Source organism: Tubulanus polymorphus, chromosome 3 (genome assembly GCF_964204645.1).
Source record: "Tubulanus polymorphus chromosome 3, tnTubPoly1.2, whole genome shotgun sequence".
In the NCBI taxonomy this organism is placed as follows: Eukaryota; Metazoa; Nemertea; class Palaeonemertea; order Tubulaniformes; family Tubulanidae; genus Tubulanus; species Tubulanus polymorphus.
This window is the reverse complement of record NC_134027.1, coordinates 1,352,485-1,483,486: the sequence shown is the minus strand read 5'-3', so window position 1 is coordinate 1,483,486 and position 131,002 is coordinate 1,352,485. Positions and strand designations below refer to the sequence as shown.

The window sequence follows — 131,002 nt, the reverse complement described above, 5'->3', positions numbered from 1 at the left end:
TTCAGTAAAACGGGATTTTATCGTAGTACATTTAATACCTATATTAGTCGTACACAAGGACGTAATGCAACTTATACATCACAGTTTTACAGGTAAGAAACCTGAATCTAGGTGTTTATCATACAGGGTCCAGTTCCACAGTTCTGAGATAAGATTTAACTCTGAGTTAACTCATTGAAAATGAACTAACTTTAACTCAGAGTTAACACCAACTCACAACTGTGGAACTGGGCCCAGGACTCTAGAGTCATGGAGTCCTGTTACTGAATTTAAGATAATCGATATCAATAACTTCTGCCTCAGAGAATTATAGGAAATGTTATCGATATCTTGATGTACTTTGTTAGTGACGCAGTTTGCTGATAGATGGCGTATAAGTGCTTCGTGTAATGCAGTACACACTGACTGACTGTATCGATATGTCGAGGTCATCGTGGAGTTTACTAATGATGTATTGATTTCTGATAATACTTTCTATCATTGAAGCGAGATGCGGTCGTTGTTATTGGCTACAGAAAATATTATTCAATAATCGTATAAAAACGGTCTTTATTTCGGAATCTTTCATTAGATTTATTATTATAGGAAGTCATTAGTGCTAGAGGTACCAGTCCTAGACTGGTTAGATTGTCTACAAAATAAGAATGAACTTAGATTCAAATCTAAGACTCGTACTGCTCGGGCCAGTTACAGATTTGGTATAAGACTAGTCTAAGACCATCTTAGTTATAGACAATCTAACAATGCAAGACTAGTAATATAATACCAAATTGGAGTTAAGTCTCGAGTATGCAACTGGGTCCTGGTGTTCACAGTTGTACGGTCAAACCTTCTAAGCTCATATGATGAAAGCTCGTAGCACTGACATCAGCTTCTTGTATTTTGTATAATTGCTCATGATTTCCATTCTTTGTATTGAAGAATTATTTCGGTACCAATTACAGCATCATTTCAACATCTCCTCGCACCCCTCTCACCCCTCCTTCAGTTAATTGATAAGAATTTCTTGTTATTTTATGATTAATTTACATTTTTCTGACTCTCCTCTCTCACACTCTTTCCTCTGCTTCGAACACAAAGACTCTAGTGATTTCGATGTTGATATCTCCGCTCATCGCCCTCACTTGCCGCAGCAGCCTGCCTCCGCAACGGTTCAATTCATTGATAATTCATTTTTGAATCATCTCAGTTGTTGGCATGGAGACAAAAGTGTCGGTCGCCAAGAAAATTTACATTTTATTGAATTATTACCGAAGAAGTTGGGAATCGTGAGTATAGAATGTTTGTATCTCTGTATTGGATGATGAGGGTTTATTTTTAACGGTCTCCGCGACCGTTGGGAAGTCAACCGTGACTCCGCATCAGTTGAGAGTTTTATTACAGTGTGAACCACATTAACTCACTATGAATTGATGGTCGCAAAGCTTGTCCCTGTAGCTGGCATCAGTCACATCTGATTAGCTTTCATTTTTTCAATGATTCAATACTTAAATTTTTTGTAAAGGATAGCTGTGTAACTATATCCCCCTGTGGAACTGCAATCCATGGTCAGACTGCATTCCGCTGTAGAACTATATCCTGTGGAACTGCAATCCACAGTGGAAGTGGATTCCGCCGTAGAACTATATCTCGCTTAAGAACTGCATTCGGTGGAACTGGATTCCTCTTCAGTTTCAGTAGTTGATTATTTGTCAAAGCTTTCAATGCTGTTATAACTTGTTTAATTGGTTTGTTGACCTTCACTCTCATCCCTATTGACCTTCACATCTGTATCTCTCATCCTGATTATCACTTGCATCTGCAACATCCTGTCATTAATTTTTCTACGCATCGCTTGCCTCCTCGAGAGACAGAGAGTTGGAAGTGCATCTAAACTTCAATCAGATTCTAGTTCTGTACCGGACTCGTGATAAGATAGATCTGTATTAGCTCATTTCATACATTTCTTCGGGTTAAGGACCATTTTTAGACGTCGGAAATGAAGAAATTTGAACTCAATTTATTCAAACTTAATGAAAAACTATGGAGTCTTGCAATCAGTCGGTTTAAACTAATAAATCGGCCAAGGTTTCGTACCATGAAAATTGTTGAAATCTTTCCTTCTTCCGAGAAAAGTGAGTCAAAATGTCCGACAAATATTCGAGTTATTTTTGCCTACCGATAAACTGAGCAGAAACTGAAGTATTAATTTAGTTTCTGAAATACCGTTTAGTAACAGCAGCCGCAGCAGTGGTAGAACAGGGTCGGTGGTGGTATATATCGAGTAGATAGTTATATTTATCAGAGGAGTGAGTGTAAAACAGATTGGTAGTTAAGAGTTAACATCGTCTCAGTACATGCGGGTATCTTTACACTCTTAATCGCACAATTAGCGCTTTCATTAATCCTACAACTTGTTGTCCGATATTTTTTCGCCCGAGAGGATTTTTTTCGCTATCAAGGCCGAGTACTGGATGAGGATCAGCTGCGAGGATGTTAGAGAGATGTCGGATGCGGTTACTACGGTTATGAAATGATGAGAAGCTCTTTGATAAAGCAACAAGGTTACCTCTGTGCTGCGCGCGGTTAAACACTCTTCAGGGTTTCGTTATGTATTTTTGATAATCTTTTCGCGAAGCTTTGTGAAATGTGAAACAGTGGAATCATTGAGAGATGTTGAGCGTTGGTTCGGGGCTGTCGATGACATTTCTGCGCTGATATAGAACAGTTTTTCAAGGATATAAGGAGAGAGTTTATGATATCGAAATAAGAGGAATCTTTTGAAGACGATATATGAAGATTTATTGTTGAAATATTGGACTGTTTGAAGAAGGATGATGTTTCTGAATTTCTAGCTGAGATGTAGATCTTGATTCATTGAAAAGAGGCTTTTGTAAATTTGAAGCCTGTGCCGCTAAAATAGAAGGTTTGAGGTAAAAGAAGTGCATTGTTTTGTCTCGGACTCAGATATGGCCGTGTTAATGGATAGAATATATCTTCGTTCGTTAACGTATTACGCCGTTGGTTCTCGTTTGTGTAATTACGTTTCGCCGGATTTTATGAAATTCCGATGTCATCATCAACAACAGAAATCATCTTCGCGGATACGAGGACGTAAACAAGACGAACCTCGAATCAGCGTTCAAAGGTAAGAGAGAAGCGCCCTCTACAGTTACAAGGGCGCACTAGATTGCGTGCTAGCTGGGAATCTAGGAGTTGAAGTCAACTAGACTTTTGCAGATTTTTGTAGGACCTGCTATAGTTTAGTCAGGAGGAAGATAGCTTCATTAGAATAATTGGCAACATAAAATTCCATTTGTCGCAACGTTTCTAAACCATTAATGTCTAATGTATAGGTAGGTGGTGAGAGACCTGAAAAACCATTGACTGAGAAACTTTGCGGTATCCATAAAACAAGGATTGATGCTGAGAGCTTCGTATCACGGTTTAGAATCTCTGTTAGATCTAAATACAACAGTTTTCATTTTTAACATGTTTTGCTTCATTCACGACGTTTTTATCAGGTATTTTCCCAGTTTACAGTAAACAGTAAACACAGTCAGTCAGTCAGTAGTGTGAGAATAGTTCACTTATACTGCATCCAAATTCTTTTGCCGGTAAACATTGATTTCGTATTTATGATAGTTTTTCGAAGTTTATACAAAGTGTTCAAGATAAAACGGAAGATAAAAGATCAAAGATTTGGCAACAACTTCATAAACTGTTATAGAATTATAATTCATAGCTTAAAACTGAAGTTTGAGAATTTTGTGAAACAATAAAAACTTTAAAACGCTAAAATATTTCATGAAGAACTTATCAAAAATATGAATGAGCAACTAAACCAAAAATTTAACTTAGACCCTGTTGACCCTGAGACTAACTCCAAAAACGGTCTCAAATTTGGTATTTAGATTAGACTGATCTTCAAGCGACCCCTGGGAGAGATTCACAGTAAAGTGTAATTATATAGAACCTAGTTTCGTGCTGTTTTTAATGATTACCAGACAAATGATTAGAACCAGTAATCAGAGAGTTAACTAGCATTCATACAACACTGATCATTACTCAATCAGAATCACGTCAACAGACGGGGAGAAATTCTTCTGAGAATTCACTGCACAAATGATTCTCCCAACATCATATTTTATTCGCATCAATACAAATCATTGGCAAACTTTTCGATACTGTGATTTAAAAATAATAACCTACCGGTCCTATGTGGCTGCAAGGTTAGTTTAGTTAACTAAGAATCCACTTGGTGTCGCTAGTGTGAAGTCTGCCTAACTAGTAATTGAGTATCAATTAGGTGGCGCTAGTGTGGAAAGTTTATTCAATTTTAACTGAAATGTGGAAGAAATTGAACGTGACCAAGTAATGACCATTGCCTCCTAGTGGATCCTGATAAGTGGAATCCTCTATTGCCGCAGCAGCGTTGTAGGTTTCCTTTGAATTTAGGGTGGGCATCTTTTTAAAGGTTGATTTTTAGGTTGTTTACGCCTGAATCAAACGGCGACATTTGATTAAACAAGGTTAAAAGCAGAAATAGATTCTAAACTGATCATTTCTAGCCACACCTATGATCTACCTATCTATGATCTACCTATCTTTCCCCCATTCATCTATTTCAGTCTCTCATCACAATAGATCATATTTCAAATACTGATTGTTCTATTTTTAGTCGTTTCAAGTTAAATTCGTAGAATTTGTGTCCGATTTTAAAAAAAGGTTATTGCGATTTTTAATTGCGAGTCCCTTGCGGCACTTAAACAAAAATTAGATTTTAAAATCCTCTCTGGAATGGAATTTAGAGAAGGGCGGTATTACTGGCCTGTGTTTGATGATTTATATACACTGTATCTGTTAGATGTAGCGTTCAATTCTTTTCTCTCTCCTAAAATCCTTGAAATACTATCGAATTTCTAAAAATAGCGCTTGATCAATTTAGGCCCGTGCAGAAAATGTCAAATTAGTAATATCCGACAAGCGTAACGTTTTAAAGAAGCTAGCTGAGAAATGCTCGGTCGTTTCGCAGAAGTGATTTCGTAAATCTGATGCGATAGATTTTTTTTTTCTCGAGATAGATGACGTTTAGATATATGCTACAGTGTATTGACTGGTTATTGGTCGTCGTCAGTAGTCAGTGCCGCCACCACTGAGCGTATACAGGAGTACTGCAGTTCAGATCAGTGTGTCTGTCTGTTCTCTCTCTCTCTCTCTCTCTCTCGTCCTCATTGAGAATAACGCTTCAATCCTCTCAACTCGCTGTTGTAAATGATGTGAAGTTGTAATTAACTCATTCTCGTTAATCCTCGGATTAATTTTTCTCAAAACGGATTATTTGTAATCATCTCGACCACGTTACGGTGTTCATCTTAACGGATCATTTTCACCGATTACTAAACGACGCGTAAAGACTTTCAAAACGGATTATTTTCCACGACGTATTTCAATAATAAATAACGAACGATTTCGAGAAATTTTCGAAAGGAATTAATTTTTGCTGATACGTAAAGTTTAATTGTGTGTGAATCGAGTCGATTGTAAAGTTATAATGTGTTTGATTCATCTCGAATTATTAAACAATTCGGTGAAATTCAAACGAAACTTTCTAAAAAGGATTTCGAAAGTTATCGTACACAGCGCCGATATAAGTTTTTAGTTCGTCTCGCTAAACAATTTAAGCGCGTTCCAGAAGAGATTTATGAGTAACAACTCGAGGATTCTTTGAATTTCTAAAAATAGTTTGTCTCTGATAAGGATTATTGTCAGGACGAGACTGTGTCATTTAACAGATTGTAGCCGCTCAGCGGTTTAAGAATGCGAATATATCTATGCCATTAATTTGAGTTCACATGCAGTTTTTGGAGGAATCAATGAGTTTTCGTGAGGAATATTTTCATCATTTCGTCGTCAATCGCTGAGAATAATTAAGTAATGCTTCTAGAAACACACGCGTGCAGTACGACAGGTACAGCCCAGCGCCGTCTAAAAGATTATATTCATATCAGACCTAGATCCAGGTAAGCTTATGTATTATAGATTACTATCCCAGCCGCAGGGGAAAATCATTTCACTTTTCAATTTATGGATTGACGCTACTATGGTAGCCGGCTTGAATATCTATAGACTACTAGGATTAATTTATAATCAGCGCCTACAGTTTTGGTGTCCCTTAAACTGTTACATACCTAACCTAACCATAATCCTCAATTATGTTAAGTGACACATATAAGTGACCTTAACTGAGGTTAGACTGAGGTTCTTTGCCTAAACTAGGTCTATGAATTGTCATTGGATTAGCTAGGTCTATGACCTGTTAGTTTATTTTTTTTGGCCCTAGAAACTGACAAGGATGACAAAATTCACAAAATAGTGATTGGAAAATTGACTGAAAACCATCATGGAAACTGTCTTTCTGGTTGTTAGTTGTGTATTGATGTGAGTGTAGAAGAGAAGGCTGAGAAGGACTGGTTTATAGATTTATAGATATCGACTGATGCCCCGCCGCCGGGGGCTAGCAGATCATTTTATTAAAAATTCCGTCAGTTATTTCTATGAAACTGATTCATTGATTCAGCGATAGTGGTTTCGGTTGTATCATGTCTCTAGGATAATGATACATAAAAATAAATGATAGGACTTAACTTGATGCATGAAAGCAGTGTTGATAACTACAGCTCACAGCTCCTGGTTGAAATGTCATTTACCTAGCTCCACCTATTATTAATGATTGTTCATTTTGTTTTCGCGTCCATAATTTAATCCCTTTTGATCCAATGTTCATTTAGGTGTCACCAGTCTTGTTCATATTCTCCATAACCTGTGACATCATAACCTTAGCAGCCAATCAATCCCTAACCCTAGGTCACCTGACCACCTGTGACATGTAGCTTCTGCCTGTGACATCATAAACCTAGCAGCCAATCAAACCCTAACCCTAGGTAACCTGACCACCTGTGACATGTAGCTTCTGCCTGTGACATCATTAACCTAGCAGCCAATCAATCCCTAACCCTAGGTCACCTGACCACCTGTGACATGTAGCTTCTGCCTGAGACATCATAAACCTAGCAGCCAATCAAACCCTAACCCCAGGTCACCTGACCACCTGTAAAATGTAGCTTTCACCTGTGACATCATGACTCTAGCATCCAATCATAGGTGACTTTACCACCTGTGACATGTAGTCATCTACTCCAAACTTAGGCCCTGACCAGTGACCCACAATGACTGTCACTCAAATACTATGTCCTGTTACTTCCTATACAAAACATAGTATAGAATTTTCAGTTCAGATGCTTGAATTTCAGATTAATTCAATCGAAAATTGAGACCCCTGAGATTAAGATAAATATATTAGAAACCTGACTCGTTGATGGTAGAAACTGCTTTAGAAACAGAACAGAAAAAATAACAGACGTATTTATAAATAATTCCAGAAATTACCCCTCTAGACCTCAAACCAGTCTAAGAAAATAACCCCTTTCCCTTAGAGTCAAACCAGTCTAAGAAACTAACCCCTTTCCTTGGAGTCAAACAAGTATAAGAAACTAAGCGCAGACAGTAATTTCAATCTCTCTTGGTAGAATTAAAAACTCAGTTAAAAACTCGATCACAGCATGGTTTATTCATTCACTGTTCACTGATCAACTGAAATTAAAACAGTTTTTCTTTTCTAGTTTTTTTGCAGTCGTTTCTTGTTTCTTTGTTGTTGGTTTTTTTCGGCCTTCGTTCAGAGGTTTAGTCATTCTATTATACGACCATTAGTCAGCCTTATAACAACATCAACGCGTGGGGAGGGGGAGGGGGTTGTTGGAGGGGAGGGGGAGTTTTGCATCCAAACATAATCGAATACATGTTCATCATTATCATTGACTAATTAAACAGTAGCAGCTGCCGCAACATTTTTTTATTCCAAATTCTTTGGCTTATAAACATGACTGTTTTCAGTGTTTCATTACTAGTCAACAGATGTGTTAGGATTCACTACACTCCCTCGTGGGACTCCCTCGTGTTGAGTCACATTCAGCGTATTTCGTTATCAAACGTGATAGATCTTCTTCTTATGCAAGGAAAAAGCCCCGATTAATCAAAAATTATTTCAATTCAAACTTAACAAATGGTTTGAAATATTTTTAGATGCTAACGCATGGATTAATGCCGACGATTTAAGATGAAACAACAGATTTTGAAATTCTTTTTAAATAAATCACTATTTTGGGTGAAATTCGAATAGCTAGTTGTAATAGTTCTTGTGTAACAGAATGATTGAAGTGATTTTCTGCAGCAGTAATTACCAGTTTGTCCTCGTGCGAGTCAGTTAAATACATTAGCTAGATTGAGCGTATTAGTCCGCGTCTCAACAGAGACTGATGAAAGGAAATTTCATTTAATTAATTGCGTCTAATATCTCGATCTTCACCGCTGTTGACCGCTAATGCCATCGACTACTGGTCATTTTGCGCTGTCAAATTAGCGTCAAGTGATACAGATATTAACTGTCATCATATGAGTATTATCAGTATCTGTGATTTAGAGATTTCAGGCCTCTATCTCTCCGTGTTTACCTGCTGTATAAATCTATTACTGATTTCACAATTTCTATAAAACCTCACTTGTCAATACAAAGACCATGTTTTAACCCCAGGAGGAGCCAAGTTCAATAGTTGGGATACTTAAATTAAAATGTTCATCGATTGGCTTTAGAACCAAAATGCGCTTACTCTGGCCGTGGTCAATCTAATAATTTTGTGGACATGATTTAGACCTATTTAGAAAAAGTAACACTAAATGCTGTCTCCTTACTGCTGCTGCTGCTATTGAATTCACTAAATATATTTGATGTAGATCTGAACTATGATTAAGTTGTTCAGATCTGTTATTTAGTTATATTATGAGTGTGTGTGTGCGTGTGCGTTTCAACAGAACTCTCTCTCTTTCTGAAAACTTTAGCGTAATAGTACGACGTCGATGATGTTTGTATCCATGGAAACTTCTTAATGAATTTATCCGAATAAAGTATTCAGATAGGGAATTGTGTTTTCACGTGACTCAGAAAACGGTCAATTGTTACCAATCATCCGATGATTCTATATTGCGTCCACAATCAGCTGCTCTTATAGATGATGTTTTCATGTCTTCTTTATGGCTGCCTATTCAATAGATTCGATAAACAGAAATTTATTGAATTATATTTTAGCGTGCCGAGCTCGAACGAACGTGTCTTCAGCTATCAACCGAGTGATATATTGTCTAGAATATTATAGATGAAATCGATAATTCTATCAATGGCTGAAATGTTATCAATGTGTGATAGAATTTCATGTTAATGATTTAGTGTAGCAGACGACTCTTGATGTTTTATCAAATAGACACTATCTTACCAGACACTAACTACCCTTTCAGATATAACTCTTCCTTCAATCAAATAAACACTAACAATTCACCCTTTCAGTAACTCCGTATAGAGTCAAAACTAGTTTGTTTTTAATTATTCTTAAGAGTTGAATTCAAAATAAAGCTTCTTAAGACTTGAAATTCAAACCTAACGCTTAACTGAGAAACACAAAGACAAAAATAGCTTGTTTTTGATCTCTCTTACATAAACTCTAACTCAAAACGCGGTCACTGGATCGTGGTTTTGGTTTCGAATTATTCCACACATCTTTCTGATATTTCTGAATCAGATTTTAATTCAAATACAAATACAATTCAATTGAGCTCATATCTGTGCATTTCGGATAATAACTGGTTCCGTCGACCCGGGTTTATAATCATCAAACCTTACACAGAACTCTCAGTCTTATAACTATAATATCACAGTTGAAATGATTACAATACGTGCGCGCGGAGATCTTAGTCATTATCGACGACAGTGTTGACTTGTTTGGTCAGCTTTGTTTACTGAAATATAATAAATTACGATGACCAATTCACGCTCAAATTCGCCCGTCCGCCCGCCAGGCCTGGCAGGCCCGGCAGTCCCCGCAACGTGCATGACTGGTTTTCTTGGCAGTAGGTATTGTTTGCTAGCGCGGGGTCTATTCATAACTACTGCCGTGGTTATTTCCAGGTCTTATATACAGTACTGTCAATAGTCAATATAATACCCCGAGATATATATATATATATATATATATGTGTGTGTGTGTGTATTGTGGGCTGTATTGTATTGCCCATGGTGAAATCTTTTACTTGGTTTGTTATGTAGAGTACACAAAAAGTTCACATAATCAAAATGGAACGATTTTACTGGGAATAATAATTTGCGATGTAGTACTGTGCGGATGACTATTAGTTAGAATATTCGTTAGCGCGAATTAATTGCGTAGGAGTTTAATTCATGAATTAGTGATTAATCCGTCGATATAAATATTAAAAGCTGTGGATTAGTTCGGATTAGTTGGAATTACAGATCTATCGGGTGAAGACAATTTCATATAACTTAGTTATATGTGTTTATATGTTGCCGGTTTGTATGTCAAATTCTGAGACAACGCAGAAATAGGAATCCTACGAGGAATTATGGACATTTTATGAGATACTTTCAGATATTTATTCTAAAATCTCGTGCTTCTACACGTATATGGTGATCTGATTAGGTGTTTATGTTGTGTGTCCGGGGAAATGACATAGAAATAGGAATATGAGGAACATCAGAATGGATATTTTGTGATATTTTAGTAAAGTTCATTAAAATCTTGCTGCTTCTCGAAGTGAAACCCGCTTAGATGAAAGGTAGGATATTTGAGTTCTATTGAGATCGAGAGGAATGTCCACTAGCGATGACCAGCCACAGCAGCAGCCGCAGCAGCAGCAGCTGAACCCCAAAAGAACCGGCAAGAAAAATGTGCCGATAATATTTCGCGGTAAACAAGTTTTCACGTGTAACACAACGGACGGTACGTGGGTTGAGGTGAAGTTAACTAAACCTGTTCGTAGACGACATAGTGGAGTCGGTGCTTCCCGAAAAACCGATCCTAAAACGCCCGTTTCCAATAGCGATGAAACGAGCGCATTGAAATCGGAAATCTTTGCATCTCCAGATGAATTGGGAACGGAATTAACGCCTCCACAGGTAAAAACCGATAACAAATCTAGAATGGACGAAGCGTCATCGGATCCAACTGAGGTCCAAAACAAACTATCGAAAAATTGCGACAATGCTGGAGTTTCGGAGGATGGTAAGAATTCGGATCTGAAACCGAAAGAAAACCCGACACGAAGAGTAATCAGGACAACGATAAATCGTAAAAACGGTAATCAGTTGCCAGATGTGGTGTCTTCAGCTGGGGACGGGCAGCTAGCGAATCCAGAGGGCGCTGATATTGAGTCAAAGCAGGCGGACGAAAATCCTCGCGTTTTGAGTAAATCCAGTCCGAAATTTGTGCGTAAAACTATTAACGTTTTCAAAGGCGGGAAAATCATCGAAAAACGCGTGGAAACTCCGGTCGATATGAAAGCGGCGCGAGAAGCAATAATGAAGAAATATATCAAGAAGTCGGCGGGAGTGAAAAAATCGATATCGCGAGAATCTTCGTTGAATCGGAGCAGGTCGCGACGGAAGAGCGAACGATTCGGGAAACCAGCGGCGCAATATCGACGTATACTCAGTGTACGATATAAAAAACTAGGAATTAACAACAATGATGATGATAAAAATGACGTGGAGAATCGTAAAAACGATAAAGCAGAATCGAAGTTAAGTCATAAGTCTTCGGAAGTCGTAAGAGGTGATGATGAAACGGAAAGTAACGTTATATCATCGTTATCATCTTCAGCATCATCTCCGTCGATGACTGATCCGTCGCGTGTCGCACCACCGGGAAACCTTACTGAACCGCCTAAAGATCATTGGATTAACGCCGCCGTTGATGGTCGGAAAGAAACTCCTAATGATTCTAAAACCATTGTGAAGCCGGCGGAGAACGTGATGTCTGATGATAAACAGAAACCACCTTCGAAGGTCACGCGTAGAGTTTTAAATGTTACATATAAAAATGCGGCCGGAATTACGCTTCATAATCGAGCGAAAGATATCGGTAAAGAACAAGAGAAAATATCTCGTAAAGATTATGGTGAAGACAATAGTGCGAGTTCGGGTAAAGATGTCGAGGATAAAAATAAAAATTTAGGAAATTCTGCAGCTGATTCTAATGGAGTTTCAGATAATAAGGGTGAAGATGGTGGTGAAACTAAGTTTGATGATGAATCTAAGAATTTAGATAAAACAATTGAAGAAAAAGTCATTGAAAAATTTGATAATTTAGGAACTTTTGCCTCTACTAATGGTTCTGATATGAAGAGTAAAACTGTAGGCAATCAAATAGGTGCTTCTGTGGAAAATACTGGAGAAATTATTGAAAATAATGATGCTAATGATGTGGATGAGGAAATTGCTGCCTCTGAAAATGAAAATGTTTTGCTTGATAACAAAAATCAAGGAGATGGTGCTGAAGAAGAAGCAGTATTTGTTGATGTTACTGATAATGCAGTCGAATCCATTGATTTAAATGAGTTGGATGTTTCTGATGAAAGGGAAGTCGAATCTGAAGGAAAAGAGAAGGAAACGCAACAGATTGAGCAAGAATTCGCTTCAGTTCAACCAAAACTCGAATCAGCTACGGATGTAGATCTAGAGAAGGACTGGAAACATGCTTTAATTAACGAACGGAAATTACTGGAAGGAAAATGGAAGCGAGAACTGGAAGATGAATGGAAACAGAATCTCGCTGATGAGAAAGTGCGATTGGAGCAGTGGAAAAAACAACTGGAAGAGGAGTGGAGGACGAATCTCGAGCTGGAGAGACAAAAACTCATTAATGAATGGAAGGATAAAATGCTCAATACAAATACAGTCAATGATCCTGAGACGAATAAAAGTGAAGTTGTCGAGGAAAATAGTACGGACAGCGATGAAGTTTTAGACGAAGCTGAAAAAGATATCGAAAAAATCCGAAAGCTTATTCTGGCAGAAAAAGAAAGGAAGCTCGCTGAGGCACAGAAAAGACGACGGGTTAAAAGGGAGCGTTTGAAAGCTCTCGAACTGGAAATGCAAGCTCTTATTCAGTTGACGGAGAAGAGATCAGAGGATGACCAGGTCGAAATAAAAGAGTTGGAGAGGAAGATCGCTTTGGCAGAAGAGCGCAAAAAAAGGGTTGAGGATGAGAGGTTGAAATCGCTGGAGGATGAACGCCAGAGATTGCTAGAGGAGCAGCGCAGAAAGGTCGTCGTGAAACGAGAACGGAAATTATCAGACATCGAGCTGAAACAGGAGAGACAGATCGAAGAGGAACAGATGAAGAAGTTCGCCGGTGAACAAATGAAATTAGCGGAAGAGTGGAGGAAAGCAGAGACGGAAAAAAAGAAGTGCCAGGATGAGATGCAGAAGCGCATGCTCGAAAAAGAAGCCGAGCAAAATTTACTGGATGAAAAACAACGTAAAATGGAAGAACAATGGAAAGGTCTCGAGCGAGAACGAATTCGCAATCTCGAGCGTGAAATCAAGAAGAAATTTGTGCATGAACAAAGTCAGAAGTTGGAAATTGAAACCGAAAAGAAGTTGATCAGCGAGTTGGATTCAGTGAGCGTAGGGGTGAAAAAACCAGAAGAGGTTGTTGGTGAGTCAAAGGATTATGAATACTTGGCTAAACAGAAAGAGCTCGAGGGAATCTGGAAGAAAAGAAAAGAAGAAAAAGAACGCGATATGTTAGCCATGAATAATAGCCCATCTATGCGAAGTGATGTTCAAGTTATACATGAAATTCCGGAGAAGATTCTTCGGGAATGTGAAACGAATGAACTACTTCAATGGAAGAAACAGTTCGAGATTAAGAACGCGGCCAAGATATCGAAACAGAAAGATGCGGCAAAATCAAAACAACTGAATGACGACATTTCAAAACGAACAGTTCACAATGATCAGGATAAAGCAAGCGGGACGTCGCAGGTTAAAACTGAGGTACAATCGACGAAGGATCAGCTTCTTAATGAACCTATTCTAGCAAGAGACTCGGCGCAGCAGCATAAAACTGATCACGTAATAAATATGAATGATCGACTGATTGATAATAATCATCATCCAGACGACACTACGCATTCATCGTCGAATCAAATAGATGGTTACCTCGATGATGAACATCGCGAGAGTTTGGATAATCTGATTTCGGAGATTCGTCGCAACTCCGTTGAGTTACAATTATCTCGTCGCGTCGTCGTCGACGATCGACAGATAGACAAATACGAGAATTCGACGATGTTTGAAAATGCGAAGAATTTTGATCCGGCTCAAGAAGCGGTTTTAGAATCGGTTTACGAGCAGACGCTCGGGCGCGATGATAATCCCGTTATGTCGCTGGAGCAACTCGATCGCGAATTAGCTTTACGGCGCGATAAAACGGCTCACCACAATCAGATTCGAGAAATTCAACAGATTCACCAGATACATCAACCACCTATAGGAGGAATTCAACAAGTTCATCCTGTACGGTTCAGGCCGATTCATCCTGCAGGAATCCGAGAGATTCCGCCTGGAGAAATTCATCCAATTGGAACCCAGCAGATCCGTCCCCTAGAGATTCCTCCGATGGGAATCCAACAGATTCATCCCGGTGAATTATCGTCCCAGATTCGACCCGGGGAAGCTTACCACCATCGAGGTTTAGAACATCGTCGCAGTGTACAGTACCCTCCTGCACCCGTCATAGAACCAGTTCCTCAACTACGTAGACGACACTCTGAACTGATGATTGACCCGAGTCTATCGAGAATTCCTCCGATCGTTTCCAGTCAGATTTACAATCAAAAACACAACATAAACAGCAGCAACAGCAACGTTCCTGTTTTTATAAATCAAGAACACGTAGTTCGTCATCATCACGTACCAGGGCATCATCCCGCTAACATATCCGAACGGTACCAGGAGAGATATATAAACTATACCCAACACGGGCCGCAGTTAGGTACGCTGCATCACGGTACGGGCGCGTCGGTTCATCGTTTAATGCAGCATACAGTGGCGCCATCTTCGTTCACTCATCTACACCCGGTCAATAGTAGTAATTATTTGCACAGAAGTTTACAGCAGATTCGTGGTCGAGAACAATTACGAAGAGTTAGATTGAAAAGGTAGAAATTTCTGGTTCCTTTCCTGGATTTTAACTATTTTAAAACGAGTTCCTTATTCCAATTTTATGATAGATCTAACATCTTACCCTTATGTACAACTTGTCTTGTAGAGCAGTTCTAAGAAACAAAGATATTAAGATGGATCGATGTGCGAAGATATTGGCTTTTTCAGTAGTAGTTTTTTTGTTGATATCCTCTGCAGGGGGCCATCCATTAATTACATACACATCCAAGGGGTCCAAAATATCATCTATTTTGTGTATGTTTGCTGATGGGCAGTGGAGTTTCTTATTAGATATTCCCTACAGATGAAATCACAAATTTTTTAATCTTGAAATAGGGATTATTGTTCCAGTTATTCATTTGGTTGGTTGATTTGATATTATGCTGATGTCCTTACAAACTCACTGGTCTACCAGGAACAAAATGATTTGAAATCTGATTTTGAAATCGGCAATCGAAATACACTACAGATACATTCAAAGATCAGTCAAATTTACAGTATTTTCGTTTAAATTGAAACATGGTTTTTTTGTAACCAATGTTTCATTTGATTATTCGACAATTGATTAAGATGTGGCATTTTTGTATATTTTCAGGTCTGAACCTCCTCGACAGGATTCCTCGTATAACGACGATGAGGACGAAGAGGAACAGATCCTCGGTTCTGACGACGATGAACAGGAAGATCCTGAAGATTATCACAAAGGTTTGTAGAACGAGAAACAGTTAAACATTCAGCTGCTATTGCTTAGATCCGTAGATCTGCACGCCCTTGCGACCAGTGATTTGTTACAACGATTCTTTGTGACTAATTGCAACCATTCACATCTCCTAGACCCCTCCAGTACTACTGGCCTGACACCGACTGACTGATAATCTTTGAAAAATGTTCACTATGTCTAGCTATTCAACTGTCCATCTATTCCACTCTTCTTTTCAACTGCCCCTCAATTCCACTCTTCTATTCAACTGCCCCTCTATTCCACTCTTCTATTCAACTGCCCCTCTATTCCACTCTTCTATTCAACTGCCCCTCAATTCCACTCTTCTATTCAACTGCCCCTCAATTCCACTCTTCTATTCAACTGCCCCTCAATTCCACTCTTCTATTCAACTGCCCCTCTATTCCACTCTTCTATTCAACTGCCCCTCTATTCCACTCTTCTATTCAACTGCCCCTCAATTCCACTCTTCTTTTCAACTGCCCCTCTATTCCACTCTTCTATTCAACTGCCCCTCTATTCCACTCTTCTATTCAACTGCCCATCTATTCCACTCTTCTATTCAACTGCCCCTCAATTCCACTCTTCTATTCAACTGCCCATCTATTCCACTCTTCTATTCAACTGCCCATCTATTCCACTCTTCTATTCAACTGCCCCTCAATTCCACTCTTCTATTCAACTGCCCCTCTATTCCACTCTTCTATTCAACTGCCCCTCTATTCCACTCTTCTATTCAACTGCCCCTCTATTCCACTCTTCTATTCAACTGCCCCTCTATTCCACTCTTCTATTCAACTGCCCCTCTATTCCACTCTTCTATTCAACTGCCCCTCTATTCCACTCTTCTATTCGACTGCCCATCTATTCCACTCTTCTATTCGACTGCCCCTCAATTCCACTCTTCTATTCAACTGCCCCTCAATTCCACTCTTCTATTCAACTGCCCCTCTATTCCACTCTTCTATTCGACTGCCCCTCAATTCCACTCTTCTATTCAACTGCCCATCTATTCCACTCTTCTATTCAACTGCCCCTCAATTCCACTCTTCTATTCAACTGCCCATCTATTCCACTCTTCTATTCAACTGCCCATCTATTCCACTCTTCTATTCAACTGCCCCTCAATTCCACTCTTCTATTCAACTGCCCCTCTATTCCACTCTTCTATTCAACTGCCCATCTATTCCACTCTTCTATTCAACTGCCCATCTATTCCACTCTTCTATTCAACTGCCCATCTATTCCACTCTTCTATTCAACTGCCCCTCTATTCCACTCTTCTATTCGACTGCCCCTCAATTCCACTCTTCTATTCAACTGCCCATCTATTCCACTCTTCTATTCAACTGCCCCTCAATTCCACTCTTCTATTCAACTGCCCCTCTATTCCACTCTTCTATTCAACTGCCCATCTATTCCACTCTTCTATTCAACTACCCATCTATTCCACTCTTCTATTCAACTGCCCATCTATTCCACTCTTCTATTCAACTGCCCATCTATTCCACTCTTCTATTCAACTGCCCCTCAATTCCACTCTTCTATTCAACTGCCCATCTATTCCACTCTTCTATTCAACTGCCCATCTATTCCACTCTTCTATTCAACTGCCCATCTATTCCACTCTTCTATTCAACTGCCCCTCTATTCCACTCTTCTATTCAACTGCCCCTCTATTCCACTCTTCTATTCAACTGCCCCTCTATTCCACTCTTCTATTCAACTGCCCATCTATTCCACTCTTCTATTCAACTGCCCCTCTATTCCACTCTTCTATTCAACTGCCCCTCAATTCCACTCTTCTATTCAACTGCCCCTCTATTCCACTCTTCTATTCAACTGCCCCTCAATTCCACTCTTCTATTCAACTGCCCATCTATTCCACTCTTCTATTCAACTGCCCCTCTATTCCACTCTTCTATTCAACTGCCCCTCAATTCCACTCTTCTATTCAACTGCCCCTCTATTCCACTCTTCTATTCAACTGCCCATCTATTCCACTCTTCTATTCGACTGCCCCTCAATTCCACTCTTCTATTCAACTGCCCCTCTATTCCACTCTTCTATTCAACTGCCCCTCTATTCCACTCTTCTATTCAACTGCCCATCTATTCCACTCTTCTATTCAACTGCCCCTCAATTCCACTCTTCTATTCAACTGCCCATCTATTCCACTCTTCTATTCAACTGCCCCTCAATTCCACTCTTCTATTCAACTGCCCCTCTATTCCACTCTTCTATTAAACTGCCCCTCAATTCCACTCTTCTATTCAACTGCCCCTCTATTCCACTCTTCTATTAAACTGCCCCTCAATTCCACTCTTCTATTCAACTGCCCCTCTATTCCACTCTTCTATTCAACTGCCCATCTATTCCACTCTTCTATTCGACTGCCCCTCAATTCCACTCTTCTATTCAACTGCCCCTCTATTCCACTCTTCTATTCAACTGCCCATCTATTCCACTCTTCTATTCGACTGCCCCTCAATTCCACTCTTCTATTCAACTGCCCCTCAATTCCACTCTTCTATTCAACTGCCCCTCTATTCCACTCTTCTATTCAACTGCCCATCTATTCCACTCTTCTATTCAACTGCCCCTCAATTCCACTCTTCTATTCAACTGCCCATCTATTCCACTCTTCTATTCAACTGCCCCTCAATTCCACTCTTCTATTCAACTGCCCCTCTATTCCACTCTTCTATTAAACTGCCCCTCAATTCCACTCTTCTATTCAACTGCCCCTCTATTCCACTCTTCTATTCAACTGCCCATCTATTCCACTCTTCTATTCGACTGCCCCTCAATTCCACTCTTCTATTCAACTGCCCCTCTATTCCACTCTTCTATTCAACTGCCCATCTATTCCACTCTTCTATTCGACTGCCCCTCAATTCCACTCTTCTATTCAACTGCCCCTCAATTCCACTCTTCTATTCAACTGCCCCTCTATTCCACTCTTCTATTCAACTGCCCATCTATTCCACTCTTCTATTCAACTGCCCCTCAATTCCACTCTTCTATTCAACTGCCCATCTATTCCACTCTTCTATTCAACTGCCCCTCAATTCCACTCTTCTATTCAACTGCCCCTCTATTCCACTCTTCTATTAAACTGCCCCTCAATTCCACTCTTCTATTCAACTGCCCCTCTATTCCACTCTTCTATTAAACTGCCCCTCAATTCCACTCTTCTATTCAACTGCCCCTCTATTCCACTCTTCTATTAAACTGCCCCTCAATTCCACTCTTCTATTCAACTGCCCCTCTATTCCACTCTTCTATTCAACTGCTATGTATATCCTATATATGTTACGGATCAAGGATTTTTTCATGATGAAAAATGTTGTGATTACTGGCGACGTGAGTGCATCGGAGGGTGAGATAGGAAAACTATCGATCACTCCACTCACTCCGAGTTGCTCCCTCTCACTCCGGCTCACTTTCACTCCGGTTCGTTCTGACACTGAAAATGATTTACTATCTTCGACAGTTAACAACAAGAACCTAGCTAAAGATTCCAACTTTTGGCATGGGGTATGGTACCATACTTCGCACCGTTGACCTGTGATACTGGGGTGGTATATCTGAGTTAGTTGTGGCGTGAGCCAACGCCAGGGATGGTACCTACACAAGCCACAGAGTTCACCTTTAGGCTCACTGTGGTTGTAATGAATGTTTAGTGATTCAACACGCCCCTCTGATCGTCCTCGGTAATGGTTTATTTTGTTGTATGTGCGACCGATAAGACTGTGATCAATTGTTATAAATTACAGTAGATCTATGTTTAGCCTGTTAACTGTAGTCTCGCGGGTGATACATTCAATCTACTTTCTTCCTGTCTCCATCGCTGCTGCTTTGTAATTGTTAGCGAGGACGTGACGTTTTCAGCCGTCAACCGTTTTATAACACGACACAAAGCAGCCCCTCTCTCTCCTCTTTACCCTCCTGATAATCCATCGATTTGAAATTTCTTGAAAATTGTCTCTTATTAAGAACTGACAATTTAACTGCGGTACTTGATCGATGAAGGAAGGTTGTATCAGTGAGTAGTGCCACATCAAGACAGACAAACTCCTAACTTTGAGATGTCAAAACTTTTCCAGTCTGAAGATTCGTGATATTATCTGCACTTGTTGCCACAGTTGTTATGACAGACGCGGCAAAAATATGTCGAATTAAATCTCATTCTTTGTATCGCGTAAACTACAAAAAATTCAGCGTGTTTGATCTTCCATTAGACGACAGCGCGGTGATATTCCGCCTGTAGTCATTACGTGAATAAAGAGTATTATAGCTGCTCCCCCTACCCTCCTCCCCCCGCTCCCCGCTCCGACTGCTTAGAAAAATTCCATCAGAAGATTAAGAGCGGAAATAAATGATGATTGTATTTGATTTTGCCGTTTGGCCCCCGTTAGCGTCAGTCGTGACCTTCTCATTGAATCGCACAATGTTTTTCATGTTGGCTGCGGCAGTTCTTCTGACGTCTATTCATTCTTTCACTTGTCTTCGCGTGGAATTGATAACTCCTGCTGCTCACGAGTTGCGTCGTGTGGAGCCCCTCGAGTAATAAACCCAACCACGACGACGACGATGAGGACAACAAGGAGAAGGAGGATAATGTACATTAGAGCCATCATTCTCTTCATCTTCATCTCTCGACAAAAATGTGTTAAATGTCGAGATATTTCATCGTGAAATTAATCTATTGTTGATGTGTGGGTCTCGTAGGTGTTGTAGAGTGTAAAACCTTCGCGCCGACGGGTATGGTGGGTTTGTAAGGGACACTAAAGCATCGGATCAAACAATGAAATTAATAAGAGAGATAATCATCGCTATTTCAAGTTCAGAAACCCCGGGATCCGCGCAAATTTACATATTTGGGAGTGAATTTGAAAATGAACTAATTAATTCAACTTAAAGCAACTTTCGGATCTGGGCCCAGTTTCACGAAAAAGTTTAAGCCTAAAACGGTTAAGTTTAAATTGTTGTCCTCATTGAAAACATGAAGTAACCAATGGCAATTACACCAAAAATTTGAGATTAACTCTTCCGTGAAACTGGGCCCTGAGCTTTTTTCGGATCGAATTCAGCCGAATAAATTTCGGGATTTTTGAGTTATGATAAATGTTCTCGAGGCCGTTCTGTAATTAAAGACAATGATGCGTGAAACAGAATTCAGATTTATATCGATCGTTATGATACGTATTAACACGGTCTGTTAGGTTTATGGATTATACACTGTTAACTCACGTCTGAATGCTATTAGTAATAGTTTCATTGTCTTCAAGTTTGTCTATTTATAGAATTGTTGATATTGACAACTCGCGCTGACTGCTCGCTGACAGCTCGCCGCTCACCACTATCTCCTACTCAAACGCTCATTTCGTCCACTAACATTCGTTGAATTATCCTCAAGAGTTTTTCATAGAGATATTTTCGAGAGAGAACGTCCATTTTAGGAGACGACTCGACTAGACAGGTTTTCAGTAGTGGCTGGAGCGTAGAAACTTTTACAAAACCAACCAGAAAAAAGGCATAAATAGAAAATCTCGGATTTATAAAGTTGAAATCAATTCAATTTACTCTTCTTTTCTCTTCTCCGCCCTGATCCTCCTCTTCTTTCTTTACTCTCACCATCACTCTCTTTTCTTTCCCCTCTCTCCCGTTCTCTCAAACCATAATCGTCCGCGAAGATATAATCACGATCCACGTCTCTGCGGTCATAAAACAAAAATGAAGTGCGTTTTCAATTCTATGGTATGTGATATATGTTTGTTAACCGCGACCGATGAATAACATCACAGCCAACAGTCATAAAAATAACTACTTCTTTACATAAAAACGAGCTTCAGGGCTATACGTGCTGATTCGTGGTCACTTCTGATCTCCGAGTCAAAATTGGCTTAACTACCAGAGTCGGACGATAGTTGTGTAGGGGAGAAAGTTGATTAGATCGTGACTACAGATTATGATGAGGAGAGACGAGAGAAAGCAATAGACGTCATTGATCAATCTATTAATGAATGACTCGGTGACAGTGTGCGGCGTCCATCAGGCGCAATAGATTCTACTTTATTATTTCTTTCCATTTTCTCATCTTATAACGCTTTATATAAATGTTTTTTTATACGGTGAAGATGAAGTTCTCTGCGACCTCTCTATCTCTCAGTCTCTGCGACCTCTCTATCTCTCAGTCTCTGCGACCTCTCTATCTCTCAGTCTCTGCGACCTCTCTATCTCTCAGTCTCTGCGACCTCTCTATCTCTCAGTCTCTGCGACCTCTCTATCTCTCAGTCTCTGCGACCTCTCTGTCTCTCAGTTTCTGCGACCTCTCTATCTCTCAGTTTCTGCGACCTCTCTATCTCTCAGTCTCTGCGACCTCTCTATCTCTCAGTCTCTGCGACCTCTCTATCTCTCAGTTTCTGCGACCTCTCTATCTCTCAGTTTCTGCGACCTCTCTATCTCTCAGTCTCTGCGACCTCTCTATCTCTCAGTCTCTGCGACCTCTCTATCTCTCAGTCTCTGCGACCTCTCTATCTCTCAGTTTCTGCGACCTCTCTGTCTCTCAGTCTCTGCGACCTCTCTATCTCTCAGTCTCTGCGACCTCTCTATCTCTCAGTCTCTGCGATCTCTCTATCTCTCAGTCTCTGCGACCTCTCTATCTCTCAGTTTCTGCGACCTCTCTGTCTCTCAGTCTCTGCGACCTCTCTATCTCTCAGTCTCTGCGACCTCTCTATCTCTCAGTCTCTGCGACCTCTCTATCTCTCAGTTTCTGCGACCTCTCTATCTCTCAGTCTCTGCGACCTCTCTATCTCTCAGTCTCTGCGACCTCTCTATCTCTCAGTCTCTGCGACCTCTCTATCTCTCAGTCTGTGTCACCTCTCTATCTCTTCGCATGCACAAATTGCACGATGAAATTATATTTGCAAGAATCAGAATCCAATTTCGAATTTATGTCTCTCACTCTCTCTTGCTCTCTCTCCTCTCTTTATCTTGCTCTCTCTCTCCTCTCTCTAACTAAATCTCTTACTCGTAGAATTCAGATTCCCCAAAACTGGGCTACAGGTCATCTAAAGAGTTAAAACTATCTCGTTGAATATGTAAGCCACCAGGGGGCGATGTAAACGGTGATTATGATGATGAATATACCACATGCACACTACCCACTAACGATTACTGTCTGTCACAACAGATACGTCTGAAACCACTGAGTTTATCCGCAGACCGTTAATGAGGCCATCAAATCAACCGCCTGACATTGATGACATCATTATCTGTGACCGGGGAGAGATCTGTTGGAATTCTGTTCCCTACAGGTGTTTTATCACTGTTCACTGCGACAATCACTATACAGCAAGTAACCATTCTCGTCAGGTTTCCCTCAACCCATTTAGTGTCACTCAGGGCATTAGTATGAACAGGTTCTCCTCAACCTACAGAAAGGCCAGAGAAGAACCCCTGACGAATAAACTCTGCCATCACTGGGATTCAAACCCATGAATCTGTATTGACGAGAGACCGTTGAATGATGGTTTGAACCTCTAAGCCGGTCAGAGTTGATAAACCTAACCCTGTAGATACGTAAATTCCAGTAGAAGGTCATCTCTACTAGAAACGAACTAACGGAAGATTTAAGAGACAGTCTTATACATGTGATACATCAATAACTGTGGCTATCTCTGCGTGAAGTATCCTGGTGATATATCATACTAAAACCTATAGATTTAATGTTCATTTTATATGAATGCACCGGATCTGAAATCAGATTTCACTATTTGTGTTCGTCATCTCGTGATGGATTCATGAATTAATAGATAGAATCATTTAAACAGTCAGAGAGGTGTTTATAATGCAGCTACGTGGAGCATAGGTGCCTAGTGGTTAGGAAATTGACATTTTGAAATGATGTCATTATCCTCGTCCCTGGAGAGATGACATTTCTCTCCTCCTCTGCTTACTGTTACTATTTTCAGGTGTTTTACGCTCGCGACAAAAGTTGATGACATTTTGAATTTCATGAATTTCTAAACCTTATGAAATATGCAGAAATTTCTGCTGATTTTATGTCGCGTATGTGTCACTGTATGAGCGTATTCTAGAAACATAGAATACCGGTAATTGAAATTGGTGTAGGCCTAAGTCTTCGTCTGACATGACAAGGTTAAAAGAATAGGTTCTAGTGACGATAGTGCAAAACATGTCACATTTTTAGACTTTTTTTACCTTGAATACATATTTCAGGTGTATATAGTAATAAAGTGATATATAGCATATCAAATGAGTTGTTGTAGATTCTAATATTTCAGTAATTTCTAACTGTATTGTTTTATCTGATTTCAGGTGGTTATCATCCTGTGAAAATCGGTGCTTTATTCAACAATCGCTACCATGTAGTGAGAAAACTAGGCTGGGGACATTTTTCGACAGTTTGGCTGTGCTGGGATCTACAGTAAGTCTCTTCCTGACTTTCAGTACAAAGTTACTGTTTTATCTAACAAGAAATAATGATTTGATTCGTTTGACCAGTCCGTAAACGTATAAGATGTTACTGAGGATCTTAATGTTGATTACTGATCGATTTGAACATTTTCTTTCCTATTTCAACTGTAACAATTTCAACTTCAGTTTTCAGGGTTTGACGTATATACATCAATCTGTTTCTTGGTCGTGTGAAGATTACCTTTCTAAATCTCATTCGTTTCGAAATCGAGATCTCGCCCCATTGTACAAGTTTGTACGAGTTCTTGGTCAAATTGAAAGCGTTTTCGACCTATAAATATCGCTTGGACGAAGACTGCAATTTGTCGTTCTGTAATATGACACAACCTCCTCGTCCTCTTTGCCTCTCTTCGCCTCTCCTCGCCTCTCCTCGCCTCTCCTCACCTCTCCCCACCGTTACGCGCAGAAAACAACACAAAGTGTCCTCAAAACGTGAAAGCATAGAACTGTGTAAATCCCCTATTGACTTACATATATATCCTGTCACATACTGTGACATTTCAATTACAGTCTGTTCTACCGCTGTGTACGCTTACATCATACTATTGAATTGATCACACAAGCTGCATTCATTCTATGCCTAGTTAGTTCGTGCTCCTTTTGGTCCGGACCGGACTAACTTAGAATGGACCATAGTGATTGACTAGTCATGCTCACAGAAATGGTTATAGATCATGAAATTGGAGTTCAAAATATAGAGGGCGCATTTCTTGGTTTAATTCGCTATTTGAAAATTTGGCTGCAGTTCAGCTACCAATCGTCCATCCATCTTGACCTAGTGGCGTGCAAGACTGATTGGGATATAAATAGACATAGCCAGACTGTTACTGCTGGCATGATAAACCATTTTCTGAATTCACCCAGTGACGCTCTGCGGCTTAGTGAGGCTTACCCCATTTGTTACCAGACTTCATCCAGACAGTAATAACCTGTCAAATGTTTTAGTCAGAATATGTTTCTTATTATTCGGGATCCAATTTAGTGAGATGCTTGATGTAATGTTTACTCATAACCAAGACTTAGGAACTGGTTTCTCAGTTTATGTACCTGAAAATGTACTATTTTTATTGTGATGACAGTTGGCCGATACTGTCTTTGGGTTAGAATTTTACGTTTGTTGAATAATCAATCACTTGAAAATGTGTGATACCCAAAACTAACATTTGATTGAAATTTGATACAAATATCCCCTACCACCGACCGCCCACATGCCCTATCGCCCACATCCCATACCGCCCACATGCTCTACCGCCCACATCCCCCTCCCCCCAGTGAGCAGTAAAATATATCAGTATAAAATATATCAATGCTCTGGGTTATTTCTATCACACAAACTGCAATTGATTTATCATTACACGAAACGCCATCGGATAAAGACAGCAATAATTTCAAATATACGACTAGAGACTTTGATGTTTCTCGATCATGAAGGATGAGAGAGGAAGAGAGAGGGAGATAAAGAGTGACGGAGAGAGTGAATTAAATCATGTGTATTCAAAATCATACTGTAGATGACAGATGTAATGATAGAAGTTGCGCTCGGAGGTTTCATTTCTCGTTCATATAGAGATAAATGTCGGTGCTTTTCGGTATTTCTTTGCGTAAATTTAACATGTATAAAAATCTGTGTATTTTTCAGAGCCAAGCGTTTTGTTGCGTTGAAAGTCGTGAAGAGCGCTCAACATTACACAGAAACAGCTCTTGACGAAATCAAATTACTCAAATGTGTACGTATCATACAGTATTGTAATCCGTCTGGTAGTGTGTGTAATCCTCGTGTAATCCTCGTGTAATCCTAGTGATTCCCGCACGCTTTCATTTCACTGATGCTGATACATTGTACTGTAAATATCTAATTTCCACTAGTGCCACTCCCTGAATCATCATTGTTTCTTTTTAAATTGCTAGTCCCAGTCAGAAACTTGTCCTGGTTGCAATTTAACAGTATCAAACGCCCTTATTGAATCAAATAAATAGTTATGAATTGCCAAGTTTTTTACAGTACGAGTCAAATGCTCGACTTTGATACTCAGTCGTTAAAACTGGGCCTTTATTGAATCAAATGCCTTTCAATTGCCGAGTGTTTTTAAATCTGAATCAAAAGCCTTTTTCAAGCCATAGTTATTGAATCAAATACATTTTTGAAGTCATGGTTATTGAATTAAATGCCTTTTTAAAGTGATAGTTATTGAATCAATCCCTACATATAACTTTGATAGCTAGCCAGTCTATAAAACTGGGACCAGGTTGAGGATTTATCCCTAGGGATAACTTAGATACCCAGTCTATAAAACTGGGACCAGGTTGAGGATTTATCCCTAGGGATAACTTAGATACCCAGTCTATAAAACTGGGACCAGGTTGAGGATTTATCCCTAGGGATAACTTAGATACCCAGTCTATAAAACTGGGACCAGGTTGAGGATTTATCCCTAGGGATAACTTAGATACCCAGTCTATAAAACTGGGACCAGGTTGAGGATTTATCCCTAGGGATAACTTAGATACCCAGTCTATAAAACTGGGACCAGGCTGAGGATTTATCCCTAGAGATGGCTTTAATACCCAGTCTATAAAACTGGTTGAGGATTTATCTTTAGTCTTTAGATATAACTTAGATACCCAGTTTATAAGACTGGACCTAGGGTAATGAAGCGATAATAAGATAAAGGGCAATACTTCTTATCTTGATGTGACAAAATATTTACACGTGTGAAATCAGATATAAGCAAAACGTCTATTTCTATAATCAAACAGCAGTCGATTTCTGAGAAGTCTTTTCACTGCCACTGTTAACGAGTTATTCTCAGAATAAGCGACACCCTTCAGTATCGCAGCTCAGTAGTTTACACAATATAGAACGAATGCTTATTTCGAGATATCGTATAGAGATATCGCTATCTCGAAGGCTGGGAGACTGAGAAAGAGACACTCATAAACTATTCATTAATCACTTCACTTGTCATTGATTGGTATTTACAGTGTATTTGTTGAGTAAGAGAAGTAAGGTGGGGGGGAGGGGGGTAAGAGAGACGTTAGGGGTAAGATAGTGAATTAGAGGGGGTATGTTTTCATCATATTATCCAATGGTTAATGGAATTCGTTAGATACAAAGTGTGTGTGTAATACAGAGTAATGTGTAGGCTTTGTAGAAATGTAAAACATGTTGATTGAGCTTCGATCCATTTATCAATTCACTCACACTGTAAGGGGTTTAGTGTCTGAGCGATTCCAGCCATTGGTCCTACACTGGTCTCATCAATCTAGGGTTCATGTGTTTGAATCCTGGTGTAAGCAGTCAGTCAGTCTTTCACTGGTCTCTCATCAATCCAGGGTTCATGTGTTTGAATCCTGGTGGAAGCAGTCAGTCAGTCTTTCACTGGTCTCTCATCAATCCAGGGTTCATGCGTTTGAATCCTGGTGGAAGCAGTCAGTCAGTCTTTCACTGGTCTCTCATCAATCTTTGGTTCATGCGTTTGAATCATCCCGATATTATATCCTCGGTCATGTTCAGTGGGTTGAATACGAATCAGACTGGTCTGTGTCTGAGATTTCTTACAAGTAAACAACAGTAGGCTTATCTCTAGAGATACCTTAGCCTATAAAACCAGGCACAGGTTTAGGATTAATCCCGAGGGATAACTTTGATACCAGTGTATTGAATACAGTTATTACTTTGATACCCTGTCTATGAAATTGTACTGAACTGTCAATATAAATATCCACTCACACTAAACTCTTCACCGGTACTTATGTCAAAAGCAATAACTTATTATCATAAAGAACTATAATCTGCTGGTATTGAGTGAGGCTAGTAGATTCTATTTGTGTAAACCACACACAGTGATACAGTAGTGATACAGTATAACTGATCAATATAACTCGATATCGATGGTATTTCGGCAGCAGCAGCAGCAGCAGCAGCTACTGGTACCACGGCTATACTGCTGCTGGTGCGGTATATGTGAATTCTACTGGGATTTCAAATCACTGATTGAATCAAGCAGTATCGATATTCGTTCAATATTTCATGCCATTTTATCTCGAGACTCATTCCTCCTCTTGCTCCTGAAATGGATGATTCTTTAACATAATTGAGTTGTTTTTTCATGATCTGCCTTCTGAATCTCTGCAGTATCTCCCCTCACTCACCTGCAGCCTAGCTGCGCAGTTAAAGCTATGACCGGTTCTGTGTTCTATTGCCATTCCAACAACTTCTGGACTAATGTTATGATCTCAAAGACCACTTTTGAATCTGCAAATGGCTGTGGATAGGTAATTATGACTCCCGTGCATCAACAGTCCTAAATGTCCTAGAATATTCATAGGAATTGGTCTGAAATAGGCTAAGACCGATCTTAGATCATAAACCCGAGACTGTGCACCAAGTGGCTGTGTTGTTAGTAACGCTCATAAGGTTACGCTTCGTGACACTATTGATCCACTTAATGTAACTCTGAAAACCTGATTTGTGGTTCATTAGGCACAGCACCTGGTTTATCACGTTCATCAGGTTTAAGATGAAGCGAAGGTTGCGACTGTTAAAGCACTCGCGTCACTTCGGGCAACCATCGATCGGAAACACCGCAGTCATTGTTACCTCTCTTCTCTCTTTCTCCTCTCCCTCCTCTTTCACTTTCTATGCTTAAGGCATGATTTCTTTGTTCCAAAATTTGCGAGCAAACATCTTGAGAATGCCGTGCATCATTAAAGGTCGTCGCTTGCAGTTCAAATGTTCATCGGTTTCACTTCAAATACTGCGTTAAGTACCGATTCATGTCGACTACTGATTCTATAGAGAATTGTCCACTCTGATTCTTCCAGGCGGTTTTGACGTTGAAAGGAATTATCCGCTTTTACCTAATGCCGCTTATTTCGGTAAAACCTCTGATGTTCGTAAACCTCTCGTTTCAGAAACAAATGATAACTTAACGTTTATATGAAACCTGATAATCCATTCGGATTAACCAGCTGAATCTTAACGTCTTTATGAATCCTGATAATCCATTCGGATTCACTGGCCGAATCTCACTTACTGTTTGAATAGTTGAGAGCATATTCTCAATTCTACCTTTTCACTCCTAACAGTTTCCCCCTAGGATTTATGTCTGAAATCTGCTTCCAACAGAGGAAGTTTGATCAATACCTTGTTACTTGCTATTCATGTTATTTTGATTGTTTATTTTGAATGTTTTTGATGATATTTCAGGTAAGAGAAAGTGATGAAAATGATCCATATCGCGAAAAAACAGTTCAATTATTGGATGATTTCAAGATCTCAGGAGTTAATGGAACTCGTATCCTTTTATCACCACTAGAGGACGCCACTAGTGCTTCCCAAATAGCCCGATAGACCCGGAGCATCACTCAGATATCCCAACAAACAGTGTTACCGGTATTTCCATGAACCTAAAGTACTCCTGACATGTTCATATTGGCCAGCTCTAAAACCACCTGATTCTGATAACGAGGGATGAATCCCTCAATTTCTAGGGCAAGAATTCCATGTTTGCCGGGGGAAGAACTCCCAGTAAAGCAGTCACTATCGTCACCTTATGGTTCCTCGATTGCCAGGGAAGAACTCCCAGTAAAGCAGTCACTATCGTCACCTTATGGTTCCTCGATTGCCAGGGGAAGAACTCCCAGTAAAGCAGTCACTATCGTCACCTTATGGGTCCTCGATTGCTAGGGGAAGAACTCCCAGTAAAGCAGTCACTATCGCCGCCTAATGGTTCCTCGATTGCCAGGGGAAGAACTCCCAGTAAAGCAGTCACTATCGCCGCCTAATGGTTCCTAGATTGCCAGGGGAAGAACTCCCAGTAAAGCAGTCACTATCGTCACCTTATGGTTCCTCGATTGCCAGGGGAAGAACTCCCAGTAAAGCAGTCACTATCGTCACCTTATGGTTCCTCGATTGCCAGGGGAAGAACTCCCAGTAAAGCAGTCACTATCGCCGCCTAATGGTTCCTCGATTGCCAGGGGAAGAACTCCCAGTAAAGCAGTCACTATCGTCACCTTATGGTTCCTCGATTGCCAGGGGAAGAACTCCCAGTAAAGCAGTCACTATCGTCACCTTATGGTTCCTCGATTGCTAGGGGAAGAACTCCCAGTAAAGCAGTCACTATCGCCGCCTAATGGTTCCTCGATTGCCAGGGCGAGAATCTACAGTGTGACACTGTGTTATTCATAGGTAATGAGCTGTTTTATTTATCACATCACGTATTCCATCAACTTTCAGCTCACGGTAGAAAGAAATTGTGACGTTTTTTTTTTTTCAAATTGCCAATCAATAATTATTCATCTATCGTCGGTGATTAATCACTTTCAAATATTGAATGTAGAACGAACGGTGTCACCATCTCCGTGACGACTCAACAGTGGTCGTGGTGGTTGCGTGAGATATCACTATGCTACGTAATCGGTATTTTTGTCTCAAGCCGGTAATTATCTATTAACCCTCTCACTAATTGCGTTGTTTATTTCATTGTTCTTTAACCGGTTCGAAACTCAGATGTATGCATGGTGTTCGAAGTATTAGGTCCCAATTTACTGAAATTAATTATTCGATCAAATTATCAGGGTATACTTACCCAGAACGTCAAGTCAATTATCAGACAGGTACGTAGAAAGCCCCAGGTCCATACTCATGACTCAAGTCCAAGCCCCACGTCCATACTCATGACTCAAGTCCAAGCCCCACGTCCACACTCATGATTTAAGTCCAAAAGTGGATTGACTATAGAACTTAGATGGTCTTAAACTTCTCTTGAAATCTAAGTGATGACTGTACGATAACCACTCTCAAACGTGGTGAACGGATAGTAGGATAAAAACCCACTATGTACAAATAAAGGAATTTAAAATCGAGAATTTATTTCTCAAATGTAGAAAACACAATGTTTCGATCTCACACTAAAGATCATCGACTGATGACTGTTCAGCTGTTGTATCTATCGACCCCAGTATACACTGGATTTACTATAACGCGTGTTGATTGACAGTTTGAATTGTAATATTTCAGGTACTCGAAGGTTTGGATTACCTTCATCGGAAATGTAAAATAATTCACACCGATATCAAACCGGAGAATATTCTGTTGTGCGTTGATGAGGCGCATATACGTCGCCTGGCAGCTGAGGCAGTCGAATGGCAGAAATTAGGAGTGAAATTACCAGGCTCGGCAGGTACGCAGTTTACACTCATTTTCTACTCACTCTAGTGACATACAGAAATAGAACTGTTTCCAAATATTCAGGTGAAGGTAGTTCGACTTGCAACCACCAGTGATGTGAGCGGATACAACTGATTGACTGCAATGGTTGTGTTAATAATTGGGTTTAAGAGAAAAATTTATACGACTTTAATTGATATGTAAAAGAATTTGAAGCGCGATAGATCAAATAACTACTAGTGACACCTGGTGGATCCTTGCTTGCCAGAGTAGCCTTGAATGTTCTCCATTAGCATCTTTTAGCGTATGAAACTTCACATTTTGAGCGTCGGAATCATATTCTACTCACTGAAGGGTTCACCGCCATTAGAGAGATCCTTATACCCACGTACCGGTATCTGACAGCCTCTCGACCTCGTGGCCTCACTGTTAGTTCGATGGTTGAGATATTTTTCCCACTGCCATCAGAAAAATTATTTTACAACGTTGCCCACGGATGATGAAAAGCTGGTGGTATCGCCGCGTGAGGTAGCTATGACATATCTCTAGTCTCACTGATGATATAAATATTGTCAAAGCTGATCAGTGATGTGTAATTGTTTAGTTACCTTCAGGGTGTTTTAGGCAGAGCTGTTACCGCTAATACTGCTGCGTGCTGCCGTGTTCACTCAATAATCGTAGATCTAATTATCAATGCTCGGTGCATTACATTAAATACACAGATAAACACTCTAATTTACCATACATGTATTGCCTCAATACAGCAATACGTGTATAGTCTCAATACAGCAATACATGTATAGTCTCAATACAGCAATACGTGTATAGTCTCAATACAGCAATACATGTATTGTCTCAATACAGCAATACATGTATTGTCTCAATACAGCAAAACATGTATTGTCTTAATACAGCAATACATGTATTGTCTCAAAATAGCAATACATGTATTGTCTCAATACAGCAATACATGTATTGTCTCAATACAGCAATACATGTATTGTCTCAATACAGCAATACATGTATTGTCTCAATACAGCAATACATGTATTGTCTCAATACAGCAATACATGTATTGTCTCAATACAGCAATACATGTATTGTCTCAATACAGCAATACATGTATTGTCTCAATACAGCAATACATGTATTGTCTCAATACAGCAATACCTGTATTGTCTCAATACAGCAATACATGTATTGCTTCAATACAGAAATACATGTATTTTATGAATACAGCAATGAATACAGCATATGTATATTCATATATTGTTGAGGGGACAGTCCCTGATTAGTAGGTGGTCAGTACCTGAAATAGGGTTCCTATCTCTGTAACTTTGCTCTTGCCATCAAAAAAGAAAAGGACTCATTTACGCAGATTCAATGAGTCATAACCTGTAACTGTAGATTTACACACACACTACTCGCTCAACTGAACTATAAAAACATTGAAGACTCTTCAAACATGAAGCAGTTATTGACTTTACGCTGTTTTCACTGCGCGCTAATTGTTTTCCACTTGATTCTTTATTGCCATTAAACGTCGAATCGAGAGATGTTTTGTCGAGATTTCGATTACGGATAGAATCACGACGCGGTTTTTCATCGTAGGAATTATCATTTTCTTCTCGCCGCGACGGCAAATTATTTCCGATAGATTTTGCGAGCGGTTTCCTGTGTGTGAAATACTGACAGTCATCGTGCTGAGACAGTCGTCGTCTGTCTGTGATTCTCTGCCTTAAGCATAGTTTGAATCAGTTACGCACAATTGTAAGACTTAGATCTAAGATCTTAAAGCTCATTTCGGTTGTGTAGCTTAGACCAGTCTGAGCGATGCGCTGTTGTTCTAGAATTTACTTCATTCCTTCGATTTGTATAGTTTTCATACAATATCAGCGAATAGTTCCTTAAATTCTGCTCAAAATGTCAAATTTCTTACTGCTGACTGACTACTAGCGCACCTGGTGGATCCTCAATTGCCAGTGGAGGAACCTTCAACTATCGCAGTAGCATTGTCAGCTCATTAAGATTATGGAAGGGAAAAAGAATTTGAAAATCCATATGTTTCAGTGAGACAAAAGCATTGAGGTCATTAGAAGTGGTCGTCATCATTAAATTGATGATGATTTTCTGAAGTTGGACTCGTTTGAGAGTAGAATGGTTGTCAGTAGATGTTTTTCTCGTGTAATGTATAAAAGGTAGAAGGATTGAGAGGATTGGAGGTTATCTCTATCGATGCATGGTGTGAATGGTAATATCTCTCTCAATGTCAGATTCAATCAGCCTACTCTCTCTCCAGCCCGGGCACACACAGACACATACTGTTTTTATTGATTTGTATGGTAATGTTATGAGTTACAGGTGCTAATGGTCGTAGATAGATACACCGTGTGTATGTCATAACCACTCATCACATAAAAACCAAATATTCATATTTCCTCTACTTGGTATGAATAGATGATTGGGATCTAAGTTCTCGGTTAGTTCAGGGTCTGAGGTGTCAGGGACTTAAGTCAAGAATTTTTAGATAAAGAATTCATGGTCGGGGTTAGTGGTTAAAACCCTTACATTACAGCACTTATTGTCCATAGTATCGGGACCTCAAACTCTGAACTGGTTTTATAGCCATGAATTAAAATCTACTTTGCAAGAGTTAAAACTATTTCACTTTGAACGAGTTCAATTTTCAATCATTGCTAAGACTCCGCATTGAGATAGTTATTGTTTGAACTATTTCTGAAAGCTGATATATAACTGAAATGTTTGTGAGAGTTGTTACTGAGTGGTATTTGTGGTTGATATCGTTGTAGTGAGCACTGCTCCGAAGGAGAAGCCCGTCGACGCCGGGAAAATGTCGAAAAACAAAAAGAAAAAACTAAAAAAGAAATTAAAACGACAACAAGAATTACTGGAAAAACAGATGCAGCAGTTAGAAGAATTAGAATCTGAGAAGGTCGGTTCATATGTCTTATTACCATTTTTCTGAACTCAAGGGGTCCTAAATGGCCCACCCCCCTTCTCTTTGCCAAGATAACATTTTGGCAACCTGACTAAAGAATCTGAACATACAGTGGAAAATTATTGTCGGTCATCTGGTCCTCGAATTTCAGAAAATGATCAATTTTTTCAAGATTTTCTAACTAAAGGACTTCGGGTCTACAGCACCCACAATCGTGTATACAGTCTGTGTATTTCGGATTTTTGGGCCCTTATTTAAGATTTCTGGATCCGCCCCCGGAACTCCACCCTAAGCTGAAATTAAGTGGTGGGTGAAATGATTGAATGAATGATTTTTCATCATCGTTATTAGAAAGAAGAGATCACAGAATCAGTGAGCGAAGGAGCATTGAGTACGTTGAGTAACACGGCTGCTGCTGAAATGAAAGAAAACGGTGAAATGATGAATAACTGTGATGATGTCGACGATGACAAGCAATCAGAAACCAGTCAACAATTTAACAATAATCCTAAAGGTTCATCATTTATAATCATTCATTAACCCTTTCAGTGCTGATTAATTAATACCCTATAGTGCGGGAGATAATTTGAAAATTCTAAAAAATTCCACCCTAGTGTGTTGAACAACGGGAATACCACTATAGTGCGTCTACACTGCGGTGCAGTGTATCGTTAGTTACTAGTATTTTACTATGTTTGACACGTGCTGCCATTTTTCAAGAGAGATAATTACTAATTACATCAATACACAGCAGTATGGTGTACTAGCAAAATCTATCACTGATTTATATACCGCACTGCCGTGTAGATGCACTGAAAGGGTTAATTCATCAAAAATGACAATGAAATGACAGTTCTAGTCCAACACATTGATATCTCAGTTCTAGTCCTAAACGATGATTCCATGAATCGTTTTCAGAATCGAACACAGACGCTTCATCGATGGAAACAACCGATTCTAAAGACACGAAAAACTCCATCGAACAGAACGACAACAATTCCAACAGTTCGTCTCCGTCTGCCGAGAAACTACTAGAGAACGGAACCACTTCGGACAACGGCGCCGAAAAGGAACTTGATGGGACCGCGACTGGGACCGACATGTGCAACGGTCATGAATCTCAAGACGACGTGAAACAAAACGATTCAAACGCTGAAATTAACAACGTCAACCCCGACGATGATCTGAATAAAGATGGCGCCACTGAGACGACGGCTACAACTCAAAATGATGAGGAAGTGGTCAGCGTTGAAGGTATGAATCATGTATCTCCTGTTTCCCCTATCCCACAGTGCCATCAGGTTCAAATCCCTGCTGAGGGTAAATCTTACCCTCACAAGGATCAGAAACTAAACATTTAGTATAAAAATCTATTCAAAAATTCTTCACTGGTTTTTACAAAAGGAATTTCAAATAAATCTTATTGTCAATGAGCAAAATTCTAAAATTAGGTTCAGAATCAGCTGAAATTGCTCTTATTTTCTCTGAAACTTCTCTCGGGGTTTGAGCTTATCATTGAAATCGTATTTTCTGGTTTCAGATGAAAAAAGTGCTTACGAAAACAACACGAAGAAAGATCCAACAAAAGAAGTGTTTGATATTCCAGTTAAAATCGCTGATTTGGGAAACGCTTGTTGGACCGTAAGTACTCCACGATCCAGATCTACATTTCAGGCTGCAAATACGTAATTCAGGAGATTACGGGCTGTAGACTGATAACCGGATCCACTTCCACGCTTATTGTCTCAATCTGTAGAGTTAAAACGACAGAAATAAACTGATTTAACGTGGCTTAGGTTCCACAGTTATCCATTGTACTTGACCCTTCACAGTTAGATTAGTTCATTTTAGAAATCTTAACCCTCACAGTTGAATCTCAACTCACAACTGACTCTAATACATCGACTCCGAGGTCGACATAACTCCGGAAACTTTAAATTGACAATTAAGTCCTATGTTGATCAGGTGTGAGCTCGTCGCGCCTTTCGTTAAGATGCGGTAATTATAAACTCGCTAATTAGCGTCGTCGACGTCAAAACCTAATGAACTTCAAACCTTCAGGGAATACCAGACAGACTGTAACTGATGTTACTATTAGCTTTAATAAGCAGCTGAAGAGAATCTCTATAGAAATATCCCTCAACATTTTATCATTGATTATTCTCCTCTCATTTCGCAAAGAGGGCACTGACCTGAAAATTTGAGGAATCAGAAAAATCTAGAAAAACTCTGCGAATTTGGATAATGCTACTGACCACATGTTTCTTTATCAATACGTGATTCAAGAAAAAATGAATGAATTCTAATATTTTAAACCTAGAAATTTCTCTCATTCACTCAGGGAATTTCGTGTAATAACATGGAGAAATCAGGGAAAGCTCAGGGAATTTGTAAATTGGCTGAAAGAGGCCACTCACTCCCCAATACCCCCGGAAATCTCACACACTGTGATAATACTATTCGAGTCGTCGAAGCGAAGAGAAACAATAATAGACGATGTATTTTACCGTTTTTGATAAGCTGTTTTATGATTGTGAGAAGGTGTTTTTTTGAATGATTGATGTATTTCTGATGCGTAGTTCTTTCATCGGTATATGGCTGATTTAACCTGTGACCGCCCTCTCCTCTATCCTCTGTACGGCTTGTTTCGATGATCGATGGTTCCATGATTATTCGTGTTAAATGTAATTCACAGTCAGTCAATGTGAAATGATATATTATTGCTGTCTGAGAAGAGTTCAGGTTAGAGGCTGAGAGTAAGAGGGAGTGAGAGGTTAAGATAGAGGTGAGAGGGAGTGAGAGGTGGAGGGAGTGAGAGGTTAGGAGAGGTGAGAGGGCGTGAGAGGTTAGGAGAGAGGTGAGAGGTTAGGAGAGATGTGAGAGGTTAGGAGAGAGGTGAGAGGGAGGTGGAGGAATAGAGGGAGTAAAGGGAGGGGTGAGACAGGGACAGTTGAGAAGGAAGTTGAGGGAGAAAAGAGAGAGGTTTCTAAAGGTAAAAGGGAGAGTGCTTTGAATGAAGGAGGAAAGGGCGAGAGATAGATGGGAATAAAGGGATGGAGAGTTAGAGTAGAGAGTAGAGGCAGAGGCAGATAGAGTGGGGTTGTATCGAGTGGGTGACTCGGCGTAGTGCTGTCATCTATCATTAGACGATGAATCCAGTGTTGTATGTTTGATGCGTACAGACATAGTTTATCTATTGATTAACATCAATGAAAATGGCCGCTTGAAACGAGATCCTTGTTTGGACATGTTGATGGATAGTCACTAATAGTAGTACGATGTACACGATATATCGGTACTCTGATTGCGTAACTGTGATTGTCTTAGATATCCATCCATAAATCAGAGTTAAGCCTTGAATTCGCGGGACCCAATTTCGCAGTATCAAAAATTTGTGCCTCAATAAATCCATTTTCTAACTTAATTCTCTAATGTTTTTAGCAGGTTCCGTAGTATTAACTATTTGTTTGTATTTTTTTTTTTAGTATCATCATTTCACCGAAGATATACAGACTCGACAATATCGTAGTTTAGAAGTATTAATTGGTGCGGGTTATGATTCAGCAGCCGATGTATGGAGTACTGCATGCATGGTACGTAATGATCTAACTGCCGCAGTTGAGGGTTCCTACACTGCTGGCAGTCCAGCAACTGCCATTCTTGAATTATAAGATCTTTTTAGATATTTCGAAAGCAATTTTTTTGGTGAAAATGATATATATAAGTTAAAAATCAGAATCTACAAGTTGAAAAAGAGAAATATGATCAAAAATATTTTGTATTAACATCTGGTTCTACAGTGTACGATAGCCTCAAAGTACTGTGTCTTATAATTGTTCTTGGATAAACTTAAAAGACACTTTTGGACTCTCACTTAGCAGAACCAGATATCGATTTTAATCTTTTGAATTAGTGTAGACTGTGAATTTCTGTTCTGAGGCTATTTTACTATTCAGTTCCCACAGTTAGACTTGACTTGAGTGTCAAATCCAACTGTGGAACTGCATCCGGGCAGTTGAAAGAAATAGAAAATCAGTCTAACAAACATTGAACCCTGGGGCTGGTTCCTCAGTTGAGACTTAAGTCCGAAAAAGGTCTTAAACCTTAAGATTTGTCTCAAGTTGTTAGATCGGTTATAGAACTAAGATGGTCGTAAATTGGTCTTAAGGCCCTGAATTTTAATCTGATGATCATCATCTTTGAGATTTTGTTGAAGCGTAATTTGTTTGTTTATTTGTCATTGAAGGCATTTGAATTAGCTACGGGTGACTATTTATTTGAACCTCACAATGGTGAAAACTACAACAGAGATGAAGATCATTTAGCTCATGTGATTGAATTACTCGGACCAATTCCACGTCATATCGCTCTATCCGGCAAATTTTCCAAAGAGTTCTTCAACAAAAAAGGTAAATATATAATATGAATGGCCAGTTGAAATTGAAGTCAAGCATTTTATTGTTCGGTTAAGAAACTGAAGTTTTCTCATTGAGTTTTGAAACTGGGGCCGACTTAAGTCCGAAAGTGGTCTTGAATCTTAAGACGGGTCTCAAGTTGTTTGATTGACTATAGATCTAAAACGGTCTTTGACTGGTCTTAAGTCTAAGCCGTGACTATGGAACTGGCTCCTGAAGTTTTCTCATTGAGTTTAGAAACTGAAGTTTTCTCATTGAGTTTGGAAACTGAAGTTTTCTCATTGAGTTTAGAAACTGAAGTTTTCTCATTGAGTTTGGAAACTGAAGTTTTCTCATTGAGTTTGGAAACTGAAGTTTTCTCATTGAGTTTGGAAACTGAAGTTTTCTCATTGAGTTTGGAAACTGAAGTTTTCCCATTGACTTTGGAAACTGTAGTTTTTTTTCTCTTTGAGTTTAGAAACTGAAACATTCTCATTGAGTTTAGAAACTGAAATATTCCCGTTTGGTATTTATTTCAGGAGATCTACGAAATATAACAATGTTGAAACCGTGGGATCTTTATTCCGTGTTACGTGAAAAGTATGAATGGACTCACGCGGACGCTGAACAGTTCTCCGCTTTTCTCATCCCGATGTTGGAATTCGATACGTCGAAACGAGCCACTGCTGAGGAATGTTTGAGACATCCGTGGCTGTCTTCGTAACGAACAAAGTGAATTATTCATCAAGATGGCTACCAGGCAACCATCTAAGGTTGTCGTCAACATTTCCGACTACTATATGTGGAATATTCATAAGACTCAGAGATTGCTACCAGGCAGCCACGTAGGGTTGTATCTCGGCTGAGAAACTGTTATGTTCCTGATTTTCTGTGCCTCGAAATGGCAACCATTCGGATATTTCTGGTTGTCCTCGAGATGGCTGCCAGTCAGGCATCCATGATTGTGCTAGTACATGTAATGAAATGTAATAAGAAGGGTGCCAGTCGGCCAGCTATAGATTTTCCCAATAGTCGTCACAAAAGGAACATTTGACTGTTTATGGATAGCGATCTTGTTACATTGAAAATGATTATTAGTGTTCTTTTTTCATACAAAATAATATGTAATTTCATCTGCATTAAGTTGTGCGTTTATTGTGAAGAGATCTGAAGAGTACATCATGCACCACACCTCAACACTACTGTTAGTGTATATAGAAATAATGGAGTAATCAACTCCAATATTCTATATAGAAGCCACTCACACAAATACAGGTATCAATCAATGGCCCACAACCGCATCAGACATTCAATATCGCAGCGTGAAAAAATGTCTACTGGTGTTTGTAGTTAATTTTTGATTATAAATGTCTCAGGTGAAGCACTGAACACATGTAGACATGAGTCTGGATGAAAATTTAGAATAATGTTGATATGAAATGTCTGAAGTGGTCCAGGCTGCAAACTTAAACTAAAATCGATTAATTGTACTTAAATTATGAATAGTAGAATGTTTGTTTACTATGTTTGTACTATCAATCAAAGGCTTTAGATGTTTTATTGACTACTCTGAACATCGGGGGATAAAGCAGTTTCATATCCTCATATACAGTAGACCGTGTCAAATATTCACTGAGACTGAGTTACAAACAATTGCTGAAGACCAGAAAATCTGTTCTTTATAAGGGATACCCAGTTGTTGGTTATGAAATTAGCTACATTCATTCAATTGTGGCAAAACTATGTTTGAAACGAGGAAGAAATTCAATTGATGTCCTAAATAGATTTTGCAAGGTCGGAGAAAAATTGTACAAAAAATCGTGAAAAAAGCTTGGATACATGTATTATTATTAAGTTTGTATTCGAGAGTGAAATGTCAGTTTGTAGTATTTTTACATATTAAGGCTGTATATACAAATATGCCTCTACTGAGTGAAATGAATGAATGTATTGATTCCAATACCTTGTCCGCAGGTATTGGGTATTGTCTGCAAAGTAACTTTAATCCCCGACTTCATCGTGTGGAATATCATTTACAGTATGCATACGTAATGGTTAACTGGAAATCTATGGATGCTGCTTTTTATATCGATGTTATTACGATGAGTTGTAAATTTCAGTACGACATGAGAAAATACAAATTAAGTACAAAAATCTTAAAAAACCGGCTTTGTTGAAATTGTGCAGGCCTAAGGCTTAGAGTAATACATTGTATGCCAGGAAACAGTTGCACCATTCTGTGAGAAATTATTTATATACTGTCAAACTCACTTAAGTTGTTATCGCATTACTGAAATCCTCTTTTTAGCCCCAATTTACAAGTGTAAACTGTTATTTTGATAAGTCCTCAACAAAATGATTGTCACACCTATGGCAACTTAAGCAAGTTTGACTTGTAGTTGAATTTTAGCAACCAACTATCCAACTCTCGACTGTGGAACTGGGATGAGCAATCTTTCATCAGGAGACTCAGGATCTTCTTGATAATTATAGTACAACGCTTGGACGTCAGGAGTAAAATTCTGGGAAGTTTTTTGAATGGCTTCGATAAGTTATGCTGAAATTGAGTGCTAGTCAAGTGAAAATTCAACTTGTGTTTGGATTTAATTGTGTTTAATTTGATGTTTTTTCCTTACATTGTCTAATAATCTAATTCTTCTGTTTATATTTAGTTCTATAACCAATCTAATAACGAGAAGACCATTCTAAGCTCATCTTAGTTCTATAACCAATCTAGTAACTAATAAGGCTAATCTGAAGATATAAGAACGTTTTTGAACCGTGCAACTGGTTGAGTTTTGAATAATTCCTGCGAAGTGTCTTTTTTTTGTGTTTTTCAGTGATATGAATGAATACGGTATTTTCCGAATGATAATGATGTCGATGATAATTGACTGACCAGGACTTGCATTTTCAAATCGTAAATAAGTCTTGAATCAATTCGTTCTGGTCTACTGTTATATACTGCTCCGCGCTACTGTAGAAAATATGTTGTAGATATTTAAAAAAATTGAGTATAAATAATAACGTAAAATATTCACATTAAAAAAATACATTTTGTGATATCAGAGAATGACGAATAAAGTACCAAGTTTTATGAAAAAAAAAGAAAAATGAGTTTGTTGTATTTTTTCTGTAATTGAACATGTCGAATTGGATGCCAACACATCAGTCTCCAGATTATGGCTTGTCAAGATGATAGAAGTAAAGAAATGTCATATTTGATATTTTTTCATGGTTACAATATAAAGTACTATACATCTCTAAACGTTTAACTGACTCAACGCCAGGTTTGTGCAGCTACTCTATCTACAACTCTGCATCAGTCCTGTACTATCAAAGACCGTTTTCTTCTTGAAACTTGATGTGTTTGGGTATTTAAGTGTATTTCAGGGGCTCAACATTGATGTTCTATCTACTCTATCAACCGTCAGGTGCTGTCACTGTAAAGAACGTTGGCGGGGAACATGTGAACTAATTAGACAACGCTATATTCCTACTGTGGCATGCGGGTAATGATTTGCTAGAAGTCTAGACTGGGTGCCGGTCTCTACCTTCAGTTACTGTATTCGACTGCGAATGCAGAGGCGCTTTACGAAATTGAATCTGATTCGGATTAGCTAAATCTGATTCGATGTCGGAAACCGAAAGGATTAGTAAATCGAATTGTTTTTCGTAAATGAATCGAATCAATTTATCAATTTAAAGGTCGCGATTCAAAAGAAAATGGGCGTCATGGTGACCGAATTATTGATAGCAAGTTAGTCTATTTAATAAATTAATTTACTAAACCGTTTCCACAAACGCATTGATTTACTAAATCGGATTCACTACACCGTGTGCCGTAAACGTGAAACTTAAATCGATTTACAAAGATTCAGTTTCTTAAAAGCGCCTCAGGTAGTGCTGAATTGAACAGGCGACCAGTCCTAAATGAGATCGTTCGAAAACAACACCAGTACAAGTGTTACATCAGAGAATTCATGCGTTCCACTACGAAAATACATTTTTTTGAGTCGACTGGATTCTGAGTTGAGAATCTATGAGTAGAAGGCTTTTCCATTTGAACGGTGCCGAGCTAAAAGAAGTCTAGTTTATGTCCAGGCGATCCCGGGCCATTTGAACGGTACCGAGCTAAAAGAAGTCTAGTTTATGTCCAGGCGATCCGGGGCCTTTTTGCAGTGCCATATGGAGAGATCGAGTACCGAAAACTACGTCAAAGCATAACACTAAGTACACTCGTCTAAAAACAATGTGTCTGAAATTAAGTAGAATTTCTTTTTCACTCTAATGAAATATATTTAGCCTGCTTTTGCTCTCGATGTCAATACGTAAATAGATTTAAACCCTACAGCAATTTAATAGGATAATAAATTGTATCATGCAAAATTGATTTCATTACCATAATATGCCATAAAAATCTGTAAAGAATAGAATCGTCATTGCAAAAACTGATTATGTATTTTTTTCAATTCACGGGACGTTTTGTCAAATAAGCGAAAATAGAATTATTTTGTCAGGCAGAGAAGAAACAGTTTATGAGATCGTTCGAAAACAACACCAGTTACAAGTGTTAGAATTCAAACTCGTCCTGTTAAATGGTCATTGAAATTCAGTGTTTTAGTATAGTTAGGCGGCGACAAATCACTCATCACAACAAATATTTTTTGCGCTCCTAGTGGGAGAGAGAAAAGTATTCTTAGCGTCAATAAATGATAAAGTAAAACCAGCAAAAAACAATTGCGGGTATTCAACTATGATGTTTATTTTCTCATCAAAATCCTCGCCTAGGTAAAAAATCTCCTAGGTAAAAAATACCCTAGGCAAAGAATCTCCTTAAATCGTCTCAATTCATCAATAAAGATTTGAAATGAATTGAATTTGGTAATTAGTATAACATCCATAGCGAGCGGTCGCTACCTTTACATGTTCGAACGAATTACTTCCGGGTTCTCTGGAAGTTCATAAAGTTTTCAACTTTTTTTTAAATAAAAAGTTGTTCAGGAGTATTTAACAAAGGGGTAAGGTCAATATTTTCTGATTTCGATAGGGGTGTTTTGAATGTATTGATGTGTATGCGTGTCCACGTGACTTTAAGTAGAGGTCTACTTGAACTTGAACTAAGCAAACGTAGATAGAGTAACACCACCCTCAGTCTGACTCTCTTCTGGTGACTGTTGACGCTAGTGACGCTGCTAACCCCGTCCGACCATTCCTGTCTTTTTTTTTCAACAAAAAGGCGGCACGCGGGACGAGATAGTGAAATTGTCTGTAGGTTAGGCCTAGTTTATGAGGGGATGACAGTAGTGAAAGTGTCAGTGTATTGTGAGGCGACAATGAAGTACTGTAGTATTGGGACTCGTCAGTGACAGTGAAAGAATTTGTATGTATGGTGAGAGGACAGTGAAAGTGTGTGTATTATGAGGGGGGGTTCAGTGAAAGTGTTCATAGACCTATTGAAGAGAGGATGAAAGTATGTATTTTGAAGGGAGACTAGATAGATCTCCTGTATTTTTATGATGCTGTTTCGGTTTAGTATTTAGGCTAATTCACACAATGCCTTCATGAGTCAACTTGAATTTCCTGTTTTCTCATGAATGAATGAATGAATTTACGATTTTTTCTCAGTACTAGATTTTTTTAAATTCTTCAACTTCACTTTTTAATCATGAATCATAATCATTTTTGAGTCGATTTGAAAGAATATTCCTTGGGATGGATTTAAACTTATATTCTTCAAAAATATTGTAAATTTTAAAGAATCTCATTTTGAATACTTGATGCGAGCGTGATAAATTCTTTTTGCAACATCGCTGCATTTAAATGAAAATTCATCCTGATTTTTATCGTTTGAACAAATAATTCAGTCCTAGTAATATGGGCTGGATTTGAAAAACGTCTATAAAGATACCTCGTCTAGTTTTTATACTGTTGTAGACTGTGTACTGGCCATGGTATTGATTGCCTCAGAATTACCACAAGGACAAATTATATTTCAGATTTTCCTTTTCCTACTCAATCTATCGTATGTGACTGCATCCAGCATTCTCTGCAAGAGGTCTTAAAGAGGCGGCCACCCTTTCACTTTTTATAATATCAACCCCCTGAAGATCAGCCACCTCTTATGAGTATCTGCTGCACCTAGGTTTTTTAAATTGTCTGTATTTTTGCGGTGATCGAAAGCCTTGCTAATTCAGCAGCCATGAAATCATACACTTAACAACCGATACAGCTCTTTTGAAATTCCAGTAGCCTATATGGAGAATACTGTATGCTCAGAGATAATTTGTCAGTGCCACGAGATGCGAGATCCAGTATTCAGGATATTAAACTAAACGCGATATGATGACACGTTTTTGTTGTTTTCCCCGCGAGCTTTAACAGGAACTAAAATAACTGCAGCAGTTATCATCACTCTCATTTCACATTGGATGTTGTATGTATATAATGATAGTCTTTTAGTTTATTGATGATTCAAAGTCTCGCTGTTTGTGGATTATGAATTAACTTATATGTAATAATATTAGCTGTTTATTTATGATTTCTGATTAACATGCAGTGTATTGGAATAGGTAGGTGCTATTTTTCACCGTAGGCTAAATATCTTTCATCGTATTTGGCCTGAAAGCCCCTTGACGTGCTGGACCAATTAATGAGAGGCCAGGGACTGGTTTTATACTGGACCAAGTTTTTAGGCCTGTAGCCAGGATTGTTTAATAATTCAAATAAGAGGAACTATTCCCTATTTTTAGATTAAAGTTGATGCTAGTTTTATAAATTGACCCAGCTACTGTAGATGTGAAGGTATTTTAGATCTGGGTATATTAATGTCCTAAAGTAATCATTCAGCTCAGAAACTTGTCGAATTTTGTTCAGAACTTTGTTTTGTTGTAGTAATTTTCACCTCACGAGTTTCAGGTAATATTGCATAATTTTGAGTAGCAGTAATTACAGCCGGTAGTGAACGTACATAGAAACATTCATTCATTCATTTCATATTTCAACTGTTGTCTATATTTGTGACATACATTCGTAGGTTTGTAATTGATATAATTCGTTCTGTCTGTCACATGTTTATTGGATGTTATTTCTGAACAGTTTACGATGTTTCATGTAGAATTGTAAGTAATCGTTTGCGAGCGTAATTTTCTTGCTCGAGGATATTTTTTTGAATTATAATCGAAGCTCGTTGTTGAATAAATCATGAGCAAAATGAGATAATTTGAGCGAGGGGCCGCCCTACAGTTGTGCAGTTGTGACTTCAGTCGAAAATTGGTTTTAAATCTAAACACTGAAATTTACTTGCACAGGATTGGTGTCGTCATTGTGAGCTAACTAGACTGGTCTTAATTTGTTTGATTGGTTATAGAACCAAAATAAGCTTTGGTCTTAAGTTGTTGTGTCTATAGGGCCCTAGAACCGAAATGAGCTTAGACTGGTCTTAAGTTGTTAGATTGGTTAGAAATGTGTTAGAAAAGGTCACAATTTTAGACTTGGTTTTAGATCTACCCCACAACTCATGAATTTTAATTGCCTCGTTAAAGCTGGTATGAAATTCATTGCGTTGATTCATGGTTATTTCCATGTAATCAGTGTTTCTCATTGTTCTATTCGTATAAAGTTTCAGTACATAGATTTTATGAATCTTAGCTTCCGAATTATTGGACTCGAATTCCAAAAGTTACGTTTTCCCTTCGCGCATTTATCGATCGACTTTTTAACTTTGTAATTAGAAAACGAACTGATTTTGACTCATAACGAAATGAATGTAGATCAACTGACGGGGACTATTACCAAATGTGGTCTGAAACTCATGGCCAGCAATTTTCCAGCGATTCTAAATATAACTCTCTGTGAGCCTGACATTTATCATCAGATATTTATATTACAGCGTGTGTATGCGCATACTGAGAGCTATTTCAATGAGTCATTTTAGTATGAACCTATACTCTCACAGTCGGCATCATACAATCAATATTTACAATGGATTGTTTTGGTACGGATAATTTCAAACTTCCTTCTTCGTGTTCCATAAATCAAGTGAAATTTATATCGCTGTTTTTATTGTTGTTTTCAATTGTTCGATATTTCTATCCGTTTCTATTGAGCTGATTATTGATTATTTTCTTATCATTCATAGGTAGGTAAATATTAATTTCATGTGTTATTTATTCAAAATACTTTTTAGAATGTTGTTAGTCATATCATCAGGTTTTTTTATATATTATGAAAAAAGCTGTAGATTTGCTGCTTACCACGGATTATTACGGTTGAAAAAATATTTAAATCGTCAAGGAATCTACTGTATCTATTTTCTATCTCTAAGTTGCTGGGCATCCTCCCTCGACAGAGATTTCAGTGTGCATGGTATTATTGTGAGACTCCCACGTTCCTCCCTCAGCAGGGACTTAAACCTGATGGCATCATGACACTTGTGAGACTCTCCCACGTTCCTCCCTCGGCAGGGACTTAAACTTGATGGCATCGCGAGACTCTGTCGCGTTCCTCCCTCGGCAGGGATTTGAACCTGATGGCATCGCGAGACTCTGTCACGTTCCTCCCTCGGCAGGGATTCGAACCTGATGACATCGTGAGACTCTGTCGCGTTCCTCCCTCGGCAGGGATTCGAACCTGATGACATCGTGAGACTCTGTCACGTGTTCCTCCCTCGGCAGGGATTTGAACCTGATGGCATCGCGAGACTCTGTCACGTTCCTCCCTCGGCAGGGATTCGAACCTGATGACATCGTGAGACTCTGTCGCGTTCCTCCCTCAGCAGGGATTTGAATCTGATGGCATCGTGAGACCCTACCTGATAGGCCCAGTGTGCTGGAGTAAGGAGGAATCGACCTTATCTATTTTCTTAATTAATTTCTAATTACAAACTGTTTTTTCCCGAAAACTAATAATAACTCTTGTTTGATCTTAAACTTGCAGGTTTACGCGGCGTAACCGACGGAGAATCAAAAATGTCGAAACTGTTCAAACTCGGTAAGAAGAAGAAGTCGAAGCACTCTGATCGTGGAAGTGGTGGATCAGCTGTTGAGGCGCACGAGATATCAGCACCGTACGAGTTTCAACACAATATACACGTCGGCTTCGATTCAGATACCGGAGATTTCAAAGGTTTACCGGAACCATGGTTACGATTGTTGAACGTGTCGAATATCAGGTAAAGTTTATAAATGAAAAAGGACCCGAAGATTGTGTTATCAGGCCCCGGTCACAGGACCCGTAGACTGTGTAACCAGGCCCCGTTCACAGGACCCATAGACTGTGTAACCAGGCCCCGTTCACAGGACCCGTAGACTGTGTAACCAGGACCCGTAGACTGTGTAACCAGGCCCCGGTTACAGGGCCAGAAGATTGTGCAATCAAGCCCGTAGATTGTGTAACCAGGCCCAGTCTATCAACCCTTTTACTGCTGAATAATCAATACCCTAAAGTGCTCGAGATAATTTTTGAAAAATTCATCCCATTGCATTGAATAATGACCGTACTACTATAATGAGTGTACACCGCAGTGCAGTGTATCGTTAGTTACTAATATTTCACTGGTTTGACAGGTGTTCCGCATACACTGCACTGAAAGGGTTAATTTGCACCTATTTCGTAGTTAATAAAAAAATTACATTTTTCTTTTCATCTCATCGTTGACAGTAAAGATGAACAATCTAAAAACCCGGACGCCGTAATCAACGCGCTGAAATACTACGAGCGATCGATACGAAAAAAAGCTGGACCTCCGTCGAAATTTATGATGAAAGACACGATTCATTCTTTGGACGATGAAGACGATGAGGACACATCAGTAAGTAGAGTTCCACGTGGAAAAGAGTTCCACGTGGAAACTGAATAAAACATCTGTTTGTTGTAACGAGTAAAGTGTGATTATTACTGTCCGTTTAGAATTTGTTGTTGATTTGATATGGTTTGATTTTCAGCTGACGACGTCAGCAGCGCAGACGGACGACGATCGTAAATCGGCACCGATTGCTACTACCGAGGATCTAGAAACAGAAAACACGAAAACAAAAACCACCGATAATAAGGTAGATTTATATGTACAAAGTAGGGGTAGATCTAAAGGCTAGTTTGTCACACACCAATCAGAAAAGGTCAGTTTCCATGCATAAGATGGAACCAGAAAGCGCCCTTTTATATCAAATAACCCCCACTCTCTAAATCCTGCCTACGGGCCTGCCAAAAGGGGCACTATGATATCCATTATAAAGACAATGTTAGGTCCGCACTCTGCATTGAGGAGGAGTTAATCAAACTGTACATCCCTGGCTTTTCTATGGTGATTCAATTTTTGATATTTTCACAAAAGGCACTTTGACGCAATATTAAGCGTACTCCCTAACAGAAACGTTACTATTTTTTTGGTTCCTATCCTCGACAAAATGAAAATGGGGCACTCAATTTGATCAATTTGTGCAAGTCTCACAAGTACCCCCTGATCACAACTCGTCTGAGAGGATGAAATAACACTCATGCGACGAACAAAATCAAGTTTATTTTTATATCTATGAACACAGAAAGAAGAGAACCACAACGACGTTTCTAATAAAGTCGCTGATATGACGATTAAAGACGTTAAACCTGAATCACCACTACCGGAAAAACGAAAGAAACCATCGCAGAAAAAACGCATGTCCGATCACGAAGTAATGGCCGCATTAAGTAAGTTACCAGTCTTAGAGATCTATCAACTCGACCCCAGTTCAGTTGCGCAGTGAAATCAACTTATTCTAACTTTTAAATGAGATTTGACGACTGTGGAACTGGGTCCTCGGTCATGAAGTCAGGTTGCTGAATCATGGCTAATATTTTAGATCAGTCTAAGAGCAACTTGGTTCTATATCCAATCTAACAAACTCAAGAAGAGTTTTAAGATTTGAAGCCACTTTTGGACCTAAGTCGTGACTTGAAATTTGACACTTGTCTCCGGGTAATTGATGATTGATATCGACATTTGAATACTCTACAACTTCCTGGGGCCAGTTGCTCAAAAGTACCATTAAATACCATAGTAACAATGAAATTTCAATTGTCACCATATCAACCAACCACTGGTTAACTCCAACCAACTTTTGAGCAACCGGTCCCTGAAGTTTATTTTACAGTTCTATGAGTAATTGAAAAATTTTTCTTGTAGATAATTTAGTAACTCACGAGGATCCATGTGAGAAGTATGATATCGGCGAAAACGTCGGTTCAGGGTAAGTTATACTCAACCTGTAAAACTGTATTATCAAATCATCGTGTTGTTACAATTTGTGATGACATCAAATAATGATCCAATCCAGATTTTATCGCTGCCTTGCTGCTATATTTATTTTCATTAATTATATTTGACAGCGCGTCGGGAACCGTTCGTCTCGCGCACGAAAAATCTACGCATCAATCGGTCGCCATCAAAATGATGGACCTCGAAAATCAGCCGAAAAAAGAATTGATCATCACCGAAATCGAAGTCATGCGACGCAACAAACATCCGAACATTGTTAACTACGTCGATAGTTACATGGTCGGCGGCTCGCTGTGGGTCGTCATGGAATACCTAGATGGTGGCGCCCTCACTGACGTCGTCACCGAGACGGTAATGAGCGAACGTCAGATGGCGTCGATCTGTCGCGAATGTTTGCTGGCGCTCGATTTCTTGCATCGTCAGAACATCATTCATCGCGATATTAAAAGTGATAACGTACTCCTCGGAACCGACGGACAAGTGAAAGTTACTGATTTCGGATTCTGCGCGCAGATTACGTCCGAGCGGAATAAACGTAACACGATGGTCGGAACGCCGTACTGGATGGCTCCAGAGGTCGTCAATAAGTAAGTTATTTATGTGGAGAGATTATTTATCAGGTTGTTACTGTGTTACTGTGGTAAATAAAGATTCACATCAGAAGCTGCAAGGTTGGTTCCAGTTAACCATGGGATAGTTGACGTATTGCTAATGTTGCTACAGTATTTATCCAACAGTTGCTGACCTCAGGTGAGCTAGTAGTTTATGGGTTACTGTGGATATAGAACGTTCCACTACTCGTGGCAAGTGAGGATCCACCAGGTGTCGCTAATGTGTGCTAGAGGATTCCACTTATGATGATCCACCAGGTGTCAAAATCATTTACCATCGAAACTATATAACATGTATTGATTATTGGGCTCCTGACATTTCTACGAGGGAGGGCAGTAACGTAACCATGGTCCTAAAGCAACACCACATAGGGGAAAGGTGGCCCAAACTGCAAATGAACCACTTTCATCTGAACTTACTTGAACTTTTCTTTTTTCAGGCAACATTACGACAAGAAAGTCGATATCTGGAGTTTGGGAATAATGGTGATCGAGATGATCGAGGGGGAGCCACCGTACATGCACGAGACTCCGCTCAGAGCGTTATATCTGATCAGTAATAACGGCAAACCGCAGCTACAATCACCGGAAAAATCCAGCGAAATGTTACGCAGTTTCCTCGATCGATGTTTCGAAGTGGACATCGAAAAACGAGCATCTGCCGATGAGCTTCTCGCTCATCCGTTCGTTCAGAACGTCAAACCTCTCGGTTTCCTCAAATCGCTGATCGTTGCCGCGAAAGATTCCCTGAAAAAATCTTAAACCGAACTTTCTAGAATATAGTTTTTTATCGGCGTCGAAAAATTTAGTAATCAACGACAGAGTTAATTTCATTGCACGCCGCACCATTATATCTCCCCCTGGGAGGTTAGCGAGTATTCATAGGCGCCTCAACGAAACTGAATCTTTGTAAATCGATTTAAGTTTCACGGCACACGGTTTAGTGAATCGGATTTGGTAAATCAACTCGTTTGTGGACACGGTTTAGTAAATTGATTTATTAAATCGACTTAGTCAGTGATTTAGTCAGTGAAATCCAACATGGCGTCCTCTTTGACCGCGGGCTAAAGACATCTATCGCAGACAATCATCTATCAATAATTCGGTCACCGTTGACGCCCATTTTCTTTCGAATCGCGACCTTTAAATTGATAAATTGATTCGAATCATTTACGAAAAACGATTCAATTTACTAAACCTTTCAGATTCCGACATCGATTGGATTTAGCAAAATCGAATCAGATTCAATTTCGTAAAAGCGCCTCATCAATATATACGCATCCATTGAGGGGTTAAAAAAGGGTGGTAGGTCGACAATGGGCCATTTCCCCAGATGTATAAAGTCCTTGGAATTGTTTACAAGGGGTGACAGGTTGAAATTTGTACATAATACTTAATTTTGAGGGCAGTGATATTTTGGGTGCGTACTTTATGAATCAGATATTATTAAGATATTATCGTAAATCTAGCTGTAAAATACTGTGGTTACAAATAATAAAAAACTGTGAAAATGTGAATTAGATACATTCCGTTAGATCAGCAATTACAAGTGTTATTTAGCTATGAATTAGGAACCATGACAGGTTGTTTAAATATCACACGTTTATCATTAGTAATAGCTAGATTTCGCAGCCCTTTTAGGTTGTGGTATATCGGAGATCGTAGGCGGCCATTTTGAAGATTATTTTTTCATTATTTCGTTTAAAATAATCAGAGTGAGAATCTTTTTATGACTCAAAGAGAAGTTTTTTTTAACGTCAGATATTCAGAAGCAAAGTTTTGTTTTAGTTAAAACTTTCTCGATAATGATATTAATTAGAAAACGTTCAAAACCCAATTGAAATCACTTCATTTTGTGTTAGAATTTATAAACTATTTTAGTGTTTTGCATGTGAAAAATTCTATTCTATATTCTATTGTTATGCAAATTAAGAAGACTCTATCTTACTGATCGTTGATCAACCTGAAATACTAAGCTCAAGTCAGGATGAATTAAGAGTTCCTTGATTCTCAACTCGGCGGAATATTTATGGCAGTCCCTACGCTACCGAGTTTCCTGATTCTCAACTCGGTGAAATATTTACAACAGTCCCAACGCTACCGAGTTCCCTGATTCTCAACTCGGTGAAATATTCACGGCAGTCTCAACGCTACCGAGTTCCCTGATTCTCAACTCGGTGAAATATTCACGGCAGTCTCAACGCTACCGAGTTCCCTGATTCTCAACTCGATGAAATATTTACAACAGTCCCAACGCTACCGAGTTCCCTGATTCTCAACTCGGTGAAATGTTTATGGCAGTCGCAACGCTACCGAGTTCCCTAAAATCAAGAGAAATAAGGTCGCAATGTTATAGAAAATTTATACTGTAATATGTCGCTGGTGTGTAAACAGTGATATTTGTGTATTTGTATTGTATTTTCTATTATAGTTAACGCTCTATTTACTGAATGCTGTTAATATCACTTGCTTTATCTGCTATTTTTCTACAAATATGCATGCAACAATTCTATATAAAGATTTACAAGCTCATAACCAGCAACCAGTTACAATACAACAGTCATCGTCTGAAATACCGGTACTACTTATCTTCAACTGAAATTTGCTAAGTCTGGTCTGAAGATTAGATTGGTTATACGTTGAACCAAAATGAGTTTAAACCGGTCTTAAGTTGTTACATTGTCTATAGAACCAAAATGAACTTGGACTGGTCTTAAGTTGTAAACTAAAAGGAATTTCCAAATTGTCTTGAAACCACGGTAAGCCTTCACTGTGTAACTGGTTAATGGCGAAGGAGAATTGCCTCGTGTCATAATATTAGAGATAATAGAAGATTGAGGCAGGAATGAATGATAATTTCAGACTCACAAAAGAAAGGTGCTACATACATTTCCAACTGATGATTTTATATAATGTTACATCAAGATGTTAATTAGAAGATTAATTATTAATGAATTAAAATGATGATATGTTATACACCTGTATATATATAATGTGGTACTCTATTTACATATATTCTTTATACTGAAATTATATACAGAAAATTATTTTGTAAAATGGAAATTGTGAATAAATGTTAATGGGAAAGGAATCTTTATCTCACGTCTTCTAGTCGGTTTGAGTTATTAATTTCAGTGAGAACTATCTTCATGCTTCCTCTATCCTCAGCAGCAACACACCTCTCCTCACCAGCAGCCCCACTTCCCTCACAGCGAGACTGACCCCCTCACAGTTGTATGGAGACACTGACTTGATCCCCTCACAGCTGTAAGCAGACTGACTTGATCCCCTCACAGCTGTAAGCAGACTGACTCGACCCCCTCACAGCTGTAAGCAGACTGACTCTACCCCTTCCCCTCACAGCTTTAAGGAAACTGACTGGACCCTCAGCTCAAGAGGAATGAGCGTTCCCGTCGTTGAAATGAGACTTGAACAAAGTTCAATGTAAATTTATGAAAAAAATGTAGGAACTCATGCATGCTTAAAATAGAACTTAAAAGCACTAAAACACTTCCTGGTGATCAGCTTAATTTAACATGCTTAAATAGCTACCAAGAAAATGGCTTAAAGGCGCTTATTCTTGTGAAGAAAATGTGTGAAATTATAGCATTTTCTATAAAGTATATAACTTATTAGCCATAAGAACCGATTAGATTAAGGAATGGCACAATAGCTCGGTGGATAAGTCGGTATTAGTCTAAGAATTTCAAACAGCAGTTGATGATTGTTTCAAATTAACTTCAGCCTTCAGAGGCAACGAGTACAGACGTTTATGAACAGGAATCTCATTTTGAAAGATGGTCGAGTATCGGTATTTCATCGCTGTTTCGATCCTGGTCGTAATTTGGAACTCGAATCCGGTCGAATCGAATACAGTATCCAGTAAGTAATTAATATATATATATATATATATATATATATATATATATATATATATATATATATATATATATATATATATATATATATATATATATATATATATATATATATATATATATATATATATATATATATATATATATATATATATATATATATATATATATATATATATATATATATATCTAATATTCAACTTCCACGGGCTAGTAGCACAGTCTCATGGCTTAAAGCTAAGACCAGTCTAAGACTGCCCGGCAGATAATTCTATGACTGAATTAGGATTAGTCTTCAAGACCACTTTAAGACTCATACGTACGGTAACTCAAAACTGTGCAATTGATCCTAATCTAAATTGTGGGTCCACTCTATGATGTTAGATGTTATTTCAGTACCCGAAGGCTGTCTGTTACCGCATTCTATTGGACCGTGTCTGGGTAGATTCAGACGATGGTATTTCGACGAACCGCTTCTGATTTGTCGTTCATTTATTTGGGGAGGATGCGACAGCAATAGTAACAATTTTAGAACTTTAAGAGGATGTCGACGCGCTTGCCATATTCGGGGTAAGTAGTGGACGTCGAAAGCCGCGATCACACGGAAACGATTCGGCCCGGGTCAAATTGGCCAGGATCAGGCCCGAGTCAAATTAGAGAGCGCGTTCACACCTAAACTCACTCTGATACTAAACAACTTATATAACTTATAAAAGACAAAGTGAGTTATTTCCGGAGCTTAGTAATTTACATGATTTGACACGTGCCAAAATTAGGCTCGGGCCTAGTCGCTCGTGCTATCGCGGCTGAATATGACTTCATTCATAGTCTATAGCTACAATTAATGGGTGATTAATTCATCTGCCGGTGAATTGCAGGTAAACGGTTTGCGAAAAGGGATCAACTGGCGCCATTTCCTCAAATATCGCCGCAGGAAAGTCGCCCAATAAATGATGGCAAAGTATCGGCATTGAAGGTTGCGTTAGTACCGACAAAGGTGAACGGGACAGAACCCAAACCGGCCTCCGGCCAGAAACCACTCACAACGAAACCAAGTTCTAAACCATCCACCCCTAAACCCCAACCACCCACTCCTAAATCAAAACCTGCTGCTCCTAAACCAAAATCTGCCGCTCTTAAACCAAAAACACCCACTCCTAAACCAAAACCAAAATTTGCTGCTCCTAAACCACAACCAAAATCTGCTGCTCCTAAACCAAAATCTAAACCACCCTCTCCTAAACCAAAACCGCCCACTCCTAAACCAAAACCACCCACTCCTAAACCAAAACCACCCACTCCTAAACCAAAAACACCCACTCCTAAACCAAAACCGCCCACCCCTAAACCAAAAACACCCACTCCTAAACCAAAATTACCAGAAACAAAAACGAAGCCAAAACCTAAAAAGTCTGTGATTAAGGCGAGGAAGAAATCAATCATGTGTAAGTAAAACCACTGAAACTAGAAAATGTAAATTATTCATTATTAAATATGGATCGCTACGATAATTATTAGTGATATCAATATTATCAAAAATGGTGTAAATATTATTTTCAGCGGTTAATAGAGCGTTGTTCGGTCCCTGTGTAAGGCTTGTGTACATGCGCTTACGAAGGCAATATTTCAGTAAAGAAGCTGCGTTACGAAAAGCCATCAAAATATGTCTGAAAATGTGAAAATAAAATTCCAGAATCGATACTTAAGTCTATGATGTACTTTAATTTTGTAAAACTAATCCTAGTAAAATAATTCATTAGATTGCTGCTTGAAATTATGGATCAAGTGGCACATTTATTGTGACGTAGATTCGATGAGAATATGGCCTTACTTTAGACTGGTCTTAATTTATTCACTTAAATTGGTAATAGAACCCAAATTATATACCTTATTGTAGTCTTAAATTGATTGTTAGATTGGCTATGGAACCAAACTGAGCTTAAACTGGTCTTAAGTTGTTAGATTGGTTATGGAACTAAAATGAGCTTAGACTGGTCCTAAATCCAAGCCTGGTTTCTGATATCATTATTACAAGTTTATACTCGCAATTCAACACAATGGATCAATTGTGATTTTAGTTCACTGAAAATCCGCCAGAAGGAGTAAAACATCGAAATACCCTTTAGACCCCCTAGGGAATTACAAAAACCTCCCGAAATAATAGTTAGCAGTGTTCAAAATACATCTATGTATTCAAAACCATTTCAAATTACTCCTAAATTAGTTAATTAGGTAACGTAATTATTTGTCTAACGTTTTTGAACTTATTTAGAAACGACTGGAATTTTCATGTCTATTCAGACAGTGCGATAAATACATGATTCAAATTCAATTCCAGTCGTTTCTAAATAAGTTCAAAAACGTTAGACAAATAATTACGTTGCCTAATTTATTTATTTACGACTAATTTGAATATGTTTTGAATACGTAGGTGTGTTTTGATAAAGGTCTTGTTTCATTTCGGGAGGTTTTTGTAATTTTCTGGAGGGTCTAAAGGGTATTTCTAGGATTTACTCCCTCTATTGGATTTTCAGTGAACTAAATTCACAATAGATCTTTTGTATAGAATTCGGTAGAATTTTCAATACAATACGAAGAGAAAGATACGGGTGTCCTAGGTTCGAACCCGGCGATGGAACTGTGCATTGGTCCGCCTTGTTCTTTTAGCTATTCCTAACATACCTAAATAGTTGAGCAGAATAAATATCTTGTTTCGAACGACTTTGATTCTTTTGGATATGTATTTTATTTTCAATATACAAAACTCAATAATCATTTCAAATATACAAATATGAATATTGAAGTATATACATAGTATAAATTCAAAGGGAGATATAATTTGCGGACCCGGTTCGACGACGACAGCTGCGGGTTGAATTCGACTTTCCAGTAAGAATTAGTCCATTTCCAGAAACCCGTTCCACAGTAATGCCGATTAAGTGAGAAGCCTAGTGTGAGCTTATTTTCAAATGTTGAGTCAACAGTTGACCTGTATTGAGGACTCGGTTCAACTGTGACGTTCCATTGCTCATGAGTCAGATCTTAACCAACAAACGTGGAACTGGATCTAGAAGTTACATATCGCTTTTACGTGATCCGCGCCATCACTACTGACGTTTCAAATTGTTATCCAATGACGATACTGTAAAACAAAATGAAAATGTACATTTAGATTTCATAAACAACTCTGATTAAAACGTGGTTTGTTACTGTCACTGTCCTGAAAACTGGATCCTGGTTCGAATAAAGCCTTGAATGGAACGGACTGTTTGTAGGGAAATTGCTGGATCCCCGTAATTACAAGGACCTTTACGTGTAAAACTTACATTGAATCTCTTAATTGGTTTTCCCTGTCGAATACTATCGTGATCTGAGGTCGGACTGATACACAATGCCAAACGCTGAAACATAACATTTACATATTTTCAACGCATTTGCATATCATTAGGTGGCGAATAAGTGGAGAAAACAAGGACGTCTTCAGCGAGGAATCGACAAGACCGAACGTTTTAACATCGTATATAGCAGGATCCAGGAGGTGTTATGAGATCCGAATAATGGCCCATTCATTTGAAGGTACTCTATACCTAAGATGGCAAAATATTGTCGTAGAAATATCTAAGATATATAAGAGCCAAATTCTCTAAAACAAAGGCAGAATTTTGTCGAAAATTCATGAAAGGAGTATTTCAGTATACTGCCAAAACGCTTGCTCTTGTCAAATCGATTTACCCTAAACAAATGTTTAAGACCCACAGATTCCCAAACACCCATCCTCCCTCTGCCGGGACTCGAACCTGATGGCATCGCTACACTCAGCCACGGCACGAACCCCTGCATCAGTAGACCGGGTGCGCAGGTACATGCGCAGCTTTCCGAACGAAAACTGGCGGCACCAATCAGATTGCTCGTTGTATAATCGTTGAGGCAAATTTCAAGGAAGAACTATAAATGGGAAAACCCGGGCTAAAATAAAACGTCATCTGAACTGCGCATGTATCTGCGCACACGGTCGATTATGGCAGGGTTTCATGCCGTGGCAATCTCGATGCCATCAGGTTCGAATCCCTGCCGGGGGAGGATGCAAACATGCGTCCATATTCAGATTACCTGTTTCCCATTTGTAGCTTTCATTTTAACTGCGATGAAAACAGCGAACGACGGAAGTAGAATGATACTGGATAGTGTTATAAACCATCCGACACCATTCGCCCAGGAAGGATATAAATATTTACCGGTTCCCTTCGCGTACACTAGCGGTGTATGCGACGAGAAACTGTAGATTACTATTACCTACAAAACAAAATAATATCCGAAAATGATCAGAATTTAACAATCGGTTTCAACAGTTGTCGGTTTAGTTTTGACTCTAAAGATTTCGTTTTTAAAATCAGTTTATTTCCGATATTTTCACTCTTCGTGTCAAATTTAATCGATATCTGGGAACTGTGTTCCGCTGCAGACCGCGACCGTCTATAAAGCCTTTTAGATTACCGGATAACGCCCCCTTACGGAATTTTCGAACACTTACCAATATGAATACAGGACTAATGATCTTCCAACAAACCCTCCAATATATTCCCGGAACAAATCCTAACATCGTTTTAGCGTCGTTGCAGAAATTGTGTAAACCTAGGATACGAATGAAAATCATCTTAAGAATTGTTTTTCATTTTGGCACCGAATTCGCTTACAAGTTAATAGGACCCTTATGTCGGGGTCTTTTAAGAAGTCTCACAATAGAATTATATTTCTAACAAATATATATCGTAAATCGGGCTGATCTAGAGATAACACTAACACTGATAAGACATTTTTAGGCTAAACAAAATTGATACGTTGTTTCTCCGCTCTGCTGAGCTTAGATATTGACCCGGCCGGCCGCCTATCTACCCTATACATTACTTTTTTTAAAATCGTGATCAATTTTACCATAACAGACCCGGCCGCTATAGAAATGAACTGTTTATAAATTTTATCATATTTTACAAAAAAGACCCGGCCGCTGCGGAGAAACAAGGTATCATCATTTTTGTTTAGCGTTACGTACCGTAAACCCAGGAAACCGCGATACATTGAGTTAATGAGACGAATAAGATTGACGTGCCGGCTGCGTAAGTATCCATTAGAGTTACTACATATACTCCACCCTAAAAACAAAATCCATTCAATTTAACATACAGGCCTTGTAGTCCAACGTTTTTGGCCGGACCGATACGGCGAGCGTCAAACTGGCACGGACCCATTTGGCACCAGCCGTAACTTAAAACCGTGAAAACTTACGTAAGTGACGTTAATTAAAGAGAACATAAACGATATAACGCACAACACGAAAGTCGCGAGTTCTCGACTGTATTTCAATTTGGCGAATTGTGGTTTAAATTCATCTCGAATTGCCGTTAAGATAGCTTCCAAACCGCCGAACTACAAATAGAATTTCATATTATCATTCCATTTTATGACGACTTTAAAAAATAATACTCTATGTTCGCTGAATTTCGACTTCAGGGTATGAATCAGTTGTGCAGTCGTCAATTTAGTCCAAACGTGTCTTGAATCTCAAGACTGCTCAAATATTGTCAGCTAGATTGGCTATAGAACCAAAATGATCCTAGACTGGTCTTAAATCTAGATAATGACTGCGCAACTGGCTTCTGGCCATGAAAATATTGGGCAAATCCACAACTGTGGAACTGGTCCAGGCGGGGCTTCATCTGCGAGGTCCTGACGAACGTGGCAACATCTAAACAAAAACCTTTCTGCTTATAAACACTTACAGAGCTATCCAGTCCTAGGGTCAGTAACATGATGAAGAATATGACCGACCAAACCTGTGAGCCGGGCAATGTGGCAATAGCTTCCGGATAAACGATGAACACCAGACCTGGACCTAGAAAATATCGAACATCAAGACGACGATGGTTAGGGGAGTTTATTCAGTGTCGAAATTGAAATTTATTTTCATGAAAAAGATGCATTATTGGAGGTTATCAAATAGGAATGAATGATATAATGTAGGAAAATGTAACAAGAAGATGTTCGGGCTTTAAGGTGAGACCATGGGTCGGTGATCCAAGCCGTTTTAACCAGAAGCATTCGACACTCACACCATGTATACAGGTAAACACACAAATGAAGCTTGGAAATTAAAAAATGATATTTAATTAGCACGTTTTTAATGATTTATGTTCAAATTTAGGGGAATTAGAAGATTCTCTGTTCTTACCATCAGCTACGACATTATCAATGCTCACTCCTTTCGACTGAGCCATGAATCCCAAATAGGAGAATATCACGAATCCTGAGAATATACTGGTGAAACTGTTCACTACACACGCGCATAAACAGTCCCTGAAAAACATTGCAATATAATCAGATTTACGTCCAGGTTACAGCAAACATTCATAAAATACTAGTAGTCTTTCATTATGGATTTTTGGTAAGACCCAAGATAATGACTATGCACCTATAGGTCCTAGTGTTTATGGCTCAGGGAGTGAAAGTCGATGAAGGAAAAAGGATGACCGCTTAAAGACGGTTATACTCATATAAAGAATCTGGTCATACGGATGCTGAGCCGAGCGAAAAAGTTGAAAAAGTAAGTAAAGAACAACATATTCTCATACAAAGTACAGGCAACGAACAATATAACCAATGTCATTAACGGGAATCGAACCCGTAGAACGACCCAGGTTCAAGTCGGTGACTCTAACCGTTCGGCCACCACACTTCTGATGGTATAGTTTACCTGTAACAATTATTATTGAAGTTATTATAACTGCTGTAGGCGATGTGAACCCCGAACCCGGCACCGACTGAATAGAATATCTGAACAGCCGCATCGATCCATACCTGAAAATAACGAGACAAACATTGAAACCCTCGGAATTCGGTTTCCTTCGATTGTTATGTAACATTTTGACGGTGAAATTTCCCAGATAAAACACAGATGAATAGAAACATTTAGTTTTCTTTACGAAATGAACATAAGTTAAAAGATAAACGTTGGAACTAAAAGTGAGTTTACATCTCGTAACGAACCAAATTAGTCATATGTTGCCTTTACAGCTGTGCAATTTGGCACAGCAATCTAATGAATTATTGCCATGAAGAGCAAAACCTATTATTCTTGAACGCCTGAAATTAACCTTGACATTTTTTTCTATGGCAGTTTAAATATAGAATGTATCACTGACAGAGTTTTTTGTGTGTTACTGCGGTTGCGTCTATAAACTCATCCATCCATCGAGCTGTCAAGTATAAAGCGGTTATTTATAAAATTCCCCCAGTTCCGCCTGGATGAACTTTGTTCTGCATCAGTTAACGGAGAAACCCGCCAGATGATAGTCTCAGTCTCATAAAAAGACACTATATATTTCTTTTACTTTTGTTATGTTCTATTTCAACGTCGGTTTCATAGGTATACAGTATATGTTATTTACAAGTTCGAGCGTATCTTCTAACTTATACATTTTACGTAAGTCACTGTAGGATCTCAAACTTTCTGGTTTTTAGGGGCTCATCCGGATCTCCGACTTTTGGGTACCTTTATACTTCCAGGAGGGTGAGGGGTGGGTGTAGTTATTGAAAACCCCTCATGAATTGCCAACCCTTCAGCAGCAGCACCTTATCTGTTGAAGTATTTCTACTCAAAAGCCCACTGTTTAATTCGTGGCGCTATTCATTTTCACACTCCCCCCTAATCGGCAAAAAGAAACTTTAAACCTGCGTATGATGCAGTGAGTAAAAATACTTTGGGGCACCTTCATAAGAGCCCTACCGAAGCATCGCCAAGGCGATCAATTTTAGGCGTGATGAAGTAGAGAATTCCTTCTTTAGCGCCTTCTAATAGAACACCTCGAACCAGTAAGATCAACAGGACCACGTACGGCATCGTAGCTGTCACCCAAACAGCCTGCAAACAAAACAACATAATATTTCTATGATGATCCATACAAAAACAAGAATTGAATTTAGTCTAGTCTAAGCTCATCGTGGTTCTATAGCCAATCAAACAACTTAATACCTTATATATCTGATAAATCCTTACCTTACCCATAGATTTGACGCCCTTGAACAAACTAAAGTACAGTAGGATGAATACTAGCAGCGTACAACCAGCTAGCTGCCATTTTGGCGTTCCCAAATCGTGTATTCCTTCACTCAGATGTAGACTTAATACTGACCTCCTGATGGAAAATTTTTGAAAAAAATATTTTCGATTCACAAATGTCCAAAGTAGCATGCAGAGATTTACATCATGAAGTGGGCAAAAGTCCGGGCAAGATTCTTTTCTTCTACTCAATTCTTGCATGATGAATCATTTTGAAAAATGGCTAGTAATAAATTAAGTCGAAAGGTCACTACTGCCTTACAGATTTTCCCTATAACCGTAGTTTTTACTTCAATTAGAATATCAACAGATTATCAACTGAAATTACTCGCCATTGATTCAACAAAATATCCCGTTCCATTCGAAATTACTAAATTACCAAATTTCTCCGACGAAACTTACTCAAAATATTCGGCAGCTGGAGAAACCCCAAATGTACTATTAAGATGGATATGTTGCGTAGTTTGGTTGTAAGGTAATGTTGAGTTTATAGTTCCGTTGGCGGATACATTCTGATGGATATCAGGGGCGTAGGCGTCCCAGCAGTAAGGCGTATTCCACCAGTTACCACACGATGTCCATGGTAACTTGTTTAGGGTGAACGAAGCGAAGAGGTATTGCATCGACCACGATATCACTACATTGTAGTAGAATGACACGTACAAACTGATCAAACAGGCGCACCATCCGATTCCTGAAAGTTTATGAGAATTTTTCGGTTAAACTGCTTGTATCAGTGCGCACGGAAACGTCCTGGGGACATGTCTGTTAAAAATAATTTCGAGGTTAATCGCGAGTTTGTAAACCTCAAAAATCGCTTTTAACTGAGAAAAAAATTTTTTTAATAGAAATGTCCCCAGGATGCTTCCTTAACTACGGATATGTTTTGCACGTTACAAATTAACAAATTTAGCCAAACCAAGGGGACCCAGAGGACAATTTTGAAGGACTTGTCTCATCCAAAAATGGCACTTTGATATGCAAAAAGGCAATATTAGGGTCACTATCGCACTGAAATGCATCAATAATTTTAGTTTGCAAAATGAAAAAGTTTGATGGACTTAAGTCTCAGAAGTTCCTCTGGATCGACCGCTGCAAATATCCCCGAACTAGTGGAATTTTACCTTTGAATATGGGACCTATCTTCCAGAGACTGATGACGCCTTCTCGGTGATACTGACCCAAAATCAACTCCATGTAGAACAGAGGTAGAGCTCCGAATAACATCATTGAGAAATACGGTATAAGGAAAGCACCTGTTTCGAATATAGACAAAATACCGTTGAATTTCAAATGATCAATAATAAAGATTTCGATATTATTGAAATTAGGAAGAACTAATGAACAGTAACTATCGACGTTACTGCGGCAATCGAGGATTCCACTTGTGGCAATCGAGGATCATACGGTGTCGCTAGTGTGCAGTAGGACATCATCAACTACTGCGGCAATCGAGGATTCCACTTGTGGCACGTGAGGATCCGCCAGGTTCGCTAGTAGTTTCTCGGTTAATCAATAATCAATGAAAACTATACCAAAGACTTAGTAGAAAATTCAATCCAATATTTGGATAATTTATAAATTTGGTAGTTTAAAAATCAAGTTCAAGATGAACTTATTTAGCCAACGTTCAAATCCTCAATCCAATCAAAAACACAATTAAAAAATGAAGCATGAATTGTTGAATTATGAAAAAGTCGAGGCACTTCGAATATATATTTTTAACTACGTGACGTGACTAAGCGGGTGAACAACCGTTTAATGAAGGCATATTGACATTGAGAGATAGAGTTTATATAGGTTGATTAGAACTGGTTTAGCATTTTCTATCTGTGCCATTGGCACCATTGAAATACACCGTAACCTGTCATACGTTCAATGAAAGAATATACTCTGTGACAAAAACCAGCGGTTGTAAAATACAGCACGTAAAATACAGAAGACGACTGTTCAAACAGATGTCTGTGTTTATTGATTTCAATTCACCCAGACAAACTGTGATAAAAACTCCACTTCAGTTCCTGACATACGAATTAAGTGAAATAAAACGTAGTCGTTGATCGATTTGACGAAAAAGTGCGATAAAAAGGCATTTTATAGGCTTAACCTGATTGTGCGAAGGATTTTGAAATGTCTCCGTTGGGCTCAATTTGTAGATACTCAGTTCCACACCCACGATAAGACTGGGGCCGACGTGTGCAGTCAGGCCTTCAGCCCTAAAACTTTAACAAATCTTTTTTTTAGATTGGCGAGGGGCTCAAATGGTCATAGACTGATCTTAAATAGAGTGACTGCGCATTTGGGCCCCAGGAATCGTCTCCTGATCTACTACCATTTGCAATTCGTAATATATTTTATTGTCATCATAATATCTATAAATATATATTTTGTACGGACGAACGAATGCTGTAAAATCTAAAGAGTTACCCCCATCAATTCGAAAACCTGAATCTCCTATAATACCGATTAACTGTTGTTGGAACGGATTTATCATTTCACATCGTGTTAATTAAGGCAATTAACGCTGTTGAGTTAATGAACATGTGACCTAGAGATAAATAGCAGGAATTATCCAGTTCGAGATTTCAGGTTGCACTATTGTTCACGTACATTATGATAATTTGTTCGTAGATCGTGTGAATTCTTGGTATATACACATTAATGTCAAACCAACTGTTGTGTATATTGATGTTCATTTATTCTTCCTCGCATTAAAAGGCTTCGTCTGTATATAGGTTAGGATTGAGTGACATAATGTGGTTTGTGCCTTTTTCACGTTGTCTTTTGTTTACGGATTTACAAATAAAAGCAGAACTCAATCAATAGTTCAATGCTATTCAGGAACATCTGGAACCACGGCACACATTTTCTGTTGACCTATTTGGCACTGTTCTTGCGACTAGGGTCCTTACTAGCACCACAGCTGGGCGGTTCGCGATTGCAAACAATGTCAGTGGGCCAGGTTGAAGCTTGAGTTTTTGAGGAGGCAAAAAGTCCAACGGAAAACATTAATCAATGCACGCTTGAGTTTTACAAGCAGTCACCAGCAGATCGGGTTTGCACGTATCACGTCTGATGGTTTTTTGGTCACATTCACTGACATGGTTTTATTCTTGGCCATTGCGATAGGAATGCCTTGAAAACCTATTTAATGCCAAGATAGCAGATAGTTCTACACTAATTAACGCACTTGAGCTACAGTATTTAAACTGGGTGAAGGCTAGATCTGAAGGTTTTACCACATTTATTGAGACAAATTAAGGCAATTCTGGTAAATCATATAGGGAAATAAATATCTTAAATTTAGCGAGTTCACGATAAAGGCATTGCTTTTCAGGGAAAAATACCACTGAGACTTTAATAATCTGGGGAGGAATAGGCGAATATTTTTTTGGTGTTATTTACGGTTATAGGTCGAGTACTCAGACAAACTGAATGTATGATAACAAGATCGTCGTTTTGCGGAGAAAAAAGTGAAAGAAATGTCAACAAACATATTATATGCCTATCAACGATGATAACATAATGGCCTCATCGGGTTTTTGTACCGTTTTTGGGGCTTTTGAAATTGAGGTTAATGATTGAACGATTACACATTTATTCAAACAAATAACACCATGAAAATTTAGGCCAGTGAGCGGTAGAAAAGCAACCGTCAATATTTGATTAAAAATACCTCACTTTACCTGAAATTGAAATGTTTTACGTGTTTTAAATGTCATAGAACTAACTTAACCTTAATAATCATCTTAAAAATCTCTATCCAAAGGGTAAAATTTGAAGATTTGTCAATTGTAATTCACCACTATAAAACCGGGCCCGAATTAAGGGATAACTTTGATTAAAACCGGGCCTAGGTTAAGGGATAATTTTGATACCCAGTGTATAAAACCGGGCCCGGGTTAAGGATTCATCCCTAGATGGATGATTTCGATACCCAGTCTATAACAAGGCACAGGTTGAGGATTTTACCCCAACGATAACTTTGGTATCCCGTCCATGAATTTAGGCTCCGGTTAGGATTACTTCGATGTCTATGTAACTGAGCCTTTCTTCAGTAACAATGTTTTGAGTCATCTCTGAAGTGTCTATGAAATAGGTCTAAATTGTTTACGTTCGTTTTTTTTTATTTCTGTACTCGTAACACATGTATCGTACACTTTTATACACATGTATATATCAGTAGCCTATACTAGAATAACGATATTTAAACGGCCTATTTCGATTATATCCCATTTGACACCACTTAATACGATGTCAACACGATAAATAAATAAAAATATCCACGTCGTAATAACAATAGAATGGTTAAATTGTATCGAATACGTCGTATATTTATAGGGTATATAAACTGCGAACATATTCAATAGACAAAGGAAAACTATCTTCACCACTTAGTCGTACAACATTTAAGGACATTAATGAATTTTAAGGACAAATGTACTTTAGTAGCAATTTTCAAATCAATTATTTCATTTAAGTGACAATGAAATAACTGAATATTCGCTGCTTCAGTTTGTCAACACAATCGGGGTAAAACGTAATTCTGCAATATTATTGAGAAGTTTATAGGATTGAAAAGTCTAAAACTTGCGCCACAACATTATTTAGGCTGCTCAGTAACGGATTGGTTGATAAAAAATGTGGCCAGATCGAATCGTGTTAGCGCTAATTCATTGTATTTGCGAGAAAAGACTAAAAGCGATGTGACTAGTGCATGTACTAGTGCACGACAGCTTCATGTAAAAGACTAAATAAGAATTGTGTCGTTGAAAGTTGACTGTTTTGTAGTTGTATGATATATTTCATTTACCTCCGCCGTTTTTATAGCATAAATACGGAAATCTCCAAACATTTGCCAAATCGACGGCGAAACCGATCGTCGAGAGTAGAAAATCAAAACGCGTTCCCCAAGTCAACCGGGCTCCGGCGTCTTCATCACCGACAACATCAACAGCAGTTTCATCACCTCCCGTATCAACAATTTCACCATCGACTTTTTCTAACGCGGTTTCATCGTCATTTTCGCCGTTATTTCGCGGCAACATCGGATAAATTTGAGTCTTATGATCCACTTCCATGATCTCAAGTTATAGATAAACCTTTACACGACGAATTAAACCTTTGATAAAAATCCGCTAAAGCGTCCTCCTCACGGCGGTTTGAACAGTACTGGCGCTCCGCACTGTGTGTATGCATGTGTGTGGCAGCCGCCTGCTTAGCGCGCGCGAACCTCTCAGCTCCAACTGATTATAACTACTCGCGAAAGTCCAAGTAAGTCCAAGTAACGCAAGTTTCTGAAAAAATGTTTCCGCATTTTATTTCCGGGAAACAATACAATTTTGAAAAATGGTCTTCGTCAAACGTCGCGTTCAAGTCGAACCTTTCGATCTTTTTGTTGACATATTCTCTAAAACTCACATTTCCCGTCTGGTTTTATATGTTTTTTCTTTTTTCGGTGACGCATTAAAATCGACGAATGTATGGAAATTGATATCAAAACCTGGATGAATGAAAACAGCTCTCGTCATTTGTTGTAGAGGGTAAATACAACTAGAGTGCAGCTGTCAAAAGCAATAAAAATAATATATGGCTATGATATGCAGCCTATATATATAGAACGAGCTCGGTTACGAACCGGATGGTCGTGTCAACTACCGTTAAATTGATTATGAAATTTTTTCAATAGCACGAAAAAATGAAAAGCAAGGAAGGCAATAACGGAGAGATTTAATTATGGATAGAATTCCATTTTATTTTACACACATTTATACGTCTATACGTGTATACAATTTATAAAGATTACGCATTAGGAGCTTATTCGATGCAGATTGATTCAAAACATCGTTTCTTACGGTACTAACTTTAAACCGACCCGTGGTAGTTCAAACGTTTTGAAATTTGCTTATCAATGCAATCGTACAGAAAATATCTATGCCAACATAAATTTTTAGAAGTATATATTCAAGTAAAATTCAAACTGAAAGCTGAAAAAGAGGAAAATAAAAGGTCCTTCCTACACGTGATCGATGCAGTAACATTCATCATTAACATACAATAACTATTAATTCCTGTTTCGGTTTTAATTGTGTCGTATAAACAGAAGAAATCCACTATTCGAATGTGTGAGCTTTATTGCCATGTGGAAACTATGATAAAAAGATTGATTCAATAGGATTCGAACCCGAGCGCGCAGGCCCGTTAAAGGATATATACATGCATATACTGACGTACATTCATTGAAAGCTACGAGACCCACCCGTATATTCTAGACGAGCCCACAAGACGACAACGCTATTTGGATCCAATATCATATCTATTCTCGAGGCATGGCAGAACAATTATTTATTTTGAATATAGATTTAATGAATGCGAATATTCTCTTGTTTACCACGAAAGCCAGAAAGATGAGAAACCCTTGAGAAGAATTCAGGACGTTGAAGAAGTACCAGAGGAAATCGCTGTTTACGAACGACGCTACGAACCCGATGATCCAAGTTACTCCGGTCACTAATGCCATCCGATAGAAAATAAAAACCGTGGTTCTTCTGTTATCTGACGAGAAAGACGTTTGTCGAATGCGATGAACTGTTACCGTAAATAAAATGAGATTGACCAAATCGAGAATGGCGATCGGTACAACGAAAGCGAACAGCAAGAACAAAGTATTCTTAAACCAACAGGTGCGAGGACTACCGTAGATCATCCGGGAAAATCTAGTCGAATCAGTTTCCTCGAGAAAAACGCAAGGTCCGACGATCAGCATAGGAGAAAGCCACACCGATAACAAATAGAAAACCAAAACCTTCGAGGAGTTTGATAATTTTTGGACGTTCGAAAATGTACGCGCCATATGAATAGCGATAGCGCTCATTGACGTAAAGACAACCAACCAGACGTAGTGCTTTATAGCGGCCATAACGACACACAGAAACCCGTCATTCAAACTCAATGTGAACAGATGCAGCGCCTGAGCCATCGCCAGACTTACACAAAAGTTTACGGTCAGTTTCCCGGGGAAAGTGAGAAGAGTTGGGAAAGTAAAGTATACGACGACAGTCACAATAAGACCGGTGATAGACAGACTACCGCATACTAATGTTATAAGAAAGTCTCGATCTGCAAATAGGTCTCCAAAACTTATATTCGAAGCTCGACAAACCATTCCCGTCCCATGGACGTATACTCGAATGCAGTCCGTCATTTTTGTGAAACATATGTTCTTTTTAATCGTATAATTTTGTCCATCATACGTTGTCTGATATATATTATATGACACAAGTGTCTCGTCGTTGGTTTCGTCTATTGGTGACAGTTGTTCGAGCGACGGATTTTCCTCATCCACGTTCCCCGCGGCGGTCGATGTCGTTTCCTCGTGGCAGACGGTATTCGCGGTTAAACTGGTCATGGTATAACTGTATCTGGTAATTGCGACTTCGCTTCCATCGAGGCCGAATAAACACCTGATCAAAGACTCGTAGAAGCTGATGGCCAGCTTCACCTCCGCTACGGATTTGTTCACATACATCTCGAGTAGCTCATCGTTCATGTATTCGAAGTATCGTTGGTATGAATTGTTAGCAATGGTCGTTATAGTACCTATTTCAGTAAAATGTTTTATATTAACGAGGTGTTGGTCGCACGTGCGAAAATTCCAATATTCCATGCTGTAGCGGTATCTTTCCATTATCACGTGCTGTGTGTCATTGAAAGAGATATAAAACTTAAAGACGACAAGGATCCAGATTTTTGGCCACTTTTTCATGTCAAGTTGACACTGGTCGCCGTGCCTGTGGTATCCTCGCGAACAGCCCTCATCTCGACACTTGTATGTTTTCTTGTCAAGCATTTTGGCAGTTTTGGTGCACACCGTTTCGATCGGAAACAACGATATTCGTGGTAAACCTGGAGTACGGAATGTGACGCCATCGACCAGATTAAAATCGAGCAAAACATTCAAACCGTACATTTTATGCCCGTACCTTTCATTAACGCAGATCAGAGCGTTCTCGGTCACGTCTGGTAGCTCGCATCGTAAACAGTACGAGTTACGAAAATATCTCAACTGACCGTTTATTAAAGCTGATATTGGATTATATATCTGTTTACACTTAGTTCTTAGCATTAGATTATCAGCTGTTTTTGGGCAGACGGAATTTCGGAAACGCAATTTTTTGTTGCATGGTTGCATTAGTGCACGACCTAATACAGGTGGCGTATATACCAAACGACAATCTTGTGGTAGAGGTTTTTCCGAGTCGAACGACGTGTTTTTGATGCTTGCTATGACTTCCTCTGGTGTTGCTTTTAGATTGTTATTGTTAGTACAAAGCAGATCTACTTTAAACGGACTGATTTCACTAACGTTGAATCCGTGGCACAAGGCGCAATACATGTTCTTGAATGGTAACCAGTTATCTCTGTAAACCGGTATCTCCGTTATGACGTTCGAAGAAACGGATTCGCAATTTTTTCGAATAGTTAGGTCTTCCGTGTAGCTATCCGGACATCCGGTGATCGCGAAGTATCTTCTAACAATGCCATCGTTCGCAGGTAGTTCAATACAGTCGATGTTAGGAAGCAGTTTTTCTAGTACTTTTCGTCGGGTGGGTTCGTATCTCGTACACGTTAAGGATTCATGATCGCAGCAATTGCCCAAAATAGTGCACACGCAACCGTTATAGCGGGCACACGGGCGCCATGTGTGCCGACAGTACGCTACACCGATACCGTCATCATCGAAAACAATCCGCGGTCTGTGATAGATTTCGATACGTCTATTCGGGAAAGCGCCAATACTTTTCATCTGGTCAGAGCATCCACCACTACCTGAAGTGTAAAAATATGAATTCTTTTTTCTAAGCTATCATTGATTCATCTTATGAGCTTTTGTGTGAATACGGCAAAACAAACGGCTGAAACCCAAACCCAACATGGATTCACACAATAGAACTATTTAACTGCCAAACAAGACCCATTCTCGAAGCCTGCGACCTATATCCCTCGGAAGGGCTTGGAACCTGATGGCGGCGTGAGACTCTGCCACGTTCATCCTTTACAGAGATCCGGGCCTGATGACGTCATGAGACTCTGCCAGCAGGGATTCGAACCCTGCCTGAATAGCCCACATAGTTATTTGCTCACCTTCGCTCCATAAAAAAAGACAGCGCCAATCAGATCGTTGCTGTTGACGACTTACTCGACAAGCATCGAATTTCAGTCCCGTATAACTTGAAATCCTGATTATATTCGACAGATCAGAATCAGAATCAGAATCAGAATCAGAATCAGAATCAGAATCAGAATCAGAATCAGAATCAGAATCCTCATTTTTAACTCATACGAATATACCGTGTTAGATATAAAAACAAATCTCAGACCGTTTCCACAGTCCAGGATCCTGTTCTACCTAGATATCGGTTAATGATTGTCCCAGAGCTTAACATTGGCAACTGAAGCTAGAACTGTACAGCCGGGATCCACTTTATACAAATTTAAACTTAAATTTATTATCGAAAATTCCAAAAAAATGTTTAGAACTCCAAATAAAGCTTATTTTCAGGTTCTGAGGAAGAACTTAAAAGACGATTGATAGAAAATGAATCGGTGAGGATGATGTACAGTCAACCCGCGATTTACCGCCCTCCGTCAGGTTTCTTAAAGTACATATCGATACAAATACATAATAAAACACCCCCGATATACCGCCATACTCTCTTTACCGCCAAAATCATTCTGCACTGATGTGGGCGGTATATCGGGTGTTGACTGTACTTACATAGACATGCTATTAGTAGTAGAACTCGGAGGCGATGGAAACGACGGATCATCGTGGACTGTACTGCATTATCGGTTATATTACTTTCGTTTACTTATTCAGAAACTGCAACCAACGTAGCTTTTATATTTTCACTCGCCGGCCTATCGAAATGCGCTGCATCTGTTTAACCGATGACTGACGGAAATTTGACATCGGAACAAATCTAATCTGTCGCGCGAGTGATGATTGAATCGCGTCGGACGCGTGTGAATTAAATAGTAATCACGCTCAAAATAACTGCTTAACGGAAGACTCAGTTTTCATTCAATTAAGCAATTGGTTAGATGCCGGATGAACAGAAAAAAACTCGGAGAGGGGGAAAGTTTCAGCCACAAATCATAAATAACCTGAAATTTTTGGCATTGGTTTATCTCGATTTTAAAAGATTTTGGGATCGCGAACGAGTGGAAAATAGCATCGACGATAACTTGATATTCGGTAAACGACATCTACATTTACAAGAACAACTACAACAGAACCATGTACTGAATCATTGACATCGTTTATACAGCGCTTTTTTGAAAAAATTAATGAAATCTACATTTACAATATTTTCAACATTTAGATCTATCGCGGAGCCATCCTTTGTGGCGATTTTATTTTCACAAGATTATTTGTTTCATTAACCGTAGCTAGAATTCTATAGAATTGACTCGTTGTCCTGTTCCGGGTGAATTGTGGGGCACACATGAAGAGATTCCCATTCATATAAATAATGACGTCACCGAAGATCGCGCTCCGGAATTCCAGTCTAAAGCACGCCAATAATCAACCCGTTCACTGTGGCCGAAGGGCGTTCGTCTCCTAGACTGAAATCTTTTCCTTCAGATTTTCTGGCTTTATTTAATCTTTAATAATACGTAGTCAGCAGGACCCAGTTCCACAGTTGTGAGTTAAGATTTGACTCTGAGTTAACTCATTGAAAATGAACTAACTTCAACCCAGAGTTAACTCTAACTCACAACAGTGGAACTGGGTCCTGTTTAATTCTGTTTTGAATCCCTGTTCCACAGATACATACGCTTCTTAAAGTATTAACTGGTTGAAAAAACAGAATCAAATTATCAGTAAAAGATACTTTTTGTTTACAGCGAATTTACAAAAATCGTAACGAAACATGAAAATTTAAGGTGTCGGCCACGGGAACATTTTCAATCATATGTTAACTAAACTGGATAGAAAAAAAAGTCGCTCCTGTCGCGAATCAGAGAATCCCGGTCCAATACTACACGCAGTTTAAGGCCCTGACATAAGTTTCATAGACAAGACTTAGACTTAAGACCGGTCTAAGACAAACTTAGTTCTATAGCCAATCTAACAACTTAAGACCAGTCTTAAGGTTTAAGACCACTTCACTATGGAACCGGCCCAAGTTGTATCAGTCGTGATCTTAAATCTTAAAACTTGTCTTTTAGTCTTAAATTGGCAAGATAATAGTGGTCTTAATAAATGTATCAAATTGGCCACATAACTAAGTTGGCCTCAGACTGGTAATGACTCTTCCGCCAGTGAAGGCACCTCCTGGTAGAATATAATGTCGCGAATCATTCGTTTGCAGGATTCGAATCTGATGGCATTTTGGTGGCAACAATCTCATTCTTTGACTTCTACGCGGGAATATCATTACTTGCCATTGGTCAGTGCTGTGCAGTATGATGTCACACAGCTGTCAGTATATAAGGCCCTGTCACGGGGTCAGTCTTTCCAGTTCGGCCATTTTTCTCTTATAATTTCTGGACACAACAGTAAAGCAATATTACTTCGATTCATTGATGTCCCTGAATAAACCATTTTACAGTTGCTAGCCGCCATTTTGTTAGGGTACTTTTGCCCCGTATTGTTGGGTCATTTTTTTCTCTTTTTTAAAAACCCTCCGTGATGTGTATTGTATCATATTTCATCTGCCCATGGATGGATTTTGACAGTTTCAGCAACATTCAAACCGCATAAATCTCTAGTTTAATGATTTTTACATAACTGAAAACTAGAGATTTATGCGGTTTGAATGTTGCTGAAGTTGTCAAAATCCATCCATGGGCAGATGAAATATGATACAATACACATCACGGATAGTTTTTAAAAAAACGAAAAAAATGACCCAACAATACGGGACAAAAGTACCCTAACAAAATGGCGGCTAGCAACTGTAAAATGGTTTATTGTGTTTCTTTATTTCATCCCTTTTCGGTTGTTTTTCTTTAATTTCTTTCATGTCACGTTTTGTTTTGTCAGTATGTCGGAACATCCTTTTGGGTAAACAGCGTTTATGGCTCTGTTTAGACTCCTCCTGGCTCTCGGTTCCGCTGTTGTAAGTTAACGTTAACTCTGAGTTAAAATCAAATCATTTCAATGTTTTAACGGACTCAAATCTAACTCAGAACTGTGCCGGGAAATGAATCCGGTAATCTGCATTTCTTCTTACATATTTTCAATCGATTAATCCTTATTTGCATCAAAAACAAACTATAATCAGACTTGCTATCGGCTTATATCATACAGTCGTCTTTAGATCCAGAAACTCATGAAGAAAATCTTATAATGGAATGACGAGTATGATCTTAGGCTAAACAAAAATGATACTTTGTTTCTCCGCAGCGGCCGGGTCATTTTTGTAAAATATGATGAAATTTATATACAGTTCATTTCTATAGCGGCCGGGCCTGTTATGGTAAAATTGATCACGATTTAAAAAAAAGTAATGTATAGGGTAGATAGGCGGCCGGCCGGGTCAACATTTAAGCTCAGCAGAGCGGAGAAACAAGGTATCAATTTTTTTAGCCTTAGCTTAAATCGTAATAACGACTAGAACAGCGATTTTATTTTAACACCAGGAATCATTATTCATAAAAATACCAGACCATGAAGACCTTACAGTAACAAGATATCAGATATATACATGTAATATGAGCAAGTTTACATCCATACTAATTACATATAGAATAAACGTATATGATGCGTTCATCACGAATGAGTTATTTTTCATTAAAACAATAAGAAAACAAGGCACAATTTCAACGATAACATTTAGAATTTATCTCCATTTCAATGGAATAAGGAAAACAATAGAATAAGGAAAATCAAACAATTGTAAGTTAATGAAACGGTGCCATTTCTACGTTTAATCTCCATAGATTTGATGAATTCGGTCACCTCAGAATAGCCCTGATTCGCCATCCAGTCGTGCTTTATTCTATCCAGACAATATTCAGTAATTCGTTTGGGTAAGAATCCTCGAGCGATTCGGATGAATAGTAAACCGGTTTCCGGACCACATCTGGACTTCAGTCCGTCGTAACCACATTTGAATACTCGCGACACAATTCTGTAAATAGTTCAAATATTGAAAATGTGATCGCTCGAGTCATGCGGAACATATCTCAACTTTCTTTCTATTTTATAAGAAACAAAAGTGTGGTTTTAGAATGTTCACAAACAGAACAAAAATAAAATTGAGAAGGCTTTCTTATGAGGGCCAAATAAATGTCAGAAGGCCGCTACAGCAAGCACACATGACAGACAAAGAGAGTGAGAGAGAAAAGAGTAGAGAAAAGAGAATGAAGCTGCGATGATAGTGATCGCAATGTTAATCTTATTTTATTTGATCACTTGTATCATTTGATCATAGCATATTTCATCGGTCTAGTGTTCTTTTATCTCTGTTTGTTTGTAACTACGATTTTGTAATTTGTTCACTTTATTGTCGTAAGTCTGATGTTGCAAGTCTGATGTTCCAACAAGGATCAATAAGTATCCAATGAGTGACAGTAGTTGAGGTGGTGGTTGATAGTGATAGCGAATGTTATCAGGCAGCAAGACAAAGGCACTGACGAAGACACGGTGATAATAACAATAAAGTCCTTCCGCAACCTAACGATTACGTTGATGTTTAGTAATTTGCGTATCTTATGATTATCGGCAATACTGATTGCAATGTTGAAGGTTCTTTCTTAAAAAAGACAACGATGTTTTCAGAGAAAGGTCATAGGCCCTATATATAACGATGCCACCAACACCGCGTTTAAGATTATCGGCAGGTGTTACTATAGCAACCGCAATTTCCGGTTGAGAGATTGAAAATTAAATCTTGTCTGGAAAGGATAATGATTTCACGCAGAGAAACATTAAATATCTTCAAAACCTATGTTCTATTCAAACCACCAGGTGGTAGTGTTGGTCAAGACCAGGGGTCTTCCCCTTCCACGAAGCCCAGTTTCAGAAATCACCTCAAATCTTAAAACTTGGCTTAGATTTCATTTGAGTTGTGTGGAATTAAGCAAACATCTGTTGCACTAGATTTGGAAGTAAAATTCTTTTAAATCAATATATCACAAGAGACACATGTTTCGCATGAAATCCCAGGAAATGGAACCATAGCGTCGTGACCACGACCATCACGGCCTGTTGGTCTAGCGGTATGATTCTCGCTTTGGGTGCGAGAGGTCCCGGGTTCGATTCCCGGACAGGCCCAGGAGTACTTTTTTGTCGCAATGGGTGCGAGAAGTCCCGTCGTTGGGCGTCATCTGATTCTGTGACAGCGGGTTCGATTTCCGGAGAATCCTGGTCATATTTTTAGTCATTCCGCTGTGAGAGATTCATATCATTCTGTATTTTCTAAGTTGTGTCTGGATCGAGAGATCTAAAGCTTACCGGCACTGAGCTTGAGTGATATCTGTACTCAGTCTCTTCGAGTGTCTTTGCAGATGGTTGATTTTTCGATGGTTCACGTCGATACATTCAGCGGTGACGTTTTGATACTTGTTCATGCACTGACCGTGGATTGAATACACTATCATCGAATAAATATTTTTAGAAAAATGTTAATATAATTTTACAATTCATTATTCGTTTTGCTAATTGCAAGTTTTATCGCAAAAATCTTCAAAATAGAAATGCATTTTAAGGATGAAAAAGATATTGACAATAAAAAAACGTTCAATGCACATGTGGCGACCAAACCCTGGCAATCTATGATGATTTATTATAAGTTTCATTTAGGCGTTGTAGCCCTATGTAGTCGCAATGTGTATCGCGTATCTGGCAACTAAACCCTAGACTAGGCTACAAGGTGTCCTGTGTAGTTGCAATGTGTACCAGTCGTCTCAGTTGGAGGAAAGATAGCTCTGGGGTGCCGAACGGCGGATGGTGGTTACTTACAGTCCAGTAATTGTTTATCACCACAGAATTTGATGATTCCTTGTTTGATCACTTCATCCATGTATGAATTGACGTGATGGCGATCCATTGCTGAGACGGTCGCGCAATTTTCAAGCATACGATTTGTACAAGAAACCGCTTCGTCATACAGTCTACATTATAATATAGAAGAAAGTAACAAATTAGCGAATTCCGATGGGAAAGAAGAGAGAAAGAGAGAAAGAGAGGGAAAGAATGGAGACTTCTACGACGCTGTAGACTATATGTGTATATGATATTATTATCTTATCATCAATTAAGTGACGTCAACTATGACGTCACGTAGCAGCCGAACTCCCTGGGCTCCCATTTAGTCACGTCTAGACGCATAACATTTGAATAATTGATATCGTACCCGCATACGTTACTAATCAGTTTGAGTTCCTCCTCGGCACTGGACACGACTTCCAGTTCTTCGACTTTCTGAGCGGAGTTGATTACCGCAGAAAAACATCGATTCACTCCCGAAACAAAGTGACAACCATTACCGCTAACACTATGAGCTGACCTTGACCCGATCAGTGAGAGATGCATAGTTAGAAAGAGACAGAATTTCCTGATAGTGACTGGAAAAATACAATTGAGAAAATTGAGAACCTGCTGATGTGATCCCGTGTTGATAAACTGTTATTTCTCATTAGAAAATGAGGTTTTTATTGTAATCCCCACTTCTATGAGAGAAATAGATCTATTGAGAAAATATCACGTGAAAGATGAGGAGATAGCGACGAATGAAAAAAAAAACGACTGAAAACATAAAGCGAGATTAGAAGAAATAGTAATAGGAGAAGAACGCCTAAAAATCGACTGTAATGAAAATGAAAACATATCGTATGAAATCTGAAGAGAGGATCAACGAAAACAATTAACCAAGAAAGATAAAAAAGTATCGAAAACTTAAAGGAGAATTAGAAACGTCAAAAGTGAACTGGGAAGAAATAATTCAAATGAGCTAAATTACGACAATTTCGAATATTTGAACAATCGTAGAGGGGGCTGTAGGGTGGGTGGGGGTGTGTACAAAGGCTTACCCATTTCACCGATACGTTCACACCGCTAGTTCCTAACTAAAACTGCCGTTTACTATGATAGATATAAAGTTGATACTGTGTTAATAAGTTGCGGAATGAATCAAATTATCACTTCAACTTCAACATTAAAACCATGCGTTGGTCTTTAAGTCGTGGTTGATGCATATCATAAAGGTGAAAGGGGAATGGTTAATTAGGAAAATGCACTCAAACTAAGATTTAATTTTCCCTTCAAATTACAGAATTCATTACACATAATAACAATGACAACTCTATTATGATAATATATGGTATATGTATAATGCTATATGTATAGCGATCTAATATGTAGAAATATATCTTTCATTTCATGAATTTGATTATTTTACAAAAAAATTAACACTACGGCAATGTACGGACGCCCTAACCACTCGCCCACACCGCTCGCTCTCCAGTTGAGGCGATTTGGCGTCGAAAAGAAGAATCACAAACAGATTCGAAGTCCTAAATTTTCATTCGATTCAAATTCATAATCACATATATAGAAAAGTTACTGGTTAGTCTTAAGATGGCCGCGCACCATCCGCGGAGGCTATTACTATACTAATCCTCACACGACGCATGAGTTATTATATCACAAATGAACGGCCATAATCTGTAGGTATCAGTCGTCAGACATTTCCGAGAAAATCCTCGCTGATAAATTGCAAAATTATCATCAAGATGGCAACGAATGTGTAGCCGCTAGGAATTACCAGCTCAATAGAAGCATAAATCATTTCAATACGATTTTCTAGCACGAGTTTGCGTCGCCAGTTCCATGAACAAGACACCTGAATTTTTATTACAATGATCAATTCGTATCATCACGTCACCGCTGAGCTGAGAATTTGTCAGAAAGCTTATAAACAGTAAGAATGCGGGGGTCGTAGTGGAGAGGTGCGAAGCTAAAACAAAATGATACCTTGTTTCTCCAAATCGGCCGGGTCACTTTTGTCAACTGCAATGAAATTTGCAATCAGTTCATTTCTACAGCTGCCGGGTCTGTTATGGTCAGCTTAATCATGATTTTTTTTTTCAAAAGGCCGATCGGCTGTGTCAAGTTCTAAGCTCAGCAAAAATGAGAAACAAGGTTCATCATTCTGTGCCTTGGCGTTTGTCGTCATTTTGGGTAAATCACGTCACGATTACAACGAGTCTCAATGTACATGCATGTAAAGATGACCGGGTCACTATTTTAGCACCCCTAAAATAAAACCATCAACTTTATGAGCACGAATACAGGGCACTTACAATCCACCACCGATATTCAAAATACACATTCCTATAGCTGAAAATAATTTCATTATCAACAATAAATCGGTGTCGAAAGCCAATTACATAAAACGCCAAGGCGCCGGCGGTTTCTATTGTGCGGCGTAAACATGTTTTAGCCCTCAAGTATTTGGTAAAAATTGCCCGACATATTAATCTTTGTTGTATTCGAGAGGTTTTCGCGCTGTCAAGTACGCACCGCCACTCGAAAAGAAATAACAACAACGTGTATGCGCAGCAGCGATAGAGCGCGTTCTCGCTGAGATCAGACGATCAGTAGAACGACTGACCAAACCGCCTGTATCGTCAAATAATCTCCAACATTTCATCTGTCCTTTGAGTTCGTTTGTTTGCGCGCTTAGGAAGTTAAAAGGGGGAAGTTTTTTTCTTTTTTTTTCTTTCATCAAAGAACGACTCGGCTTTACGCGTGTGTGTGTACGGGCGAGTGGATTATAACCGGTTATTACTGACGGCGGGATATTTTATATATGAGCTCAATTTACGCGGCGCTATAGCTCGAGACAGAGAGAGAGAGCAGGGTATCCGCACGCTATCGCGCAACAAGCCGCTTCCGCCACCGAACTGCCGACAAATCGACGTCGTTGCGTCGAAACGACGATCGCTTACGTTACGTCTTACATTGTTGCCGCTGATGTTGACGTTATAGGATGGGATATCGCTAAAAGACTGAGTTCGAAGAATTGTGGATTTTATTCCGGATTTATTTTTGTACCAAAAGAGACAATCTCTGGTTACATTTAGTGAGTTTTGAATACGATCAAAAATTCATAAAGACTGAATTTTTGATACGATGGATAAGTATCGACGGTTTATTTTGACGGTGATCGTCGTGTTGGTGTGTTTACTCGAGATGTCGAACTGCGGTAAATTACGGCACCACGGACACGACAAAAAACCTCACCTGAAACGAAAACTTCACGATTTGCACTTGCGGCATATGAAAAACAAACATTTTCAAATGGAAACTTACGAAGATTCGGCGGATCGCGTCCGTAAAAACTCGCCGATAGTTACAGAATCTGAGACGAGTCCGCCGCCTCGACCGAAAAGCGCCAATAGACGTTTACAGAGAATGAAAATACTTGAAGGCCATCGCGCCGTCCTGCAGTATGAAGTGCCTAAAAAGGTTTTGGAAGCAACGCCCCCTGGTAATAAGAACGGGCGCAACAAAATCTCTCGTTTCGACGATCAGGAAACCAAAGTGAAAGTAAATCCCACGAAACTTCCCAGGAAAATCGAGGACACATCGAAAGACGAATCTCGTAAATCTAATGTCGTAGCCCGTGACGGTGAAAAGTTGGAAAGTTACGACGAGTTAAAAAAGCGTTTTACCTACGACGATGAATCGACACTCCCGATACTGGACATACCTATACTGGACGATACGACGGCTGAAACCGATCTCGAGGAAGAAGACGAATTTCAACCGATTTCGATGCCTACTGAATTCCGCGATTACGATAAAAACGGAGATGGATTCATCACGTTGAAAGAGCTGATCGCAGAAACCGGAGCGTCGGAAAATGTCGGAGATGCGTTCGCTGCTTCCGATAAAAACGGTAAATATTTATTCACATATTCATTTGAAGCGGTAGAAACGAAGAGTTTCTGCACATCTTCATCCCCGGTAAAAACTATAGAATCTATGAATATTTATGAGCAATATGATAAGAAAAGCTATAAAAGTTGGTTCAAAAGCGGCTAGCTGATCTGTCGTGATTATGATCGATGTTTTTGAGAAAGCAGTGTAAGTAATTTCTACCCCTGGCGGAAAGTACAGTCAACAGCGCTTTTATCAAGTTCTAAATAGTACAATATATGAATTAAATGTTATTTACCAATCTGCAATCGTAAATATTTCTGGTTACTGAGACATGTGGTATACCACATTTTTCAGATGAAATTTTAATCAAGTACTTATATACAAATATCGGAAATTTACTGATTTAATGAAATTCAACTTCGACACTTTGTTATGTCCGGGGGAGGGATTGGACTAACACTACTTTGAAGACGCTGGACACAGACGTGTGAAGGCTGTAACCTGCTAATGAATGAAATGGCTGAAGTGGCAATTTTGTTGATATCGTTACGAGATTTTATACCGAAGCAGATGATGTTCTATCTGTATCGCCTCATCAGAATATCATCATCTCAGTCGACATCGAATTAGTCTGGTCGCTCACAGATTGACATCGAAACCATATTTATGGTAAAAGCTTCCAAGATTTCGTCAGTGTCTGGTAGGGTAAATCCAGTTGTGTTATTTATTACCACAGTGCATATAGCTTTTTCTAAATGCACACAATTTCAAACACAATTCACTCAACGGTGCCTTCCCATGGGTGCCAACAGCTTCGTCGGTTGTTAGGGGGAAGGGGGGGGGGTTGTGAGGAGGACTTAGTTCGCTTAGGTTAGCAGGCTGATTTTGGCTCGCAAGTGAACTGTAGTGAAGGCCAGTGGATTGGCTGAACTTGGCAATATGGAGATCAATTCATTGGATGTGACATAGTGCTTGGAAAAATTTCGCTGCTCTGCAAAAGCTTAGGGGGCAACTGTACAACTGGGCCCAATTTACTATTGGGTTTCATTGCAGGGCAATCTAATATATACATGTATTCATCAACGTAGAAAAATGATGTTCATCACAGAATCAAAGAATGGCCGCTTTTTTCGACAGCGATCACCCCCGCATACCACGTAGATTAATCATAGCTCAAATTGCAGGCGAGATAAATAATTACAAAAATAGCAACATTAACGGAAATATCTGTGGCTTCCTGTGCACGTGACCGGAAGGGCTGAAGAACTCTTTATCGGTTGATTTCCTGAGGTTTCACCCGGAGTCAGTTCGCTCTCGATACTCATCGAAAAGAGTTCAGGTTTTCACCTCGAAGCGAAGATTATATTTCTATTCATAACGTTATGAAAATAACCAATTAAGGATATTGGGAACTGCATGATTGTATTTGTGTACGACCAACCATTGATGGAACGCTCCGAGTTTCTATTGTGAATAGGCCTCTGAGTTTATAACACCACACTAAGAATGAAAAAGGGTCTGAAAAGGTTTTCTTGAGCTCTAGTAGTCTATTCAACGTTTCGACTATATCCTAATAATCATCTTCGGGAATAATGGATAGGATAATGCCGAATTGTCGAATAAACTACTCCGAGAAAACATTTTGGACTTGTTTCTTAGCGTGAGATTTCATATTAACCAATTTAAGATGTGAGAACTGGAATGTAATTATATGTTTGCGTATGACCACTGCTGTCTTGTGACACGAAGCCTCAATAGATGCAGCACACACACAACTTAGACACATTATCAAATAAAAAATTGTCGCATTTGACAAACTTCGAATGCAATTCGTGTTTGGGGAAATTCTTTTTAACTGTTGTGTTGTTTGTATCTTGCACTGGTTAGCAAACAGACTATGATGACGTCACACGTGAGATATAGTATGATATTCACACGGAATGAAAATCGTTGATAGAAGTATTTTCTTCATGATACACGCGGTAATAAATAGACCCGATTACACGGTAATTCTCAGTGTGTAACCTCGATTTATTTACCACATGATTCCGCCGCGTATAAAAAACCATCAATCTCCCATTGACTTAAATACCGCCCGACTGCGGTTGGTGTGAAATATTCAAGGCCCCGGGAGTTATATAGGCGAAGGGAAAATTTCAAGCTAGAAAAAAAATATCCATAAAACAGATGCCCATTTCAAAGAATTACTGTCTAGTCGTGATAGTTCAATGGAAGTATAATATTTATTTCGCCATGTATATATGCGGTATAAATGATATATAATTACAAACAATTTATATACATACAAGGCTGGATGCTTGGAAAGTCAATAAAGGCTGTGTGCCAAGCACCCAGAAATTCGAGGACGCTTTAATTCATCGGTAAAACTAATAGGCAATATCCATCTAGATACATATAAATAAATATATGATGAATTATTCCGTGGAGTTTTCTCCCGAAATTCTGACGTTGTTTTTACAACCTAAAAGAAACTCTTCTCTCTCATCGATAGTAATCTGACTGCGACGAGATTCAAACGAGACTAAACGAGATCCAACGAGATGACGAGGAAATTGCCATCTTTCAATTTACTGAGACGGAAAGCGATGATGCTGTAAATTGAATGAGAGGAGACGACATCGGTCTGGTTACAGTGTTTCTCATCAACTCCTCCCGTATCCACCGCACGAGGTACCCATACAGTTTTTTTTTCAAAACGCGATATGATTTTCAGATGTTCTGATAGTCTACAAGATATCTTCGGCTAAGATGAAATAATGATTACAATAATGATCACGAGTTGGCGTTATCCTTAGGCCATTAATTTGTGAAATGCCTCTTTATTTATCACTTTTTAACACACTTTTCTTTTATTAATACATATAGTTGATTAAATATGAAAAATGGGACACAGTGTGAAGCCAGGAGGCTGCGAGGGGAGGGAAGGCGAGGGGAGGAAAGGCGAGGGGAGGGAAGGCGAGGGGAGGAAAGGTGAGGGGAGGGAAGGCGAGGGGAGGAAAGGCGAGGGGAGGGAAGGCGAGGGGAGGGAAGGCGAGGGGAGGGAAGACATTATTCCGTGCCATATCTCTATTTTAGTTTCAAAAACGTTCTACATGCTGTACGCTTTTGCCCGATGTGCTACTGGTGATGGGTCGGTTATTCGGATCTAGATCCAGTCCCGCTGTAGCCCGAATTAATTGAACTCACATATACGGCGCCGTAGGTCTTTTTAGATCTATCGAAGAGGACCCAGTTCTTCAGTTCTCTGTCCAGGATCCAGTTCCAAAGTTGCGAGTTGAGAACTATAAATCTGCGCGAAAAGTAGCCCAGAACTGTGGAACTGGGTCCAACTTAGTCAGTTTCTGATTTCTATGTTACGACTGTGTCTAATGTTGCGCGCAGCCCTTGCCTGATCTAATGATCTTCACGCTTGACTCGAGACATGAGATATGATTTCGTTCATCAGTTTTTAAGGTATTGTCTGTCGTCGTCGAGTTGTTTTATAGCTGTAATCAACGAGAGCGACGATTGGCCGATAAATAACACTAATACAAAGTAAAGCTCGTGTCTTAATAACATGACACACAGCTCTTGACGTCGGCAGGTTTTTTCCGGGCTAGTTTGACGTCATCGTTGAGACTCCTGTCGTCACGTATTCACGATAAACTGCCGGGAATTCATCGAGACATATTTGACTGAAAAATCCAAGATGGAAAATATATATTCTTATTTCGATTTCATCGATTTACTGGATGAAAATTATTGTCATTAAACGAAAATGTGAAAAGAGTTGGCCAGTGTGGGGGTCGAACCCACGACATTCGCGTTATTAGCACGACGCTCTAACCGACTGAGCTAACCGGCCAGTTACTTCTTCCGAACTAGCGCCCCTTGTGGATCCTCAATTACCACGTGTAGAATTGCCGGCAGAGTAGTCGATGGCCTACTGCACACTAGCGACACTTAGAATCCTCTATGGACGAACTGTATTACAAGTCCGGAGACGGCCGGATGCCTCCAATCTGGCGAGGTGGTTTAGTTGCGCGAGGTGGAACCGTGCAGATTTACGTACAACATAGCATTTACGTGATTAGACAGGCAACCAGTCTAGACTCAGAATTCGACAGGCAACCAGTGTCTCTACTGTCGCTCTTTACTCCAGACGATACCGAGAACTACAGCTGCAATAATTGCCGCATTTCCTTTCCTTTTGTCGAAATTGATCTCGGTTATCGCGCAAGCAACCGGTAACGAAATCCTATCAGCTGGCCCTCGGGGTAGATCAACGATCGAGCTTACTGCGGCAAGTGTGCCAGATGAAAGTCGTTTGGCGAAGAAGACAATTTTCCGTCTCCCTTTCATCGTACGGTTTAGATTATGCGCTAGCTGATCACACAAGAGAATTCAAACCAAAAATTGACGTCGCTGAATAGATGAAAATTATCGCAATCTTCAAAATCATATTCAAGTTTCTTCAGAATTCTAGTCGAACGTTGAAATTAGTTCGTGGCGTTTGCAGAAAGACTATGATAGACACAATTTTGTTTCTCGACCGTTTTTTTTTAATACGTAGTTTTGAAGTGACGTTTTGGCTCAATTCTATGAGCTATTTCCAAAAGTAAAGTCTCAACGTCACCACTCTCTTAGTTTTGAAAATGCCTAATAGAATTGAGTCTCAACTTCACTGCTCTCTTAGTTTTGAAAATGTCTCATAGAATTGAGTCTCAACTTCACTACTCTCTTAGTTTTGAAAATGTCTCATAGAATTGAGTCTAAACGTCATTACTCTCTTAGTTTCTGAAAATGTCTCATAGAATTGAGTCTCAACTTCACTGCTCTCTTAGTTTTGAAAATGTCTCATAGAATTGAGTCTCAACTTCACTGCTCTCTTAGTTTTGAAAATGTCTCATAGAATTGAGTCTCAATTTCACTGCTCTCTTAGTTTTGAAAATGTCTCATAGAATTGAGTCTCAACTTCACTACTCTCTTAGTTTTGAAAATGTCTCATAGAATTGAGTCTAAACGTCATTACTCTCTTAGTTTCTGAAAATGTCTCATAGAATTGAGTCTCAACTTCACTGCTCTCTTAGTTTTGAAAATGTCTCATAGAATTGAGTCTCAACTTCACTACTCTCTTAGTTTTGAAAATGTCTCATAGAATTGAGTCTAAACGTCATTACTCTCTTAGTTTCTGAAAATGTCTCATAGAATTGAGTCTCAACTTCACTGCTCTCTTAGTTTTGAAAATGTCTCATAGAATTGAGTCTCAACTTCACTGCTCTCTTAGTTTTGAAAATGTCTCATAGAATTGAGTCTCAATTTCACTGCTCTCTTAGTTTTGAAAATGTCTCATAGAATTGAGTCTCAACTTCACTACTCTCTTAGTTTTGAAAATGTCTCATAGAATTGAGTCTAAACGTCATTACTCTCTTAGTTTCTGAAAATGTCTCATAGAATTGAGTCTCAACTTCACTACTCTCTTAGTTTTGAAAATGCCTCATAGAATTGAGTCTCAACTTCACTGCTCTCTTAGTTTTGAAAATGTCTCATAGAATTGAATCTCAACGTCACCACTCTCTTAGTTTTGAAAATGCCACATAGAATTGAGTCTCAACTTCACAACTTTCTTAGTTTATTATTCATAATTTCTTTAATTGAATTACAGTCACTTGTATATATGGAAACCAACGTCATGCCAGAATGTTGAAGGTATGTGAAACTAGCTGACGGTTTCCTTGAAACGGCACTATACGCGCACCTGCCTGATTGCGATACGATATCTCACAATTCAAGGGAAAGTAAACGAAGCCTTTCAGATTGGATTTTAAGTGTCGCTTCGCATGCGAAATCACGATTTCGTTTTTCCCCAATCGAATTGTAGTAGTTACGTACCGACGCGATTCCGTGACCAGCAGACACACACACACACACCGGGTGCAGACCAGCAGACACACTCCGGGTACAGACCAGCAGACACACTCCGGGTACAGACCAGCAGACACACTCCGGGTACAGACCAGCAGACACACTCCGGATACAGACCAGCAGACACACTCCGGGTACAGACCAGCAGACACACTCCGGGTACAGACCAGCAGACACACTCCGGATACAGACCAGCAGACACACACACCGGGTACAGACCAGCAGACACACTCCGGATACAGACCAGCAGACACACTCCGGGTACAGACCAGCAGACACACTCCGGGTACAGACCAGCAGACACACTCCGGATACAGACCAGCAGACACACTCCGGATACAGACCAGCAGACACACACACTCCGGATACAGACCAGCAGACACACTCCGGATACAGACCAGCAGACACACTCCGGCTACAGACCAGCAGACACACTCCGGGTACAGACCAGCAGACACACTCCGGATACAGACCAGCAGACACACTCCGGATACAGACCAGCAGACACACTCCGGCTACAGACCAGCAGACACACTCCGGATACAGACCAGCAGACACACACACTCCGGATACAGCCCAGCAGACACACACACTCCGGATACAGACCAGCAGACACACTCCGGATACAGACCAGCAGACACACTCCGGGTACAGACCAGCAGACACACTCCGGGTACAGACCAGCAGACACACTCCGGATACAGACCAGCAGACACACACACCGGGTACAGACCAGCAGACACACTCCGGATACAGACCAGCAGACACACTCCGGGTACAGACCAGCAGACACACTCCGGGTACAGACCAGCAGACACACTCCGGATACAGACCAGCAGACACACTCCGGATACAGACCAGCAGACACACACACTCCGGATACAGACCAGCAGACACACTCCGGATACAGACCAGCAGACACACTCCGGCTACAGACCAGCAGACACACTCCGGGTACAGACCAGCAGACACACTCCGGATACAGACCAGCAGACACACTCCGGATACAGACCAGCAGACACACTCCGGCTACAGACCAGCAGACACACTCCGGATACAGACCAGCAGACACACACACTCCGGATACAGCCCAGCAGACACACACACTCCGGATACAGACCAGCAGACACACTCCGGATACAGACCAGCAGACACACTCCGGGTACAGACCAGCAGACACACTCCGGGTACAGACCAGCAGACACACTCCGGGTACAGACCAGCAGACACACTCCGGATACAGACCAGCAGACACACTCCGGGTACAGACCAGCAGACACACTCCGGGTACAGACCATTTATTTTTTGAAATGGAATCAAGGCGTTTAACATAATATTTTTGGTAATCATGTCTGCAGGTCTTGGTTTCGAAGTCTAAATTGTTTGGAACTTCTAGCTAGAATTCCTTCCTGAGTTTATGAAACAGTTACGAGCTAATCGATGTAAGCCCAAGGAGGGAATGCGTCCCTAGGTTAAGGCTTTGATTTTGAACCGGGTTATTAACCATTACAGAAGCTTCCAGCAATATCGACAAATCTCATTAATTTCACCACATATAGAGATAGTCTTACGTCTGTCCGTATTTAGTGAGATGGCCATCATAACTTTAAGGCATATAAGGACGACACGGACTGCGGATAGGAAAGTGAGCATGCCGTACCCGACGCGGAATAAACTCTGATAAAAGCTTGTAATTAAATCACGCCGCGTGTACGACGGACACGACGAGGTAACATGACTCGTAACTAATCAACAAGCTTGATTTATATCAACACAATCTGCAACAAGATACCGGTAATAATATCGTGACCATGTATTAGCAAAACGAAACTAATTCTGACTCGTTGATAAATCATTTTGGTAACTACGTAACAAGGAATTCGAGTCAGGATAAGAACCATGCCCAAGGGCAGTCTTCGAAATAGAAATTAGCGCCCAACTTTGGGAGTGAGTTATGGGTCAAATGAAACCCACACAGCTGTGGAACTGGACCGGTAGTCAAACTATACCCCGCACAACTGTGGAACGAACTGGGTTCAGAGTCAAATACAAAAAAAATCCACATTTCTATCGTTCAGAGGATATTATTCATATGTATATGAAATGTAAGAGCTCTTTCACCTGCAAAGATAAATACTTGTATATCACATGTAGAACATGACTCTCACATCGGGAAAACACGCGCAGTTTCGTTTCGACTGATTCTGTTTCTGTTTTTTTTTCTGTTGTTCGGGGCTTATACCCACACACCTGCCACCGCCGCCGCTGCTGCTGCTGCTGCTGCTGCTCGCCGTAGATACATCTACAAAAATACAACCTACAGAACGATGTATCCATCTTTTTCTTCATCCGTATCATCGACAACCGTCTTTTATCGACATGAGCCGTAATCGTCGCTGGGGGTTTATACAGGATCAAAAAACAACACGTTTATATATATATATATATATATATATATATATATATATATATATATATATATATATATATATATATATATATATATATATATATATATATATATATATATATATATATATATATATATATATATATACATATATATATATATATATATATATACCTGACATTAAGTTACGTGAGAATCTCACAAAGATGAAAACTATTACGCTCTGTTTGTGAAATCTTGTATCCAGTATTCATGAAATTGTTCAATATTCGGATTTTCAGCAATCAAATGGCAAAATATAAATGATACATGAATAGATAAATTAATAGCAATGAAACGTTATCTGGATTTAGCATGATCGTCGAAAACAACTAAAACCGCCACGGGAAGATTATTAGGATGATATTTTTGATTCGCAAAAATGTTTATCTGTTTTCTGACACATTAATATAGAAACATTCTTGCTTGTTAATGGATTCTAGTAATGCGCCGTTAATGGAAGCCATTAGTGCATTGTTTTGGCATGTTTGCCGCGCTAAGACCTGAAACATTACTATTATATCATCGTATACAAATGAATACTGACAATAACTCGAATTTCTGGAAGCATATAAACCATTCAAAACAGTTGTTCGCTCCAGAATTTCCTCTGACATCATCACATTGCCTACCAGTAATTGGTTCTTCCCGCTCACATTCTCCGCAATCGGAAAGAAACACTCCGAGTCGGTGCCGTAACGATGGTATAATACTATGATAATATAATGATATGATATGATTTATTTTCAAATGAAATTTTTACAGAATTAATTAATAAGCAAATACAATAATATCAAATGAAGCACTGCTTTGAAGCAACAGTTAGCTCATACAAGAAAGCAGCCCTAGAAACGAGATAATATCCCACAAAAAAGAAAAATTGTCTCTAATTTGTGAGCGTATATATGATACGTATTTTACGCAGTTTAAAATCCCGAAAACGACAAAAAGGCAGAACACAGTAAACGGAGAACCCGAGAGCCACGTGTACTCGTGTACTCGAAGTCGGCGAAGGAAAGTGTAAAGGATTAGTTTAACCTTTCAGTATACGGCAACCGGACTCGAGATGAACGCCCACTGATATCATACTCCCATACAGCGCTCAATGACAGAACAAATAACACAATCCAGCCTCAGTTTCTCATAAGACTAAATCAAAGGTTTCTGTCTAAAACGTTATCTGAGATTAAATAAACCAAAGATATGACCGTCGAATTTGATTCCCTAGCCCACAACTATAGAGATCTTACACGTGACGTCACAGTTTGTTTGCCAATCAGTGTAAGAGACAAAATGAAGCTAACTCGAAGCCGTATATACAGAGGCCATGCATGTGATGTCATATGTTTGTTTGTCCGTCAGTGTTGGAGACTCTCTGTATACGTAACAACAAAATATTATCAGGGGATTTACAAACTTCGAGGGTCTGTCATGCATGTAGATTATCAACTTTGTCCTCCGACTCTTCGTTTTAGAACGCATAGTCATGTAGAAATAGTATTCAGCAGAAAGATCTTCATGGATCCCGGAGGCAAATTCCAAAGTTTGCGGATAAAATGTGACCCAGATGTCGGAACATTTTGACGAACAGACTTGAAGCCATTTGGAACTCTGGGGCCCTGGACAGTTCCACAATAATAATATTGTCGGGTTGGATTTTTGTCTATAGAGTTTGCGATGCACTAAATCTAAGTCAACCGACGCGGACCCTGGACCACTTTGAAATATTACGATGTTTATCCGGATAAATAAAACCCATTCCACAGGGATCTTAAATTCATATCTTCTATCAGTATATGTTGTATATGGATATTTGCTGCAATATGACATAACAATGTTTTATGGTTTTTGCTGACTGTTTTCCGAAGCAAATCCGGGGTTGTTGTTGTAGACATGCCGCCGACTCTATACGCAGTTTATAGACACATTTTTGCGTGTTTTTTAAATGATTTAGTGACTTTTACCAGATGAAGGGCCCCCTGTAAATGAAATAAGGCATCTGCTATGAGATCGGCGCACGAGTTTGTCTTCTCAGGTTTCAATATTTGATGAAATGCGCAGAAAGTTTCGCTCCAGTGAATTATTAATCGCCGTGTTCCTCTTTTTAATCGAGATTAATAGAGAAAAATAGATTCGATTTCTCGCAGCCCCGGACTCAAATCCAGGGTTCAGTTTCAGCCAGACCATTTCGGTTTTATATCCCAACAGCCTGAGATGATTTAATTTTTATGATCTGACTGAAGTCACGACGATGCAGTAGTCAGTTTTACAGTCATCACTGTTATCATTGAGTGGTCTTGAATCATTAGATCGATTTTACGATGTTAGATTGCCTATAAAACCATGGGCTTAGACTGGTGTTCAATCTAAACCTTGTACGCGCAATTGGCTGGCTCCTAGGTTTCGGGTGTAATTTCCTTCTGAAGTCCATCGTGATATTTGCTAAGAAGGCAACAAAGCGGCCTCAGTAGCTTTCAGTAGGATAACTCGTGACGCTGTTGCATTCATTATCAGCGCTGAGTTCGAGTCCTGTCGGCTGCTCGCAACTTCAAAGGCCGTGGTCCCGTCGTGAGGTTAAATGAACTACAACCCAGGGCTGCAAAACCGAGATAAAACAAAACAACATGATTACTATTAATTCTGTTCGATCTAATCCTCCGTGGTTGGAGTTTCACGTGTCACTTGCTTGAACATGAACACGACATCGTTCAATGAATACAGCATCAATGATGTTAATTAATCTAGATCTAATTAGATATATTCATTAACTGACAGCGATTGCGTAATGTCCTCGGGAATAGTAAACCTCGCAATTATTGGCATTGTAAATTAGCTTGGACTGTTTGAGGGTTGACCGACTGAAACACTCACTCAACTCTCACCATTCTCTTTAGGATTGAAACATCGGAAACGAACTGAATCTAACTCTATGGAACTGGATCCTCAATCACTGTTTGACTGTATTAGTCTCTGTCATTTAGTCCGAAAACATTTTCAGTCAGAATTTAAGTTAAAGCATTGAAAATGAACTTATTCCATGACTGAGAACTGTGGAACCGAATCCACATATTTCTCATCAGCAGAATATTTCTTATTTGGTAACGTATTAGCAAGTCATTCAAAATCGTTAATAATTCACCAACGCGTACAATGAAGAAGAAAGCTCGTCGTCACTGGTGGCGTCTTTATGGCATTTCTGTCGAGTTTTTTTCAATGAGTTCTTATCAGCACATCCTCACGTATTCAGCGGGGAGTGAGGGCGGGGGAGGGGGGAGAAGGGGAGCTGTCGTCGTCACTCTATATAAAGCAAATATTTAAACAAACCAGAAAGTGCAGATGACGTGACCGTCGCGAGGTTTCCATCCATCAATCGACAGATCACGAGACGTGCGGAAAATATTCATGGTTAAAGATTAAATTAAATACAGTCATCTCCTGTCATAGCAGCCAGATCCAAATTAAACCAATTTTCTTGTTCCCTTAACCACGAACCTAAATTCTTCGCGACCACAACAGTTCACTTTTTCCGGTGGCACTGTTCAGTTGTTCCCGTTCTTAAATCCTATGCATACTCATCTGACCTATGGTATCAAGGCCTTCCGATCAAGGCGATCCCGGTGACCTTTCTGTGCTGATGCGTGGTATCCTGTACGCTAGGAGTGCTGGCTGTGATGACCACGAGATGATGAGATGTAAGCACGCTGTTCACACTGTTCGTACTAGATATCGACAGTTCTTACAACGATTCATCTCGACAATTTCCTATCTGTCAATCTAATAAGAACCAGGCCAGAAAATTACAATACAAAACCCGATCCAGCAAATCTATATTTAATAACCTTTCGTATAGTCTGATCGATTGATCTGTTGATATGGACGAGAGGAGAGAGGACGAGGAGAGGACGAAGGAGGAATAATGAGAAATAGGGGAGAGAGGGAAAGAGGGAGAGAGAGAGAGTGAAGGAGAGAGAGAGAAAGAGGGAGAGAGAGAGTGAAGGAGAGAGGGAGAGAGAGAGGGAGTGAAGGAGAGAGAGGGAGAGAGAGAGGGCCGTGGGAGCCAAATAAAGAGCTATGGTGCGTTATATAGACTCTCACTGGGGTTGAGAAGTTGAGACTGGTAAAACTCTGAGTTGGTGTCAAATACTGAGTAAGCGTTTGTGAAATACAGTAGACTCTGTCTCCTACTGCGGTTAAGTTGAGACTGGTAAAACTCTACTCTGAGTTGGTGTCAAATACTGAGTAAGCGTTTGTGATACTGCGGTTAAGTTGAGTCCGCTAAAATTCTACCCCGAGTTGGTGGTGTCAAATACTGAGTTAGAGTTTGTGAAATCCAGTAGACTCTGTCTCTTACTGCGGTGAAGTCGAGACTGGTCAAATTCTACCCCGAGTTTGTGTCAAATACTGAGTTTGAGTTTGTGAAATACAGTAGACTCTGTCTCTTACTGCGGTTAAGTTCAGACCGCTAAAATTCTACCCCGAGTTGGTGTCAAATACTGAGTAAGAGTTTGTGAAATACAGTATACTCTGTCTCTTACTGCGGTAAAGTCGAGACCGGTAAAATTCTACCCCGAGTTGGTGTCAAATACTGAGTTAGAGTTTGTGAAATACAGTAGACTCAGTCTCTTACTGCGGTGAAGTCGAGACTGGTAAAACTCTACCCCAAGTTGGTGTCAAATACTGAGTAAGAGTTTGTGAAATACAGTAGACTCTGTCTCTTACTGCGGTGAAGTCGAGACTGGTCAAATTCTACCCCAAGTTGGTGTCAAATACTGAGTAAGAGTTTGTGAAATACAGTAGACTCTGTCTCTTACTGCGGTGAAGTCGAGACTGGTCAAATTCTACCCCGAGTTGGTGTCAAATACTGAGTAAGAGTTTGTGAAATACAGTAGACTCTGTCTCTTTTCGAGACAAAATTCTACTGAGTTGATAACATATTAATTGACTCATATATCTCTAGATTCATCGACAATTTTACTGCCTTCCGATTTACAACAGGACTTTTAACTATGAATATCTATGACAATCCTGGACAATCTTAAAGTGATCCTGGTACACATACATTGATTATCTGTGATATCGATCGAACAGAGAATCGCTTCGGTAATTGATTGATTATTCTACTGATTCGTAAACCGGATCTCAATAATAAAACAAATTGATTTTATAATCCGCTTTATAGTCAACGATCTGATCGTCTGCTCACTGGTACTGTCGCGTAACGTGTAATTCAGCTATAGGGTATATGAGACACCATTTGGAAAATGGTTTCTCAGAAACTGCATTTGGTCGTGTTTAATAGGAAGCCACGCTCTTCACCCATCACCGAGAATCACGATCCACGGGAACCCGAAATCGGCTGGATAGATTAATGATCCTCGGGAACCCTCAATTCGATCGGGTGAAGATGCACCTCACCATGATCCCCGTTCCTCGGGAACCCTCAATTCGGTCAGTTGAAGATGGTGATAGTAGATTTCTCACAGCGCCAGCAGAGCAACCATCCCTGCACGCATGACGACTACAAACTAATGACAAAACATGTCGTTCTTGTAAATATTTAAACAATCATCGAATGCGTTCGGAACGAATAATGCACCATTAGCTGCTGAAACCATGTTCCCAGCGAAAACAAGGAAATTCTCGCTAATTAAATTAATGTAAAAATCGACGCCTCTTAATTTGATTTACCATCGCGACGTCGCTATTTCATCAGCTTTTTCAAGGACATCACAATCTCTGCAGCCCTAGTTCAACGCAGGGGCCCTTCTGGAAACATGGCTGCCTCCATGAAAATCCCTATGACGTCACCATCTCTGCAGCCCTAGTTCAACGCAGAGGTCCATCTGTAAACATGGCTGCCTCCATGAAAACCCCTATGACGTCACCATCTCTGCCGCAATTCAACACACTTCTAGAAACATGCAGTTTGGTGCTTGTTTTAAAATAGGATTTTAGGGCGATTTTCGTTTGGACAATAAAATATAAACTTAGCGATTTTTGTTGTTCATCGAGAAAAGAAAAAGGTCTTATTGACGTCACTTATAAATCGTGAGGATAAGTAGAGAAACCTCCAAGGTCAAGAGAGAAAAAGTACGGTACGATTGGCTGCTCTACAAAATGCACGATGATATCGGTGTAATTTTCCTAGCGAACAAGCAACGAACTCGGGTATAGCATTCAGCTGAGATAACTATCCCCGGTATCCGCGGGCATCCAATACGATGAGTAAAGATTGATAATATATATATACATTCATATACGCCATATGACTCGAGGCAATACGCCACCGCCCGTTCTACTGGCGTGTGACGTGGTAATAAGATTTCACCACGTTCTCACTCGGAAGATTTCCCCACTCGCCCTCCGGTCGTATAACGACGGATATACGCGACTCTTTTATGAAAATTTGCAAATCAACTTTCATTTCAAGGGATGATTTTCAATAATATTCTCATAGTTAATCTAAAAACGATCCTCGAGCAATTTCCTGTCGTCGTCAAATAGAGGCCGAATTGTCTCTGATGCTGCAGGGCATGATTTTGAGATCGTATCTCTCACGTAGATTCAGATATCACCACCGGGTAAAAACTAGTTCATGAATATATAAAAACAAAACCCAGCCGGGCCATTGCACATCATGGCTTAGGCTTAAGTCCATTCTGAGACCATCCTTAGTTCTATAGCCAATCTAACAACTAAAAACTTTACCTAAGATTTGACACACTTTGTCCCTTGAGTCATTGTGCAATTTGACCCCAGGCACACAACTGGGCCATGGACACAGCCGGGCCATGGACACAATCGGGCAATGGTCACAGCCGGGCCATGGACAAAACTGGGCCATGGACACAACCGGGCCATGGACACAATCGGGCAATGGACACAGCCGGGCCATGGAAACGGCTTGGGCACGGCTGAAGCGGGTACAGCTCCACGGTCTGATATTCATCTTCAATAACTTAAAAATCTAAGTTCTTGTTCCTTTTTAACGAAATGTTTATCAATCATGAGATGAAAAAGTAACCCATTAAGAAACGTTATGTAAACAACTCAAACACATCTGAGATAAAAGTGAAATAGTAGCACGTTACAGACAGTTTACTATACAGTTAGCGAATGTTAGCCTTAACTGAATTACAATTCCAAACATGTTTCTTGTTCTTCAAATACTGAAATAGATTTGGGTTCAAGGAAACCTCCACTTCTTCAGTCAGTAAATAGATGGAGATGCCTCCTTATTATCCCCCTGTGACATCATGGAATTACAATTGCATAACGTTTAGATCTTTTGAAAAAAGCCAGCTCTGATATCTAGGTGGAGGGATGACGTATTGTAGGTTTAGGGACCAGAATTGACTAAAACCTAGTATCCAGTTCCAGTTCGTGTATATAAGGGTCTTCGTGTTACTTTTGGGGCAGAGATGATGATGTCATAAGGGTTTTCATGGAGACAGGTCCATGTTTCTGTAATGTACCGGTATATGTTAGACTACAGGGTAGAGAAGTGGTGACGTCAAAGAGGGTTTCATAGAGGCAGCCATTTTCTGAAGGTACCCGCGCGGTAAGGTAGACCAGGGAGAGAGAGTTTCCAGTCAATACATGCACAGAGCAGGGACAGACAGACAGACAGGCAGACGGACAGACAGACAGACAGGCAGACGGACGGACGGGGATCTGCCTCGTTTAGCGAACATCTTCAGACATGGATGAAAACAGATGACGTGGAAATCTTCCTCACAGCTAAACACATCATCAAAACCTGATTACATTTATCCATCGTTCTGACAAATTCAGCTCCCGGTTGAGTTGATGAGGGATCGACGTTGATTCGGTCAGGATTATTTCCGTTAACTATTCTTATTCGACACGCGGCTCTCGACTCGCGTGTATATTCATTGTACGTTACTCCTCACACGTCGCTGTAATTACATGGATTTAACGCACACATAGAAATAATAATATCTTACGCGGAGATGATCACTAATCACCGATCTCATCATTTCATTCATCTCTGTGCGATAGGAGACATATATCGAATGATGACCTTCTCATTAGGACAAACGAATGGCCTTCTGTGAGTAACGAGACGACACATCTTTAGGTATTATCATTGAACATTGCCTGGTCTTATCTTTAGTACATGTACTAACGTTGGGTTCGCTGAGACTTAAGTAGACATTTTTGATACGACCGCAATTACCAAACACTTGTGACATAAGCTTAATCTAGCGCAGCTGCGCTACTCGTTACAACGGAAAAATTGCCCCGAAGAAATTGCCGTTGTTTTTCTGGGAACATTGCGATGAGAGGACGTGCTCCCTGTGATCCTATCTGGACCCGGCCCTCGTTTTACTGCCCGCCCAATCATCGACAATCACCGTATATTGTATATACTCCGAAACCAAGGTCTGAACGCGATGCAATTTGTTGAGCGATGCTGTCAACACCAATAATCTTTAGACCCGGATATAGATCGCTTGTCATCGACGCCATTTTAAATGCGCGAAGTGTCAAGCCACAAGACGCCTGTCGTGTTTTTGATCCGAACACCAAACGACAATTTGACACTTTGAACTTTTACGCGTCGCGGGTATAATTTTAATGAGATTAGAATCTCTGTCAGTTGGCGTATAGAGAACGCGATCAGGGTCTGAATACAAGCTTTAGACGCAGTCGCCATTCGTGTGTCTTACATCGTGTACTACACGACAGAATCAGCAGAATTTTGAATTAAACCCAAAATAGAAACACGAATAGAGTGTCCCCTGGCATTCTAGATTCCGCAGGGAGCGTTAGAGTAATTTGTTTTTTTTGGAAGAAGGTCGTCTAATCAAAGAGCTTTGGAATAAACTCGTAACATAAGAGAATTGGGCATCTGTTGCAGCCTCCGAATCCATATTGAAAACGTCTCTTTTTTATAAACACCTCCGATCAATCTTAACTTGTAGTTTTGAGAAAATAAAGGGCGGTCATTTATAAATAAATTTTTGTATTTTTCTCTATTTTCAGGCGATGCGAAACTCGACGAAACTGAATTTCACAACGCACCGTGGAGACTGGCCGATCAGGAGACAGCCGACGCCGTGCTCGAAAACGATGATGCTGACGATGAAACTGAAAACGAAAGTGAAGACGATGACGATGATGATCTGGTGTTAGTACCGGCAGATGACGATGATAGTGACGAGGAAGAAGAAGGAGGCGAAGGAGAGAAGTTAACATCGACTTCTACTACGGATTCCAGTACTAATAGTGAAGATGAAACTGACGATGACGAAGTTGATATGTTAAATGCGAGAAATGATTGGCTTGATGGAAATGATGAAGATGACGATGATGAGTTTGATGATCTTGATTTAGAGGGAAGTCTACAGGACTGGTCCAGCAATCTAAACGGTGTTGATTGATGCGGCATTTTTAGATATATCAAAGAAATCTAGAAATATTTTCTTTTAAAAATCGAAATCAAATTAGTTCATTTTCCAGTGTTTTAACTAACGAGTAGCATCCGCAATGTTTTGGGTGAAGATTCAGAGAGATTCTGTAAAGAGTATGACCCGAGAACTTACTGGAACTATACATCTTTAAAAATGAACTGATTTTATTAACTCTATTTTCAGCTTTGTTGTTTGCCGTAAATATTCGACAGATATTTTACATCACGATAGAGCACAATATCCGTGTTGACGCGATGAGGAGAGAATCCCACAATGATAATAAAAAGTCCGAAAATGAAACTTCGAGATAGTAGTTTATTTCAACGTTTCGACTATATCCTAATAGTCATCTTCAGGAATAATGACTTAATAACTTATTCCTGAAGATGACTATTAGGATATAGTCGAAACGTTGAAATAAACTACTATCTCGAAGTTTCATTTTCGGACTTTTTATTATCATTGTGGGATTCTCTCCTCATATTTTACATGTATTCATTTGTACGAGAATCGCGAGCAGATCATGTATCAATGTTTCCTTTGTTTTCGTGTTGTTTGTCAAAATATCGTTGATTAAACAATCAAAACCGACTATCGTACCGTACAGTAAACCTCGCCTAGATCGGACAAACTGGGACCAGAAAAATTGGTCCGAGGTAAACGAAGTGCGAGTTAAGGATCGGAAAATACGTTAAGAAGTCAGAAAAATTTATTTCGTGTTCGTTCGAGTCTAAAGTTGTCCTAGTAAGATGAGGTCTACTGTATACAAACGGTCTTATATATGATATAGTCTATTCATAGTATTTGCCCGTTTTCCCGTAATAACTTCCTGGAAGCGGTTTGAATATTACGTATATAATTATTACATCTTGTGTAAAATTTGTATCCGATCGTTTTATATATGTGTAAATAATAAACATATTTGTTGCTAAAAATGTGTTTGTTTGTCGGGATCGGACCGAAGCTCGTTGTTTGACAGGCGTTTCGCTTTCCTGGAGCCGAAGGAAACGGCATTCTCCGAACACTGAGCGTGAAATTCGTGAGTTTTAGTCGATTATTTGCTAACTATGTGAAACCGAATTTCAGTTAGTCGGAACTAGAAACGGTCGACCACGGAATCGAGCTCGGTCGCTGTAGTTCGGACGTAGTTTCAAGACGGCCATCACTGCGAAATATCGTTACGACCGAACAACAGCGCGTCCGGTTTTTAGTTCCAATCACTAGTTGACTACAGCTACGAAGACTGGCACTCAAATCAGATCTGATCAATTCATAGATAACCTCTTCACTCACCGTACTACACAGATAAAACAACAACAAACTCATTTTCAATTAAAGTTTTCAGAAATTGAATTAATAAAATATCGTTCTATTTCTCTATAGATAAATCATAACAACAATATGCACCATCTTAAAATAGATTAGAAAACTAGACACAAGTTCCTCCGCTGTTATCAGAACAAGTTCATTTTTAATTTTTCCTCAAGAACAACTCGACTAAAAATAGCCAAATGGTTGAAGTTGGCCCATTGAGTAGTTTGAAATTTGAGATTTAGATTTATTTTTTTGTAAAAATTAACAAACAACCCGTGGAACTGGGTACCAGCAGCAGCATGTATATATCACATTCACGGACGTAGTTATCAATATACTGCCCAGATCCACACTACATCTCCTCAGACACAATCACAGTTAAATAGATGAAGACATCAGGTCGAGCTGGCCACCGGGGGGGGGGGGGGGGAGGGAATTATCAACATTATTAACTCAAAATATGACTTTCCATGTATTTTGATAAAAATGATTGTGGCATTTTCGAATAGAAAAATACGACCGTAGTCGTTCAACAAGGAGGCGTGGTTTCAGACGGCAGATTGACAGCTGCATAAAATACTAAAATCTCTGTCATTATTTCATTTTCTCTTTGGTCTTTTTCGCATCGCCATATATCAGTAACAAGGCTATCTGAACAGCGCTTACAGCCAGACCTGGCACATTCGGTGACTGAAAAACACACAACACAGAATGATAGATGAATTTGTGCTTCAATTTCCGATTCTCGTGTTGTCAATATTTGGAAAGGAATCACCCCCCCCCCCAAGGATTCAAGACCTTAACTTATTTGCTAGTAACCCTAACTTATTTGCTAGTAATGCTCCTATCGTTTGCCGGTGCAACATGGCAGATTTTTCCTGGTTGATTTGGCGTTTCGATTTTCCACTTGTTCTTTTCAGGAAAGCGTATAGGTAAAACTGGTTAAGGGCCAAAGAGCCTATATTAGAGCGTTTCATCAATTGTTGTAATTATCATCATTTATAGATGCACGATTTGTTCATAATGAATTAACTCACGTAAACGTAGAAATCGTTGATTAATTTGCCGTAAGCGAACCAAGAACTGGCACAGAATATGCCCCCAAACACCATCAATTTAGACATACCAGCACATGATTCAGCTCTGACAAATTCTTTCTGCAACGAAAGGAGAATTACGCGTTTAAAAAGTCGTAGCAAGAATATCAATTCCACAGTTAACGTAAAGAGAAATAGCACTTCGAAGTTTTCTTAGATTTATTTGAAGTTTATGAGCTTTTGCTTCAGTATATACGTGTTTACTTACTACTTGAATTAAAGGAGACACTTGCATCATCATAGTCATAATACAACCGATAAAACCGACTTTTTCGTGTCGCAAAGACGGATGTACGACAAAATTAACGTAACCGTACAGACCAGCCAGAAAACCCGCAGCCACAAACAATAAAGTCAATACAGTCGTCTGAAATACAATTTACAAATTTACAGGGATTAGATATAGACTACCTTTTACCTGGGGGTTGATACAATTGAGTTAACCCTACTGGGTAACTCAAGTTAATACCTCTGTCTTTACAACTACAGGGCCCGTTTCACGAAAAAGTTTCAGCCTTAAACGGTCAAGTTTGAATTGTTGTCCTCATCGAAAACATGAAGTAAACCATAACGTAAAACCAACAATTTGAGTTAAACATTTTTATGTGAAACTGTGCCCCTACTGGTGGTCAAAAATTACGGTGAAATCATGAGCTTAATCTTTCATGAATTCGAGAGACGAATTTCTTCTCGATAAATTCGGCTCTAGGGGTAAATCATTACGAAGGAGGAAATCTAAACCTTAGAAACATAAACAGCTAATGCCGGCCGAATGTCGGTATTTCAAAAGTTCGCGATCTGAATTAAGTAAACTTTTCACCATCACGTTCATATAAATCAGAGATTATCAGAGTTTTTTTGATTTAGTTTTAGATATCCATGTATATACCTTATGTTGAACGGCGTATAGATAGGACGACAAGTAAAATGTATTCATGATGAGACCAAATCCCGAAGTTAAATTCAACGTGAAGTCACCCACTGAAAGACCGTACGCTAAAAATATGGAATTTCTGAAAGGAAAATGTGTAAGTTAGGTCTTTGAGTTTTACATCAAGGTTAGGTTTATTTTCTCAATGCGAACTTATGGAAAGCACTGAAATATACATGTAGCAAATAATTATTTCAAAAGATTCTTTAAAGAATTCATTTAATTTACTTACACTATGAATCCGAGTATGAAAAAATGATATGGTACATGTCGCGTATCATTTTTACTTAACATTCCATAAACCATCGGTCTGAAATTTCAAGAAAACAAACTATTTAAGACAGCTTACAACAAAACTGCCAGATCCCGCAGTTCCACATTTGTGAAGCCTTTCTAATGAAATTGACTCGTTTTGACCCGGTCCAAAATTGTGCACTATCCAGATGAAATCACTGTGGTTAAGGTCGGTACAAAATGTCGCCATCCCCCAAGCCCCTGTCCGGGTAGAATGACATTACAGTTTCTATCATCAATGTTTCAACATGACTAATCAAACTTATAGTGAAACGGACCCCTGGACCTCCGTTTAAAAAAGAAGGCTCGTCTAATATTAACATGCGATGTCAAACTCAAGTCCTATGAGATATAGTTTGGTTTCTTGCCGGATATGAACTGTCACTCAGTGGAGTATGAACGAAATGTAACTCGGCATGCAGGCTCTTAACCGCCAGTGTCGAACATCGGTTGCTTAGTTGCTCTCGAATGTTTCTAATGGATATATTATCTTCCACAGTTCTAGCATTTGTAGCATGGTGACATTTAGAGCTGATGCACTGGTATATAGTATGCACTGGTATATAGGTATCAATTTGGCAGAAAATGTTTTAACAAATACTTACACGCCCGTAACATTCATGAGGATTGTAGATATCTGCGTGGCCCGCCCGACAATCTCGAGCAGGCGGGCTTCATCGTCAAAAATATCCATACGGCGAGTATATCACCAGTATACGATATATACCTTTATTACTACAACCTACTATCTATCTCTGTCTATGTCTATGCGTTCTACTAAAAGCGGCCTAAATAAAGATATTCAGTACAGAGAGTGAACGTATGATAAACGTGTACAGCGGTATAATCCGCTTTTACAGTACTACCACACGAGCCCGAACCAGTTCCACACCGGAATTAGGCCACCATTTGCATAGTTAGCTTAACGAGTGAAAAATGATTAATTGCGGCTTTGTATTTTATTCACACGAGGGACGGGGGATCTCGGGCGGGGAAATCTCGGGTCAGTCACTGCTGGAACCAGAGTTACAGTTCCACAGTTAGGAGGAGTATAAGTTGGTATTCGACACAAAACGGCAGTAATATGGTCTCGTTTTTTAGTTCTAGTAACAAACGAGCAGCCGCTTATTTTGAACTAGTTGCAGTCGTCGATTAAAGTTGAATTCGAATCAATTAAAAGATAATTTGCACAATGTGGAAATGTGAAGAGATTGCCACCTTGCACGAATCCACTAAGTAGATGGCGAATTTTGCCTATGCAGCAGTATAGGTGATTGGATAATTACTGCGACGATGTCGACTTGTGAAAGAACGCGATTTACATCAAGTACAACACCGAAATTTTTGACTGGAAAAATATCGCGATTATCAATTCTTAGATGGAAATCATCATGCAGTAGATGGAAGGTGAACCTCTAATTATGAAATCGATAACGGCCAAAGGTTTATTAATTGTATATCAGTTGTCATCCTCTGTATTGTGAATTAAGTAAAAGCTTTTACTCATTACCAAGAACAGCAGATATAACAGCAACAGAAATATCACGAACACACCACGCAGATCATGTCATTCAGATTTTATTTCGACGTCCTGAAGTCTAGTACGGGAGGAGGCCTTAGTGAAAGATGGCGGGCCCTCCACCAAGTTTTACTAACACCAGCATCAAACAACAGCATCAACAACATACAGAAACAAAGTCAAGTTATTACTGAATCTGGTTCTGGGTGGATGTACAGCGGTGTCCCGGGTTCGACAGCACATTTTTGACACCGATTCAGAGTGGTACTGATGCGACTGTAGAACTGAGTTCAGGACTGTAGAACTGGGTTCAGGACTGTAGATGCACAGGGGTGACCTGAGTTCGAACGTTACCGATACTAAGAAAAGTAAATCGACGTGCTGCCGTCCGGTGCTGCCGCTATGCTCAAGGTTAGCGGAGTTTTTATACACTAACATGAATCGACTCTGGCAGTCAAAGGAGAGTCTACTGCCAGAGTCAGTTCGTGTTAGGTTGATACAAAATCCGCTAATGCCGATCCTAGCGGCAGCACCGTACAGCAATGATAAATTCATTACCGCCTTAGATGTGTCCCAAATTGCAAATATCTAACGTATAGATATTTTGTTACGTTTCTATTTCTTAAATGTTTATCATTTAAGTGTTGTTTTGTAATTATTTGCATATATAAGGCTTATATGTGTAATCATTTGTTTTCGGTTCAAGTGGCATTCATTTTTGAAGGTCGTCGCCCTGTGCTCGCTGTCGTCATTGTGCTAAATGTTCTTCTCAGTTGCTAAATACTTTACCAAATTCGCCCGATTTGTGCCGCTGTCTGCTGGTATCATCAGTAACGGATCATCACCTGTTCTCGGATACGGGTTTTGTCGCACATTCGCCCAAATGGTAGGTGAAATTCATTTATTCGAGTGACTGCAACCAGGGAGAGGGGTGGGTCGGGCGAGCTGTGGTGGTAGTAGATCCTAGAAACAAAATGGCGGCCTTTTCAATGGTAGAAATAAGGTTTTCCGGTCCAAAGGTTTAGTTTCCAGGGTCCAGTTGAGTTTCAGGATTGAATTGACAAAAAGTTGAACTCTGAAATTGATTTAATTTCTTCATATATTAGGTAGCGACGAATCAATTATATTGATCCTAATGTCAATGATTACTTTTTTTAAGTAACAGCTGCTTCGGCAGATGTTTGAAATATCAAACTACGGCTGAATGAACACATGGTTTTTTATGGTAAAATCTTGCAATGAAAATCTAGAAACTATGTTGACTGCTGTACTACAAATAGGCTGCTATTGGTCTTAGGCTTATTTGATGTATTCAATTAATATAATTTTTTGAATAATGAGGTTCTTTGTCGATTCATGTTTGTTTTTGTCATCCTGAACCAATGGAAGAGACATGTCCAATATCACAGCAAATAATTAGTTTCTAGTCTCAGAGAATCTGCACTGTTTGTCCCCTTCTCTATCTAATGACATCCAGAATAAATATTTTATTGGTCGTAGATTGATTGATATTAATTCACTCCAAGCGCTGCATAAGAAATCTTACGTGTTATGATATTTTGCTTCAACTAAATTTTCGAAATATGAATATATTGTAATAAGTGAAGCACCTGTTTTGATTGTATTAACATGGTTCTGACTGTACAGTGAGTCAATACATGTAATTGTAGTTTGCTTTATAGTGGATTTCAGTTTTAATTATTTCAAATTTCTCATCTTTCACTGATGTCAGTTCATGGATGAAATCGGCCATTTTTCAGTTGTTCTACGAATGGATTTCATTCCGTTTAAACTCATAACCGCGCAGGAACTGGATCCACACAGATATTTATATACAGTGTACTGCCCATTTTTCTCTGATGAATGCGTGCTCCGGACTCTGCTCATCACCACTGAGCTGTTTTTCTCAGACTTGTCGAAATAAGTTCGGTTTAAGAACAATTGGGTAAAAATGCTAACTTGGTTTAACTGGATTCAGTTTCGCTGGTTATTGATTCAATTTAACTCTTTGTTTCTAACTGTTCAACTTTGAAACTTCGTAGTTTTGAAAGACTCTGCTATCAGCGACCTAGAGATAAGAATTAAGTTGTCTATATCGATAAGATGATAAGTCTTATCAACTGACTGGTGCTAACATGTGGAATAAATAACAAGTGTTTAAGTTAAATGGATTGGGACGAAGATTTGTCAAACATGTTTTCAGCTATTTATTCTTGGATGTGGCCCGAAACAGTGCAGGTGGGAGCTTCTTTGATTCGCTCGATGTTGATCACGCTATGATGCGTTAAAGCAATTAGATGATAATTATTTTCATTTTTTCCAGGCGGCCAGCGATTCTTGGAAACATGCTGAGACGATTTACCAATTCAGCGCTAAAGATATCGACGGAGAAGGAGTTTCTTTAGAAAAATACAAGTGCGTAACAAGTGAAATGTTATAGAGAAACCCCAGATATCTCCAAAATCATAATTATTGCAGTAAACCTGATGCCTAACTCACGCACGGTCACCTCATCTTAACATCTGATAATTAGATTATTTAGAGCACTCTACGACCTCCGATAGAAAATATACAACGCCCATTTTAAATTCCACTTTCATGAAAAAATCAAACCCCTCAGACACTTGGGCTACTGCTGGCTGTTGGGTTGGTAATTAGTATGGAATTAAACGAGTCCCACTATAGAATTTCAAGTGATCTCACCTAATGGTGATAGTTAACAACGGAAACATTGTGAATTGTGGATTAAAGTGTGTTACATTCATCTAGTATGAAATGTTGTATTGTATTTTCAGAGGTTTCGTCGTAGTTGTCGTGAATGTCGCGTCTAAATGAGGTTTAACCGAAAAGAATTACACCCAACTGAGTGAACTGCACGCCAAATACTCAGAGAAGGGACTTCGAATTCTAGCGTTCCCGTGTAACCAATTCGGTGGCCAGGTTTGTATAGGAAATTGCTGTAAAATCTGGGTAAACTGGCATGAATCAAGTTCTGTGAGACTAAGACAAATCCTCAAAATTCTGAGTGCCCATTTCATCGATTCATAAGGCAGACAATGTCACAAATACGGGTGCCATGTTTTTGGAAAAGGGTATTTTTTGTGCCAAAGGATTTCCGCTGCCACAATGATCTTTGTGATTAATGTATCTTTTTTTTTTAAAAGAAATTTGGTAAGATCTTCCAATCATGCCTCTAGATCCGACCTGAAACGTGGGGTTAAAGGTTTGCGAAATTAATTATGAATTTGATATAGTTGTTGTGTATTTTAGGAACCAGGAACTGATGCAGAGATCAAGGCTTTTGCTGAAAAGCACGGCGCACAATACGATTTATTCCATAAAGTCGATGTTAATGGAAATGACGCGTTGCCTTTATTCAAGTTTTTACAAAACAAATTGAAAGGAACTCTCGGGAAGTAAGTCAAATAAAATGTGCTTGTACATTTCAATTCTCACAGCTCATCCACTATGTACAGAGTTACAGCGTTCAGACTCTGGACAAGTCCTTAATAGTTCAGTGCAATATTTTGTAAGAGAAATTATAATTATATGTAATTATATTCTATGAAAATAAAATCAATTAATCAATCATCTTTTACAAACTGTTGGAACGAAACAATGCAAATAGTTCAATTCTAATAATTTTACGTTTTTGTCTCCTTACGGTTAGTTTTTACTTGCAGCAAACTGAAATGGAACTTCTCCAAGTTTCTAATCAGTAGGACGGGAATTCCGGTGAAACGTTACGGTCCGACTACCGACCCGCTGGTACGATATGATTTATATCTCTATTATTCCTCTCTTTATTTTTCATTGATCAAAAATTGGTTGAAATGTTTGTTTCATCGTTCATTTCAGAGCATGACAAAAGACATCGAAGCTGAATTAGAGAAAGAAGGTTAATTTTATCAATACTCAAATCTCGAAGCCTTAGTCGCAAGAAAATGATGTTATTTTCTGATTACCCATCCATGACTTCCAATAAACGGGTACTATTTTGTCGCTGCGGTCTCAGTTTGTTCTAGTTGTATCCTGTATACACGGTATCAAAATGACTACTATATACTACTATGGTAAGATGCCTTGCTTCTATGAGCTGAACTTAAACCTTTTTTATCACCTTCGCAATTAATTGTTTTACATATTTTTCATCGGCATAATACATACCGACATTCCAGTCAGCTTTTCCCAACCCTTTTATTGCCTCGGTCGTCCTGCCCGTTCAGCTCAGAGGAGCAAGGTTATTTCAGGGTTCTACCGTGACAGAATAAGGACTGTTTTATGCGAACCCATGGATCCGCTTTTTGCGCAAGCGATATTAAAGTTAAAACATGCAAACATTGAATACACCGCGAAGAGAAGCCACTTTTTGGATCGGGTTTTTAACGGAGTATTTATGACGGATTGTTCTGAAACTATGTTTAATAGTAGAACAGTCCTGATGTCACTGGCGTGCGTTAACTCGCGTTATCAGTTCCATCCGGAAACTTGTCGTTTCTCAATCGTGCGTTTATTCTTTCTTTGCATGAACGTTTTTTAACAGATAGGCACAATTCCCTTCATTTCATAAAAGAAGCGCGCAATATTGAAAAAAATTGAGATTTATTCCGAAAATAAGGAGGAAAATTTTGAATCACTTTAAATGCAGTTTCAGATTATCCCAGTATAAATCGTTGGATGTTAGAATTCTGGTTTCAGTTCCACAGCTGTGAGTTAACGCTGGATTTATTTAACTGCTGGTTGTGGAATCAGATTCCGGAACCGTTTTCACAGTTGTGAGTTCTGATTTATTTAGTTAACTCGTTGAAAATAGACTGATATTAAGTATATAAAATCAAATTAATCCGGGTTCAGAGTTCAATCAATTTTTGACTGATTTCTGCTGCATTTTTGCATCGATGTTACATGAAAAACACTCATATATTGTTAAAGGCATTGAAAATATACTCGACTGCTGCTGTGTTTAGTTCATTTCATTTTTGTAGATGTAGTAGAATTTTTGTAGTTATTTCGCCGCGATCTTTGCCATGTATGTAACAGTGTTTTAAGAGCAGCTGCTACCATGTCATGATACACCGCATTCATAGAAACTCGATATATCATCGATTTTTAGGTTACCGGTAAAACAAACCAGAAACCAAAAAAAATTGTGACCAGGATGTAAAACAGGCATTCAGTTCAGTATTCACGGAATTGACAATTTCAATACTTGAGGCATTTTGAATGTACTTTATTCAAATTCTGGTCCTTTATATATTGTATATTCATTGTAGAGTTCCTGATTGTTGTTTAAACATTTCAAACCAACTCAACAATTTTGTTTCATTTGGACGGTGTTCTGAGTGTATGACCTCAGAGTTAGTAATATATTTCTATATTGATGATAGTTCAGTCTGGTCATTCTAGGAGCCAGTACCACCTTAGTTATGAGTTGACGAATTAACTAACTTAAGCTCTTCCAAAAAACTGTCAAACTTAAACCTAAAACAGTGGAAATGAGTGTTGAGTTACTATTTCAAAGATTATTAATGGCTTTAATTTATATGCACGCTCTCTTAGTTTTAGTTTGAAATACATAATTTTGTTAATTTTGGTTGTCGAGGGTCTGAGAGCATTGTGTAGTGTTCAATATCACTTGTATTCCAATGCATACATCGGATTGATAATAAAATATTTCACTTTATCATAAAGTAAATTTTCGTTTTGTTTTACTGATTTTCAGCTCAATTTCTGTGAATCAACCTCAATTGAATGACCCTAAATTTGATTTTAAGCTGATCATCCAGAGGTGCATTCCTAAGTGCTACATTTTCTGCACTAGAAGTGCTAAAAGAGCTTACTTATGCTGAAGTCTTACTGCTGCAAATCATGCATTGATACAATGGGAATAATCCATGCAAAGCAGAGTGAAACCACAGAAGTAATAAAGTCGAAATCTTTCTCAAAAACATTTTTAAAAATCTTAAATAATTCAGACAATAATAGTGTTTATCGATAGACAATATTTCATACTAAACATAGAATTTATCACCAAAAGCTCTTTTCAACGTAGTCAGGATAAATTTGCGCCGAGAGATTTGATATTTTTAAGCGCGTGTAAAGATTTCAAAACGAGTTTTGCGTCGTTTGTTTTCTGTTTAACGGCCTTGCGTTCCCAGTCGGAGAGGTTTGCAGCAATCGCCCAGTTCCTGAACGCCGACGTTCCTTTCTCTTGAAGTTCTTTACGACCTCGCGTCGTTATCAATTCACCGTTGTCCTTGATGATGACTAGTTTTGGTATCGCCATTATTTCATATTTGTTGATCAATTCACTGAAAATACAATCATTTCTCTATTAGATAAACGCACAACAGCAGTTGGTCATTTTTGTATCTTGGACCCGTTACCCATAAGTAGTCTGAATACTAGATGATGTAAGGTTGTTTGGGAATGACAGTAATATACTAAACTAGAAAGCTGGACCAAGCACCCGTTTATAGTGAACCGAGAATACTAACTCAACAATGGGATTATGTAAAGGAACTCTAAACCAGTTTTCGTGAAGGTTTTCCACAGATCGATTGTATTCATCTTCAGTTTTATCACAGGTGATGTAGATGATTTTCAATGGAGCTAGCCTGAAAAAAAAAACATTCATCTAGGTATAGATTAGTCAGTAACTGGACTGTGTGTGTGGTTTAGTTTCATAATTGAACATTTTACAATCAAACGTTTGCCCTTTGAAATGGTCAGGACTCGCAGTACCGGTAGGGTATTCAAATTGTTATGGTTTGTTGTTAGGACCCAAGCAAAGGAAAGGCCCCTGAGTTAGAACTAACCTTTCAACGAGATCATCAAACGATTCTTTCAATTGTTTGCAATAACTAGAACAAGGTGGGCTCCAATCAGCTCCGAAATATAAAGCGATAACGTTATGTTTCAGCCCATCAGCGGCACTGATGTCATCGTTGTTGTTATTTCCAGTTTTATCCTGTACGACATTCCCTAAACTCGTGAGCCATTCGTTCAATTCTGAATCGTCTTCCATTATTTCTGATTATAGATTGAGTTAGAACCTGATTAATTTTGTAACCAGGGACGCTGCAAATCTCTGGTCGACGACCTCGAGTAATACGGTTGAAGCCAAATAGTATAGTGCGACAGTTCTCTGGCAAGTGAGGATGGTCCTTGGATCGAAAAGCTTGGATATTTTCGGAGTCACCCTGAGATGGAGCCGAACGACGACCTTGCGCAATTGCCCAATTCAATTCAATTCAATAATTGTGTAGTAAAGTAAGTAAGTAAACAATCTGACAATTCAACGACTTGACAGCGATATTGCTGATGATTTTGTTGGTTTTCTGGTGATGTCAACTGATTTACTGATTGTATAAAGAAATATCTGTTTCGTGTGGATCATTTTTACAAGTAAGAATTGTGAAAAATGTTGTTTGGAAAAAATATGAATCATGTTATGACCTGTCAGACTCAGTGTCTGTCAGTCAGTGAGAGTGTCATAGTCGTAACGTTGTACGCTTAATCGTTGGTGGTAAGCTTTTATAATCGGATGTGCTTCCATCGTGAAACTAAACAACAGACTTTTGAGCTTCAGTGTTAATGAAATCCCTTTAAAATAACGAGTTACACTTTTATTCCCTTTGGCCTATTTCATGTTTGAATAATTTTTCAGAGTAGAGTGACCGGAACATGGTTTGTACGAGTTCAGATTGTTTGTTGCATCAACGACGAAGAGTAAAACTGGACCCGGACTGCGGCAAGGACGGCAGCTGCTGCCGCGGTCCGCAGACATCGATATGTAATGGTTCAGCGATAATTGATAAATTAACAAGTCTCTACGCGGAGCGTGAATTCTGCGATATTGAACTAACAGTCACCGGAGTAGACCAAATATTCTACGCTCATAAACTAATTCTCTCCCTGTCGAGTCCTGTGTTTAAAGCGATGTTAACGCCGCGTTCTCATTGGTCGGAATCATCGAGCGATCGAATCACGCTCGAGGAGGATCCGATCTGTCGTGATTCGTTCGATTCATTCCTGCGTTACCTATACAGCGGTCGGGTCGACCTGGACTGCGATTCGGCACTGCCGATGCTGATGTTAGCCGATAAATACCAAGTCTCCGATCTTTCTACGATCTGTATCGAATATATGATTGAACGGGTGGCTCCGGATCGGGCGTTGCTCTGGTACCGCTATACCGCCGCTAGCGTTCACGCCGAATTGCACGATATTTGTAAGAAATCGGTGGCGTGGAACTTTGATACGGTTTTGGCGTCGAGCGATTTCCTGGCGCTCGATGCTGATTCTCTCGCCGAGTTTTTGGCGCATTCGAATATCGTTGTTCGTGATGAGTTCACGGTGTTCGAAGGCGTTCAACGCTGGGTACGCGCCAACCGCGCCAAGAACACGACGACAAGGCGCTTGACGTCGTTGATTCGTTTTCCGATGATTCCCGCGAGGCGTCTTCCACGTCTCCTTGAATCGGAGAACCGCGTCGAATCGTACATCTTGGAGAAGATGGAAGAATCGCGTCGATTCCACGCGGTTCCGCCGCCGGTCAAGTGGGGGCGCTGCGCCGCGAAGTACATGTTTGTACCGCGCAACTACACGGACGAGTTGTGGTGCGCCACGCTGATGATTCATCGATTCTCGGAGCTCGATTCGAACGTGGTTCGTGGATTCATGTTTGCGACGCCGATCAGTGCGTCTGCCGCCGACGCGTCACGATCCTGGGACTGGAACGTAAACGTCTACCCGAAAGGAATCCGATTCGCGGCCGGTATGATGATCGGCGCCACCCGCAATTATGAGATCGCCGAAACAATCTACGAGACCGTACGGATATCAGTGGTCGCTAACGGCGATGAGGTTCGATCGGTGAATCTGGTGATGGTGATTTACGGACGCGGGATTGAGACTGGTTCGGAGTTTGTACGTCATGTTGTACAGCGTCGATGCACGTTCGATTCGAGCTCCTCGTGTTGCGTTATCGACGATCTGATTCCATATCGAGAATTAAACTGCGACCGATCGAGATATTTGTGCGGAGCTGATTCCGATACGTTTAAAATATCAATAATCGTTAAACCGGTATAAACTCGCTCATCCAGGTCAAAGTCCATCGATCATACCTTCAAATAGCTATATAACCTATAGTGGTTTCGTGCAAATATACTGCGGCAACTGAGCATTCACTCAGAGGCTGAAAGGAGCACTCATGTGGTACTGCAGCAATAGAAGATCCACTAGGTGGCGCAAGTATGCAGTCTCGAGTTGAAATGTACATCCCCTATATCTTTCATTGCTTCCTTAGGACCTATAAAATCAATAATTAACTAATTCTGCGAAAGTATATCAGACCTTAGCACTGCCACCTAGTGGGATAGCTGGTTGTTTTTTTTCAGGCCAAGAGGTTGCAAGAGACTCTCTGGATCAACCCGCTATATAGATCTGTGATACACACCACCCTCAGTCACCTGCGTCATCTGAATCTAAGTGTATTTGTTTTACTCATTTGTTAGTTTGTTAGGTTAATCTGTTAATGATTGTTGTAAGGTTGCAGGGAGGTCAGAGGGAGTGAATTAGGTCAGAGAGAACTGGGAGGTGGGTTGTAGGAGGTTTGAACGGTCAGAGGGTGCTGGGGAGGTCAGAGGGAGTGAATGAGGTCAGAGGGAACTGGGAGGTGGGTTGTATGAGGTTTGAACGGTCAGAGGGAGCTGGGGAGGTCAGAGGGAGTGAATGAGGTCAGAGAGAACTGGGAGGTGGGTTGTAGGAGGTTTGAACGGTCAGAGGGAGCTGGGGAGGTCAGAGGGAGTGAATGAGGTCAGAGAGAACTGGGAGGTGGGTTGTAGGAGGTTTGAACGGTCAGAGGGAGCTGGGGAGGTCAGAGGGAGTGAATGAGGTCAGAGAGAACTGGGAGGTGGGTTGTAGGAGGTTTGAACGGTCAGAGGGAGCTGGGGAGGTCAGAGGGAGTGAATGAGGTCAGAGGGAACTGGGAGGTGGGTTGTATGAGGTTTGAACGGTCAGAGGGAGCTGGGGAGGTCAGAGGGAGTGAATGAGGTCAGAGAGAACTGGGAGGTGGGTTGTAGGAGGTTTGAACGGTCAGAGGGAGCTGGGGAGGTCAGAGGGAGTGAATGAGGTCAGAGAGAACTGGGAGGTGGGTTGTATGAGGTTTGAACGGTCAGAGGGAGCTGGGGAGGTCAGTGGGAGTGAATGAGGTCAGAGAGAACTGGGAGGTGGGTTGTAGGAGGTTTGAACGGTCAGAGGGAGCTGGGGAGGTCAGAGGGAGTGAATGAGGTCAGAGGGAACTGGGAGGTGGGTTGTAGGAGGTTTGAACGGTCAGAGGGAGCTGGGGAGGTCAGAGGGAGTGAATGAGGTCAGAGGGAACTGGGAGGTGGGTTGTAGGAGGTTTGAACGGTCAGAGGGAGCTGAGGAGGTCAGAGGGAGTGAATGAGGTCAGAGAGAACTGGGAGGTGGGTTGTAGGAGGTTTGAACGGTCAGAGGGAGCTGGGGAGGTCAGAGGGAGTGAATGAGGTCAGAGAGAACTGGGAGGTGGGTTGTAGGAGGTTTGAACGGTCAGAGGGAGCTGGGGAGGTCAGAGGGAGTGAATGAGGTCAGAGGGAACTGGGAGGTGGGTTGTATGAGGTTTGAACGGTCAGAGGGAGCTGGGGAGGTCAGAGGGAGTGAATGAGGTCAGAGAGAACTGGGAGGTGGGTTGTAGGAGGTTTGAACGGTCAGAGGGAGCTGGGGAGGTCAGTGGGAGTGAATGAGGTCAGAGGGAACTGGGAGGTGGGTTGTATGAGGTTTGAACGGTCAGAGGGAGCTGGGGAGGTCAGAGGGAGTGAATGAGGTCAGAGGGAACTGGGAGGTGGGTTGTAGGAGGTTTGAACGGTCAGAGGGTGCTGGGGAGGTCAGAGGGAGTGAATGAGGTCAGAGGGAACTGGGAGGTGGGTTGTATGAGGTTTGAACGGTCAGAGGGAGCTGGGGAGGTCAGTGGGAGTGAATGAGGTCAGAGGGAACTGGGAGGTGGGTTGTAGGAGGTTTGAACGGTCAGAGGGAGCTGGGGAGGTCAGAGGGAGTGAATGAGGTCAGAGGGAACTGGGAGGTGGGTTGTAGGAGGTTTGAACGGTCAGAGGGAGCTGGGGAGGTCAGAGGGAGTGAATGAGGTCAGAGAGAACTGGGAGGTGGGTTGTAGGAGGTTTGAACGGTCAGAGGGAGCTGGGGAGGTCAGTGGGAGTGAATGAGGTCAGAGAGAACTGGGAGGTGGGTTGTATGAGGTTTGAACGGTCAGAGGGAGCTGGGGAGGTCAGAGGGAGTGAATGCGGTCAGAGAGAACTGGGAGGTGGGTTGTAGGAGGTTTGAACGGTCAGAGGGAGCTGGGGAGGTCAGTGGGAGTGAATGAGGTCAGAGAGAACTGGGAGGTGGGTTGTAGGAGGTTTGAACGGTCAGAGGGTGCTGGGGAGGTCAGAGGGAGTGAATGAGGTCAGAGAGAACTGGGAGGTGGGTTGTAGGAGGTTTGAACGGTCAGAGGGAGCTGGGGAGGTCGATGGGAAAGTGTTTGTATCCATAATGGAAAAGTTACAGCTGATGGTTGAATTTTGATCGATGTTGTGCAAGTTGAGTTACAGATTTTATTGTGATATTTTACAATAGTTTCACAAGTTCAGTTTCGTATCGTTTTTTTTTTTTACTTCACAATTAAAACAATTAAAGCAAGAAAATATTCCCAAGACTTGGACTGTCTGTGTGCCTGTGCCAATGTTATGAGTTATTTGCTATGCATGAATTGTGTAAATAAAAGTTGTTTCTATGCAATTATAAAAGGTGTTTGGTGTTTTCTGTTGGTGTTAAATCGTTGTGTCACAGCCTGGACTCTTGCGACGTGAAGGCTCCAGTTTCAGTTCAAGTTTATCTATCGACGACATTAGACAGACCGATCTTCCATCCAGCATCCATGTAGCGAGAGATTTTCATTGCAAATGAACTAGAGCATGGAGGATTTAGGTTCCAATTTCCGCTTCTGACTAGCGCCATCCAAACGAGTAATTCAGGAACTCCAATTTGTCGATATCCCATATTGATATCAACACGTAAGAAAAGAAAAACTCAACGAACAAAATGTTCAGATATTTGAATTATTTGATAATAATTTATATCACATCGGTGAGTAATTACATATCTTACCTCTTATACAGTGTGTATCAATCAATATTCATAATTCTCAAAAACAAGTAGAGCGAAATATCGTGATATTTTACAACATTGAGTGAGAATATATTTATCATGGAATGATTTAATCGTAATAAATCAGTTGTAAGTCTCTAACAACAAGCAACAGTTTGCGTTAGTTCTACAAATCACTGATACTATAATCTCTAGAAAGGGTTAAGAACTGAGGTCTGCGCTCGAGTCTGATTAAAACAACGCGGAGTTCGTTGAAATATTTTTCTGACCAATCCAACTTGGATATCGCTCTCAAGTGGTGGAAATTTTCATGGTCGAAGAAGATCTGATTTGAGCGGAGTCTACAATAGTAGTGTTCAGGTCTTGGGATAAGTTGTAACAGGTATGATTTATGATGTCATGTTAGGACTCTAAACGCTCAACACGTGACTACATTACGTAACATCATTGCATTATATCAACATTCTCACATTGCTTCTAGTAAACGATAAAAACTACATCATAAACTACTTCAGTAACTAAACTTCACCTGGTTCTAATTCTCAAGTTCGACTCTTTAATCGTTAAAATCAGTTCATTTCATAGGTTTTAACCACAGAATCTAAACAGAGAACTTTGAAAAATTCTGCACTCGGTTTCGCAGTTGTGAGTTTCATTTGACTCTTATATTTGATTAAGTCGCTAAAAGACATGACATAATCTTAATGTTGATCAGATTAGATGCCCATTTCTGGTGTAAGTCAACAAGGTATTGCTAGTGACAAAAAATACAAATATATGTAAGCATAAATTTACCTAAACACTAATTCTTATCATTAAAAAAATATCAAAATCTAAAACATCAACTGTCTGTAGTGCACTTTTATGAGCTAGCTCGCTACGGTATATAAATAGAAATTAAATAAAAAATGAGACATTTCATCAGCTTCGAATGAAAATAAACTATACATTAAACTAAAAATACTGAAAAATAATCTAAGCCATACTACATACAATGAACACCTTTATAAATCTGTTTAGAAAGACAAAGTAAAAAAAAAAAACAAACCGAGATTCAAAATGCACAACCGGTATATAACATTTCGTTAAGAATTAAAGTGACAACTAATGAAAACTAATGAAGTGAAACTCACTATTAGTCATCATAGCTGTGATGATTATTAGGTTGATTGATGACTTATATCCAAATGACTTACATTCAGTAAATTCAGTTGGAAATACATTAAAAGAGATGACTTCAGTAATATACATCTCCATGAGTGCGTACATACTTTATGAATGTTCATGGTACACAATATTCTAAATCCTATAAATCATTGTTTTCTTACAAATAACTGGTGAATAAATCAAACTAAATTAGGCTAAACAAAAATGATACCTTGTTTCTCCGCAGCGGCCGGGTCATTTTTGTAAAATATGATAAAATTTATAAACAGTTCATTTCTATAGCGGCCGGGTCTGTTATGGTAAAATTGATCACGATTTTAAAAAAAGTAATGTACCGGTATAGGGTAGATAGGCGGCCGGCCGGGTCAACATTTAAGCTCAGCAGAGCGGAGAAACAAGGTATCAATTTTTTTTAGCCTTACCTTTGAAAATTTACATATTTCTAGTTTGGATATAACATGTATATATATAGTATTCATATTTTCTGAATACAGTAGAATTCGCTTAATTCAGATCACCTGGGACTGGAGAATTGACGTGTCCGAATTAAAAGAAACCCGATTCATGTTCTCACATGCGAATAGAGATAACCTAGAGGGGAATGAAACCGATCCGAATTAAGCGAGTTATACTGTAGTATAATACATTTGCTATTGCTTTCCATTCATGATATGTTCATACATTTAAAACATGCTTTGATAGATACTTGAAAAATGGGCAACATGCATTTTTTGATTATTTATGATATCAAGAAATGATTAATGGGTAACCCGCGACACCAGCTATACCACTAGATGGCGTGAATAGTATACTTAGAACTATCAGCACGTCTGATGAATCCTCATTTGCCATAAGATGGTGTCCTACTGCACACTAGCGACACCTGATGGATACTCAGTTGCCACAGAAGCATCGAAGATTTCCCATTTAATTGATAAGTGGAATTTAGAGTTTATATTTACAAGAGAAGGAAGCAGTATTTCATAAAATACCGCCTGCCGCGCAATACTAAGTATTTCTTAACATTCAGCAAAATGTTTTTCGTCATCTTTCAGCCTTAAAACTTTGAAGATTTCATCCTCACACAGGGTAACAATCCAAATTCAACAACTAGACTACTCATACTTTAGCTATAAATCCAGATTATCCGAGTTGAACTTCAATTTTGGACCAGCAGTTGGGCTTGGACTCTGAAATAAACACACAAAGATTAAAATCACAGAAAACAACATAGTTCCCCTCAAGTCAAATAAACTACATCAAAATTGAGTTTCAATTGGTTTTCATTTCATCATTCTCAGGGACTTCAAAATGTTATCAAAATTATGTTTAGTTATTGGTGACAAACTATCGTTCTCAATGACTTCAACAACATGATGTAAGTACAGTAGACTCTGCTGTATTTGGTAATGTTGAGACTGGCACTATCTACACTCAACCTAATGATCAGATATCTAGTTAGGGGTCATTCATTTATTACGTACACATTAGGGGACGGGGAGGGGTCAGTACAATTGCGTACTGTAATGCTTAATTTACATGAATAAATGGCCGATTTTGCGTACAGGGGGGAGGGGGATTGAAGAATTTAAATTCTATGCGTACGTAATAAATGAATGATCCCTTAAGAATCAAGAACTTTCCAAATTGAACAAGTCAATTTGTAGTAAACATGGTGTCGTATGGCGTAGTGAACCAATGGTCGTTAGGTCTAAAACATGGCATCACGTGGCGCTTTGAACCAGTGGTAGTGAACATGGCGTAGTGAACCATTGGTCGTTAGGTCTAAAACATGGCATCACGTGGCGCTTTGAGCCAGTGGTAGTGAACATGGCGTAGTGAACCATTGGTCGTTAGGTCTAAAACATGGCATCACGTGGCGTTTTGAACCAGTGGTAGTGAACATGGCGTAGTGAACCATTGGTCATTAGGTCTAAAACATGGCATCACGTGGCGCTTTGAACCAGTGGTAGTGAACATGGCGTAGTGAACCATTGGCCGTTAGGTCTAAAACATGGCATCACGTGGCGCTTTGAACCAGTGGTAATAAACATGGCGTAGTGAACCATTGGTAGTAAACATGGCGTCGCGTGGCGCTTTAAACCAGTGGTAGTGAACATGGCGTAGTGAACCAGTGATAGTAAACATGGCGCTGTTAAAAAGCATTAAGCTCGTACCTCAATACGTAATGCTACCTGTTGTTCTTTATCTTCTTCAAGAAGTTCCGATTCCCAGTCTCCATCTTCCTCGGCTGGGTCAAAATTATATAACGGCATCAAATGATGCCGTAATTTGTCTAATCTGTAAAACCAGGTAAACATTCTAATTATTGATCCATCCTCTTAGTCTCTAGAGTTCAAAGATAATTTGACATTTATGGCATATTATATACAGGTATCAACATGCAGCCTGGAAGCCTATATTATAACCATTCTTCCAATTTGTGATCGTTCACACTTCACTTCACATAGCGCTCAGAATCTGAGCTATTCTCATCTGGAAATCAACTATAAACAGACAGTAGACATTTTATCAGCACTCTGTCTTTCATAAACTGATCTTCCATACTTTATACAACAACTTTTGGTGAATTTGGGTCGTTTTGGGCTGCAGTGAGGCCAAATAGAAATGGGTCTATAGAGTGCAGGGATGACTCCAGGTTTAAGTGGAGTGGCTCCAGACTACATGGGGTGGCTCCAGATTGATTTCAACTCACCTGCTTTTTTTCAATATAAAAATCACAAGAAACGCGAAAAATGCAATGAGTAATAAACAGCCTAAAGGCACTAGAACCGACACGAGAACGTGAGAATTATTCTTAGACAGGTCCGGTTTAGGCGTCGGCGGGCGAGAACTATCATTCGATGAATCGAGGAGAATCGGAGGAATCACGTATCCTCCTCCTCCGCCGGCGTGGTCCGATTCACTGCCGGTTAAAGGAATCTCTAAACTCGTGAAGTTTATATTATAGATCATGTTTGATTCATAGTTGTTGTTGGGTCAGTTGCATTATTGCGCAATAACGAATCAATTCTCTCTGAGTCTGGTCTCACTTAGTGAATTATTACCTATCAAAAAAGAAGAGTTTTTCTAGATTTTCATCAACAAAAATTAAGGCCGAAATTTTGAATTTGGGAATACAGACAAAGTTTAAACTCTAAGTGAGGAGGAGAGAATCCCACAATGATAATAAAAAGTCCGAAAATGAAACTTCGAGATAGTAGTTTATTTCAACGTTTCGACCATATCCTAATAGTCATCTTCAGGAATATCATCTTCATTAGAAGACTTTTTATTATCATTGTGGGATTCTCTCCTCATCGCGTCAACACGGATATTGTGTTCTACCTATCGTGATTAAACTCTAAGTATATTTAAAGATATTTCTGGCAAATGAATGAAAAGACATTAAATTCAGATAATGTTGAACTTACATCATTTTCAATCGAAGATTTCTGACGATTTTTTTAAATTTTCTTGCGGAAATTAGTTTGTTTTTCTTATTTTTTAATTTTGACAATTAACCGGAAGTTCTCCTCGTAAAAGTCTACGATACACGTAGTTTGGTGTTTAGTGTAATACAGAATGTTGGTCACGGAACAGCGGGTGGCTCCATCATATTCAAATCCCTAGCTGCCGAGAGGGCAGGTTCGATCAATGGCGAATTTATCGAAACGTGCCTAATTCCGGACCGGGTACGGTACTTGACGAGTATAGGGTACTCAATTCTGAGATATATGCGTTTTGTTGATTTTCGTTGCAACAACTTGGCCGAACGACTGCAAATAAGTGCCACTCGCTCTTCCGGGACAGCCAAGTACCCAAAATTGCTGGATAAATGTGCCGAGTACCATACTTCAAAACGAGTTCATGCGTCGGATAGTGCAGTTGGGGTACTTTCGATAAATTCGCCTCTAACCAAAGCAACCTTACACTTCTATGATAAAACATTGGTGGATCCAGTACTGACGTCATTCGGTTCAGATCTCTATTATTAGCGACGCGACGAGGCAAACCCACCCTCAGTGAATGTGAATTATAACCCGTAATTTACAGTGAGGAAGCACATCCATCAGAGACTCACGTCTACAATCCTCACCGGAGACTGTCATTCGTGCAGTTGCGTTCCTACCCACAATCACTAAGACTGACTGAGCCCAGGTCACGGTGATAGAAACACAGTCAAAGACCCAGCCCAAACAAACGCATCTCCGTTTCATTCATACATATAACACTGACTTTACTCCGCCCTAAAATCTCAAACTTATTGAGGATATCATAGAATCATAGACTAAAAAGAATTTATTTAAGAATTACTTCAATATTTCAGTTGTTACAACAATCCTTCTTCAGTCTAAATATCATTTTTACGTCATATATATATAGATCATGGATATTGTGATTTTATTCATTTATTGATTCAATACGTCACAATTCAATACGAAATCGCATTGCATAGAATTTCATATTTATAAACATATCATATACAATTATCTACACAGTAATATACAATGGCCAGCAAAGCCAAAAGGCTGCGTGACGCTGGCTTAGTCTTAACAAAAAAGAAAGAAAAAAGAAGTCGAAATAAAGAACTTAAACTTTACGACAAAAGATGAGAAGGGGAGGTAACTAGTACGATATATGAATATGGATATTAATATAAAATATGATACAAGTTGTAATCATCATCAAACAACAGGGGTTTTACTGGTTGTGGGTTTTTAATGATGGCTCTGATTAGCAGAAGAAACCACCACATCGGAAGTTACTTCCGGCGGCGGACACAGCGAATTGCTAACTGTTTAGTCGCCAGTCTGAATTTACCATTGATTAAACAGTAAACGCAGAAATTTAAACACGAATCGACGACGGTCAGAGAGATGGCGATCTTCCTGAACACCATCAACCCAGCCGTCTTATCGGGCACAAGTCGTATGACATTTTGAAGAAACTGCATTTTTTCTAGGAATAATAAAGATTCGCACGACACGAAAACGACTATTAAACCTAAAGCCATTCGTAAAGCCCTCAACTCTAACGTATTAGAACGTTCAGTTCATATAGATCTTTCCTGGCAGTAAATTTCATAATTACTAAAGCTAAAATTAAAACAACGTTTACAATTATTAATAAAGACATTGGTAAAATGATAGTTGGTATGGTTCCGACTTCTTCCGTTGTTATCCGGCCCCAACGTTCTAATATTGAACGCCAGAAGTAGTAAAGGAATGCTTCACGCCGTAAAGTGGAGGTATACTGCCCATCAACACATCCGATAGCGCCTAGGCTCCTTTTTGGTAAAAACAGCGGGAAATACAGAAGGAAACTAAACATTACGACCACTGTTATGAGACAATTCACGACTTTTTGAGTCCAGAACATTCGCGATTTTAACGGGAAAAGTGTAATAACAAGTCTTTCTAAACTGATAGGAACGACACACCAGTTTCGAGTTTGCTGGAACATATGGTACGGTCCAAAAGCTACTGATATGAATTCCCAACCGAAATGCCAATCGTCATAGTGGAATACCGTTCTACCTAAATGTATATAGATGTGCAGGGCGCGTAGAGGATACATGATGAATACACTTGTACAGTACGCTAAATCAAAGAACGACAAGACGTGGATCAAGTAATAAACCTCGTTGTTCATCTTCTTCAACACATGAAACGTGATGATGTTTAGAACGATAGCGCAAACTGTGAGCGGACCGTAACAGAAAATATACATGTAAACACTGAATTTCAGATCCCATCGGTACGGCAGAGAACTGATCGCCCAGTCACATACGCCTGCCCAAGTTCTCACGGTCGGTTTGATCGTCATCGAAACATTGAGCACGTTCATCTCATCTCAACGAGTCAGTAACGTCTGCGCCTACAATGATTCCTCAATGTTAAACTGACAAGAAGAATCCAGCACCGACTTCATTCAGATCTCTTCTCTTCGCGGCGAGGCACAACTATCATCAATGGTATGAATTCTATCTAATTTTCGAAAAGAGGATGAAACGTATATGAAAGAAATGTCAGATGGGCGTATTATGTTATAGGCTGTATCGTATATAGGAAACATTAAAATCACTAGCGTCTGTAGAGTCTACAGCATCAGGTCTCCTGGGTCGTACTACATAGATATATACATCCAAATCATATTGGCAAAAGAAATACGATTTAATTATTGGCATTTGATGCCTGATAGGTAAATGTATGGATACAGTGGGACCTCGTTACAACGAACTTCAGGAGGACGAGAAAATCAATTTGTTAAACCGATAGTTCGTTCTATCTCAATTAAAATGATCTATATGAAATTATTCTATTTGGGAGAAAATGTTTGCACTAGATTTGTAAAAACCGATAAATCGATGAATTTCTGAGGTCGTTACAACGAGGCTCCATTGTATTTCATATTCAACATTCGAAATTTTGACTATTTTATTTTTTGTTCGGGTTTGTAATATTTTACGCTCTGAATCTATCGTTTTCGAGGTAGACCTACATGAGGTATGTATACGTACCCCAAATATTTGGCAAAATATCGTTGAAAAACAAGTCTCACGGAATTATGATAGACTATAGTTGAATGCTCGTAGTTTTTAATGTCCGTTGTCAACAAAATATGCGTATTATAATCATTTCGTTCAGATAACCTATTTATAGATCTATGGCGTAAACAGCCGGTACCAGTTACAAGCACTGCTAACCTCGCTATATAGAGCGTATTACAATATGTCGAGATATGGAAAGTGCATACTAACTAGACTACTAGTAAACAGCGGATCTAGCAAAGCAAGTTGCCGAAATGTCGTGTCAAAAATGGTGCCGCCATCGAGGAGACTGTCTTCTGCAGCCGCCGCTGCTGCTAATGCGCAGGGTCGTTTAGACCTAGCGACTGCTTACAGAGCTTTAGATAAGCTTGGTTTGAGTGAAGGTGTCTGCAACCATCTCTCGTTGATGGTACCGACTGCTGCTGCTAAACAGCGTGATGGTGAAGATGTCATGTTATTGATACCGTACGGTTTACACTGGAGTCAGGTAATAATATAAAAAACGACATATTTTGTGACGGTTGATCTTAAAATTCAAATTGCTTAAAAATGAACTAATTCAACTGTTGGAAGTTATGAATGGGCTAGTACTTCTGTTAAACGAGTTCATGACCTGCTTGTTTCCTATAGTCGTGAATTCACGATTTGATTCAGCTGTTACAAATTATTGAAAAATGAAGTGATTTTTAACTTTCACTGTGGATCCGGGCGGGTTTCTTGGTTTATTTTCAATTCGCGAATGACGCCGATAATTATCCATTTACAATATTTTTTATACAACTGAAAATATTCCGACGAACTATTTTTTTCAGGTGACCGCGTCTTCTTTACTCGGTTTAACGAGAGACAACAGCGTCGCGGAAGGGACCGGTCAAGCGGAAACCACGGCAGCTACAATCCACAGAGGAGTCCACGAAATTTGTCCCGGAGCTACTTGCGTTATGCATACGCACATGCCCTACGCTACTGCACTTGGTAAAATTTCAAAAACAATTTTGATCCAAGAACATATTAAATATTAAATTAAATATTATATACTTCATTTTCCAAGGCATTTCAATTCCTCTAATTTTGTAAATCATCAATGGCAAATGTTCTAAGATCTTCATCAGCGGCATCACAGGACAGAAACTTGGAATTATAAATTGTAATTCAAGTTTCTCATATCAACAGCTTTTGTTCATATTAGTTTTAAATAAAACACTGAAATCCCTGTCAACTGAAGATATAAAAACCTTCTCCACAGATTCGATTTCATAGATTTCCGTCGGCTACTAAAAACATTTTAAGCCTGTTGTTCTGTCTTGAGGTGAACAGGGTTCGTCTCGTGAAACCAAGATCCGAACGGCATAAAGCAATACAAACCAACAAAACCTTACAAAGTCTAAAGCAGCCGAAAGATCTTGGTTTCTGTTTGGTAAACCTGCAATATTACACCCCGTATATTTCTGGTATGGCACTTACGAACTTATGTTCATAATATCTTTCAGCTTGTCTGGAAGAACCCAAACTGGAAATGATTCATCAGAACTCGCTTCGGTTTTACAAGGGTGTGGCCTACGATAGTTGTTATAACGGTTTGTCTGAAGATCTCGCTGAAGGTGAGCGCTTAGCTCGCTGTCTGGGTACTGACACAACGCTGTTCATGGCCAATCACGGAGTTATAGTAACCGGTCGAACCGTCGCTGAAGCTTTCGATAAGACGTATTTCCTCGAGAGAGCCTGCATGCATCAGGTAGATATAGCTATCAGCGATATTTGATTTCGAAACAAAGAACAGTTTTGCCACTGTACAATCTGGATCCAGTGCCATCGTTTTAGAACAAGGTCAAATTCGGGACACAGTTCTGGATCAAGATTGAACTGATTAGAAATTTATTAATTTTCAAATATTTGCCTCATAAATGTTGAACTGGGTCCTGATATTGGCGTACTTTTCTATTTAACAGGTGTTGGCGATGTCTACAGGACGTAAATTAAAACTGGTCGATCCTAAAATATGTGAAAAAACCTACAACGTTTTCATGAAGGATGTTTTAGATTATGCAGACTGTCATTTCAGAGCCGTACAAAGAGATATACTAGAAAACGACCCGCGAGTTGCGCAGTAAAACAACCAGAAACTCGTCAGTGGTGTTGTGTGCTATTCCATAATTTGGATTTGTTCAAATTCCCATTTAGAGAGTATAATTTATTCTCACAAAAAATCGATGACTTTGTGTTTGATGTAATGAGACTTTGTTTATTCGTTATTACAGACATTTTAATCCGATAATTCGGTACAAATAAATGTTATTTTCACGGTTTCATGAGAATTTTACAATGAAACAGCGACTACAATGTCCACTCCTTGCCTCCCAGGAGAGAATGCCCAGTTTTCTATTCCTGGTAGAGACAAGCATGTTCTGGCCATGGTATTTGGTAAAGCATCACGATGACTCTCATAAGTCATAGGGTTTGACTTGACATTAATTCTTACATTTGAATCAATTTTTCATGCCCCTAAAAAGTATAATACACATTCTTCACTTCGTTTCTTTCGCTGATTCTTTGATTTTGTTGTCTAGAAATGCGCCATTAAACTGGGGTAAACCTGACAAACTTATCGAACTTTGAGCTTATCATCGACTATAAATCATTGATATATGATTGTACTTTTCCGTGAACTTAAGAGATTCACCAAGTCCTGATATGCGATATAGTGACCGGTTAGCGGCAATCTGTACGACTACGTACTGGCGCTGAGGTTCACAGCGAACTGACGAGGACAGTAATAAACAGTAATGTTTCTAGTGAGGAGTTTAGCGCGTAATGTCGCGTCCCGTAGCGCGGCTGCTGGATGGCGATGTTTCAGCGACCAAGCGGCGGTCTCTGCGGCCGCTATAAACAAACAGGCGCGTCTGGACCTGGCGACCGCGTATCGGCTGTTGGATAAAGAGAGGTTGAATGAAGGTGTTTGTAATCACCTGACCGCCCGCGTTCCCAGCGCTGATGGCAAACACGAAATACTACTGCTAATACCATACGGTATGCATTGGAGCCAGGTACGGATTGTTTCCATCTAATTTTAGTGAAATACATTCAAGCTAAAGCTCGAGAAATTTCAGTTCGTATTGAGTGGTCGCACTTGTTTCAGGAGAGCGCCTTTTGGTAATTGTTCTGCTTTTCACGGAAGGCGCTGTACAAATTCTTTATCACTTGTGACGGGACTGGTTGCTCAATAACGACCAGCAACTAGCTGACTGGTTGCTCAATAACGACCAGCAACTAGCTGACTGGTTGCTCAATAACGACCCGCAACTAGCTGAACCTGGTTGCTCAATAACGACCAGCAACTAGCTGACTGGTTGCTCAATAACGACCAGCAACTAGCTGACTGGTTGCTCAATAACGACCCGCAACTAGCTGAACATATTCATTACGGGTTTCATATCTTCCCTTTGCATTATTTTCTACAATCATTTGTGTAAATCTGAAAGATAGAGAACGTTGGTCAAAGGTCGGTTTGTTGACCGTCGAGTCTAAGCTCATTGTAAATCTATAACCAAACCAATCTGAAAACTAAAAACGTAAGGCCAAACTTCGACCAGTACTTAAGATACGACACGATATATATATCATATGAACATTATGCGTTTGATATAATTATGCAGGCTTTTCATATATCGACCTATATACATATGTTTTCATAATAATCTGCGCAATTTATTTTTTCCTCCATACAAGCACTCCGTGTAAAATAATCGAATTCATTCGGTAGATATCATTTCAATGTTCGGTATCTGAAGAATACGTCCCACAGTAATCACCTCCCTCTCCCCCTCTTCCCCGGGACCAGGGGCCAGTTTCACGAAAAAGTTTAACTCAAATTTTTTGATTAATTGCCATTGGTTACTTCATGTTTTCAATGAGGACAACAATTCAAACTTAACTGTTTTAAGCTTACACTTTTTCGTGAAACTGGGCCCTGTTGCTCAAATTTGTTGATTATAACTGTTATGGTGACGATAAAAAAAAACTTTATTTCAACCACGGTATTTATCGTGTCACTGAGCTTTAACTCATGTATAACCAGACCTTGCATTTCCAATCTATGTGAAACACTCTGAGTCCCTGTTAAGACGATGGCAAAATCTTTAACGGATGGTTTATTTCAGCATCTGACTGACTATATCCTAATAATTATCTTTAGGAATATTGAAGCACTTGGATTTTACCATACTTAGATTTTTACCCCGCGCACGAATACCAGTATATACCATTTTCTTTTCGTATTCTTATCTAAGGTGACTGCATCATCTTTGATCGGAGTGACCAGAGATGGGAAAGTGGTAGAAGGCGACGGCATTGCGGAGCTAGCTGCTGCAACAATACACGGTGGTGTCCATAGTAGCAGACCTAATGCCCATGTCGTACTACACACACACATGCCATACGCCACAGCTCTCAGTAAGTAGAATATCTCTGTGAATCTGTCGTCCACGGGGTCTTTAAGCCTCGCGCACATCGACACTGCGATTGGAGACAACTACTTGCTACCGAACGATTACCCCGCGCACATCGAAATCTAGTTACAACCGGTCAGTTGCAGCAACTGCATGGCGCGTGTCGATCGTCGAGATCCAGAGCGCGCACATCGACGAATATGACTGCGATTGAGTACAACCAGTTGCACAAAAGTAGAACATGGGCAACTGGCTGGAACTGGAGATAGATCGACGCTTACCAATCGTAAGCTCGCTCACATCGACACATTCAAGCAACTGATCGTATCCAGCCAGTTCCTCTCATGCGCCGAAAACTGCCTTGCAACTAGTTGTCTCCAATCGCAGTGTCGATGTGCGCTAGGCTTTACACCCTTTAAGCGATTAACTAGGTTGGTTATGATTCTTTTTCCAACTTGAAGATTGAAATAGGATGATTAATACATTCGAACTCTAAAACCGAGTGGAACTCATGAGATATATTCTCTTTTTTAGCTTGTTTGAAAGATGCGAAGATAGAAATGGTCCATCAAGTCAGTTTACGATTCTTCAAAGGTGTCGGGTACGATCGGAATTATACGGGATTTTCCGATCATATCTCCGAGGGAAATCGTCTGGCTGAAGTTATGGGTACGCATAATGACGTTTTGATGATGGCGCATCACGGTGTTATAGTGACCGGACCGACCATCGCTCGAGCGGTCGATGATCTGTACTATCTGGAACGAGCTTGCATGTACCAGGTAAATATTTAACAATCAATAAAAAGATGGGGCACTGGTAACGTGCTGCGTCAATGATCCACCAGGTAGCGGTTGTGGGCAGTTGAGGTATTAACTACTGTGGCAATCGAGGATCCGCAAGGTGTGCTAGTGTAGATTCGGTTGTCTACACAGGTTAGAAATAATGTAACATGTGACAATCGAGGAACCATGAGATGGCATGCTGCCCTCATAGTGCCACTAGTAAGCTACTGCGGCAATCGAGGTCAGGGTCAGCGCTCTGAGTAGGGGATTAGAAAAGATGATGGTGACGTATATAGCTTAGATCATGTTCGTTTTCCGTTACAGGTGCTTGCTACATCGACGGGGAAAGAAATTCAGACAATCGACGACGAACTTGCCGAAAAAACGTATCATATGTGGAAGAAAGACGCGGACACCTACGCGAATTCATTCTTCAGCGCCTGGCAAAAACGATTACTGAAAGAAGATCCCAGTATTGCCGACTAGAAAAGAGACGATAATTAATCAGAGGCCAGTGTTGTCCAAAAAAGAATTTGAGCAACCGCCCCACGACGAATGCACGAAATTAATAATTCAGACATATTGTATTTTTCAATCTATTCCCAGTCGAGAGAAAGTCGGCGATGAGCTTTCTTCGTCGTTTGTATCAACAAGCGTTTAATAGAGATCTTTTTATGTTCATCTTTTAATCTTTTTCGTTCTTGGTTTCCTAAATTTGGGAAACCGTAGTTTCATCAATTAAAACTGTAAAATTGAAATTAAAGCAACAAAAAAAAACCAGATATACGTCTAAAAGGCACATCTTGTTTTCATTTTCATTTCCCGCAGAAATTTAATTCTCATTTATCACAAATTATGATACAATCTCTGCAAAATCAGTTTTAATGAGAATAACTGTCGATATTGAGGAACTTCGGCAGCGATACAATCTGTTAGGTGTAATCCATCATTCGTTTTTCTCGTTTTACATCCGAACTGATTTTATTAAGATTCCGGCTGTGTCAGAGAGAGCTCGTTTTAAACGAGGTTGTGTCACTTCGGTTCTAATCGAACTCGGATCCGATGGTTATACTCAGTTTCCCTGGATGTATAAAAGTGCTGTGATACCATCTATTCGTGTCGAGTACAACTGAAAAACAAAAGAGTGAAAAATCACGATCAAAATCATCGATTTGAAGTAAAAGATCCACAGTAATAAAACAACTAAATTTACCGACGTTTCGACCTAATCTTATGTATTAAACTGGTCTTGATAATATTAATGAGTTGCAACGTGAAATACTC

The 131,002-nt window shown here is 39.6% G+C and overlaps 13 protein-coding genes and 2 non-coding genes across 28 annotated transcripts in view; 9 read left to right on the top strand and 6 right to left on the bottom strand.

Annotated features, from left to right (window-relative positions):
• Nucleotides 1-10,442: 10,442 nt before the first annotated feature.
• On the top strand, nt 10,443-41,944 carry LOC141902911 (uncharacterized). The gene is made up of 14 exons (XM_074790853.1): nt 10,443-15,108; nt 15,708-15,817; nt 24,180-24,288; nt 25,978-26,065; nt 29,548-29,635; nt 30,850-30,956; nt 31,360-31,522; nt 34,320-34,462; nt 34,820-34,982; nt 35,387-35,722; nt 36,009-36,109; nt 37,954-38,061; nt 38,715-38,877; nt 39,402-41,944. Exons 1-14 carry the CDS (start codon nt 10,754-10,756, stop codon nt 39,584-39,586), a joined length of 6,219 nt encoding a protein of 2,072 aa, XP_074646954.1. The 5' UTR covers nt 10,443-10,753; the 3' UTR covers nt 39,587-41,944.
• Nucleotides 41,945-43,769: 1,825 nt separating this feature from the next.
• On the top strand, nt 43,770-52,891 carry LOC141901254 (serine/threonine-protein kinase PAK 1-like). Of its 9 annotated transcripts, none has more exons than XM_074788378.1 (8): nt 43,770-43,883; nt 47,800-48,034; nt 48,523-48,673; nt 48,807-48,914; nt 49,404-49,548; nt 50,024-50,087; nt 50,227-50,703; nt 51,168-52,891. In XM_074788378.1, exons 2-8 carry the CDS (start codon nt 47,832-47,834, stop codon nt 51,487-51,489), a joined length of 1,470 nt encoding a protein of 489 aa, XP_074644479.1. In that variant the 5' UTR covers nt 43,770-43,883; nt 47,800-47,831; the 3' UTR covers nt 51,490-52,891. The 9 variants fall into 9 exon arrangements, with proteins under 9 accessions (XP_074644479.1, XP_074644480.1, XP_074644477.1 ...); XM_074788379.1 differs by lacking the exon at nt 43,770-43,883 and adding an exon at nt 44,103-44,245; XM_074788376.1 differs by lacking the exon at nt 43,770-43,883 and adding an exon at nt 44,238-44,254.
• Nucleotides 52,892-54,355: 1,464 nt separating this feature from the next.
• On the top strand, nt 54,356-56,713 carry LOC141902564 (uncharacterized). Of its 2 annotated transcripts, none has more exons than XM_074790355.1 (4): nt 54,356-54,609; nt 54,990-55,175; nt 55,484-56,050; nt 56,166-56,713. In XM_074790355.1, the coding sequence occupies exons 1-4, from the start codon at nt 54,525-54,527 to the stop codon at nt 56,282-56,284; spliced, it is 957 nt and encodes a 318-aa protein (XP_074646456.1). In that variant the 5' UTR covers nt 54,356-54,524; the 3' UTR covers nt 56,285-56,713. The 2 variants fall into 2 exon arrangements, with proteins under 2 accessions (XP_074646456.1, XP_074646457.1); XM_074790356.1 differs by having other exon boundaries at nt 54,361-54,609; nt 55,002-55,175.
• Nucleotides 56,714-57,342: 629 nt separating this feature from the next.
• LOC141901383 (sodium-dependent noradrenaline transporter-like) lies at nt 57,343-68,071 on the bottom strand. Its single transcript, XM_074788590.1, has 14 exons — nt 67,532-68,071; nt 63,843-63,974; nt 63,121-63,412; nt 62,656-62,794; nt 62,386-62,520; nt 61,354-61,457; nt 60,832-60,956; nt 60,383-60,495; nt 59,889-60,029; nt 59,656-59,755; nt 59,137-59,237; nt 58,716-58,898; nt 57,932-58,006; nt 57,343-57,747 (listed from the first exon to the last, which is right to left on the bottom strand). The coding sequence occupies exons 1-14, from the start codon at nt 67,797-67,799 to the stop codon at nt 57,724-57,726; spliced, it is 1,932 nt and encodes a 643-aa protein (XP_074644691.1). The 5' UTR covers nt 67,800-68,071; the 3' UTR covers nt 57,343-57,723.
• Nucleotides 68,072-76,933: 8,862 nt separating this feature from the next.
• On the top strand, nt 76,934-77,005 carry Trnap-ugg (transfer RNA proline (anticodon UGG)). Its single transcript has one exon. It is a non-coding gene; the product is annotated as a tRNA-Pro (tRNA).
• Nucleotides 77,006-80,406: 3,401 nt separating this feature from the next.
• LOC141902040 (uncharacterized) lies at nt 80,407-99,731 on the top strand. The gene is made up of 2 exons (XM_074789679.1): nt 80,407-81,635; nt 99,003-99,731. Exons 1-2 carry the CDS (start codon nt 80,867-80,869, stop codon nt 99,398-99,400), a joined length of 1,167 nt encoding a protein of 388 aa, XP_074645780.1. The 5' UTR covers nt 80,407-80,866; the 3' UTR covers nt 99,401-99,731.
• Nucleotides 85,411-85,484, bottom strand: Trnai-aau (transfer RNA isoleucine (anticodon AAU)). The gene has a single exon. It is a non-coding gene; the product is annotated as a tRNA-Ile (tRNA).
• Nucleotides 99,732-100,814: 1,083 nt separating the features above from the next.
• On the bottom strand, nt 100,815-103,865 carry LOC141902327 (sugar transporter SWEET1-like). Its single transcript, XM_074789995.1, has 6 exons — nt 103,672-103,865; nt 103,005-103,082; nt 102,731-102,854; nt 102,050-102,208; nt 101,782-101,901; nt 100,815-101,434 (listed from the first exon to the last, which is right to left on the bottom strand). The coding sequence occupies exons 1-6, from the start codon at nt 103,758-103,760 to the stop codon at nt 101,339-101,341; spliced, it is 666 nt and encodes a 221-aa protein (XP_074646096.1). The 5' UTR covers nt 103,761-103,865; the 3' UTR covers nt 100,815-101,338.
• Nucleotides 103,866-105,321: 1,456 nt separating this feature from the next.
• On the top strand, nt 105,322-110,268 carry LOC141902026 (glutathione peroxidase-like). 2 transcript variants are annotated; one of them, XM_074789656.1, is made up of 6 exons: nt 105,322-105,471; nt 106,909-107,000; nt 107,381-107,525; nt 107,856-108,001; nt 108,269-108,353; nt 108,444-110,268. In XM_074789656.1, exons 1-6 carry the CDS (start codon nt 105,346-105,348, stop codon nt 108,486-108,488), a joined length of 639 nt encoding a protein of 212 aa, XP_074645757.1. In that variant the 5' UTR covers nt 105,322-105,345; the 3' UTR covers nt 108,489-110,268. The 2 variants fall into 2 exon arrangements, with proteins under 2 accessions (XP_074645757.1, XP_074645758.1); XM_074789657.1 differs by lacking the exon at nt 105,322-105,471 and adding an exon at nt 106,728-106,823.
• A 298-nt stretch (nt 110,269-110,566) lies between these two features.
• Nucleotides 110,567-111,676, bottom strand: LOC141902661 (nucleoredoxin-like protein 2). The gene is made up of 3 exons (XM_074790492.1): nt 111,404-111,676; nt 111,083-111,202; nt 110,567-110,896 (listed from the first exon to the last, which is right to left on the bottom strand). The coding sequence occupies exons 1-3, from the start codon at nt 111,610-111,612 to the stop codon at nt 110,638-110,640; spliced, it is 588 nt and encodes a 195-aa protein (XP_074646593.1). The 5' UTR covers nt 111,613-111,676; the 3' UTR covers nt 110,567-110,637.
• A 151-nt stretch (nt 111,677-111,827) lies between these two features.
• LOC141902702 (BTB/POZ domain-containing protein 17-like) lies at nt 111,828-115,572 on the top strand. 3 transcript variants are annotated; one of them, XR_012618924.1, is made up of 3 exons: nt 111,828-111,992; nt 112,255-113,843; nt 113,990-115,572. XR_012618924.1 is itself a non-coding variant. In XM_074790542.1 (2 exons), the coding sequence occupies exon 2, from the start codon at nt 112,272-112,274 to the stop codon at nt 113,679-113,681; it is 1,410 nt and encodes a 469-aa protein (XP_074646643.1). In that variant the 5' UTR covers nt 112,060-112,113; nt 112,255-112,271; the 3' UTR covers nt 113,682-115,572. The 3 variants fall into 3 exon arrangements, 1 of the variants encoding a protein (XP_074646643.1); XR_012618925.1 differs by having other exon boundaries at nt 112,255-113,865; XM_074790542.1 differs by lacking the exon at nt 111,828-111,992 and adding an exon at nt 112,060-112,113 and having other exon boundaries at nt 112,255-115,572.
• Nucleotides 115,573-116,722: 1,150 nt separating this feature from the next.
• Nucleotides 116,723-121,469, bottom strand: LOC141901962 (uncharacterized protein C3orf18 homolog). 2 transcript variants are annotated; one of them, XM_074789572.1, is made up of 4 exons: nt 121,370-121,469; nt 120,652-121,003; nt 120,113-120,236; nt 116,723-119,125 (listed from the first exon to the last, which is right to left on the bottom strand). In XM_074789572.1, exons 2-4 carry the CDS (start codon nt 120,909-120,911, stop codon nt 119,066-119,068), a joined length of 444 nt encoding a protein of 147 aa, XP_074645673.1. In that variant the 5' UTR covers nt 120,912-121,003; nt 121,370-121,469; the 3' UTR covers nt 116,723-119,065. The 2 variants fall into 2 exon arrangements, with proteins under 2 accessions (XP_074645673.1, XP_074645674.1); XM_074789573.1 differs by having other exon boundaries at nt 120,131-120,236.
• A 3,138-nt stretch (nt 121,470-124,607) lies between these two features.
• LOC141901416 (putative aldolase class 2 protein CC_1201) lies at nt 124,608-126,763 on the top strand. The gene is made up of 4 exons (XM_074788630.1): nt 124,608-124,975; nt 125,301-125,463; nt 125,979-126,223; nt 126,438-126,763. Exons 1-4 carry the CDS (start codon nt 124,670-124,672, stop codon nt 126,597-126,599), a joined length of 876 nt encoding a protein of 291 aa, XP_074644731.1. The 5' UTR covers nt 124,608-124,669; the 3' UTR covers nt 126,600-126,763.
• Nucleotides 126,764-127,174: 411 nt separating this feature from the next.
• Nucleotides 127,175-130,498, top strand: LOC141901417 (putative aldolase class 2 protein CC_1201). The gene is made up of 4 exons (XM_074788631.1): nt 127,175-127,532; nt 128,775-128,937; nt 129,468-129,715; nt 130,043-130,498. Exons 1-4 carry the CDS (start codon nt 127,272-127,274, stop codon nt 130,202-130,204), a joined length of 834 nt encoding a protein of 277 aa, XP_074644732.1. The 5' UTR covers nt 127,175-127,271; the 3' UTR covers nt 130,205-130,498.
• A 1-nt stretch (nt 130,499) lies between these two features.
• The window catches only part of LOC141901415 (bifunctional arginine demethylase and lysyl-hydroxylase JMJD6-A-like), a 3,426-nt gene continuing 2,923 nt past the window's right edge, over nt 130,500-131,002 (bottom strand). The window contains exon 4 of the mRNA XM_074788629.1: nt 130,500-130,847. Coding sequence (XP_074644730.1) covers nt 130,762-130,847 — 86 coding nt within the window. The 3' untranslated portion in view covers nt 130,500-130,761. The remainder of the gene's footprint in view (nt 130,848-131,002) is intronic.

What these genes read in the sequence shown, in the direction of transcription:
- LOC141901383 (XM_074788590.1), bottom strand. Translation starts at nt 67,799, where the DNA reads ATGGAAGTGGATCATAAGACTCAAATTTATCCGATGTTGCCGCGAAAT. An exon ending in ATGCTATAAAAACGGCGGAG is followed by an intron (nt 63,975 to 67,531) that starts GTAAATGAAATA and finishes TATTCGAAACAG; the next exon opens with GTGCTTTCCTTATACCGTAT. An exon ending in CCCTAGGACTGGATAGCTCT is followed by an intron (nt 60,030 to 60,382) that starts GTAAGTGTTTAT and finishes TTCTATTTGTAG; the next exon opens with TTCGGCGGTTTGGAAGCTAT.
- LOC141901417 (XM_074788631.1), top strand. Translation starts at nt 127,272, where the DNA reads ATGTTTCTAGTGAGGAGTTTAGCGCGTAATGTCGCGTCCCGTAGCGCG. An exon ending in ACGGTATGCATTGGAGCCAG is followed by an intron (nt 127,533 to 128,774) that starts GTACGGATTGTT and finishes TTCTTATCTAAG; the next exon opens with GTGACTGCATCATCTTTGAT. An exon ending in GCCATACGCCACAGCTCTCA is followed by an intron (nt 128,938 to 129,467) that starts GTAAGTAGAATA and finishes TCTCTTTTTTAG; the next exon opens with CTTGTTTGAAAGATGCGAAG.
- LOC141902564 (XM_074790355.1), top strand. Translation starts at nt 54,525, where the DNA reads ATGGTCGAGTATCGGTATTTCATCGCTGTTTCGATCCTGGTCGTAATT. An exon ending in ACGCGCTTGCCATATTCGGG is followed by an intron (nt 55,176 to 55,483) that starts GTAAGTAGTGGA and finishes GGTGAATTGCAG; the next exon opens with GTAAACGGTTTGCGAAAAGG. An exon ending in GAGGAAGAAATCAATCATGT is followed by an intron (nt 56,051 to 56,165) that starts GTAAGTAAAACC and finishes TATTATTTTCAG; the next exon opens with CGGTTAATAGAGCGTTGTTC.
- LOC141902702 (XM_074790542.1), top strand. Translation starts at nt 112,272, where the DNA reads ATGGTTTGTACGAGTTCAGATTGTTTGTTGCATCAACGACGAAGAGTA.
- LOC141902911 (XM_074790853.1), top strand. Translation starts at nt 10,754, where the DNA reads ATGTCCACTAGCGATGACCAGCCACAGCAGCAGCCGCAGCAGCAGCAG. An exon ending in TCAAGTCAATTATCAGACAG is followed by an intron (nt 30,957 to 31,359) that starts GTACGTAGAAAG and finishes GTAATATTTCAG; the next exon opens with GTACTCGAAGGTTTGGATTA. An exon ending in TGGGAAACGCTTGTTGGACC is followed by an intron (nt 36,110 to 37,953) that starts GTAAGTACTCCA and finishes TTTTTTTTTTAG; the next exon opens with TATCATCATTTCACCGAAGA.
- LOC141901416 (XM_074788630.1), top strand. Translation starts at nt 124,670, where the DNA reads ATGTCGAGATATGGAAAGTGCATACTAACTAGACTACTAGTAAACAGC. An exon ending in GCCCTACGCTACTGCACTTG is followed by an intron (nt 125,464 to 125,978) that starts GTAAAATTTCAA and finishes AATATCTTTCAG; the next exon opens with CTTGTCTGGAAGAACCCAAA. An exon ending in AGAGAGCCTGCATGCATCAG is followed by an intron (nt 126,224 to 126,437) that starts GTAGATATAGCT and finishes TCTATTTAACAG; the next exon opens with GTGTTGGCGATGTCTACAGG.
- LOC141901254 (XM_074788374.1), top strand. An exon ending in CAAAAACCACCGATAATAAG is followed by an intron (nt 48,915 to 49,403) that starts GTAGATTTATAT and finishes CTATGAACACAG; the next exon opens with AAAGAAGAGAACCACAACGA. An exon ending in CGAAGTAATGGCCGCATTAA is followed by an intron (nt 49,549 to 50,023) that starts GTAAGTTACCAG and finishes TTTTTCTTGTAG; the next exon opens with ATAATTTAGTAACTCACGAG.
- LOC141902661 (XM_074790492.1), bottom strand. Translation starts at nt 111,612, where the DNA reads ATGGAAGACGATTCAGAATTGAACGAATGGCTCACGAGTTTAGGGAAT. An exon ending in TTTGATGATCTCGTTGAAAG is followed by an intron (nt 111,203 to 111,403) that starts GTTAGTTCTAAC and finishes TTTTTTTTTCAG; the next exon opens with GCTAGCTCCATTGAAAATCA. An exon ending in TTACATAATCCCATTGTTGA is followed by an intron (nt 110,897 to 111,082) that starts GTTAGTATTCTC and finishes TTGTATTTTCAG; the next exon opens with TGAATTGATCAACAAATATG.
- LOC141901962 (XM_074789572.1), bottom strand. Translation starts at nt 120,911, where the DNA reads ATGATCTATAATATAAACTTCACGAGTTTAGAGATTCCTTTAACCGGC. An exon ending in TTTATATTGAAAAAAAGCAG is followed by an intron (nt 120,237 to 120,651) that starts GTGAGTTGAAAT and finishes CTGGTTTTACAG; the next exon opens with ATTAGACAAATTACGGCATC. An exon ending in AGGTAGCATTACGTATTGAG is followed by an intron (nt 119,126 to 120,112) that starts GTACGAGCTTAA and finishes TGTTTATTTCAG; the next exon opens with AGTCCAAGCCCAACTGCTGG.
- LOC141902040 (XM_074789679.1), top strand. Translation starts at nt 80,867, where the DNA reads ATGGATAAGTATCGACGGTTTATTTTGACGGTGATCGTCGTGTTGGTG. An exon ending in CGCTGCTTCCGATAAAAACG is followed by an intron (nt 81,636 to 99,002) that starts GTAAATATTTAT and finishes CTCTATTTTCAG; the next exon opens with GCGATGCGAAACTCGACGAA.
- LOC141902327 (XM_074789995.1), bottom strand. Translation starts at nt 103,760, where the DNA reads ATGGATATTTTTGACGATGAAGCCCGCCTGCTCGAGATTGTCGGGCGG. An exon ending in TGTCTCCTTTAATTCAAGTA is followed by an intron (nt 101,902 to 102,049) that starts GTAAGTAAACAC and finishes CTTTCGTTGCAG; the next exon opens with AAAGAATTTGTCAGAGCTGA. An exon ending in TCAACGATTTCTACGTTTAC is followed by an intron (nt 101,435 to 101,781) that starts GTGAGTTAATTC and finishes TGTGTTTTTCAG; the next exon opens with TCACCGAATGTGCCAGGTCT.